Here is a 144,179-nt window from a genome sequence, read left to right as displayed (position 1 = left end):
TTTCGTCATTATTTGGCTCATTTCTATCCTGAGGGAACAATGTAACTTCCTTATCCTCATCAGCCACTTGATGAGACTGAACAATGTCAATGTCAGCCTGACTCTCACTTGTGTTTTCATTATCTGTCTCTGACTTGGCAAAATTCCCTCCCACTAGAGTTGATTAGAGGCTTTTACATTAGGCCTATTAGTTTTAAGTAAGGGGACGTCTTGGCCAGTTCTGGTCTACTTCACTGGTGCTTCGTTTTCTTGCAGCATTGCAGCACTTGTTATTAACTTATGACACAATACTGTGTAATAGAATTTGCAATTAGTGCTGAGAAATGACTTAGATGTGGTGTCTATGTTTCTTAGTTTGACATTCTCTGTGCTGCTTCAGAAAATCTGATTTGTTTCCCTGGGTCAAGCCAGCCATAAGGCTAATTGGCTCCTGTGTTCCAAAATTCCTTTACACTTCTAGCACTATAACTATCTACGGTGTTGTCATTAAAGCAAACAGTGACCTCTTTCCCAACCCCCACATCTATTACACTGAAATTTGGTGCTGGCTGAAATATTTGTAGGTAAAATGATTTACTCTCCAGTATTCTTTTCCCTTCCACACTATCCTGATGAAAGATAATGTTTTGCATATCTCAAGAAATTTTCCTCAAATCCTCCACTTTATGCCTGTCAAATGTCAATGTACACTTGCCATTTAGTTTCCATGCATATAAACCACATGGTAACTGTATTGAATAGAAATTGTTGTTACATGCTATTTAAAGTGCTCATCCCCATATTTTTGGAAAAGAGAAATAACTGAAGGAAATAACCTAAGTGTATTGCAATTGAATTGACTTGAAAACTCAGAAAAATTTTAAAGGGTATATATGCATGCTACCACCTGCAATTTTCTTTTCTCTTTCTGCCTTGGTTTGTCCATCTCTCTTTCTTCAGACACATTTAATGAGGTCTTACTTATGACACCTGCTGTCATAAATGATTGAATGTTAGCAAAATGTGACGCAGTATTAAAATGGTTGTGTGTATGTATGTGTGTGGGGGGAATTTTAATTTAGTAACAGAAAATGCAAATTAGTCATTTCTCCTAGAGAAGGTCTTCTTTCTTTTTAGTCCAAGGTTGATTAGTTTGGTAATATATAAAAATATAAATTTTTTGATATTATTTTAGGTAAAATTCTTCAGAGTTGTGAATAATGAAAAAAACTGAGTGAAATTATGAATCCAGAGACAATTGTAGCTCAGAAAATTTGTAATGAATGAAGTATAGTTTATAAGGGTACATATCTATCTATCCATCCATCTAGCTATCATCTACCTATACTCATTTAGTTTGTTTCATACAGTGAAATATTTTTGCATGCTGTACATAAACTTAACAATAATAATTAACATATATTATTTTATCAAGAGTTCAAGAGTAATGGGGTATAATATCTAGAACTTTGTTCAAGATAACTTGTGGAAAATGCTATACGTTTTTATAATTGTAAACTTTAAATAACAAAATGTACTTTTATTCTTTGCCTTGCTCAATGTGAACCAGATGAAACATGTTCAGAAAATAATGCTATAGATTCTGGAAAGTGAGAAGCAGTTGCTTCTGTTTGGTATCATATGCCATATAGTAGTAGGTAAACTTGCTCAGCCACTTTGGAAAGCAGTGTGGCAGTTCCTTAAAAGATTAAACATGGAGCTCCCCTATGGCCCAGCAATACCACTCTTTGACATTTACCCAAATGTCCATAAACAAAGCCACTAGCACAACGATGTTCATTGCAGAATTATTCATCATCGTCAAGATATGGAACCAACCTATATTCCCTTCAGTGGATGAATGGATCAAGAAGATGTGGTATATTTACATAATGGAAGTGTATGCTGCCATCAGAAAGAATAACATCACTCCATTTTAAGGAAATGGACAGACCTGGAAAAAATTACTTTAAGTGAAGTAAACCATGGGCTCGATGGTCTCCTTCATACGTGATAATTAGTATGCATCTAGAATTTTCCTAGCAGAGGAGCACAATAGCTCAAAAACTCTGTGCACATAGCTATATAGAAAGAGGCTAAGTGGAATGAAATCCAGGATAGGCAAACAATCCTTGATGTTGCTGCTTTTAATGTACTATGTGAGGTTATTTCTTTACTCTTTTCTTTTTTCTTTCCTTATGCTTTCTCCTCTGTGGTTGCTGCATCTGATTTTGGTGCCTGGTGTGTGTGTGTGTGTGTGTGTGTGTGTGTGTGTGTGTGTGTGTGTGTGTGTGTGTGTGTGTGTGTGTGAGAGAGAGAGAGAGAGAGAGAATATATATATATATATATATATATATATATTTGAATTTATTTGAATCAGGGAAGGCAAGGGGAAAAAACAAGATGATGAGACAAAGTGTAATGGTGATATTCACAAGACAAAATGTTGGAAATGGGGCCAGGAGCATGACCTAATGTTAGTGTGCTTGCCTATTATTTGCAAAGCCTTGAGTTAGATTCCCTGGAACCACATACACAGAAAAAGCCAGAAGTGTCGCTGTGGCTCGTGGCAGAGTGCTAGCCTTGAGCAAAATGTGTCCAAGGGCAGTGCCCAGGCTCTGAATTCAAGCCCCAGGTCTGGCTAAAAGATTTAAAAAAAAGTTGGAAAGGTACTCTACAACTGTGGAGGGTTTTGGGGAAGGAAAGTGGGAGACAGACACGGGAAGGGGTAACAGTGTTATGATAAAATTTTTCCAAGTTTATTTTTTAAAATAGCACTCTGGAGACAGAGAAGATTAAAGATTATTTCCATAGCTTTGGAACACATATGCAGGAGTTATGATTGTTGCTATTAAGCAAAGCGATGGTGATAAAAATTGAGTCATTTGTCTTGAAATACTTGCAGAAGAACATTGGACTGAGAATCATCAGATTTATTGTTTAGTCTCAACTGGGCTAGAAATTTATGGTGGTTCTCAGGCCTTTGTGTCATCACTGATAACATTTTGAATAGTAGATTTCCCCCCCAAGTTTACATTCAATCTCATGCAAGTGGTCTTTTCTCCAAAGTATGTCACATTTAAGACATGACTCCTATTTCTACTTTTAACTTGGAGGATTTGTAGACACCACGATTATAATTTTTCCTGCTTGTCTTTTGGATATCATTCCTTAGCTCTTTGCTTTCTATAATGGGTATAGGCAGGTGTCCTAAGCTCTTTCCTATTGTGATTGGCTAGGAGCCTGGATCCAGAAACTGGCCAATAGCACCATTCCTACAAAGCTGCTGGGCTGTCTCTGATTAGCAGCTGCCTGAATTGAGTGCCAAATTCTACTAGCTAGTGGTCACTGACCACCTGGCCAAGGCCATGGAGCCAGCTGCTACTTAGTAGCTAAATTATAAGCATTTTGATAGCTAACCTTAGCTCTATCTGAACTTGTTTCTTCCAGTTCATTTTTTCCCTGTGAGACTTAATTGGGGGTTGAATTCATTTTGTTATTGATTTCTTTCTTTTTATTCTAAACAAACTAAATATTTATAAATGGCTTATTAGGTATTATGGATGGGGTCCATTGTTCATATCTATGCCAGATATGTAGACAACAGTATTTTATATAAAGTAGAAAAGGAAATAAATGATCTAAACCTTAAAGAAAGAGAATGAGAGAGACAGGTGAAGGAAAACAATCCGTTTCTTCTTCCATTGCTAAAAGAATTTCATTCCTCCACTTTTCCTGAAGACATTTGTTCTCTAATGCTGCTTGGTGGATTTAAATAGTGTTCAAAAATCCCAGATGACAATCATTAGCTGAGTCTGTTTCTGACATAGCTCATATCTCTCAGGATGTTTATCTTTTTTCTCTTTGTTTTGGTTTAGTTTACAGACAGTTCTATGTAGTCAGTAGTTAACCCAATATATTTCTGGAATTCTCTTGGGTGCCTTTTTGCAGCTAAACATTATTCCATGTTGGTTTTTTTTTTAATGAGAATTTTGGCCCAATACAGAGAGGCAGTAGCAGGTCAAACCTTAGGTTTAACCCCCACAGCATTTCCTCTTTGCTTTTAAAAGCTCTTTGGGTTAAAGCCAAGGAAGCAGTTAGAAGCCTGAAGAATCCAGGGAGAGAGATTTATGAATGCCTGGTGAGCTCATATTATCAGTTCTTATTTTGGTGTTTCAAAATCTCCCCTGGTGTTTGAGAACATCTTGATAATTGAAAGAAAATACTGCCTCCTAAAAATTGCAGTTTCATTTCAAAGTAAAATGAAAACAAAACAACAACCTTACTTTAAAAAGAACTTTATTCCTTTCCTTTTCTTTCCTTGCTTTTTCCTTTTATCTTTCCTTTTCTTCTTCCTTATTTCTCTCTCATTCATCCTTCCTTAGATAATCATGACTATTGATAGATACATGCACAATTAGATAAGAAATTCTTAAAAAATCAATCATTGCATTTGATCCATTTTTTTCACATTTAGGCAACATGTATTTTATGTTGGTATCAAATATCTTATCATGGATTCATATGGTCTTTGATATTAGAGGTCACAGACTCAGTAAGCAACCAAAGTATAGTTAGGGACTCATAAGAAGGGCTTTATAGAAAGAGAAATGAATACAACATCTCAACAGATAAAAATCCTCCCACAAATTAATCTTTGATAAGAAGAAACAATTTGGAGTGGTTCTGTGCCTCAAAGGGTAGGGCAGTAGCCTTGAGCTGAAGAGCTCAGGGACAACAACCAGGCCCAGAGTTGAAACGCCATGACCTACCAAAAGAAAAAGAAACAATTTTGTTAATATATGAGTTTGGTGGTTGTAGCAATGATATTCATGCACTTTAATGAGATGATATGTGGTAATATTTAATAAGATGATTTTCTTACTTTTACATTCTCACAGTGGCATCAACTTTGTAACTCGTGGTTCCACTGAAACACAAGAAGTTTTTACAGTACATATCAAAATGGTTCCATCTAACCTGATGCTGGAGACATATAGAAATGTGCATATATATATATATATGTGTGTGTGTGTGTGTGTGGACCATATATATGTACATATACATACATATATATATATATAAATGCTGTCTCATTTCTGTTAAAGAACATTGCCATGCCATATAGTTTTGTGACCTAATGTGGAAATTATCTGACATGCCCACACAAATGAGTATCAGGGGTCTACTTCAGATTTTTGATTTCTTGCCAAATAGTGAATGATCTTATAATCAAATGTGCGGCAATAACAGGCCCAGCTGGGAGGATTAAGGAATAAGTATCTATTGGGCTGCCTGATCGCTTTGTTCTTTGGGTTTAGAGTAGAATAAATGAAAAGGAGGAGGCCAAGAGGGAGTGGTTTAATATAGAATAAATTGTCTAAAAGGATCAGTGAAAGGAGGATTATTGATGAGTTGGAGAGGGAGCTAGCTGACTTTTTATTTTAAAACTAAGGCAGGATAGAGAGGTAGGGGGATAAAGTAGGAAATCAGATAAGAAAAACAAAGGATGCAGGCATATTGGCCTTAAGTAGTCTTTTTCTGTTTCTGAGATTTCTTATGTTCTTGTGCTCTAAGCCAAGATCAATTGAGATTAATCAGTTGTATAGAAAGCATTGTGATCGCATTGCAGGCTTTTAAAGTTTAAATTTGTTTATTGAGCACAATTTGGTTAGCATCAGGTGCTGAAGTTATAGACACCAACACTAGCATAGAAATTACTTTATTTAGCTCCCAGTTGTAAGTTTCTATAGCAACTGTGTCCTATACCAGAAAGCTGAGATTCTCTAGCTCAAATGATTTAGGCAGAGATGGTAATAGCATCTTTGGGGGACATTTGCTTCTTGTTCTATTTTCTTTTTTTATTGCATCAAATTGTGAGAAGTCTTTTCAATATGTCTATCTACCTAGTCATATATTTCATTATACCTTTTGTTCCAAACTTTCTCCTCTTCGGTCTCACTATACCTATCTATTTTAGTTGTGTTTTCATTTCCATTGACTAGCTAGTATTGATACAGATGAGGTAGATGGGATTTGTTTTAACTACAATGAAAGATTTTGAATCATGAGGAAACTGTTCATGATGCTATTCCGGGAAGAAATTAGGAAGCTAGTCTAAAAAGAAAATCCAGTTTAATTTGTATATTGTACTTGTATTCAGTTGATAAATGTCATGATGTTTCAGAAATGTCACTTGTCCCTTACAAAAATATTCTTTAAAATTTTTCCGCAAGCATATACTTAGAAGAAAATTAATTTTATCTTTTTGTGTTTTATAAATGATTATTTATATTGTAACAAATAAAAATGTTCAAGTGAGCCTGGAGATTTTTGAAGTAATATTTTATAATGGGGGTTTAGCTAATAGGGCAGAAAATCTTAGGAAAAAATAATTACATCTGAGTTCCAATCGTGAGAATAATCACTACATTTAAGGAAGAAACAAACAGAGTAGCTTTCTTGCTGTTAAGGATTTTGAATGTGTTCTGATCCTCTGCACATATCACACATACATACAAAGAGCAAATTATAAAAATTAATAGCAAATCACCCTTAGATAAAACAGGCATCTACAGAAAATGCACACTTTAAGTAATGCCATCTTATCTATGCAATTCTATGATTTTTATGAATTGGCTGTGAATATTTGAAATAATCATGAACGGACTGATTTTAAAAACCAGTGTTCAGGAGAAATGTATAGCACAGTTTGTTAATTTGTAAAATGATGAGAATGTACCAAAAAAAAGGTTCTTAGTTTGCCCTGATGAAACAAAACTAAGCAAAACAAAAGATTTCTATTTAATGTTCACTATTATTGCTAACTTGGTGTCTATTAGCATTTGGAAAACACATTCTACAAAGCAGCTTCTGGAGATTGGCCAGTTAAAATTTCACAATTCAAAGGCAAAATCTTATTTGCCTCTGAAATTCTGTGCTTGTTTGCACCTTTCATGAATTTTCACCTAGCCAAAGTATTGAGTGAGAGAAGAAGCCTAAAGCAGAACAGCTTCCTGGTTGCCTGTGAAAAAACGAGTCACCTCAGATAAACTTGATTCTCCTTGTGTTTAATAAGGACTTTTCTTTGACAACAGATTTAATTATGACAAAAGTCACTCAGTGTGTGATTATCTGTCTCTATTTGTATTTAGTTCTATATGGAATCTTTAAGCATCATCAATCATTTACTTGAGAATCTTTGCATCATTATTTCAGTATGTCTATGGTATCATGATTTCCAACGTCATATGAGACCAATTTTTACTCTCGCAGCAGGCAGCTTCCAGAATTTTGTTGAAACTCTGAAAAGATAATTATTACTTTAACAAAACTTCCGTAGACAAAACATCTGATGAATAAAGAGCTGTTATTAACATATACTTACATTTTTGAATATCAAGATTTGGAAATATTATAAAAATGGATTCAGCTGTGGACAATAGGCTGATTTTTAAAAACTATCTCTGTGAGGCAATTTTCACATAACTTATATTTTATTAATTCCAATAAAAAGAGAATATTAAAACAAAAAACACTGGGTCACCTAAGGCAGTAGCTTGCTTTAAAAAATGGAAACATTTATTAAAACATACAACTACATTAACTCTAGAAGTTGGAAGCTACAAGTCAGATTTCTCACTATTCCATTTCAAATGTTAGTGTAGCAAATATTTGGAGCAAGTAAATAATTCTTGCAATTTAGTTTTGTTAAATGTATCAAAAGTACCATAAATTGGTTTTTAAATCCAGTACCAATTGCAGTGTGTGTGTGTGTGTGTGTGTGTGTGTGTGTGTGTGTGTGTGTGTATGTGTGTGTGTGTGTGTTTGGGGGTTTTAAATCCAGACTTTTTACTTTCTAGGCAGGTACTCTACCGGTTGAATAGTGAATAAGTCTCAAATAAAACCAATTTAAGGGGCCGGGAGTTTGGCCTAGTGGTAGAGTGCTTGCCTAGCATGCACAAAGACCCAGGTTCGATTCCTCCGTACCACATACATAGAAAGTATGTGGTAACGGCCCGGAGGAAGCTGGAAGTGGTACTGAAGCTCAAGTGGTAGAGCTCTAGCCTTGAGAAAGTCAAAGGACAGTGCTCAGGCCCTGAGCTCAAGCCCAGGACTGGCAAAAAAACACAAAAAGCAATTTAAATTAATACTTCCACAATGCTTCATCTACCAAATAGTGTCACAGGCTGCAGGCAAGCTCCAGTCTAAGTGCCTTTAATGGTACACTGGAAATATTTTCAATGTCAATCATAAATAGGTAAAGGAAAGTACAATGGGTCAGTGCATGTGGTCTCAAGGTAAATGACAATGGCATGACCATAAGGAAATGAGAACAAGAGGAAGATAATCTAAAACCTTTTTTAATCTTGACAAAAGTTCATGCAGAAACCAGGATAATGGTGTTCTTATTCTAAGACCTGTAATTTTCTGATGAACTGGAAGATGGTCACTAAGTCTGAAGAGGGTGGTTATCTTTGGGTGTTTAGTTGAAAAGGTTCAATCATGAAATCTTCTGGAGGACTGTAGTTGTTATATTCAAAATATGAGAGGCTTGCTGTCAGCCCCTCTATATAGGTTTTAGGGTAACTTAAGAGGCAAGAAGTAAAACGTAGGACTGTAATTGAAACCTGAATCCAAATTTATGAGATCAAATATATACAATATACAAATATACAACCTATTAAAAAGACTTGAAGTGTGGATATCAAAATATTTGTTATTTCTGAGGATGAAATTATTATGGGTTGTATATGTGCTCTTATTTATTTTCTTTTACATTTTCTAAAATATGCATATGTAAATAGGAAAAAACCTTCATGCCAGAAAAAGTTATTTAAGAGGGAATATATTTATCGTTTATTAGGCTTTATACTTAACAAATGCTTATTGATTGTATTATAGTATTTGCTAACAATAGTCCTTAATACAGAGACTTGACTGTATTTCTTATTAGCAATAACTTTTAAATAATTCATTAAGAAACAAAGAGGAGTTTTTCTTTTAAGGAACACAAAGGATGGGTACAGTTCTCACAGCTGGTTTTCAGATAAAATTTTAGAATGTGTAATTTAACAAGAAGAGAGCAATTTTAAATTAACTTGAGTGGTGTAAATAATTACATGGAGACAAGGCAAGTATTCGTCTGTTGGAGAAATGCATGCTATTAGACAACCGAGATGATTTAAGGAAATTTCACAAGTCCGTGTTGGAGAATTTAAATCAACATTTCAATAATTGAGGAGGATTTAATGTAAAACAGGGAGCCTTTCTGAAATAAGCAATCAAAATAATTCATTAAAGCAGCAATCACTACTAAGCCTGGCTGCTGCTCTACTTGATATGTAAACAAAATAGGTAAATATTGTTGAAATAACACCTTCAGTACTTCAACTTCCTTTATTACTGAGGGGGAAAAACAGTTCATTATTACTCTGAATTTTCATCTCCCACATGGGAATGAAAAAAGGAAATTTAACTAAATAAATAGTAGATATGGACTAAATTCTTGAGCTATGATACTAACAGGACTTCACAATACCAACTTGTAAAAACATCAGAGATTGTATTGCATTGTATTGTATTGAAACAAAATCTAGATACATAAGGCCATATAGTATGATGCTAAATGTAAGTACCTCCAGGATATAAAAACAAAAGCCATATAATGAGTGATTGTTGTCCTTCATGTACTATGTTATCTCTCATCTCTTTTGCTGTCCCTTGGTTACAATAATTCACCTTGTTATCTGATATATTTCACATATGCTTAATTGATTATTTGAAATTGGATAGTGAAGGGGGGAAATCAAGATGAGCGGGGTGGAAGGGGAGTACAGGTGGGGGAGGGAAATGGGGACCATGACATGAGAAAGGGTATCAATGTTTGTGAAGTAATGCATCTTCTATCTGATGAATATAATGTAAGCCTTCTATTAATTACAATAAAATATATGGAAAAAAAGACACACAAATGCAAAGACAAAACTGAGAATAAGGGGATGGATAGACCTTAAACAGAATAAATATTAAAAAAAAACAACAACAAAAAATGTCAGCCAACACAGTTGGTTGGTTAAAATTACATGTCTTTTTTGTTACTCAAATGTTCATTTTCCTAATTGCTACTGAGTTTGAGCATTTTTCTATGTGACTTGGGCTCTCTTTTTTCCTCTTATCTTTTGAAAGCTTTCATTGCATTGACTCATACATGTCTGATTAGTGTGCCAATAGCAGTACTTAGAGCTCTTGATTCTTATGTTAATTTTGCTATAGCTGCTATCACAAATTAATAAGAGGGCTACTGCTTTACCCCCCAAAAATATCAGAGATTAACAAATGTTGATGGTGACTACAAGATTTTGTGACTTATTAGTGCATGTAATATACATATTTTATGGAATACAATGAATATCAAAATTCACATCATTCTTGATTCTCTGTTATTTCAACTCAAATATTATATTTTTTTGAAAAAAATTAAAATTTATCTTTTAGGAGAGAAAACACTTATTCTTTCATACAATGCGGACACAGTTTCTCTTCTCTGAGGAAACCTTTTAGTCATTTTGTTCTGTATTTTTGTATTAGTCTGGTACTAAGGCCTTGAACTCAGGGCTTCACTTTCTCCTTTGGCTTCTTCACTTATAGCTATAATTCTTCCACTTGAGCCAGGAATCTGGCCTTTTGTTAATTAGATATGAGTCTCATGGATTTATCTTCCTTAGCCAGCTCTAAAACACAAGTTTCAGACCTCATTGTATTGAGTAGCTAGGACTGGAGGTGTGAGCCACCGGTGTCTGATACCTGTATTGCTTATTCGTGATTCACCTTGCAACATATCACTTCTCTTAGATAGAAGTGAAGTAAAATTTAATAATTTTCATGTTTAAATGACATGTACTTTTAATGTGCATAATAAAATGTTACAATTATTTCAGACATTAACTAATTTGCTTTCTAACTTATGGAGGAGAATTACTAAGATAAAATATAAAAACTATATATTAAAAGTAGAAAAAATTACTGGCATGTTTTATGTTTAGCTATGGATCGATATTATAAACATCTTTTTGGAATAAAATGAAAAAACTGCTTTGTGAATCTATTGTGCCTAATAAGGAGAGGAAATGTTGATTTGATCATGCAAATTCAGGTGTCGTAGGGCTGAACTTTGCTCTTTCCTAGAAAAATGACACCAACTGAAATTTTTTAGATATGTGGCATGACATTTATTAGAATTTTCACTTATCTGCTCACTAGCTGACAATCAACTGAATAACAGCTTGATATTTTGTCACCATTTTGAAGGCCCAAGTATCATCTACCTAGAATCTGGATCAGATTCTGTAGGATATCCCTGTGACATTTGAAAGCTGTAGCCCAAATCTTCTAAGTAAAACATGTAACTTATTCTCAGTCACATTCACAAAGTGATAGAATGTACTCGACTGAATACTACTTTTGATTTAGAATACCAAAGGAATTTGGAGGAGGTCTAAGTAGGTTCTGCCTTACACGAGAAGTGCCTAATCTGAAAACCGAATGATGATGCGAGTTTGGGATACAACAAATGTTTTTTGGTGAGGAAGGCAAAAGGAAGAATTTGGAACTAGGATTGTCAAGGTTCAAATTCACTTATAACCAAGAAATTGGTTTAAGGTCAACTATTAGAAGCAAGAAGAAGGGTATAAACTCAGGCATCTGAAGACCCTGAAGGTATGTGTTAGGAGCTCTATGGTAGGGAACTGACTCTTGCAACACAATGGAAGGGAAGCATTGAGCTAAAATTATTATAATGGGCATAACACCTAGTTAATCGAAATGACTGGACTTCAAAATCAAGGATGAGTAGAGCATGTGGATGTTATCAGGAGTTGAGGAATAATTGTTAATGGAATGATGCTGATTAATTTAATCTGCTAGAAATAACTGCGTGATTTTGGGAAACATGATCTGAATGAGCAATAAGGAAAACAGAATAGTAACATGCTTTATGTCCAGATTTATATTCAAATGCTGAATAGGGCTTCTTTCCTTTAATTATGATTTTCATGGGAGAATTCTCTGTAATTACTATTTTTCTACCAATATCTAGAGTAGATTATTGAAAGAGTAGGAAAATGCTTTCTGTTCTGTGGTTTAATGATGAAGTAGCATTCTTCCTTTTTAGAAGCAAATGTTAATGGAAAAATAAATCCATGAGCAGTCACAAGAATTTTCCTTTCAGGACCTGTGTAAAACTATTAGGAATAATTACAAAAGCTATCACATTTACTCATAAATATTGAGAACTCTTTAAACATCTGCCAGCACACTTATACTGAATTTAGGTTCCTTACCTGATGGGAATGATAAGCTGTCACTTTATTGCATTGATCACACCATTATTTATCTGTTAGGTTAACAAATAATAACTAAGCTATTTTTTAAGAACTGGTGCTGTGGATGCAAATCTTAATAACACATCACCTTTTTCTTAGGTTACACACAGATACTTAGAGAACCATATATAAATTAATATTTATAAATCACAGATCCTGAGAAAACCCACACATAAATTAATATTTACAAACAACAGATACTGAGAGAACCACACATAAATTATTTACAAGCCACAGGACTCAGTATAGATAAAAAATTAGAAGTTCTAAACCAGGTACCTGTGGCTTATGCCTGTAATCCTAGCTACTCAGGAGACTGAGATTTGAGAATTGTGTTTTGAAGCCAGCTCAGTCAAGAAAGTCTATGAAAATCTTATCTCCAATTAAATATTCCCCCATACAAAAATCAAAAACACAAAACATACAAACAACCAAAAAGAAATCTTCAGAAGAGGAGCTGTGAATCAAGTGGTAGAGTGCTCCCGTTGAGCTAACATGCTGAAAGATAGTGTCTAGGCCCCTGAGTTCAAGCTCCAGGATTGGAAAACAAATCTAAACAGTGTTCTTGTTGGGCCCCGAGGTGTGACTTAGTGGTAGAGTTTTTGCCTAACACGAACCAAGGCCTGGGTTCAATTCCTCAATACCACACACACAGGAAAAACCTGATGTGTTGCTGTGCTTCAAGTGTCAGCACTCTAGCCTTGAACAAAATAGTGCTTAAGGATAGTACCCAGGTTCCCGAGTTCAAGTCCCAGGATTGGGGGAGGAAGGTACGGGGATGGGAAGGAGGACAAAAACATGAGTAATGATGTCGGAGAAGTAAGACATCCACAACCTGATGAATGTAACTGTAACCCCTCTATATATTACCCCTCCAATAAAATAAATGAAAAAAAATTCTTTTGTTGTCACAATGAAAAGCACACATTCCATTGAATGGAATTGCCAAGGTGAGAATGAGAAGGATTTTTGAGGCAAATCTTAATGAAATGCCAAAATGGACAAGGGCACGAATAATGTCAGGGAAATGAGCTAAACTGGTGAACCCTGTGAAGTGGGACTTTGAAGGTGCTTGATTAGGTGTTACTTGATATAGAAAAAAAAAAAAGTATGTGACAATTAGGAACAAAGGGGAGAAATAACTGTCCTGGTTCAGGCACTCCATAAGAGACTGGATTGAGCCTTCCTCTGCTTCTTTTTGCTTTGTAGACACTCATCAGTCTGAGGAAAATCCTTTGCTTACAATCAAGTGATAATATGCTCCATAAACAAATATAATAGTAATTTTTAATCCTGGATATCACTTGGCTCATTCAAGCTGATACAAAGTAATATGGGTTTAAATTTCTTGGAGGCCTTTTCCTGGCTGGGTAATTTACTTCTTTTTAGTGCTGAAAAATATTCCATTGGTGTGGATATAACATATTTTATTTATCCAGTAACCAAGGAAAAGATATCTTGTTTGCTTCAAAGTTTGGCAACTAAGAACAAAGCTGCTATAAACATCCACATACAGGTTTTTAGAGATGTAAGGTTTTAGCTGGATAAATACCAAGACTGTGGGACAAATATTATACTTAGATCTGTACAAACTTGCCAAGTGATATTTTGTTTCACTGCTACTCATGAGTAAGAACTGTTGCTCTTCCTTCTTACCAGAATTTTATATTATCAGGCTTTTGAAATTTAGTCATTATAATAGGTACACAATGATATTTCATTATTCACAACTTCTGGAATAATGTTGAACATCTATTCATATGATTATTTGATTATCTCCTTTGATAACTTGTCTATTTTGGTATTTTTAATTTAGTCCATTTTTTAGTTAGGTTATTTCCTTATTGTTGAGTTTTAAGAATGTTTTATATCTCAAGATAGCAATTATTTATCAGAGGAAATATTGTAAATATTTCAAAACTGTATCTTTTTCTTCTTTAATAATACAATTTTTTTTGCCAGTCCTGGGCTTGAGCTCAAGGCCTGAGCAGTGTCCATGACTTTCTCAAGGCTAGAGCTCTACCACTTGAGCCTCAGCACCACTTCTGGCTTTTTTCTATGTATGTAGTACCGAGGAATTGAACCCGGGCCTTGATGCTTGCTAGACAAGCACTCCACCACTAGGCCAAACTCTCGGCCTCTAGTAATACATTTTAAATGAAGCATGTATCAAAGGCCTTTCTGTATTTTATTGTTTCTTCTTTTCCTTCCCTCATTTCTTGCTCTCATCTTTCATTCCTCTTTCCTGCTTTCTCATTGAGTAAACCATTGCTTCTGAAGTTCAGAATGCCATATCATTTAAATCATACGTGATCAATGTTTATATTAGATATTTATGATGATCAAAGCTGAATAAGATCACTTATGTCTATTATCTGAGGCATTATAGATAAATAATTACAATAAAATATAATATTAACATCTTTTTGTTATCATTATCTTCCAACCAGAGAGTAAGAAAGACCAAAGAAAACCATGCTGATTGTTATGAAGTAATAAAATGAAGAAATCCATCGGACCTATTTGTGTGTCTTCCTGAAAAGCAAGGAAAGCACTCTAAGACAATGAAAGAGTTAACAGACACTTTGATTCTTTGTTAAGTAGAACATAGTGTATGCTATCCTTATGTGTGTTTGTGTTCATGTTCTGGTCCTAAGATTTGACGTCAGTTCGTGGGTGATGCTGTCCCTATGTTTTTCTGGTCCAGGCTAGCCCTCTACTACTTGAATTACATCTTCACATCTGGTTTTTGATGTTTAATTGGAGATAATATTCTTATGAACTTTCGGGCCCAGGATAGCTTCAAACTGATATCCTGATATCTCAGACTCCTGAGTACCTAAGATTATAGGTATGAACCACCAGTTCCTGCAAATTTGTTATTATTATTGTTATGTTTTGACCTATATTTTATTTCCATTGAAAACAAATTTCTTACTATTAAATGACAAAGACCAATACTTAAAAAATTCTGAAGTTTCCCATTTGGATTTTCACCAATGACCTTAAATATTTGCTAATCATTCTAAAATAAATTTCAGTGCAAATAAGTTGAATCCAAGTGCCAGTGCCTCTCACTTATAAGCCTAGATATTTAGGAGTCTGAAATCTGAACATGGCTGGCTGTTTGAAGATAGGCTGGACAGAAAAGTCTGTGAGACTCAAACAAAGCAGTAAGTTCTGCTGTGGCTCAGGTGGCAGAGCACTATCCTTGGCAACAAAGAGGGTCTGGAACAGAACTCAGGCCTTGACTTCAAGCCCAAGGACAGGCAAAAAGAAAAACAAAGAAAAAAGATGCTACTATTTTTTCCATATATTTTTTATTGTAATTAATAGAAGGGTTACATTATAGTCACCAGATAGAAGGTGCATTACTTCACAAACATTGATACCTTTCTTATGTATTGGTCCCCAATTCCCTCACACCACCCCCACTCCTCATCTTGTTTTTCCCCTCTTCCCTATCTGATTTCAAATAATCAAATATGCATATATACAATATATCAGATAACAAGGTGAAATACTGTAACAATATGAGATAATCAAGGGACAGTAAAAGAGATGAGAGATAACATAGTACATTAAGGATGACAATCACTCACTATATGGCTTTTGTTTCTACATCCTGAAGTCCTTTCATTGAGCATCACAATATAAGGTCTGATGTCTCTAGGTTTTGTTCTATTGTAAATCTCTGCTAGGAGAGCCCAAGGTTTCTACTGATTATGACAAATGAAGGAAACAATTGAGTCTATGTTCCTTTGTGTCTGGCTTACTTCACTTAATATGATTTAAAAAACTACTGTTTTAAGCACAGTCTACTTCTATCTCCTTTATCTACTCAAAACTATATTCCTTACAATATACATGACTTCTATACTTGGAAATTAATATTTTTCAAAAAAATCATAGTTACCATTTTTAAAGTTTTAATATAAATTAAAATTTATATTAAATGAGTAATATTGATTTAAATCTATTTGGTCATTTTAGTGAGGTGCTAATCCCCTTTAATTTCAGTATTGATTAAAGAAGTTATAACAGAACCTGAAACTTAGTACAAACACCATGTCAGCCTTCAGAAAGGCAAATACTTTTGAACTAAGCAATTCAGGTTACTCTTTATTTTATGACCCTATGAAAGTTAACATGTGTTATCAAAAGTGATGGGCCAAACATTTTTATGTCTTTGGCATATTTTTTAAAAGTAAAAAAATTCTTGAAAGGTCATCATATTTTCCCCCTGGAGAAAGCTGGTATTTTTTGAGGCCAGCAAGGTCAGATAAAAAGCTACACTTTTTAAAAATCTCTGTTTCTGATTGACCATTTTGTTTTAGATGACAATTTGTGGGAAAGAAAATTGAAATTCCTAAAACTCATAATTTAATAATCCCTGACTACATTCAGTGGCATCTGATAATCTATAGGCATGCATCTGACATTGAGGAAGTGGGGGAAATAATTTAGAAATTAATCATGGGAGATTGATGCATCCAATACTGCTCTGCTTCCTCTATGTTTATCTAGAGCTTTATATACCTTCAGTTTCTTCACCCAAAATTTTAAATTATGAGTAGTATTTTCTTTCAGAGGAGCACATAAAACAGTGAATAGCAATCTTTCCAAGGGCAACTGAAAAAAATATGTACCCGCAGAAATTAATAAAGATTCAGGAAAGGTAAATAAAAGATAATGCTCATAGAATAGAGAGATAACTTTTATCTGGTGTCAGAGAATGTAGGAAGAAAACAGAAGAAGTTAGTGAGGATGAGTTGGGTTTCCCAGGACAAGATGATGGAAACATTTCTTAATTGATGGATATCAGAAATGTAACAGTATAACAGATGATCATATGGATGTAGATATACAATCATGAGAGATATCTAAACACATGTGTACTAGTCTGTCTTAAATTTTGCGCCTAGCAACAACGAAGGGTACAAGAACTCGTATCCCAGGGAACACTTAATTTTTCTGGAAAGTCAATCCCTAGAAAAGTGAAATAAGATTATCTTTACATTTAATAATATATATATATGTGTATATGTGCAATATATATGTATTACATGTATACAATATAGACATATATTTAAATATTTTGTTAACTTTAAGTTCAAGGGTGTTGCTATTCAACAAAGAAAATTTAGAAATACATAGCTTCTTGGTAAATGTCACCCCTTTTTTCAACATTCTCACCCATTCCTCTCACCCCATTACTTATCTCACTTTTTAAAATTTTTTAGGTTATAAACTCTGAGCCTGGGTGCTGTCCCTGAGCTCATCAGCTCAAGGCTGATGCTCTACTCCTGAGCCACAGAGCTACTTCCAGTTTTTTAGTAGTTAATTGGAGAGAGGAGTTTCATGGGCATTAGTGTTTGGGCTGTCTTTGAACCAGGATCCTCAGATGTCAGCCTCTCGAGTAGCTAGGATTATAGGCATGAGCCATCAGATCCAGGCTTATAGTGAATGTTTTGCCTTTTAACAAAGAAATTCATGTGTACAAGGCATCTTGATTTGTGTCATCTCTTGACAACTTCATACCCTCTTGGCCCACCCCTTCCTCTATTTTTCTCAAATCTGTAGTATATACAGTGCATTCTTGCCTGTGTTCTACTTCTTACACCTCATTCTCTTGCAAGTACCCATTTACTGTTTCATATTTTGTTGGGTTTGACTTAGTCTTTCTAAAGAATTATCCTATTGGAGTTCTATAGCAAGTCTGTTATACTTCAGTTAATTTGCATTTCACCTGGTGTGCTTATAGTCACCATTTAGCCATCAGAAATGAAGGAAATGAAGCAACCTGTGTTGCTCTGGGTCTGGATTACTTTTAACAATATAGGGAAAATAAAGCCATTGTATCATCTTTCCTGTATAAATCATATCTTACAGAGTCATCAGGAAACTCTCCAGACTACAACAATAACAGTCTTGTTTTCTATTTTGAAAAAAAAAAGTTTCTCTGTTATAGAAGACTCAACAGATGTTCCCTCAACTCAGGAAGACTTCACTGAGCTAGTAGTAGTCCTATAAATTGCCCTTGAGGGAAGAAAGCCAGGAAATTCTGAGAAAAATGGGATAATAGTGATTATTATAGAGAATCTCAATATTAGTCCAATCATCAAAAGTAAAAATGGTTGTAATAAAAATCATCATGAAAATGTTAAGACTCAATAATTAAATGTCAGACAACATCAGTATATAGTGGGTGTTACTGATGGCTACATTTTAAAGGGTATATTTACATTTTAAGGTGTATTGTGATGGGTTAAGTAGCCAAAAGAAGTAAGGAAAACAAAGTAGCAAATCTAGACTCCTTTTAAAACAAGTTTTGTTCAGAAAGTTAAAGTAATGGATAGGAGAGTAGTAGGATGTGTGCTGAGAAAAACATTCAGAGGAAATATGCTTTATCTAAAATTTAAATTTCATAAAGAATTGGATTTGAGTATTTAAGGATCATACTTGAGAAAGGCAGATTTAAAGTCAATTATAATCCTCAATAAGCAAGTACAGTGTGGGTCTTTTTCTGTTGGGTCTCAAAGCATATGTGCTGGAGCCTGGACAAAACTGTACGTGAAATGTTAATTTAAGCTCACACATTGTCTTTTATTGATTGAAAGTTAGATAAAAGTGTTTCTTTGGACAAAACTCATTGCCTAGAAAAGTATTTCCACACCCTTTCAAGTTGTAGGAGTCAAATGACAATACTGTGTGTGTATAGGTGTGTAAGTATTGTTTCCTTAGTGAAGTCATTTTTGGGTAATGGCTATTAATAAGGAACAATGACTTGCTTTTCTAAGAGAATGCTTGTTCGCATCTGGAGGCACTTTAGGTTGTCAAATCTGGGTATGTACTTCTATCATCTAGTGTGTAGAGCCAGGAATACCAGGTAATTTTTTAAACACATATGGCACATGCAACTATGACATGACACTGAATGATTTAGTTAATAGAGAAACCGCCAAATTGTGCCAGAAGATAAGGAAGTGCCAGAGACATTGGTTCCTTCAAAAGAAAGGGAAATGACTCCTTACATCTATCATACTAAGTATTATTCATGAAAATCTAAGATTTTAGACAGGATACTGGAAACTTGTTTTATAGTAAGTTTGAGGTGTTGTTATACCCCTCCAAATATCAGATTATATTGAAACGTGGTGAAGGTACAGATAAGTAGCTTATAAGGTGAGAAGTGATGAGGTAATCTGGGCATGAGAGGAACCCTGGATCACCATTCTTGTACCCTTCAAGTTCACTAAAGCCACATGTGTGCTATCCAGGAAATAGATGATGAGCGGGGTTCAGTTGTTTGCATCACTATATCATCCTGGATAGAGAACATCAAGGAGCTCTATCAAGTAGTACAAAGCTTTCAGCAAGCATGTGAGGGCAGAGTGTATCCTGTGCTCTCCTAGGGAGGAGAAAAACCTAGAGTTCTTTGGTGTACACAGCCACTCCACTGACCTGTCACTCAGGATAGAGGGTGTAGCTCAGGATAGAGAGAAGGAGTGATGCCTGTTCCCCAGTCACAGAAGGTTCTCATATAACTGAGTGAGCTCTTAGGTTAGTGAAGTTAGGTTCCAATCAAGGCAAGTAAAGGACTAGGATTAAATTTTAATAAGAGAGTGACTGCTAGAAATAACAGAGTGAAAGAGGTTCAATTGGAGTCATAATGATGCTGTATGATCTGGGGAATGGCAGAATGGGGAACTCTGGAGCTTGGATTGAGTTGAAAAACAGTTCAGTTTCTGAACATTTGAATCTTAGGGACTAATATTACCGATACTTCAAGTCCACCACTTATTTTAAAATTAATATTGGATATTTAATTGCTACATTTCCTTATTGAAGGACTGACCTTAATTTCTTTTGTTTATAGGATTCAAAATTATACATGAAAGCATTTACATTTAAATTGTACTCCTGTTGATATTTCAGATCATTTTCTTATACATGTTGTAATTTAGTATCATAATAAATTTAGTAATTAAACTCTCATATGATCATTTCTTGACACTTTGTTCCAATAGGATTTGTCTATGAACTCTGTTCCAATAATATAGCCAATGCTTAATTTAAAAAAAGGCCTAAAAATATGAAGAATCTACAAAGGGTGATCACCGGGCCATCTTAATTTTGCAAAGGTTATATTTAATGTCAAAGTGCTAATAAAAAAGAAAATGTAGTTCTATTTTTACAAAGGATTGGCAAATAAATAAAATAATTTTGTTTTAAAAACCCTCTATAAAATGTTTTTGTCTACAATAATCATCTCAAAATCTTAAAAGAAAATCATATTGTTTAGCTAATCGAGACAGAAAAGACTACCAGTGGAAAAAAGTTTTTAATTTCCAATTAAAAATTTCTTTTAGCAAATCCTTTGTTCATATATTGTCCACATACAATAATTTTCTGAGAACATTCAAGTGTTCTTCTTAGCTCTCCTCATCTTTCTTATCCAAAAAGAATTATTTCCATCTCACTTTTTGGTCCCCACATTTAGTTACTAATACATTTAACTAAATTGTCTTAGCCTCTTAGGTGTGTTCTTTTCCTTGCTCTTTATCTCTTCACTTAAGCATTTCCTCATTATAGGTTTTCAGCTACTCGCCTGTCTTAATCATTCTCTGTGGGGGTCACAGAAGACTTGACTTTAGGTAAGAGACTAGATGAAGGGAAGAAATTTGTTGACTCATGGAAGTCAGGTGGCTGAACCGGTGAAGGCTTGTGCTGCTTTGATTCATTCCATGAAGAAGAAGAGAAGGAAAAATGTTTGTGTAAAAAAAAAAAAAAAAAGAAAGAAAAAAACCCATAAAATACCAAAAGTTAGCCTCCATTTTTGACAGTTTGCTCTCATTATTACTGAGTCCTGTAAGAATTAACCCAGATCCAGAAAGTCATTAATTTTTTAACATCCTAATCACCCTTGATAACTCTATTGTCATTCTTATCTTTGGAACCAAGTTTTAACCTGTGCTTTAGAGGGGACTCATCATAGTCAAGCCATAGCAGCACCTGGCTGTCAAAATTTTACTGCAAAGGCTGCAAAACAGAGAGTCTAAGAGTTTAGGAAATGTGAGATAGAGACCAATAATACAATTTTGATTTTTGAATTGACATGCTAGTTGTAATCTTAAATGTGTTTCTCCCTGACATCTCAGCTTATGCCAGGAAAAAGGAAATGATTCTTTGGTTTAATTGTAGAAATTTCCAGGGTTTCAGTCTGTGACTTGAGCCAAGACTTTTGAGGTTTGGGCTGCTGCTCATTGTTTTCCTTTAAATTATCCAGTGCCATTAGAAGCATCTGTTCACCCTGCAGTCTTTGAAAGACTCATTCCTGGCGTACTGTGTGATGACAGTTGCTCAGTTTCTCAATGTCTTCAATGGGCTCTTTGTTCCAGATTACTGCAGGTGAAATATGAATGAATGGTAGATGTGCTGCTTCATGCTGAGTGTTGAAATTCTCATACTGGAATCCTAGATGTAGTTTTGCTTGTTTGTTTACAGCCCTAACTAAGCAATATGAACAATTTTAGATTCTTTTTTATTTACCAAAGTTGTTAAGGTTAAAACACTGGAGGCATAACCCTAACTCCAAAATTCACCCTGGTAGCCATTTCAGTGTCACTTGCACAACTCACTCTTTGTATCATATTTTTGAATTGAAAGTCAGAATTCTCTGTTCTAAAAATTATAAAGAAGACTGGTGAATATAAGCTGAAGAAAATTTATTTCAAAAACACATATACATTTATTTCAAATAACACACACACATATAAGAAAGGTAGAGGACTTGTTTCTGAAAATGTACCTAGTTAGGTGCAGAGGCAAAGGCATACAAGGTAACCATTATTATGTAGATTAAATGGTGCCTTCACTGAATGTTGGATTCTTCCGCTTGTGTTTTCTACTCTGGACTCTTAAGAGGTTACTGCCAATATCACTTTTATTGCCTCTTCCAGGAAGCCAGAATTAATTCTAAAACTACCCTACTTCCCTACTCTGGGCACAAAAACCTATAAAACACTGCTTCCTGTAATCATGGGCAGGAAATATATAATGGTTTCAGCTTAAAAAAATTGGACAATAGGTCCTGAATTGTGCCAAATCAATCGATTGGTAAATTTAACTACAAAAAGTGAGATGGACTGGAATTGTTAGCATCTATTTTTCAAACCCATTCTTTCTCCATTTGCATCCTGATCCATGCTCTGGGCACTGTGACTTGAACAGAATCCATGAGTCTATCCCTTTACTGTCTGGTTTCACCTAAGGCTGGCCTAAAGGAAATGCAGGTGGCTGGTCAGTGGGGGAGAAGAGTAAGAGAGATGAAGGTGGTTGTTCACTGTCTCTCTCCCTGCAGGGTCTCTATGAACTGGCTTTATCCCTTGAGTGAAGTGCTGGCTTCTGTAGGAGGTCTTTCCTCTCCAGCTCTCTAGGCCACTGGAATCCTGTAACTGCTATCTCTCTTCACTCCTTCAAATCTATGGGTGGTAATAACGTGAGATGCTGAACTATCCCTTGTGATTTCTTTATACACTACCCTCATTTTTGTAAATTGCCCCTTAATTAAATCCTTCTCAAATTATCCTAATTTAAATGAACCATCTGTTTCTGGCTGGAACCCCGAATGATACAGGCAGACTTAAAAGTGGCAAACATCCTCTTTAGAGACTTTCCTCCCTAAGGCCTGAAGTAGAGCTGTCCTGTGTTGAACACCACATGCCTCGTTGGCCTTTTCTTGTGAGAACAGACAGCCTTCAAGGAAAAAAATCGATTCAGAACTATTTAATTTTAGCTCTACATAAAATAACTTAGAAAAGATTTTCAGAATAATATGGCATAAAATATAATAGGTACTTATTTTTCACTATTAAACCTCTCAAGAAAGACACACATTGAGCTTGATAAAATATCACTTAAATTTTTACTTGTATTCACACTTAGGGTCTGGATTTAGGTCTGGAAAGCAGAGTGAGAAGAAAAGACATGAGGTGACAGTATTGGTTGTCACTCCTGAACAGTAAGTTAAACTGCCTTGTAAATGACTTAATACATACTGTAGGCTATGATGCTTGACTGGGTCACATAGCTAGTGAGTGGACTTAACAGCTTCATGGACATCTTTATCTAAAAGTCAATATGTTTTTTTCTTTTTTTTTAAATTTTGTATTGTAATTAATAGAAGGGTTACATTACATTCTCCAGATAGAAGGTGCATTATTTAACAATCACTGCTACCCCATCTCATGTTTTTGTCCCCATTTTTCTCCCCCACCCCTCCCCTCATCTTGTTAAAGTTTTTTTTTCACATATAGAATTAGGAAGAATTCCAAATCTTAAGCTGTTATTTTGCCAATCCTGGGGCTTCAACTCGGGGCCTGTGCACTGTCCCTGGGCTTTTTCCTGAAGGCTAGAACTCTACCACTTGAGCAACAGCACCACTTCTGGCTTTTCTATGGCCAAACTCCCAGCCATCATTAATCTCTTTTTAAAAATATTTTCCAACAGGGGCCGGGAGTTTGGCCTAATGGTAGAGTGCTTGCCTAGCATGCACGAAGACCCGGGTTCAACTTCTCAGTAACACATACATAGAAAAAAGCGTGAAATGGTACTGAGGCTCAAGTGGTAGACCTATCTAGCCTTGAGAAAGTCCAAGGACAGTGCGCAGGCCCTGAGCTCAAGCCCAGGACTGGCAAAAAAAAAAAAAAAAGCGATTAATGATGTTGTCATTAATGTGAATGTTAGAATGTTTGTAATATCAAAAAACCCAACTGGATGATAGACTTTTCCAGTAAATCTCAAAACTTATTCTCTTTTTTTAACTAAAAGGAAAGTGATAGCAAAGAACATGCAGATATTGTTGAAAATATAAGTGATCTAATTATAGGCTATGTGTCAAAACTATGCTACCTAATAAAATAATGATGATTTCCTGTCACTTTATAGGTCATATAACAGAACTTAATTATCAGAGTTGTAAATGTAATTATTATAATGGGCATAAGGATTAGGTTATAGATATCAAAGTAGTCAGTATGATTATGAGGTCATAATCTTCAGGCAAACCAGATTATCACATCCATCAGAGGCCAAAATTACAAGGAATGAGCATGAATTCTGAGGAACATAAATGAATGTGAAAAAATGCCCCCAATAAAATCTTTCCACGAAAGCCCAGGATATTTGCATTAGATCTTTTGCACACTGAATGTCTAAGCAATTCATACTTGTTGGTATAGGAAATTATTTCCAATATAGAGATTTCTTTTCTATTTGAAATATCCCAACTAGCATTAATAGCCAAGGATTCACAAAATACTGGGCTTATTGTTTTGAGATTGTACACGATATTGGCTTTAGTCCATAGGGAAGGAGCTGTAACCCTGCCCAGCCCTGTAACTTTTGAACACTACTAGAGTCACAAAAGTTTGGAATAGATCCCTAGTGGTAGAGGTGAACTTCAGTCTTGGTAGAGAACATTATTTTAAAGATGCCAAGATCTAAGATGTATTTTAAGACTGGTAGACCAGGATCCATTGAGAAGTAGAACTCTCCATTATTCCAAATTACCATGAAATTTGTGATTTCCATCTCTTCAACTTCAGGTTTTGTTGATCTAGATGCTCTGGTTCCAGAAAAGCAGAAGGTATCAAGTAGCATTTTCATTAACTTTCAATTTTTAGCTGCTTCTGAGTAGATTTTATTTTTCTTTTGTTTTCGTCAGTATTATTCTTGAACTCTAATCCCAATGCTTACTAAGAAATTGTCTACTTCCAGCCTTTCCTGCTCTGGTTATTTTTAAGATACATTTCTACATTTTTGTTATTGTCAGCCTGGACTCTGATCTTCTTATTTATGTTTCCCACCATAGTTGGGATGATGATAGGCATGCACTATTACATCAAATATTTGTTTTCATTTTATTTTATTTCTATTGTGATGTGAGCTCATGAACATTTTGCCTTTGGCTGGCCTTGAATTATGATTTTCCTTTCTCAGATTTGTGAGTGTTTAGGACTACAGGCATGAGCTATCCGTCACATCCAGACATCTAGTGGTACAGGTATTTTTATGATAGTAGATTAATGGACAAGAATGAGACACTAGACTACATGAAAAACTGTCAGTTGCTACCACTATTAACTATCTCACATGTAATAGATGTAGGGAAAAATACAAAAGGTTTAGAAAATGTACAAGCCTCTCCCCCCCGAACTTTGGTCAATTTTCAGAAAGATAACTTCAAAAAGGAAGGTCTGAGTTGTACTATGGGCCAAAGCAAAGGTGAATAAAATTAGAATCTGTTCTTCTCTGAAGAGGAAATAAGAATTGCCTATGGACACATGAAAAAATGTTCAACATCTCTGGCCATAAAAGAAATGCAAATCAAAACAACTTTGAGATTCTACCTCACTCCAGTTAGAATGGCCATTATGAAGAAATTTAATGCTGGCAGGGATGTGGCCAGGAGAGATCACTAGTACACTATTGGTGGGAGTGTAAACTGGTTCAACCACTATGGAAAGCAGTATGGCAGTTCCTCAAAAGACTAAACATAGAGCTCCCATATGACCCAGCAATTCCAATCCTTGACATTTACCCAAATGTCCAGAAAAAAAGGGCATTCTAAAGCCACTAGCACAGTGATGTTCATTGCAGCATTATTTACCATAGCAAAGATATGGAACCAACCCAGATGCCCCTCTGTAGATAGTTAGATCAGGAAGAAGTGATACTCATACACAGTGGAATTCTGTGCTGCAGTCAGAAAGAATGACATTGCCTCATTTGTAAGGAATGGAAAGAATTTGAAAAAAATCATATTAAGTGAAGTAAGCCAGACGCAAAGGAACATAGGCTCAATGGTTTCCTTCATTTGTAGTAATTAGTACACATCTAGGACTCTCCTAGCAGAGGATTACATTAACTCAAAACCTAGGTACATAAGGTCATGTAGTATGAGACTAAATGAAATGAACTCTAAGATATGGAAACAAGAGCTTTATCTTGTGTGATTGTTGTTCTTAATGTACTATGTTATTTCTTTTCTCCTTTTTTGCTGTTATGTTTAATCTCATGTTGCTACTGTATCTGGCTTTGTTATCTGGTGTATTTATATACATTTATTTGTTTATTTGCAATAGGGAAGGGAAAGGGGGATACAAGATGATTGGGAGTCGATGGATGAGGGAAATGGGGCAAAAATATGTCCATGTTTTAGATCCAACAAAGATGAAGCCGCCAGTTTGAACTACTATGTTTATGATTACTGAGTGTTTTCTATTACTACATGGATATATTACTATAGTAATGACTCATGTGCATAGGTAGGCCACAGGTATAAGGAAATCATGAAGGCGATGAATACAAAGGAGTAAATACCCACAAACCAGTGCTCAAAATAAATTGATGGACAGCACAATAGTAAATACTATTTCTAGCTCGGTCTGTTAATGCAGATAACTCAAAGGCAAATTCACACTGCATTTTAGGGATCTCCAGTAGGTTTGCTTTCAAATTAGGTACTATCACTTTCTGAGTGATACCTCTTTCTGGCCTTCTTTACTTCTTTGTGTCACATTCCTCTCTAAGGATATGTTTCTTAGCATTACATTAGAAATAAAGTAAACCAAGAAGTATATGTGACTTAATGATAGAGAGCATGATGATATATGACCTCTGTCAAATGTGTTCCCTCCAGCATACCTGATAAGTATTTCTCCAGGATTATGGACAAATTTTTTTCTCTCCTCGTGCTTCAGTCCTACGTAGTTACTCACTCAAATTGCTCAATCTGTTCCAGAAATTATAATATCAATTGCTGTTTGTTTGAACCAAAAAAGAAATTAAATCATAAAATTGTTTTGCAATCTTTTTATTCTGCTTTTGCTCTTAATAACAAGAAAACCCCCAAAGTGAATATTTTGGATTCATAATTTTTTCTAAAATAGTTTGCTGACAACTTCTATTATGTCCAAATTCAAAAATATCCAAAATCTTGAAAACAGCCAAATTTAGTCTACTTAAAAACCTGATAAAAAGATTAGGGGAGTGAATTTGAGATGTGGGTAGAGGAACAAATGGTAATATAATAAGTTACTTGGATCAAAGTTTACTTTTAATATATTTGCATATAAGTATCTCAATGAAATAACATGGAGCATTTAATTTATCTCAATGAAATAAAAATTTGTTAAAACTCCAAACTTTGAAATGTTTAAAAGTTCTTAATATAATACTGGGAATGAGGATGTGCTTACTCTTTTCTGTAACCTTAAGTTATTGGCAACATTTACTTTCATTTTATTTTTCTGCTGTCATTTGCATCCCTTCCCATTTCCCACATTCATGTTTTCTATTTAATAGCCTCAGATGAGGGCAGGCAATTAAAATATGAGTTAAACTTTTATTTTTTGTGGCAACAAATGGGATTTTCTCTGCCAGTTTGGTCTGTTAGACTAATGGTCTTACATATTTTTTAATTGCTGTTTCTATTTGCACTCACATATTTTCCAACTGCATAGAAGTAATATAACAGCACGATATTTTTTATCATCACAACTGGTGGACACCTGGGTCACTTGCTGTACATGTAGAACATTTAGGGAATTAATTTCAGCTGTAATAAAGTTTTCCTATCTACTCTATTCATTCTCTAGCTTTTCCAAAGACTTGTATCTATATTAAAAGAATTGGGAGACATTTGTAAGGAAATGGAAAGACTTAGAAAAAATCATATTAAGTGAAGTAAGCCAGACTCAAAGGAACACAGGCTCAATGGTTTTCCTCATTTGTCATAATCAGTAGAAACCTTGGTTCTCCTAGCAGAGATTGACAATAGAACAAAACCTAGAGACATAAGGCCATATAGTATGATGCTAAATGAAAGGACCTCTAGCATATAGAAACAAAAGCCATATAATGAGTGATTATTGTCCTTAATGTACTATGTTGTCTCTTACCTATTTTGCTGTCCCTTGGTTATCTTATATTGTTAAAGTATTTTACCTTGTTTTTTGATATATTGTATATATGCATATTTGGTTATTTGAAATCGGATAGGGAAGGGGGGGAAAACAAGATGAGGGGCAGCGGTGGGGGGAGGGCAATGGGGAACAATATACGAGAAAGGGTATCAATGTTTGTGAAGTAATGTACCTTCTGTCTGGTGAATATAATGTAACCCTTCTATTAATTACAATAAAATATATGGAAAAAAGGAAAAAAATTGGGAGAGATATTTTGTTCTTAATACACAAAATTTTGAACCCAAAATAAGCCTATGTTATGAGTAATATATAAATTTACATTGAATTTATACCATATAGCATTTTCTATGCATAAATAATTTTCTTATGATATATATTATGATCACAACATACCTTTGAATTATGAAATTTCACTTAGCTTCATTTCCAGTTCTAAAATTTTGAAGGGACAGTGCCGGGGCCAACCGGCAGCAAACCAGGGTTCGCAGATTGGGGTTCCTGAAATCGGGGGCAAGGACTAGGAAGAAATAGAAGAGAGACAGACACACCGGGTCCGGGATGTCCGCAGTCCAGGTAAAGACTGCCGAGACTGCAGCGTTTATTTTCCACTCCCGCTTCTTCCCTCCTCCAGACCCAGGGAACCTCCAGGTGTCACATTCATATGGTAATTCTCAGGTCATTTACATAGAATAGGGCCAGAAAACAATAAGACAATAAAGCCATCATCTAATGCAAGTCAAGGTACAGTTTGATCCACTCTGGCTCCCAACAGGACAGCATACTTGATTTTTGAGTGATTACTATATTATTGTATCTGTGTATTACTAGAAAACACTCCACTTGATATATAGTATGATGCTAACTGAAAGGATCTCTAGGATATAGAAACATAAGCCATCTAATGAATGATTGCTGTTCTTAAGGTACTCTGTTATCTCTCATCTCTTTTGCTGTCCCTTGGTTATCTCATATTGTTACAGTATCTCACTTTGTTACCTGATATATCATATATATTTGTATTTGGTTATTTGAAATTGGATAGGGAACAGAGGAAAACAAGATGAGGAGTGAGGGGGAGAGGGAGGGAAATGGGGACCAAGACATGTGAAAGGGTATCAAAGTATGGGAATTAATGCACCATCTATCTGGCAAATATCATGTAACCCTTTTATTAATTACAATGAAAATATATGAAAAAAATCCAAAAAAAAATAACCATAGTAGCTCAAACTGGCGGTTTCATCTTTGTTAGAACTAAAACTTGGCTATCTTTTCAAATACATAGGAACTCAGAAGTTTATATACTTTGTTTAAATACATAAAGAACGATTTGTATAGACTGAACTAATAAATCAGAATATATAAACCAGAAAGTGTAATACGTAAATGTATTAAATTTAAAAGAGGAGGATTTAGCCAGGCACATATCTGTAATTCTAGCACTTATATAGGCTGAGACAGGAAGTTAATAAAATTGCAACCAGTCTGGGTTACATAGTGAGTTCAAGGCAAACCTGGGGTGCTGTTTCAACAAATTAACCAATGGAATATGTATAGAAATCTCTCATTTTGGATGCAAGCTGTTCCATTTTTTTAAAAAAAAATTAACATAGAAAGCAAGTTATAACTCTACATTAATATTATTAAAAGAACTTATAATAAAATATTCATGTTCAATTAATATAGTCTCTTGTCTACAGTCCTTTCTGTTTTTTCATATTTAACACAAACTTGTGTTTTATTGCTGTGGATTTTACTTCCCTAAACTCACAGTATTTTATTTGAAGCAAGTGCCAGCATTTGTCAACCTCCTGAAAGTCTCTGGCATAGTCATGCAGGAGCATTGTATATGAATAATTTATCCTTTTGCAGACTGTTATATGCATATGTGCATACACAGATTTTATGCCCAGAGCTGTTTTATTAGTTAAAAGTTTCACTTCTTACTATTGAACAGGACAGAATTTAGTGACAGAATTTATTACTTAGTCTGGTCAGGTTGAGAGCTTTGGCCTCAAGCAGCCTGCTTTTGAGTTGTCAAGTGCAGATATAAAGTAGATAACAGGGATTAATATGGTTGGGTGTCTTCTCTCTTAAACACTACATGTAGGTACTGATAACATTATTTGTTTGTGTTTTCTCAATGAAAAACCAAAAATAAAAGAATAAAAGAACAGAAGTGAACACATTATCTTTAGAGATTTAAATATTGCCAATGAAGAGTTTATCTTTGTGATTGTTGTTCTTAATGTACCATGTGAAGTCGTTTCTTTTCTCTTTTTTTTCCATGTATGGTTAATCTCATATGGTTACTGTATCTGATTTTGTTACCTCTTATATTGTATATAAGTTTATTTGAAATCGGGAAGGGAAGGGGAAAACAAGATGATTGAGAGGGGTTGGGGGAGGGAAAGAGGGACAAAAACAAGAGAAGGGATATCAAGGTTCCAGAAGTAATGTACTATAACCTGACAAATGTAACTGTAACTCCTCTATACATTATCCCAACAATAAACTAAACAAATAAACTAAATAAATAAGACTATTACAAATTAGATCACTCTTGAGAAACTGTAAAATAACGAAAATAAATAAAAATAATAAATAAAATAAAGTAATAAAAATAAAAGTGCTTTGTGATTATTCTTATTGTACTATGAGAAATTATTTCCTTTCTCTTTTTCCCCATTATGGTTTATCTCATATTGTTACTGTATCTTTGATAACTGATATGTTGTATATACGTTAATTGGTTTACTTGAAACAGGGAGGAGGAGGGGCAAAATAAATGATTTGGAGGGAGTGGGTGGCGGGAATGTGGGAGAAAAACATGGGAAGGGGTATCAATGTTCAAGATGTAAAGTACCCACTACTTGAGGAATATAACTGCAACCCCTCTCTATAATACCCAACAATAAAATACAACTAAAAAATTTAAATATATTTTATGTTCCTTGAAAGTGTCATGCCTGAGTTCATCAGAATACTACCACAAATTACTTACTTTGATACTATACATCTTTAATTGTAAAGTGTGGCAATTAATTTGTAAATTAGCAATATTATTTGTATACTTAAGAGGAATAGCTCATCACCTTCATTTCCAAATTGCAAATAAATTTTGGCTTGAAATTTAAAGTCTCTTATTTTCTGCTTTCCCACAAACTTTAAAATGAGCCATTTTTATAATATTGGGAAAAACGGAAGTTGAAGAAAGTCCTGTGTTTCATGTACAAGGCAAATATGAGGATTAATAAAAAAATAAGAAGTGATACATGTTAAAAATTTCTAAAAGATAAGTATACTATATCTTTTGAATCCTAGATATTTGTATTGAGTTTAGTTCTCTACTTCATCTGACCATATGAACTCTTAACATCTTTGATTTAGGAAGCTTGAATATCTGAATTCTCTGGATCTTCATTTATGGATATGTCATGTTTTTTAAAAATGTTTCTCAGGAATTGTTAGGGAACCTAATTCTATAACCTCATGATAGGTATGAACCATCTTCATCTTCTACTAAAGACATTAACTTCTTGAAGTCTATAATCATATATAAACCTTCCAAATTCTATCTATATACTATGTTAGTATTGAATATTAAGGTTTTTTCTTATAAAAAATATACATATATGTATATGAAAATGCAGAAACCCAACTATAGAGTAAACCATCTAAAATTTATACACACAAAAACAAAATTACATAAACTATGTTTAGGTTTAAGTGGTGAGGGTGTCACCATTGTTTAATATGGAGCAAATGATTTCAGGAGTTTTGTTTCTAGGGAGGCAACAAAGCTTTTCAATCATTTGAGTGTGTTTTGAGGCTATGGTGTTCTTTTGAACGTGAAGAACACACAAAACACACAAATCAGTCACATTATTAGCCAAGGTATTTCTTAATGCTTTAACTGCCCTAGAAATTAACCTATTGTCAGTGTATACACATCAGCACAATCTAACTGAAATTTTCACCTGATTAGTGCTTGTTAAATTAGTGCATCTGTTTTATTTGTGTTGTCAGGCATGTTTTCTTAATGTGCCATGTGATTGACAGACTTGCCTGATGGAACAAGCAGAAATCGTTCCTCATAGCATTAGTGAGGTTTCCTCAGTTTCTATCTACAGGCATTTCATTTATTTATTGTTCTTTAGCTACCTGTTGCACTTCCCCAGAACATTCTTAATGTTTACTAATAATACTCAGGCACTCTTTGTGTCCATTCAAGATGCTCTATACTGATTTATACATCCTGTATTTGCAAGGACTGGATAAGAGAGAGGAGGGAGGAAGTAATGCTTTGCTTTCCAAATCACTATCAGCAAGTTAATTACCTTCTCATCAGTCTAGACTGATGCACATTTGAGGAAGGAGAACATTTGTAGTATAGTGCCTGATCCATTATACTCAATAACCAGGATGATAAAACATAATCAGGTTATTCTAAAAAGTATTATTATGCTCTTGGAAAAGACCAGCTGAGTGCTAACAATGCTTAAGTACTACTCAACATAGGAGAGTTACAACTGAAAGATTAAAGTCCATAGTCCTTTTGTACACACTAAGAGAAGCAGCAACAAGCAAAAGGCTTTCACATCTCATTTACCATCTATGCTTGACTTGATATTTGACTGAGAAGTTGGAAAAACCAGCAGAGGAAGAGATGTGGTATATGTAATTTCCATTAGATTTCAGGAATATACACCTAGGTTGCCATCAAAATCAACTTCTTGATGGCCGCTATAACCAGCAAGAGATTGTGTACATTCAGTCCCATAGGTCACTTTATGACAATAAAATTATGGAATAACATATGTCACGAATCAAATAGGATCTTACTTTAGAAAACAAAAAGATGCAACCTTCTATCTTATCCCTGAAAATATTTACAGATGACTTGAATTGGAACAGGTTATTATTTATCTTTATGTTATATAAAATTTTATAAACTTCAAAAGAACTAATGTCTAATGGTTAATTGGTTTTACCCTCTGGCCACTTCAGTGTTTAAAGCTTACTAGTTATCAGGGGTAATTGCTGAGATTTCAAAGTACACAATATTTGAAAATAGGAACAGAATGATAAATCCAATAAAAGTTTTCCCCCCAAAACATGTATTATTCTTTTGACCAAAGATATCACATGATAGTGACATAAAAGAAAAAAGTTCCTATATTTCTAGACATAGCTAATCATTATATTGCATCTAATCCCTTTCTCCTAATGAGGACATGTTAGCAATGACCCAGACAATAAGTTATTGAAAGGCTTTTTTTTTAATTTTCAGGATAATATATAGAGGTGTTACAGTCACTTTGATCAGGTAGTGGGTGCATTACTTCTCATACATTGATACCCATTCTCATGTTTTTGTCTCTGTATCTCTTCCCCCATTCCTTTCCAATCATTTTGTTTTCCTCCTTTCCCATCATTTTGTTTTCCTCCTTTCCCTTTCCTATTTCAAATAAACAAATAAAAAGTCTGATATAGTAACAATATGAAATTAACTAAAGGGTAACAAAAAAGAAGAGAAATAACATAGTACATTAAGAACAACAATCACACAAGATAAAGCTCTTCTTTCCATGTCCTAGAGTTCATGTCATTTAGTCTCATCCTATATGACTTCATGTATCTAGGTTTTTGCACTATTATAATCCCCTGCTAGGAGAGTACTAGATATGTACTAATTATTACAAACAAGGGAAACCATTGAGCCTATAGATTCTGAGGTAGCAGATGATACTTTGCTCTATTTGAGAGGTATATGAGATAGGCCCAAAGATGTTAATTTCAATAAGGAACACTCCCCCAAGTAATTTCAAGTAATAAGCAATGTACCACATATTTCCCGTTGCAAAAAAAAGAGATCTTCTTCTACTTCAACAACCTAACACACAACAAATTATACTGCTATAAAAAGAATAATTATGCTTCTACTACGTACTATAAAGTGTCCAATTATGGGTCTAATTAGAAGGGAAGGGCATAAAATAATGAATATTTAGAAATATTGTTATTCTCAGGACACCCTTTAAAGTGGTTTCTGTGTATTGTTTTATGTATTACATTTATTCTACCTTTCTGCAACTTGCTTAGATTTACCTCAATTGGACAAACATCTGTCACATCTTGCAGAGTGCTTTAATTTGATTGTCCCTGACCCCTTAGGCAAACACAAACAGGTGGAAAACATACTGGCTATTTCACACAACATCTGTAGTCACTTTAGCCAGGATTTTCTTTCTTTCTTCCTTTTTTTTTGTATGACTTGTCACAGCATGGTAGGGCTGCAGCAACCATACTGCTTCTCTCATATTGAAGCAGGGAGAGAGATCCAAGTGGAATCTGCCCTCTGTTTGCTTGAACAACTCTGTGCTACTTAGTATCTGCAAATGCAGGCTAGAGAAAACAGTTATCTTGATGCTGGATCCATCTTTGAGGTGTGGGGGAAAGGAAAAAAGTCAATGTGGACAGGCTTCCATTGAGTCATTGTCTTTATTCTGTAGTTCTGAAGGAGCTTAATAAATGACTACACATGCAAAGACATTCATGCACACACTCATGCACATTTATATACACACTGTCTTTAGCAGTGATTTGATGTGATTAATGAGACTGCTCTTGCAAATCTTTGGCATAGCATATTAGTCACAGTTAATGACTCTTATGTAGCATCTCAAAGAGCAATATATCCTTATTAAATGCTTCTATTATGGAATTACAAGAGACCTCAAAATATTCTACGGTCAATGATTCTACTTTCAATATTGGTGAAGGAGCATACTAAAAATAGCCATGAGTACAGATTTCTTTACTGTCATCATCATCATCATCATCATCATCATCATCATCATCATCATCATCATTGTTAAGCTAACAAGAAAAAAATCAGGGTATAGATTCTCTAAAATGCCACTCATGACAGTGGTAGCCTAAAATTATTGTATAAACTAGGGCATATTTCTTTGATAATGAGTATTTTATCTCAATTCTCTGGGATAAGCACAATAAAATAGAAAGAAAATTGCTCATATATATAATATATGCGAGTATATACATTTATATTAATACGTGAAGATTTTTATAATTACCTTTCCTGATTGTTATAAAGTTGATTTCTTTTATCTTCTTTTAAATATCTTTAAAAATTATCTGGAGTTGATTTTCATCATAAAAAGAGGTTCTTTACTTTTTTTTTCCCATTTGCTGATCCCCTAGTTATTCATTTTCATGTTGTGGAAAAGGGACTGCATCTATGACTACAGCATTAATTTCTTTTTTTTTTTTTTTGCCAGTCCTGGGCTTGAGCTCAGGGCCTGAGCACTGTCCTTGGACTTTCTCAAGGGTAGAGCTCTACCACTTGAGCCTCAGCACCACTTCCGGCTTTTGTCTATGTATGTGGTACCGAGGAATCGAACCCGGGTCTTCATGCATGCTAGGCAAGCACTTTAACCACTAGGCCAAACTCCCGGCCCTACAGCATTAATTTCTTAAAGTACTTTTATACATGAAAATTCTTGGGCACCTTAATATACTCAGTCAGAGCCACTGCAACTGGGGCCCAAGTATTTTAGCAGAATCCACACTGGTGTTCATTTGCTAGTTTAATTTATCGGATTTTTTTTTGTAGTGAAAATATTGAGAAACATGCTTTGTAAGGTACCAGAAATGCATGATATCTGTCATCTTTTTTTTTTTCCTGTCACAACACAACACATTTCAGTTCAGGCAAAGGTTAAACATGGGTTCTTCTTTAATGGTCTGTCTCTTCCCCTCTTGAAGTAAGTACTTTATTCCTTAAATATGTCATCCTAATTTGATTGCAAGGTTATTTCTATTAGTGCTTCCTTTTCACTGTTATAAGAAACAAGCCTTTTGTCATACGTTTGATACATTTGGAATTAGTTGTTTTTTTTTTTATCTCCACATTTAAGCTTTCATGCCAGTTTCAAGTCAAATCCATTTTGTGCCATGATACCTTCTTAAACTGCACCAATCAATTATTATGTGTGTATTTAATGGGCTCATGGTCATATCTCCATTGCTCCATAAAGCTGTATGTATGTCCAACTTATCCTTTAAAAATAAATTTAGAATTTAATTAATACTTGTATATATTAATGTGGGTATATTACAGTGCTTGAATGCTTTCTTTAGCACAGTTGTAAATCTGTGTACACATCACAATTGGATTTACTCCTACCTACTTTGCAAGGATTTCAAACCAGTTCTTATGAATGGAATTTATTTTCATCAAAGAATCTACGTAGCTATTTCTCATGCACTATGTGTTCCTTATCTGTACAGATCACACAGATCCTACAGAAGAACATATTGTGAGAACTCATCAACAAAAAGCTTCATATCTTTGTAGTTTAAAGCACAATTTCATACTATTTGCTCAAAACATGTCATCTATTTTGATTTCTTTCAGATCACTTATTTTTAGTTAATCAACTGCTCTATTCACTCCAAACTGTAAAGTTACAATAACCCAAATCTGACATTTGGTTACCCCTTCCTTCTCAACTGCTGTTTAATAGTTGCCATTGTTGAATAATTTCTCTTTGAAAATCCCTTCATGCTGGATATGCTTTATTCTTACCTCCATGTAACTTTGTATTTCTAATATCAATGTTGTCTATATCTTTAATCCTCTATTTTCTCATAAATATTTACACTTGCTTATTCATGGATCACAAACAGCTAAAATGCCTACCTCCAAGCCTACAAAATGTCTGCCCCCAATCTGGTACAAGTCAGATATTTGTTTTGTTAAAGTTTTAGTTCTAAATTTGAATTTGTATTTGTTAACTTCCCAGTCAATAGGCAATGCGAAAAATCCACTCAAGTACGGTGGGAAATTGATAATCAATATAACTGATATTTTGGCAATATATTACCAATATTTATGCAGTGATATTGGGGAATAAATGATTTCAAATTAATTTAAATGTATACAAATGCAATGAGTCAAGGAAATTAGGCTCAATGGTTCCCCTCATTTGTCATAATCAGTAGAAACCTTGGGCTCTACTAGCAGAGATCTGCAATAGAGCAAAACCTTGACACATAAGGCCATATAGTATGAAGCTAATTGAAAAGACCTCCAGGATATTGAAACAAAAGCCATACAATGAATGATTGTTGTCCTTAATGTACTATGTTATCTCTCTTCTCTTTTGCTGTCCCTTGGTTATCTCATATTGTTACAGTATCTCACTTTGTTATCTGATATATTGGATTTATTTGTATTTGGTTATTTGAAATTGGATAGGGAAGAGGGGAAAACCAAGATGGGGGGTATGGAGGGGAGGGTAATGGGTACCAAGACATGTGAAAGGGATCAATGTATGTGAATTAATGCACCTTCTATCTGGCAAATATCATGTCACCCTTTTATTAATTACAATAAAAAATATAAACAAAAAATAATGTACTCCTAACCTGACTTGTGTCACTGTAACTCCTCTGTAATCACCTTTACAATAAAATATAATTAAATAAAAAAATGCAATCAGTCTGAAAATTTGCTCTGACTGCCCTAAGAATAGGTCTGTGGAAAAAAATATGACTGACACATCATTGTACAAATTTTACCTGGCTACTTAATAAAATAGACATTACTTTGGAAATCTTATTACATAGTGTAAAATCTAGGATATAGGATATATATATATTTGCCAGTCCTGAGTTTAAGCTCAGAGTCTGAGCACTGTCCTTGGATTTTCTTTTTCTTTTTTTTTTTTTTTGCCAGTCCTGGGCTTGAGCTCAGGGCCTGAGCACTGTCCTTGGACTTTCTCAAGGCTAGAGCTCTACCACTTGAGCCTCAGCACCACTTCCGGCTTTTTTCTATGTATGTGGTACCGAGGAATCGAACCCAGGTCTTCATGCATGCTAGGCAAGCACTTTAACCACTAGGCCAAACTCCCGGCCCCTGGCCTTGGATTTTCTTAAGGCTAGAGTTCTACCACTTGAGCCTCAGCACCACTTCTGGCTTTTTTCTATGTATTTGGTACTGAGGAATTGAACCTGGGTCTTCATGCATGCTAAGCAAGCACTCTACCACTAGGCCAAATTCCCTGCCTGAGATAAGACATTTATTTATTTATTTTTGCCAGTCCTGGGCTTGAGCTCAGGACCTGAGCACTGTCCTTGGACTTTCTCAAGGCTAGCACTCTACCACTTGAGCCTCAGCACCACTTCCGTTTTTTTCTATATATATGGTACCAAGGAATCGAACCCAGGTCTTCGTGCATGCTAGGCAAGCACTTTAACCACTAGGCCAAACTCCCGGCCTGAGATAAGATATTTTTTAAGGCTGCCTCACATAGGATTCATTTTCAGAAACCTAGTCAGTCATGACCATCAAGTTGAGGCAGCTCTCACAAAATTTCACTCTATGTAAGTCATTACACTTTTTGTGCCTCCTGAAGTGAGTTTGAATGTTCAAAAAAAAAAACTACATAGGTTTCTGTATGTTTGATGAGAGGAAATCAATTTCCATTCTGTTAATTCAATGGTACTTCTAAGGAATGGCCTATCTGGCCTACCAATTAATTCGTTTTTGCTTCTTCCTACCTTATCTTCTTAGAAACCACTTTCCACCTAATCATAGGATCTCAATTATCTTCTTCAAATTTGCTTCTTAATCTGGACTTTATGTACAAAAAATCTCCCCTTTCATTTTATCACTAAAAGTTAAATCTCTGTCTCATTTTTTTTAAAACACAGTTGTGTTAATTTCAACACCTGGTCTTTATTTGTGTTTCTCTCTCTGTTGGAATATCAACAAATATTTAAAGAGCAAATCATTAAGAATATGGCCTTTGATTTCAGAAAGAGCAAGGATAAGATCCCATTCTTTTAAAGCAGAGCAGTGTGACCTTGTATTAGAAATTCAACCATTCTAAACTTCATTTTTCTCTCCTATAGCTTAGAAATAAGAATGATCATTCTCTGCTCACTAACAGATAAGAAAGTAAGGAGATATGCCATATTTTTCAGTTATAGGAAAATTTTTTATACCACTGTGTGCTTAATAATTGTTAGTTCTTTATTACTAGTAGTAAGAATTAAGAAAGCATGAGCATATGTAAAAAAGAAATGCAGCAGAAATACCTGATGGATGCTTTTTGCCCTTCTCTGGGAAACTCCAACATGGAGAAAAAAAATCAAAGAAAATTAATCCCATACTTACGGTGAAGATTGTACTATACAGTTGCACAGAAGGGGAGCCTAAACTAGATTAGTTATATTAAGAGGCTTTCCTGATGGAATAAGAAAGATAAGAATGTATAAGAAATAATCATAGTGATGGGGAGGAAAGGAAGCCGCATGTTCACACAAAAGGTGTGCATGTATGAGGACCTAGAAGCAGAGGAAATCAGGGGAAAGGTAAATAACTCCTGTTTTCTGAAGTGTGGCAAACTGTGAAAGTGAAATTTTCAACAGATTAAGTCAGAGTTAGGAAGGATCTGGATCACATGGGGTTCTTTAGGTTTTATAGGAAGATGTGTACTCTCTCTCCTAAGATGATTATTAAAACAGAATATTGAGCAGCTGCCTTCACTAAGTTTTTCCTTTTGTTTTATTTTGGCATTTGATTCCTAGGGATGCTCAAAGAGATAATTGCAGACTGGGAGACCACAACAAAGCAGAAATACTTTCACAGTTCTGGAGGTGTGAAGTATAACATCAAGGTGTGTTCCTTAGCTTTCCAGTAATGTAACGAACAACTGAGAAAAATGAACTTATAAAGAGGGGTGTTTCTTATTTTGGTTCATGATTTTAGAGGTTTTAGTTTACGATGGATTTGCTCCATCACTCTGGGAAATGATCTCGTATTACAGTGTGAGTGGCAAAATTGAGCTGTTTCTCTTCATACCTACAACGCAAAGTTTAATGAAAGAGGAGGCTACTGGGGTCCCATTAGCTCATTCAATATTATGCCACCAGTATAGTATACACTCCTTCCGCATCTCACCTCTAATTAGTGCTAATAGCTTGGAAACAAGCATTTAACACACATGAACATTTGGAGATATTTTAAGATTTAAGCTTATTACACTGGATATTGCAAGGGAGGATTATGTTGTTTCTGTAGGTATCATATAAATATGCTTGTTTCTTTCTAGCTTCTGATGATGGTTGGCAATCCTTACTGTTTCTTGGGGTATAGACAGATGCATCCTATCTCTTCCTCTATCAGCATGTTGTAATCTTACTGGTTATCTCTAGTTTGAAATTCCTCAAATTCTTAAAAAGGAAGTAAGTCTTGGAGTTTGGTCCCACCATAAGCTAGTATGAATTTATATGAACATAATTCTTTCCAAATATGCTCACATTCACAGATACTAGCAGGTAGGACTGAAAAAAAAGATTCGAGATACATATTCAACCCATATTACCAATATGGTTCTAATTTGGAGAATTTATATTAGAACCAATATGGTTCTAATTTGGAGAGTTTATACCTCAACAATAGTTAAGAGCAGAGAAAACAATTAGAAAAAATAGCAGCAATGTAAGTGAATAATAATGAATTGGTGAATAAGCAATGTCGTCATAAGAGGGTGATATACATTAGTTCACAAAATTGAATTCTAGATGTAGAGTTAGTAAATGTTGGGTTTTGATACATACAAATTTTGGGAAACTAGTGGGAAGAGAAGATGCTGGTCCATAATTTTTAATCTTAGCAAATGATTGAAAGGTATTTTGAAGAGTGACTTTTGGGTTTTTGTTTTATAGTACCAGTTAGTTGTACAAGAGCTTACAGTTTAGCATTTTCATATAGGGACACAATGTATAAGAAGAGAAGTCTTGAAGAGAAATTGGTAGAGGTTATGAATAAATGACTTATTGATGTAATGTTTTCTCTCTCTAGAGCATGCTATCCTATGGATTCAGCAGTGATTTGGCCTCAAGGAGTTTGTGAATCTGACAACACAGAAGTTGATTTCTAGTTTAATAGAAATGACAGAAAATTTAGGGTGTAAAGCAAGCATCTGCTGAAGCTATCAATGCTTAGTAAAATTGTTGCTGAATCTTCTCTCAAATTTGTTCATGGTCTTGCATTTATTAGTGTCTGTATCTCCTCAACAGGTTTGTGAGCAAATGGTCACTTAATCTTTCAATAAAAGTCATTTCCAAATTCTAATCTATCTACTTATAAAATTGCCTTTTTGAAAACCGCTTGACTTTTACTACCTAAGCCTACTATGGTACATTTTTCTCATCTGGCTTTGTCCTCCCAATTGTCTGTCTGTTTGGGGAAAAAGTGCAAATATGCCTGTGCAAATTTGTCTAGTCTTTTATCCCCAAGCATGGAAATAAATGGCTCAGCATTTTGCTTCTTTGGCCCTCTTCATTTTGTAGTGTTATTTGTAGGTTTTAAGGAATTGTATACCATGATAACTTCGGGAAGTTTTCATAGGTATTTTACTGAATTTGATCTTCGTCATATGTGTCTATATTTTTCTAGGATTCCATTTCTAGGATTCATCCATTGATGTATCCATTTTAATTTGTATAATCATTTCTCAGACACTGAACTACTGCTTCAGGACAGATAATAAAATAATAGTAAGTCGAAGTTATAAGTAGTAAAAGCAATGATAGGAAGAAAACTAGGGAAGGAAAAGCAGCACATAGAAGCATCAGCAGTTAAGAATAAACTCACACATGTGTGCTGTGTATGCTGTCACAAAGGAGATGAGAAAAATAAAGACCTGGCATATAGGTATGGCCTAGATCAAGAATTTTATGCTTGTCCCAAGGATGCTTAAACCAAGGATGTAATGTCATTGTCTTTCCTACAATGAAACAAAGTCATGATCTTCTGCCTTCCTAAACTGTTCTCCAACTTCACTTATACATTTTCCTTCTATAAAATGTTTATGCACATATGTAGCAAGATGTATACTTTCTAACACTGGTTTATGTTAGGTTGTAGAGACTTCGTAATGCTGCACACATTACTGAAAATACTGACAGATATTTGGTGGATAATGGTAAAAATAAGTTGTGTTTTGGGAGAAGTTGAAATGACAGATCCACAGCTTTGCTTTGGAAAGTTGACGGAGTGAAATTAACTAGTGAGGAGTGAAGTCAGAGGGCACAGTCGATTGAGGAGATAGACTGGTGGAAGTTCAACATGTGTTAACTGAGATAATGAATGCTGTTAGTAGATTTTTCAGTTTAGCCTGATGTCTGCAATATACAATGGCTGTGATCTGAGTAAGTTTCCTTATATTTCTTTTTTTAAGCTTTACATATTTTTTATATATTTGTTATTGTAATTAATAGAAGGGTTACATTATATTCGCCAGATAGAAGGTGCATTAATTCACATACATTGATAGCCTTTCTTATGTCTTGGTTCTCATTTCCCTCACCCCTACCCGCACCCCTCATCTTATTTTCCCCCATCCCTATCCAATTTCAAATAACCAAATACAAATATATCCAATATATCAGATAACAAAGTGAGATACTGTAACAATATGTGATAACCAAGGGACAGCAAAAGAGAAGAGAGATAACATAGTACATTAAGTACAACAAACAGTCATTGTATGGCTTTTGTTTTTATATCCTAAAGGTCCTTTCATTCAGCATCATACTATATGGCCTTATGTATCTAGGTTTTGCTCTATTGCAAATCTCTGCTAGTAGAGCCCAAAGTTTCTACTGATTATGACAAATGAGGGAAACCATTGAGCCTATGTTCCTTTGAGTCTGGCTTACTTCACTTAATTTGATTTTTTCTAAGTCTTTCCATTTCCTAACAAAGGGGGCAATGTCATTCTTTCTCACAGCAGCATAGAATTCCATTGTGAACAAATACCACTCATCAACTGAGGGACATCTGGGTTGGTTCCATATCTTTGCTATGGTGTATTTTTATTTTAAATTAATAGAAAGGTTACATTATATTTGCCAGATAGAAGGTACACTACTTCACACTGATACCCCTTCTCATGTTTTTTGTCCCCATTTTCTTCCCCACACTCCCTCCCCTCATCTTGTTTCCCCATTCCTTATCCTATTTCAAATAAACAAATGAACATATATATATTTTAAAAAATTATTGTAATTAAAGAATGATTACATTATATTTGCCAGATAGAAGGGGCTTTACTTCACAAATATTGATACCACTTTTCATGTTTTTGTCTCCATTTCCCTCTTCCTACCCCTGCCCCTCATCTTGTTTCCCCCTTTCCCTATCCTATTTCAAATAACCAAATAAACATATATAAAATATACCAGATAACAAGGTAAGATACTGTAACAATATGAGAATAACCAAGGGACAACAAAAGAGATGAGAAATAACATAGTACATTAAGAACAACAATCACACATTATATGGTTCTTGTTTCCATATCCCGGAGGTCCTTTCATTTAGCCTCATCCTGTATGGTCTTATGTATCTAGGTTTTGCCCTATTGTAAACCTCTGCTAGGAGAGTCCAAGGTTTAGACAAATTATGACAAATGAGGGAAACCATTGAGCCTGTTTTCCTTTGAATCTGGCTTACTTCACTTAACAGGATTTTTTTCTAGGTCTTTCGATTTCCTTACAAATGGAGTGATGTCATTCTTTTTGATGGAAGCATAGAATTCCATTGTGTATAAATACCACATGTTGTGTTGATCAGATCATGTACTGAGGGGCATCTGGGTTGGTTCCATAATCTTTGCTGTGGTAAACATTGCTGCAATGAACATCATTGTGTTAGTGGATTTAGTATGTCCTTGTTTCTGGAATTGCTGGATCATAGGGAAGCTGTATGTTTTGTCTTTTGCAGAACTGCCATAGTGCTTTCCAGAGTGACTGAATGAGTTTGCACTCCCACCAACAGTGTAGTAGTGATCCCTCCTGGCCACATCCCCACCAGTTAGATTTCTTGATAATGGTCATTCTAACTGGAGTGAGGTAGAATCTCAGAGTTGTTTTGATTTGGATTTTTTATGGCCAGAGATGTCTAGCATGTTTTATTTGTCTATAGGCTATTTCTTCTTCAGAGAAGACTCTCTCTAATTCTTTGGCCCATCTTTTTATGGGATATTACTTTATATTTCTGTGCCTCAAAGTGTAGGAGTTACGATGGTTATGAAACTGTAGTGCATAGCTGAGTGGATAAAATGAATGAAGACACAGGAAACACTTGAAAATTGTAGTTACAATTTTGGACAATAATATATAATTATAAGATATGTAGAAATATCCATTGAAGGTCCTTTGGAGAAACACCCATGGGGTTGAATCAATGATTCCTTTACAATTAAATCATTCAAAGCAATATTTATGTAATTCTAGTCCCTGTCATGTATAACTGGAGTTTTAAAATAGTTTCTAGATTTTCACTTACATTAGTTTAACAAAATATCAAAAATTTGATGGATAGCAATAGAAATGCCTTTCTCTAACTTTTAGAAAATGAAGTCGTCAACAAGATCATCAATCATCAATAAAGGGGAAACAAGCTTTGTTGCTGTTTTCAGCTTCTGGTAGGTCCACATGGTTCTTGCTTTGTGGCACAATTACTCTGCTATTCATGCATCATTTTCTTCATGAATTGTTCCATAATAGCCATCTATTTATGCTTATGTCTGGTTGTAATTTTTCTTTATTATAAGATTACCTATACTACTGGATGATTGTCTATTAATTATTTATCTTGCACTTGATTACATCTACAAGGACCCCACTTCCAAAAAGGCCATTTGCTGGATGACTCAAGACTGGAAGTGACACAATTGAACTTATCATATCACTTATACAATTCTAGTAATATAGTGGTGCTTCTAAAATTCTGCCTCTGAGTTTTTAATTCAGTAAATAAACAGCATTGCAAAGAGTTCAAAAGAGGTCTTAAATAAGTAAGTATTCAAATAAATTAATGAACTCAATTTATTCTTATGAGGGAATATGATTTGACCTTTTACTCAAATAACAGTGAAACCAGAATACTTCTGAGTTCAAAATGCCAATTGGTAGAAGTTAAAAACAATTTTGAAGACATTGTAATTGAAAAAATTAAATCTGAAAAGGGTATAGGAATTTTGAATAACATCTTGGTCTTTCACAGAGTTAACATAATTTTTACATTAAAATTATGTTGATAAATAATAAAGGAAGAAAATGGTAAGTAGAAATTTGACTAGTAAATTTATGATGTTAGTTAACACAGATTTAAATAATTGCTTAGGAAAAGATGTCATTTTTTTTAATTTGGAAGGTTTATACAAGAAAGGAATTAATTTTATTTTAGATTATTTATTAGATCATGCAATAATGAGTAATCAAAAAAATTAGAAAAGGGGAGTAGACCTGCATTTACCCAAATGTCAAGAAACAACGCCATACTAAACTTACCAGCACAATGATGTTCCTTGAGGCCTTATCTATCAGAACTAAGATATGGAACCAACCCAGATGTCCCTCAATAGATGATTGGATCAAGAAGAGGTGATACGATATACCCAATGGAATTCTATGCTGCCATCAGAAAGAATGGCATTGACCCATTTGTAAAGAAACCGAAAGATGTGAAAAAAAATCATATTAAGTGAAGCCAGACTCAAAGGAACATAGGCTTCATGTTTTCCCTCATTTGTAAAAATTAGTATGTGTCTAGGATTTTTCTAGCAGAGGAGCACATACCTCAAAATCTGTGTGCATATGGACTAAAGGATGAGGCTAAGTTAAATGAGCTCCAGTATAGGGAAACAAGAGATTTATCCTTGTGGTTGTTGTTTTTAATGTACTATGTGATCTTATTTCTTTACTCTTTTTTCCCCATTATGGGTTATCTCTGTCGCTGATATATCTAATTTTGGTACATGTTGTATTGTTTATACATTTATTTGTTTATTTGAATCAGGGACTCGATGTACTTCATATGAAATAAGCAAACAAGAGGAAGAAGTGATTAATAAATTTTCAGCGGAGCAAAATATTTGACAAGCGGAGCAAAATATTTGACAAATAATCAGTTGAAAATAGGAATTGGGGCTGTGGCTCCAGGTGTAGGGAAGTAGCCTCTAGCTGAAGAGCTCAGAGACAGGGCCCAAGTCCAGAGTTCAAGTCCCATTACCCCGTCCCATACAAAACATAACAATATTGTATAGTGAACTAAAAAGAAGCTAGAGAGATGGGAATAAAAGCTTAATAGTTTATTAGATAAGGCTTTTTTTCTATAATCCCATTGAAGATTTCTGAGTATTTTTGTTCCCATCTTAAATATGAAGTAATGCATGAATGAAAGGCATAAGCAGCCTACCCTTGATTAAATAACGGAGGAGGAGACTAGACTCAAAACATATCCATGTCTTGTAAGTTCATGTCTTATATAAATCCATGTCCTATCCATTATGGTCAAGAATTTCAATTAAAAAAAAAAAAAGATTTGGAGGAGGCGGAAGATGGGGCCAAGATAATAGGGATGCTGCCTAGCTCTCTCTCACAAAAAGAGAGAACCAGAGAGTCCCATGAGCCAACTACCTTAAGAAATCCACAACAACAAACTCAAAAAGCAACGGAGAAGGGCTCAAACCAGAAAAGAAATCCAGATAAAGCTTACATCCAACTTTCTCAAAGAATTCTGAACTTGAGGACCCTTCCCCCACCCCTCGCCGCTGGCTCCAAGCCGGGAGAAGCCGCGGTGGAGGGCGCCGGGCTGGGCAGCCCCGACCACTGCAGAAACCACCATAGGACTACGGCAGCAAGCCACAGAAGCAGTGGAACCCGGACGCGGAACCAGAACAGCAAGCAGCAGAACCCAGACACGGAACACAGGCGGCAGCAGAGATCAGAGGGAAGTGAAAGACTCCCCAACACCGTGGAGCACCCACAGCCAAATACAGAAGCGTGAGTAGAGCAGCGGGTCCCCAAACCCACTGGGAAAGCAATGCTGGTGCCAAGCAATAGAACTTAACTCAGACCCCTCCACCCCGCCTGAGAATGGCAGGAGCAGGGGGCAAGGAATTTAGAATCCTGTCCCTTCCCCTAACAGCCTCCTCCTCCAGGCCATTGACTGGAGACTGATAGATGGGCGGTCGCTAAGACCCAGCACTCCACCAAGGGAGGTGGAGGTGTCCCAACTCCCACCCGCCCAACAGGCTCTTCTCCCAGGCCTCTGACTGGAGTCAGACAGGCAGGCTACACTAAGACCCAGCACCTCACCAGGGGAAGTGGAGGTGTCCCAGCTCCCACCCGCCCAACAGGTTCCTCTCCCAGGCCACTGGGTCTGGAGAGTGGGGGGCGCTGAGACCCTCTCTTACAACAGCAGGTGGGGTGTGCGGGAAAATAGGAGCCAGCATCTGTCCCCCTCAAATCTTGAGCCGGGCATCCTCCAGCTGATAATCCTGAGCAAGACAGCACGGAGGGGCCCCCCACAGACACAGACTCCTGGCCAAAGTGGCAGAAACACAGCAGCGAGGCTCACTTCTGAGAATCAGAAAGGCGCAGCTCGCCCTTGGAGCCCATGTCCTCGGCTGGGCCCCGCCCCTGGGAAAAGAGCGGACACCTGCCGGTCCTGCTGAGAGCCCTTGGAAACTCCCAACTCCCAGACCCTTGGCCGGGGCCTGCCCCTGGAAGCAGCACAGGAAAACCAACCTTCCGTCCAGTGCGCTGAGACTGAAGCTCACAGACCCATCCCATGGCCCACTGTGAGGCCACTGGTTGGGCTGAAAAGTAGTAGTGCAACAACACATAAGTTTTATCTCATACTTTCCAAACTTTGTACTCAAATACGCTACCTGCTTACCAACTTAGGTCAGTTATCCTTACGCTATACCTTTTCTTCATTACTATAATAATCTTAAATTCCTACGTTATTCCTCTTGTACCTCCCCTGTTATCTCTCATACTATTTTTCTATCTCTGGTCCTCTGTTCTTCTTTCAACCCTTATAATGCATGGATCTACACTTGATGGCTGTTGAGCAATACTGTATATCTAGGTGTTCAATTATACTCTAGGTCAAGAGGGACTTAAATACAACTGAGATTGGATTGAGAGGCTTATTGTTTTGGTCATAAATCGGTTATCAGTGGTTGTATTAGACTGGTCTGTAAGTGCACAAAAAGAAAGAGTGATAACACCAATCGAAAATTATGAACATCTAGTGTCTGCCAGCTAAAGAGGTCTAGGTTGGTTATATCTGAAAAACTACAATTGTGTTTAGTATTAATCTTGCTCCCATTTTCAAATGGACAGAACATGAAACTCAAGAAAAATGTCAAATCAAGGAATAACATCCCCCATTCAATATAAAGAGACAAAGGAACAGTCACTGGCAAACCTAGAGGAGAGTCTTCCAAGTGCTATACAAATGCAATTGATAAACATCATTAATAAAAAAATGTGAAAATATAAAGAAAGAGATAAGGGAGGAAGCCATAGCTAAACAAGAGGAAACCATAAACAAGGTGATAAGTGAAAGAGGAGAAGACATAAAGAAGGCCATAATAAAGGTTTTTCAAAGAAAAATGGATGAATTCATAGAATCCACAAACAAAAAGGTGACCGAACTCAGGCAAAGGTCCAAAGAAAATAAAGCTACTGAGCTAACCACTCAAATGGAAATAAAGGAGATAAAGAAATCCATACATGAGGCCGGTAGTTTGTCCTAGTGGTAGTGTGCTTGCCTAGCATGCATGAAGACCTGGGTTTGATTCCTCGGTACAACATACATAGAAAAAAGTCAGAAGTGGTGCTGAAGCTTAAGTGGTAGAGCTCTAGCCTTGAGAAAGTCCAAGGACAGTGCTCAGGCCCTGAGCTCAAGCCCAGGACTGGCAAAAAAAAAAATCCATACATGATCTAAAACAAGAGCTGCAAGGCATCAGAATGAATAACTAGAAGCAAGGGAGATGAAGAATAAAGTAGATAGCTTTGATAGCAGGTTAGACAATGCAGAAGAGAGAATTTCTAGTACTGAAGATAATTTAGTTGTTATAGAAAAAGAACAGAAAATGAGTCAATCCAAACCCAGGAAATATGAGAGAGCGCTTCAGGAGGTTCAGGATACAATTAGGAAGCTTAATTTAAGGCTAATTGGTATTGAGGAGGGTCTGGAGAAAATCAGTGGTATTGGAAATATACTTCAGGGAATCATCTCAGAGAATTTCCCAAATATCCAGAAGGGCGGGCCCATTCAGATACAGGAAGCTTTTAGAACCCTAAACAGACCTGACCAGAAAAGCACATCCCACCGCCACATTATAATCCAAACTAGATCAATAGAGACCAAGGAAAGGATCCTAAAGGCAGCCAGGGAGAAGGGATCAACCACCTATAAAGGCAAACCACTCAGAATAACCCCAGATTTCTTAGCAGAGACCATGCAAGCAAGAAGTGACTGGAAGCATATATGTCATGCCCTGAAGTCAAATAACTACCAACCAAGAATACTGTACCCAGCTAAGCTCTCATTCATAACTGAGGGAACAATAAAAACATTCCATTCCAGGGAAAAGCTGCAACATTATGTACCAACCAAACCAACATTACAAAAAATTCTCAGAGATGTTCTACATATAGAAAACCAACATAAATGCAATATAGGGAAAGAAATGGCACCTAAACAGCATACCATCTAAGGACACAAGAACTGTCAAGACACAGGCCCTAATGAAAGTTTTTAAAAATGGTAGTAACTAATAAATATCTCTCAATCCTAACTCTCAATATCAATGGACTTAACTCTGCAATTAAACGGCATAGTCTGCCTAGTTGGAACAAAAAGCAGGATCCATTGTTCTGCTGTCTTCAAGAGACACATCTTACCCGAAAAAAAAAACATTTTTTGAAAGTGAGAGGTTGGAAAAAACTCTATCAAGCTAACAGCCCCCATAAACAGGCTGAAGTTGCCATCCTTGTATCAGATAAAATAGACTTCAAACTAAAATTACTGAGAAAAGACAAAGAGGTTACTACATACTACTAAAGGGATCTTTCCTCCAGGAAGACATAACCATCCTAAATATCTACACACTGAATCCTGGAGCTCCGAACTTCATCAAGCAAACTTTACTTTCACGGAAACCATACATAGATCGAAGCACAACGATTGTTGGTGACTTTAACACACCACTCTCACCTTTGGACAGATCAACAAGGGAAAAACTCAAGAGAACCCTTAGAATTGAACAACTATATAGTCCAACTAGATCTAACAGACATCTGCAGACTATTCCACCCAGCAACAATATACGTTTTTCTCAGCAGCACATGGAACGTTTTCTAAAATAGACCACATCTTATGCCACGAAACAAATCTGGACAGATTCAGAAACACTGAAATTATTCCATGCATGCTCTCAGACCACAAGGGCATCAAATTGGAATTAAACACACATCTCCACCAATGAAAACCCTGTAACTCATGGAGATTGAACAACACATTGTTGAATCACCAATGGGTGATCGAAGAGATCAGAACAGAAATCCAACAGTATATGAAATTTAACAATAAGGAACACACAAAATACCAGCTCCTTTGGGACACGGCAAAGGCCTATAACAACAAGTTGGAAAAACTGTAAACCAACACGTTAATGTGTCGCCTTAAGCTCATGGAAAAAGAACAACAAACCAACCCTAATCCCACTAGAAGGAAGCAAATTATTAAAATCAAAGCAGAATGAAATGATTTGGAATCCAAAAAAAACTATAGAAAGAATCAACAAAACAAGGAGTTGGTTCTTTGAAAGAATTAACAAAATTGACAAACCCTTAGCAAATCTTACGAAAAAAGAAGAGAGCATACTGAAATAAACAAAATCACAGACGGAAATGGTAATATCATGACAGAAATTACCAAGATCCAGAGTATCATGTGGGAATACTTCTCAAACCTTTACGCCAACAAATTGGAGAATCTAGAAGAAATAGATGAATTCCTAGCCAATGTTAACATACCCACACTGAACCAAGAACTATCCCAACTAAACAGGCCTATTTCAAGCACTGAAATAGAAATGGCAATAAGTGACCTTCCACCTAAGAGAAGCCAAGGGCCAGATGGATTCACAGCTGAATTCTATAAGGTCTTCAAAGCAGAGCTCACACCAATACTCCTCAAGCTCTTCAACGAAATTGAAAATGAAGGTTCTTTACCAAATTCATTCTATGAAGCCAGTATAACCCTCATCCCCAATCCAGACAGAGATTCATCAAACAAAGAGAACTATACACCTATTCTTTGATGAACATCTATGCAAAACTTCTCAACAAAATACTGGCCAACTGTCTACAACAACTGATCAAAAAAATTGTGCACTATGATCAAACAGGATTCATCGCAGGGAGGCAAAGCTTGTTCAACATACGCAAATTAATTAATATAATTCAACACACCAACAGGAGCAAGGACAAACCTCACATGATTGTCTCAATAGATGCAGAAAAGGCATTTGACAAGATCCAACACCCCTTTATGTTAAAAGCTCTGGAGAAACTAGGAATCCATGGAAAATTCCTCAATATAATAAAGGCTGCGTATGACAAACCCACAGCTAGTATTACACTTAATGGTGAAAATCTAAAGCCATTCCCTCTAAAATCAGGAATGAGACAAGGATGCTCACTCTCTCCACTCTTCTTTAACATAGTATTAGAATTCCTAGCCAGTGCAATAAGGCAAGAAGCAAGCATAAAGTGTATCTAAGTAGGGAAAGAGGAAGTAAAACTATCCCTGTTTGCAGATGACAAGATCCGGCATTTAAAGAGTCCTATAGACTCTACTCCCAAGCTCCTTGAGCTGATTCAAAACTTTGGAAGGGTAACAGGCTATAAAATTAACCCTCAGGGCCGGGAGTTTGGCCTAGTGGTAGAGAGCTTGCCTAGCATGCACGAGGACCAGGATTCAATTCCTCAGTACCACATACATAGAAAAAAAAAAGCCAGAAATCTTACTGAGGCTTAAGTGGTAGAGTTCTAACCTTGAGAAAGTCCAAGGACAGTGCTCAGGCCCAGAGCACAAGCCCACGACTGGCAAAAAAAAAAAAAGAAAAAAATTAACCCTCAAAAATCAACTGCCTTCCTCTACATCAACAGTGAAAGGAACGAGGCAACAATCAGGAAAGCAATTTCTTTCTCAATAGCCTCAATGAAAATAAAATACCTAGGAATTAGCTTAACTAAGAATGTAAAAGAACTTTTTGATGAAAACTTTAAAATCCTGAAAAAGGAAATTAAAGCAGAACTAAGGAAATGGAAAAACCTCCCATGCTCCTGGATTGTAAGAATCAACATCGTGAAAATGACAATCTTGCCAAGAGCTATCTACAAATTCAATGCAATACCCATCAATATCCCAATGTCATTCTTTAACGAAATAGAAGAGGCAATCCAAAATTTCATGCGGAATAATAAAAGACCCCGTATAGCAAAAACACTTCTTAGTAGAAAGAACAGAGCAGGAGGAATTTCAATACCAAACTTTAGACTCTATTACAGAGCTATAATTATCAAAACATCTTGGTACTGGCACAAGAACAGGCCTGAAGACGAATGGAATAGAACTGAGGACCCAGAGATTAAACCACAGACCTATGGCCACCTAATCTTTGACAAGGTAGCCAAAAAAAAAAAATAGAATGGAAGAAAGATAGCCTCTTCAACAAGTGGTGCTGGCAGAACTGGTTAAGCACCTACAGAAAACTAAAGTTGGATCCTTCTTTGTCACCCTGCACTAGAATTAACTCTAAACTGATCAAAGACCTGGAGGTAAAAGCTGACACACTGAAAACTTTACAAGAAGGAATAGGAGATACACTAGGCCTCCTTGGCACAGGTCGAAACTTTCTTAATAAGGACCAAGAATCACAACAAATCAAAGAAAGGCTGGTTAAGTGGGACTGCATTAAACTGCAGAGCTTTTGTATGGCAGAGGACATAGCTAGTAAATTAATTAGGAAGCCTACAGAGTGGGAGAAGATCTTCACCATCCATACAACAGACAAAGGCCTCATATCTAAAATATATCAACAACTCAAAAAATTGAATCCATCCAAAACTAATCTCGAAAGTAACAACCATCCCATTAAAAGATGGGCTAAAGACTTAAAGAGAGTCTTCTCTGAAGAAGAAACAAAAATGGCCTATAGACACATGAAGAAATGCTCCACATATCTGGTCATAAAAGAAATGCAAATCAAAACAACGCAAAGATTCCACCTCACTCCAGTTAGAATGGCCAGGATCAGGAAAATGAATAACAACAGATGCTGGAGGGGATGTGGCCAGGAGGGATCACTACTACACTGTTGGTGGGAGTGCAAACTCGTTCAACCACTATGGAAAGCAGTGTGGCAGTGCCTCAAAAGGCTAATCATAGAACTCCCCTATGACCCAGCAATTCCACTACTTGGCATTTACCCAACCATCCAGAAACAAGGGCATACTAAATCCACTAGCACAACAATGTTCATTGCAGCACTATTTACCATAGCAAAGATAGGAAACCAACCCAGATGTCCCTCAGTGGATGAGTGGATCAACAAGATGTGGTATTTGTACACAATGGAATTCTAGGCTGCTGTCAGAAAGAACGACATCACCCCATTTGTTAGGAAATGGAAAGACTTAGAAAAATCATATTAAGTGAAGTAAGCCAGACTCAAAGGAACTTAGGCTCAATGGTTTCCCTCATTTGTCATAATCAGTAGAAACCTTGGGCTCTCCTAGCAGAGATTTGCAATAGAGCAAAACCTTGATACATAAGGTCATATAGTATGAAGCTAATTGAAAGGATCTCAAGGATATTGAAACAAAAGCCATATAATGAATGATTGTTGTCCTTAATGTACTATGTTATCTCTCATCCCTTTTGCTGTCCTTTGGTTATATCATATTGTTACAGTATCTCACTTGTTATCTGATATATTGGATATATTTGTATTTGGTTATTTAAAATTGGGTAGGGAAGGGGGGAAAACAAGATGAGGGGGAGGGGTGGGGGTGTGGGGGAGGATAATGGGGACCAAGATATGTGAAAGGGTATCAATGTATGTGAATTAATGCACCTTCTATCTGGCAAATATCATGTAACCCTTTTATTAATTACAATAAAAATATATAAAAAAATTGAAAAAAACATATGATTGGGAGGTGTTGTGGTGAGTGAAATGGGGACAAAATCATGAGAAGGTATATCAATGTTTGAGAAGTAATGCAACCACTCTCTGGCAAATATAACTGTAACATCTCTATATTTTACAATAAAAAAAGAAAATAAAGAATCTCAAGAAAATGTTTTCTTTCTAAAATTGATAGTAGTAGTGTCAAATTTTTCTGCAGTAAACAAGTGAAGATCTAGTTTTTTTGACAACAGAACTGGTGCCAAATCCTTTTTCTATCAAAGTTCAATCAATGAAATCACCTACCTGATAGTGTATTTGTTTTTGTTTTGCCAATCCTGAAGCTGGAACTCAGGACCTGGAGCTGTCCCTGAGATTTTTACTCAAGGATAGTGCTCTACCACTTGAGCCACAGCTGTATTTTCAGCTTTTGGGGGTATTTAATCAGAGCTAAGTTTCTCATGGACTTGTTGCCAGTTCTTTTATACCAGACTCCTGGGCTGCACTGGCACCATGTAGGCAAGCTACATGATTTGTTATTTTGCCAATCCTGGGCTTGAGCTCAGGGCCTGAGCACTATCCTTGGGATTTCTCAAGGCTAGAGCTGTACTACTTGAGCCTCAGCACCACTTCTGGCTTTTTTCTTTGTATGTGGTACAGAGGAATTGAACCCGGGGCTTCGTGATTGCTAGGCAAGCACTCTACCACTAGGCCAAACTTTCGGCCCCAACCTATATGATTTTATATTATGGTTTTATACACCAAATTGTTTGGGTCACCAATCTCCTATGTGACCCATAAAGATCATTTTTATCTGAGTGTTCATACTTATTGATTTATAGCGTTGACAAGCTTGAGTGACTAATATCATGCTGCAGAAAGATGGCAAATAAATCTCTCAGCCGGGTTATAGAATAGATTTCTTTCATGGTTTCTCCCTGATGCACACTAGGATGAAATGACTATACTATCATCAGGTCTCCAAGGTAGCCCGGGTAGAGAAAAACCAATCTGAGTGTCTTGAGAATAAAACATCTTTGAAATGGATTTGCCACTTCCAGACAAGTCTTCAGAAGACAGTTGCCTGCCTAACGTCAGACTGCAAACCCAGAAACCCTGGGATACTTTTTAAATACCTGACCTACCCAAACTATTAGAGATTGAGAGAGACAAGAATTATATACAGTCTTTAAGATTTGGCATACAGAATGGGAAATTTAATAAAGTTGTAAAATATCCTTCAATTCTCCACTTTCCCCTAATAATGTTCAATGATTTGTGTAAAGAAAAAAACCCAACACTTAATGATATCACATGAGAAATATATTATTGTTTTACTTTAACATGTATGCTTATTTGAGGCGAGAGCAACATGAATTGGAAGTGTTTTGGAGTGAATATTCCACTTTTCATAACTGGTTATGGGGTGGTGGACTGTATTACAGTGGTTAATCAATAAAGAATTGAATTTGATAATAATTATTTTATATATTATAGATAGGTAGTCAATATATTCCTCTTAAGTAGAGATTAATGTATGTTACTATGTATATTTTTGTTCATCCATTAGAACACATAATTACTATAATAGATTTCTGATTGTTTTGGATGTATTCTTTAATCATGTATATAACTGCTTTGTGTGATTGAATATAGATATATTTTGGGCACAAATTATATTATCTATAAAGAGTATTGGTTAGAAATGAAATTATTTCCCATCATTTCCCCTCCTTTTAACATTTTCCAGCATCATTTAAGCAATTTAAACTCCAACAAAATAATAATTCTCAATTTATTTCAGACTTGCAGTTAATTAACAATTTCAGTAACATGATTTACTAGCATTCACTGAAGTGAGTGTTTTAGGCAAATACTAAAGTTGAATCATATTCAAAGTGGAGAGAAATTTCAAGAAATTCTGTGTAAGATATCCTTTTGCTTTTCCAGAAACCCTGAAATTGTTACTTTTCTGCAAAGTGAACCTAATGACATGGTTTTTCTTTCCCTGGTGGTTTCCTATAACTTAATTAGCTGATTCAGGTCAACTACTTGGTTCATCAGTTTTTGAGCATCTGAGACTTGGTTTTAAATTCCCTTTTGAGAAATGAATTCCCATCACAATGGCCTCATGGGTGTGTACGCGTAGGAAAATAATTTTGAGCAATTACAAATTAATGATGACCTTGTAGGAGAGAGAAGAGGACATAATCATAAAAATTGAACATACCTCACTGAGAGTAATAGACTATTGTTAATATAATTGTCTTGCATGAACAGGAATGCATCTATAGTTTTTAATGCTCAAAACATTCTTGAAGACATGAAGAATTATTGAAACATGCAACCTAGATCACAGTTGAAAATTTCCAGGTAATAGTTTGTAAATATATAAATAAATTCCACACAATGACAATCTGGGAAAAAAAAACTTTTAATGAGATAAAATACAAAATATCTCAGTACAAGTGGGATAAATAAGAATTGGAATCTAGAAAAACACTGTGTGCTTTTATTTCAACTTAGGTGTATGAATCGGTAATTTGCTCTGTTTTCCAGGCTCATCTCTAACTCACGGTCTTCCGGCTTCAGTTTCTCCAGTAGCTGAGAATAGAGGCACATATCACTGAACTCTGGAGTATTTATTGTTAGATATTACCAAAAATAGAGTACAGAGTGATCTTCTGTCTCTTAACTTTGTCCCTAGGAAAATTGTACAACTTACTGTAGAGTAGATAATATGAATGTATAATACTTTAAATGGTGTGGCCTAAATGGAGCAGAGTGCCTACCTAGTTTGATTTCTCTATACCTGTGCAACAATCTATATGAATGTGTTGGCTTCTAGGGAGTATTTTGATGTCTCTTACTGCTAGGGGTATTGCCTTATCTTAGCTGTGTAGTTATCATTTAGATTCTCATGCAATTGTAGTCAGACGTTTTCTGTGACTTAAGCCTTTCTCAGGTAGCTCTTCTTGCTGGATTTCCCAGCTAAATCACTAGCATGTTGGTAGGTAATGCTCAGACTTTGGGTGTTCAGCCTGCTCATATTTCTGGAGAAAGGTAAGCAATATCCTTTATAAGCTTCAACCAGTAAAAAATACAGAATCTCATTTAAAATTATGAAAAGGTTAAAATGTTGGCAGCAAAGGTTGGAACACAGCTGGATTTTGGGTTTAAGCTTCATTTACATTTAGACAATACAATTCTTGCATTCTGATAAGGAAGCAAGGACAAACCTTCTCAGAGGTCCTGAGAATAGTTCATAGGAACTGATATCTATAATTCCAGTTCTCAAAAAGACCTCTCAAAGACATCCCAGGCTGAGCAAAGACCATCAAAGTGAGTAGCTGTATATTGATGCAGAGAAAGACTTATTGGCAGCCATATTTGGAGATTATCTATCATAAGAATTTGAAAATTTATTATACTTTTAGTAAAGGAGATAACTGATATATAATCATCAGCAGAGAGATTATCCTGTTAAAATGCTTCTATAATAGGTATCTTTAAAACATCTCAGATAATGAACTTAGGCAATGTGCTGCCGATTTTTCTATATCTGTGTTAAAAGTATTTGTTTTGTAATAGTTTTTAAATTTTCATTCATCTTGCAAATACATCCTATAAAAATCAGAACAGTTAGTGCTATAATTCTCTTGTGACTGGAGTCCATTCTTAATTACTAATGAGTTTAATTGTTATTCTCAATGATAATAGACTGCCTCATTTATCTAAACGTATTTTGTTAGAGTACATACTTTAGCCTTGACTTTTCTATCTATTAAATAGCCATCTGCCACCTGTAGTCTATTGTCTTATAGCATTTATCACAGATGAGTGCAGAACAGAAAAAATGAAAATAAATTGCTTTAATATAGTGCCATTTCCTCAGACTTCAACCATAAAATGCCCTATTCTTTGAATGCATCTTAGCTAGTGTGTAACTTGGGATTCCAAGTTATAAAAGCTGTTTTATAATCCTCAGTCATTTAACACCACCTACATGTTACTTGATGGCTTTTCTGTTCTGTTTTTGCCAAAAGCAATAGGGTTTTTCAATTAAGAAGCAAACATGATTTTTAAAATGAGATGTGATTTCTGACATCCAAATTTTGTTTATGGGTAGCAACAATACTCCAGAAAACCTTGTGCATAAAGATAATTATAAATGAAAAGAGGTGTAAAATGATTATCTAGCACACCACAGAACAGTCTCTGTTGTGATAGAGACAAAGGAATATGGTTATTTATAAAACACATATATTGTTTTGTATGAAGTAGTTGAGATGCACTGCAAGATGTTTTAAAATTTTGTTTGTGCTCAATATTCAATCAGGTTGAAAGATTTTTTGGAGCTAAATCAAATGTCTATGATGCAATTTCAAAGAATTCATATTCAAAATAGTACTCATTTTATAGGAGTATGTATGTATATCTATAGAGGTATGTATACATCTGTCAACTACCTATCTAGATATATTTCTTTTTCTGTTGCATAATTTCAAAGATAACGTGAATTAATGCACCTTCTATCTGGCAAATATCATGTAACCCTTTTATTAATTACAATAAAAAATGCAAAAAAAATAATTTCAAAGATACCTTATGTACCATGCGTGTCAAATTAATTTGGTGGGAGGACAACCGATCTATGGAAAGTCCTATACAAACTACTAATGACTTCACTATTAAGAGCTGTAATGTAAGGCAACTTAGTACTCTATACAGTTCAGCCAGCTATTGTTTTTATTTATTTATTTTGTTTTAAAACCAAAGTTCTCATATAAACCCTGAGGGAGCAATATATGGGTCTGCATTCTACATAGACTTCCTCTCCCAAGCCCACTTAACAATTTGTTCAGCTGGTTTAGGGCAGCACAGGTGTACACTGAACTCCCCTTGTTGCAGGTCATTTTATAACATCAGATATGTTACTGTCACGTGCCAGATGGAATAGAGACAATCTTCAATATGAATTATAGCGTGAGATAGTGATGGAAATATACAAGGATAATCTAAACGCTCACTGGCTGTTTCTTAGGAATGGGTCATGAAAGTCTTTTCTAAATAATCTCAATTGTTTTCTCCTAACAGTAAAGTAACATATATTAAACCTGGTTTGTCCCTCAGCTGTCTAAACCATGGTTAGATCTGTGTGGAGAAGAAGATGAGGAGTTGAGGGTGGGAGGCGCTGGTTGTCTTGCTAGAACACCTCTGTGCTTCGCCTTTAGGCTCCACAAAGGATTGTGGTGTTCTGAATCTCAAAGTTTGAAAGGCATTGGGGCTGGCTGACAATGAAAAGCAGCTAGCTAGTTCTGTGACCTGAAAAAAGTTACTTCAGCTCCTCGACGTTTAATGTTTAATCTATAAAAGGGGGATCGCAATAGTGAGTTTAAAAAATGGCTTTCATGATCTCATCATTTATTGTAACCGAATATGCCGTGCACAGTTTTAAGGACTTGGCAAAGTAATGGGGACTGTTAACCCTGTCTCTGGGAGGGTGCCTCTCTGGTTCCTGCTGGAAGACCACAGGAAACTCTTACTGAGGAAAAATGGTACTTTCTCTTCAGTGCTTGAATGGCTTAAGTATAATAGCTGCCCAAGCTGGTTGTTTCCATTACATGAATGCACGGAATCAAATGAGGACCACTTTCAAATTGGTTTAGCTGTAAGCAGAGGTGTGTCAGCATATGCAGGGTTTAGAGAACAAAACATACATGTTCACAGTGTTATCAGGAGTAGGACCTCCAATCAGTCTTGAAGTCTAGCATTTAACAAGTTGGGATTTATTTTTTCCCCCAGGTATTTTATTCAAAATTGGAGATTTGACACTCATTTGTCTTCCTTATTCTTTTATTGAGTCTCTCTTGTGTCCTTCCATCCCTACTTTTTAATTCACATCAATTCAACAAGTTTTGCAAGGAGATTTCCTTTGGATGCATTCACATCTCATGCAATGTACCTTCATTAGCCTGCTCCCTCCATGTCTCTCCTTCACATACCCTTTGCAAACCCAGTTCACCATTTTTACTATTATTTCATTTTACAATCTACACAAAATATTTTGACCAAATTCACCCTCCTTCACGTCTCCTGATCACCTTCCTTCTTTCCACTAACATCCATACCTACTTCATGTTCCTATTTTTCATCATTTAAAAGCAAATGCTAATTGTTCAAAGGAGTTTCCCAATGGTATTTCACACATGCATAGACAGTACTTTCATCAGATTGTCTCTCTCCCTAACTCTCACTTTTCCTTTCTCCTACCTCCATTACTCAACAGCTCTCAGTGAATTTCATTTTGTGAGCTTCATTCATGGAGCTAATATATTTCAATACTGTTTTCTTCATAATATTCCCCTTTCCTTTACCCCTAGGTTACCTTCTCAAACATTTTCTTAATTGCAATCATGTCATTCCATTCCTCTATCTTTTCCTATATTTTTACTTTTCCAAATCAGTGTTTGATACTTGATTTCATAAATGGGTTCCAATTAACATTGGAACTCCTGCAATAATGTACTTTCCTTTTTGAATTTAGAAACTTCACATGGAATTCCTTTTTTGTCATCAGTCTGTTTTGATTCAATACCAAGTTTCTTTTTTTAACTTCCTTCATTGTCTTTACTCCAATAAACACTGTTTCAAAGAAAACAGTATCAGTTCAAACTTTTGAAACAAGATATAACATTCCCAAGAAAATACAAAATACACAACCCATTTTCAAAGTTATTCTTCAAAGAAAAGTTGCTAAATACTTTGAGTAATAACAACATACTAGAGTCCTAATTCTAAAAGCCATATTTAAAATAGTGTATTTAAGTTTGTCTTAAAAATGGTCCTGGGTATTTTATATCTATTAAATTATAATTCTCAAAACAACCATATGAAGAAACTCATTCTGTTATCCTCAGTTTACTGCTGAGGAAAGAAAGGCACAGAAAAATTGACTCATATACTCAGAGTGACACAGCTAGGAGAGATAGGGTTACAGCCACAACCATCTCACTTACAGAGACCTGCTTTTCACCATCAAGAAGGGAAGTCTGCAAGATACTGACTTGCTATATAATTTGTGCTGCTGTTCTTCCCCATTGAAAGACACAAAATGGCATAATTTTTAAAAGTTTACACTGTGCTATTTTATTCTCACTATTTTGTGAGAAAATATATAGAATGGAAAATACAATTTTTGATTTATATACTCCTAGATTCTTTGATTCTCCATAGAAGAAGGCTTTAGAAGATCTACCAGGTTGCTTTCTAATCATTCAGATCCAGGCAGCTTCTCAGGAATAAAACTTTGTAATGTTTCCACAAAGTTTACAGATTGGCATCTGGAGGTGCTAGCAATTCCTTTTGGAGTATGCCACTTAAGATGGGCCTTAATGCATGCAGCATCTTGATTTTAATTAAAATACTTAGTTTAGGGAGTCTTTATTAATAATTCTAACAGCAACAGATGGTCTGCTTATGTGTTATAACAATCTTATCCCAAATCAGTCAAAATAATTAACAAAATGTAAATTATTAAGCACTTAAATATGTATTATGTATCATTCCCTTTCCCAAACCACATTTTAATATTTTAATCTTTTATGAGAAAGAATCATGATGGTTATACAATAATGTATAGAATGCCATGTTCCAACTTTTTAGCACACTAGATTGTCTTGTTTTCATACATTAAAAGTATCATTTCGTATTTGTAGTATTTCTTTTTAGCATTATTATTGCTTAGAAATGGAGTTAAGTAAATAGAATTGTTTTTTGGTAAGGTTATAGTTGAAAGTATTTTGCAAATTATTACAATGAATATTAGTTAGGAACCTGGGAGTCTAGGTCTTCATTTGTTGGTTGGGACAATGAGAACAGCTTCTGTTCTTTCCTTTCATCTGTAATTTGTTGGGGTTGCTTTGAACTTTGTAAATTTCTATAGGGATTTTAGAAGAAACAGCCATCGATGTGTGAAGGTTTTCCCCCTCTGAGTCCTTAGTCTCTGTCTCACATTTTCACACATTTTGTACTGCATCTGTAGCTAATTCTTTGACTTTCTATCTTCATGTTCTTGTGTCATCTAAGGCAAATGCTTGTTGGGAACTCTGTATCTTGGTGACCTTGGAGCATGTAGTAGTTAAGATTATTAAATAGGTAACCATATTTCACTATATCTAGATATAGATCTAGCGTAAAATATTATTTGGGAGCCAGGAGTGGGGCCTAGTTGTAGAGTGGATGCCTAGCATGCACAACGCTCTGGGTTCAATTCCTTGGTACTACATGTAGAGAAAAAGTGGGAAATGATGCTGTAGCTCAAGTGATAGAGCATTAGCCTTATGAAGGACAGTGCCCAGTCCCTGAGTTCTAAGCACAGACTCTGAAAAACAAAATGTTTCTTTGGAAACATGTTATTTTAATTCAAGTTTTGTCTTCAGGAAGGTTATAATTTTTAAATCAAGCATTGAAATTCAGTATTTTAATTTAAATTATATTTAAATGAAAAACTTGAATTATATGGAGAAGGTAGAAGAGGAATGAAAGGTTATTCCTGCTATGTGATATCAAATTTTTATCATCTAGTAAATTTATTTCAATTATCTAAGAAGTTCAGAATAGGAATAGTACCTACTTGATAAATTGTTTGGGACTATTACAGAAGTTAATTAGTGTAGATCTGTAGTGTAGTTCCTACCATATGGCAGTAGGCTATTTTATGTATCCTTACAAATACTAATAATGAAGTTAAGTTTTAAAGCTTAATTCATTCTTATTTTTTGAATTACTGAAGAAGTAGCTCTGTCAGAAATAGAAATGACATCATATATTCTAAATCCAAGTTTATTTAATTAGTCACTCCTGATGTTTGTTTCTGGAAAGAACATTGTCTCTTAATGTTAGATTATAATTGGCTAGAAATCACAATTTTGTTTACTGGAAGAACAACATAGAACAAATTAGATTTGGAAAATGTTCAGTATTTGAATATTTATAATTTATTTCCTCTAACTTGTTCCTAATTTGTTTCCTCTAACCTCTTTTTTATTCAGACCTAATATTTCAAATGTTATATGGTAAATAACATTTTCATAAATTTAATTTTACTATCCAGTTTCAATTCTGTTGCATTTTTTATGTTAAACTTATCTTAAGAATTTTGAAATGTCCTTTGGTAATTCTCATATTGTTACAGTATCTTACCTTGTTATCAAGTATATTGTATATATGTTTATTCATTTATTTGAAATAGGATAGGGAAGGGGGAAAACAAGATGTGAGGAGAGGGTGTGGGGAGGGAAATGAGGACAAAAACATGAGAAAGGGTATCAATGTTTGTGAAATAATGCACCTCTATCTGGTGAATATAATGTAACCCTTCTATTAATTATAATAAAAAGAGTTTTAAAAATAGATATATGTTTATGCTGGCCAGTGATAATTATAGATAACTGCTGGTGTTAACTCTGCACTGGCACCTATAGCCAAAAATCCTAGTTACTCGGGAAGTTGAAGTCTGCTGATATGATCAAAAGGTTAGCTTGCAGACAGTTCTGAGAGACTGTTATCTCCAAAAAAGCAGCAAAAAGCCAGAAATGTAGTTATGACTGAAGTAGTAGAGTGCTGACTAGGAGTAAAAGAATATCAATAAAAACCTGGATGAGAGCAGAATACCCTAACTAGGAGGATTAGAACATAAGTGCCCTAGCATTGGCACATACACTGAGTAATTAGGGTCTTTCCATTAGGGTGCATACAAGACTAGAATGTGGGCCTCACCTTTATATTATATGTAGGGAACATGGAAAACAGAAATTACCAATGACATGATGGGCAAACCTGTTCTAATCTGTGTCTTGGGTATTTCATTGGTGCTTTTCTGTTATTTTATACTTTCCATCAGCCACAGAGGAGATAAATTACAACTCTGAAAAAATACACATAATTCTGTAGTGAACATCATTGTGCTAGCAGCTTTAGTATGCCCTCCTTTCGGGACATTTGGGTAAATGCCAAGGAGTGGAATTGCTGGGTCATAGGGGAGCTCTATGTTTTGTCTTTTGAGGAACCACCATGTTGCTTTCCATAGTGGTTGAACGAGTTTACACACCCTCCAACAGTGTACTAGTGATCCCTTCTGGCCACATCCCCATCAGCATCTGTTGTTATTAGATTTCTTGATCATGGCCATTCTAACTGGTGTGAGACAGAATCTCAGAGTTGTTTTAATTTGCATTTCTTTTATGGCCAGAGATGTTGAGAATTTCTTCCTGTGTTTATAGGCCATTTTTATTGCCTCTTCAGAGAAATCTCTCTTTAAGCCTTTAGCCTTTAATGGGATGGTTGTTTCTTTGAGGAATTGTTTTTGAGAGATTCAATTTTTTGAACTGTAGGTATATTTTAGATATGAGGCCCTTGTCTGTTGTATGGCTATTGAAGATCTTTTCCCACTGTGTGCACTTTTTATGTAACTTGCAAGCCATACAGAATCTCTGCAGTGTACTGCAATCTCATTCATCCAAACTTTAATTTGTTGTGTTTCTGGACCTTTATTAAGAAAGTTTCAACCTGTGCCACAGTGTCCTTGTGCATGTCCTATTCCTTCCTGTAAAGTTTTGAAGGTACTTGCTCTTACCTCAAGGTCTTTGATCCATTTGGAATTAATTCTGACTCATGGTGACATAGGATTCAGCTTTAGTTTTTGTGCAGGTGCTTAACCAATTCTGCCAGCACCATTTGTTAATGAGGCTGTCTTTTTTCCATGTTATTTTTTTTTAGCTCCCTTATTGAAGATATGGAATCAACCAAGATGCCCCTCAGTAGATGAATGGATCAAAAAGATGTGGTATTTATACACAATGGAATTCTACGCTGCCATCAGAACAAATAACATTACCCCATTTGTAAGGAAATGGAAAAGCTTGGAAAAAGTCATATTGAGTGAAATAAGCCAGACTCAAAGCAGCAGAGGCTCCATGGTTTTCCTCATTTGTAATAATTAATATCAATTTAGAATTCTCCTGTGGATCACAATTGCTCAAAAGCTGTGTACATAAGGTCATACAGGATGAATCTAAACAAAAGGAACTCTAGGTTAATTAAACAAAAGGTTTATTTTTGTGATTGCTGTTCTTAATATGCTATGTGAAGTTATTTTTTTTTCTTTTCTCTTTTTTCCAGTTATGGTTAATCTCATGAGGTTACTGTATCAAAATGTATATGGATAGACTGTATATTCACTTGTTTGTAAATTTGAAATAGGGAAGGGAAGGTGGGAGCAAGATGACTGGGAGAAAGGAAAGGAGGACAAAAACATGAGAAAGGATATCAAGTTTCGAGAAGAAATTTACCCAGGACCTGATGAATGCAATTGTAACTTTTCTACACGTTAGCCCGACAATAAAATACAATAAAAAAGAAAGTACACATAAATATATTCTGGAAGTAAATACCTTTGGTAAGCAGTGATGACAACTTCCATTTTAGTTGATCTCATTCTAAGAGAAGTGAATGATAGGTTGCTTAACGATTTACAGATTAGAACAAAACCCTTACTGGAAACAATGACAATAATCTCAGTTTATACTAAAATTACATGGAAAACTCATTTTGTAAATGGTGTTCATTTTAAATACAGTTTATAAATACTGCTTCTCTTTGGGAAACAACATTTCATTTAAGATGATTTATTAGGTGAAATAGTCTTCCATTAGCAGGTTTGGCTGTGGTTGGGTTGAGCATAGGCTGCTGTTTTGTTTTCAATGTAGGGGGAAATTTACAAAAATATACCTTCATTGATAAGAATTTTTTTTCTATTTATTTTTGTTGGATCTTAGAAATGGTAAAAAAAAATAGTCTTTACATGGAGTTGCAAGACTTCTACACTGGAAACTATAAAATAGAGAAAAAATAAATTTAAGAATACATTGGAAGATGGAAAGATTTCTCATAGTCACAAAATAATTAGTATTATGGAAGTTACTGAAAGCCTTTTACAGTCTATGAAATCATATTGACAGTTTTGCTGACATTCTTCACAGAAGTAGAGAACACAGTCCTAAATTTTATTTGGAATGATAAAAATGATCTGAATACCTAAAGCAATCCTAAGTAAAAGACCAATGCTATAAATACCCCAATGCCTAATTTAAATTACATTAAAAGACCATAATAACAAAAACAATATGGCACTGTTACCATACTAGTCAACTTTGTGAAATACTTGCTGACTCTTCTTTTTCTTTTTCATGTTGTCAAGATTGAGCCTGTGCTTTCTCTTGAGACTTTGTTTGTTTATGGACTTGTATGCAATTGATTCATTCTTGATCCTCATTGTTTATCTTCATAAAATTTGTGGCCATTTTTCTACCACTATTTATGCAGGAATTCCATAGGATCTTCTTTAGAGGTTATGGATTTCTTTAGTTTGTGACTACCATGGTAGGTGTTTTATTTCTTTATATTTAATAATTTTCTGCATATATTGACTTTGTTTATTCTTAAGGTTTTAAATATAATATCACATGACTCACCAGCTTTTAAAAAGGTATTTCCTGAAAGATCGCATGTAACTGATGAGTTTGAAATTGTAAATAGGTTAGTATTTTTCTTCCTTGACTTTGGCTTTTTATATGCCATTATTTAGTTGAGTGGTTTTTCTATGCCTTTATACTCTCTCATCTCTTATTTCTTCTTCATGGACTTTTAAGATTTGACTTTTGATCTTGTCCCACAGTTGTTGAAAGTTCTTCCCATGCTTATTTATTGATTTGTTTATTTATTTTGAGAGGCTTCGGTGATTATTACCAGCTTGTGTATCTGTGAGCATTCCCCTAGCTTTCTTTTCCATTTATTATTATTTTAACTTACTGTGAAAATAAAAACTTATCTATGTGTGGACCACTTATGTTAGTGGCTCCATCACATTATTTGTCACCAAATATATTTTTAGTAATACCACTTGGTTACCATTAAGGATATTTTTATGATAGACAAAGCACATTGTTAATAATAATGCAATATAATCGAGTGCACATTTTGTATCTACACAAAGCAGCAGGGAATCATGGTTTAATATATTTCATATTATAGAACCCATTGATCTTAATCTTTGCTTGAAGAAGTAAAAATGCAAGCTATATTATATAAACTAAATAATCTACACAAAACTATACACTCATAAGAGTATGTATGTGATCTTGTACATTTGGAATATGAATTACATTGTTGATGAATTATGCCTAAGTAAACCTAGTACCTCACAACTTTTAAATTTCAATCACATAAAAGTCAACTGTGTAAAAATCAAACATAATATATTTATATATGCATATATTATTACTAGAAGATCATTTCATGTATTAGGGATCTTAACTCTTTCTTTAGATAGAAAATCTCCCAAATAGCAACAGGACTTCTCTGAATAGACAAGCATTGAAAGAAATTCCAAGCATCATCTGATTGCAAATGTATGGTAGAACCCCAAGTGGAAATTACCCAGCTGATCTGAGCAGTTCTCAGAAAAGAATGAGGAATAATAAATTTTGTGTTGTAATGACTTGTCATATACATAATAATAAAACAATGTTGTATTCATAGTAACACATTTCTACAATTTTGAGAAGACCTGGAGTGAAATATTTATCTTAATTGAATTGAACAAATCAGTTTTGTTTTACTATCTTCTGCTCTGTCTCTATACATGAACTCACACACAAACAATACATCACATGATGAGCAATACAAACAAGAATGTTCAATGTGAGTACAAATATTAAATGCATAGTTGTGTTTTATCATTCAATGTATTTAGGTAGATTTGATTCTTGCTTATAGCGTAGTTTTGATTTTCTTGATGGGTGATGTAACCAGAAGCCTGAGCAATGGTATTAAGATCTCCTTTTTCTCCTCCTGAAAGCTATTGCCTTTGAGCGGGATTCTGTAGAAGACTGCAGTATTTGAAACAGTAATCTAGCAATTGTTTAACGTGGTTGACTGTGCCTTCTGTCTTATACTGAAGTATATAGAGCAGCTTGTCAATTATTTCCTCACTCAAGGCTATGGACTAACAATATGCTTGAATGAGAGATAGTTATGTATCAGCTGCAACTCCCCAGGGATTCCAAATTTTCCATTAATGGTAGTAAGAAATGAAGAATGTTAGCACAGTTGGGTATTCTTGGTTATGAGTTTCCAATGATACAAACTTGGAGCAGTATATAAAGAATTCATGTGAAGATGCATCAGTGCATCAGTTAGAAGATGAACAGTTAAGGCATAACTATAGCATGCCAGCAAATTAGAATTCTAACTCCAAGGATTGTTAGGCTTCCTGACTCTGAGACCTGTATCTTGCTGGCAATGAATACAATCTGAAAGCCCCAAAGATACTGTTTCTTCTGAAATTCAATTGTATTATAAATGTACTATAAGGTGATCCTGAAATACAACCATCTTGTAAGGTTTCAACTACAGAGATACAATATGAAATGATTTTTTATATTTCTGATACCCTTAAGAGATGGTTATTTTTTATTTATTATTATTACAAAGATGATGTATAGAAGAGAATAAGGTTAAGTCTGATGTAGAGTATATTCCTTTTTGAACAATGTCACCCCTTCCCTAGCTCCTTTCCATCTTTTATCACCCACAATATGTATAGTTCATTTTCAACACAAAGTCTAGTGAACATCATTGCTACAAATGTGAACATCTAATGTCTATGTAGAAGTAATTTGGGCTAGACCTGCTTATGAATTTATAGAATGAGGTGATGAAAACACCAAGCATAATATCTGTTATGTTTTTTCTTAGTAGCAGAACACTGGTCTGAAATTTCAAGGTTGAATGTAATTCTGAACCAAAATATACTAAAGCAGTCTCCAATATGTCTATTTCCTCAAAATCATTTGTTCATTAAAATAAAGTCTCTTCTTCATTGCCAATGCTTTGACCCCTTACAGCTTACTGGAGTGACCATCAAAGTCCGCTCATGCTGTGAGAAACTTCAACATGTTTTAAGAAATTTATGATGATTTGTGCCACAAAAATCAGTACTTAATGATATTGTATGAAGAACAAAATATTATGTATTTTTATTTATCAGGTTTGCTTAGTTGAGGGGATAATGACATTGAATTAGAAGTGTTTATTTGCTCAGATGGGTTTTATTATTTTCATTTTTTGTTGATTTTGGGGCTTGAACTCTGGGCCTGGGAGCTGTTCCTAGGCTTTTCAGCTCAAGGCTACCACCCTACCCCTTGAGCCACAGTAAAACTTCCAGTTTTCTGGTGGTTAATTGGAGATAAGAATCTCACATTCTTTAATTCCCCGGGCTGGCTCTACATCCTGAGTAGCTAGGATTACAGGTGTGAGCCACCATGCCTGGCTAAGATGGAATTTTAGTAACATTTTGCTTGGGCAGGCTCAAACCTCTCAGTTTCTGCCTTCTCATTCATGCGTTTTGGAGTGAATATTTCACATTCTATAACTGGCTATGGGATAGTAGACCATTTTATAGTTGTTAGTCAATAATGAATTTGATAAAAATTATTTTGCTTCTTATACATAGGTAGTGAATATATTCCTCTTAACTAGAGATTAATATATATTAATACAATTCTTAGTGGCATCATCTATGTACTTTATTTTCTAATGCCAACTTCTAAAGAGTCTTAGTGTAATTGTTTTGATTGGTTTCATTGATTTACCTTGAAGTAGTGAAAATGTGGCAATTCAAGTCACATTGGTTGTCAGCTCTCTTTGGTTTTAGACACTGAACGCTGGTTGATTGCATTTCCACCTATGCGTGAAAGCTAACCCAAAGTCACCCAGGTCCTCTAGAATATTATTGAACGTATATACTGGTCAAATTGCAGAAAATGAAGGATGGAGTTTGCTTGTGAGTGGTTGCTGTGAATGAGGTTAAATTATTGTGGTTTAACAAAATGGATATAAGTAAACTGAAATGTATTGTTTGGAGGAGGAAGATTCAAGAGAAAAAGAATAGACAAATGAAAAACCTGCATGATTATAGATATAATATTGATGGCACATATACAAAAGTAAAACTGGGTAACTTGAAGGAATGGTTGAGGCTGGGAGAGTTGAGGGAAAATGATGGTAGGGTGACATAGATCGAGATGCCTTGGACTCAAATTGGTGTGTTGAACTGAAAATTCTCTATAAGGATCACACACTGGAAATTTTATTTCAAATTCTAGAATTAAGAAACAGCACAAGTTATAGAGAAGAGATGGAAAAATTGTGTTTTCTGGACTCTGTCAGGATTACTTCGTTTTCAGAGCTGATAAGTAACACTTAATGGTAGAATATGCGATCACTGTTGGTATAGTTATTTCCATCTTCTATTTCCTGTATTTGGTCCTGATTATTGTTTGTTTACTTCACAAGATTTAAGAAGAATCTCATAATTCTGCCAAATTAATTTTTTTTAGAAATATGAGATGCAGGGCCTTAAAATGACATGTCTATACCTTTGCCAGGTCTTTAGAAGTAGTTTTATGTAAAATGTTAAAAAATAATCTATGAGAGCACTCTATCAGATTATCTGAAAAGCACTCATCTAGCCAGAATAATTTTCAGGGCCCTGAAGCTTTTACATTTTATCTAACAACTGTCAGCATTGCAGTGTCAGATCACCCAGTAGCACATGTGTGACCCCAGGGTTTGCTGTCTTCGGTAAGTGTAGGCACTATTTCGTTATGTCCAGTCTTTTTCTCCATCTGCCTGCTGACCCATGTGGTTGTTTTAACATCAAACTCAGTGGAAGTCTCATACCTGCCTGGCCAGCAGAAAGTAACACAATGACAACAGTTTCTGTGGGACTGAAGGGCAGGGATAGTAAACCTTGGAAATCCTTTCTTTTTCTGGACAGCTAAAATTAAGACAGAGGACAGCTTCAGGAAAAGTCGAGCCGTGGAATTTTCAATCAGTGTGCATCAGTTTAGAGAGTGGGTGAATAAATGGGCAATCTATTTCAGGGCAGTTCCCCTTCTGGAAGAAGGGGCAATTTGTTTTAGGGTCATATCCTGGGTAACTCTCTGCATAAGAAACTCTTGCACATGCGAGTCACCAGAGAATCTGGTGACGACTTTCTCACTAAGTTTAGTCTGTAATGAATCTAAGACTGTCAGCACAGCTTATCAAGATTGTGTTCACCCCAGTAGTCACTGAAAGTATTTTTGGGGTGGTAATTGCTTCCTTTGAGAGTATACAAACTTACTTACAGGCTGATTTCCATCAGAATTTCTTCCACTCTTCCTGACATGACATTTAACTAGTAAAATTTCTTTTCAAATAATCATGTAGAAAAAACAAAGGCATGCTTACATTTACCAAATTATCATCTAAAAGCAAAATTAAAAATGTTGATAGTAAAATATTTGCTTTTAAATCTAACTCCCCCCTAAAAAATGGCCTTCTTCCTTCCAGATTAATTGCAAATAAATAAAATTTCTTCATTGGAAAGGAGTCATCATTTGATAATTAACTTGGTCTCAGCAGATGCTGATATATATTAACATTATCATCTCAATGCATTAACAAAATCATTTGGGGAGTATCTCTGATATAATTAAAATGCATGGTTAATTTTTAAAAGAACAATAGCAGATAGCCATGTAAAATAGCTGGTGAATGTGTATAAGATAAAGTTGTAGTAAAGCCTGTGGCCATTTTCCTGAACATTCCTGTAGTTGATAGAAATGATTTTCAAATTTTTAATTCATTGGAAACTAAAATTCATAGTGTTAGTCTCATGTGTGGTAAACAGAGATCTCTATATCATGCAATCTTAAATCTTCACATAAGAATGCTTATGATGAGATAATGCCAGGCTCCCTGAGAGCCTCAGTAATGTTATGGAATTTCTAATCCTGTAATACCCATTAATTTTGTTGGGAAACTTCTGAGTTCTTGTATGTAACTTGGGAAATCTTGTTTGATATAATCTGGAGAACACAGCTTTGTCTAACTGACCAGATAATTCTTCCAAGGCTTGTTGAGAATATCAGCTAGCTATCAAGATGCTCACTCTGTTAAAACAAAAATTGTCACAGTGAAAACAAATACTAATTATTTATACCTTTGGCTCCCAAATAATTTTTTTCCATTGGTATTCCCAAGACCATTCCAATAATATAGCCTTTATCCCAGTTATTCAAGTAACACTTGGAGAAAAGTCATGCTTTGAGACAGCTGACTACTCTGTTCAATAATAGCAATCTCTTTAATCACAGTTAGACCAATAATGAAAAACATACTGTGGATGCTTCCAGAATGAGTTGAAGCCAGATCTTTAGAAAGTATTGATAATCTCATGCTAACCTAAGCTATCCTTATAAGCTATGACAATTCCCACACTGAACAATGCTTCTGGTACAGATTTTTGCACAATAAATAATGAAGTACTATATTAAGAGGTGTCATATAAGATTACCTCAGACTAAAACATGACAGAGCAGATTTGAAGAAGAAAAATTAAAGAGTTTAGAACACTAGCAGTAATATCAGGATATAATAATATTATTATTAAATAATAATATCAGTAAATAATATCAAATTTGAAGACCCTGTAAAATTTTATATCAAAAGTGTTATTTTATCAATATATGGTTTATAAATCATATTTTATGAGTTGTTAATGTTTTAAGCTTTTCCTCTTATTAATAGGCTTCAACTGTTCTGGGAAAAAGATTATGAGATTTTTATATTGTGCTTATTTCAACTTGTAATTTATTCAATAATTAAATTTATAGAAACATTCATTGCTAAAGACAAGTGATAGGCAAGTTTTGACTGTAATGCTGTGTAAATTATTGATGTGTATCTTTATAAAACAAGTTTAATGATCTATTATGAGCCTTATTTAAATGAAAATGCAGAAACAGTTCCTCACAGAAATTTTCTAGTAACACTTCACAGACAATTGCACAAATTATCCCAAAATAACAATGACATGAACTCCATTACATATATAATATGAAACTCTTGATATGGCCCACTGATTGCAGGGCCATATCTCAATTATTATAAATAAAAAACTTTAACACATGAATTCAATTAGAGTCCATTTTTAATCAATCACAACCTGGCCTACACAGTGTCACATTACAAAGAAGCAAAAATCTCCCTTCTGTTATAGGACTTGGCAGAGATTGTGTACAGAGGATTAAGCAATAATTCTAGAATGCTGAAAATCCTTGTTAAGAAGATTTTTCATAGTAAATTTACTTATGCAGCATATAAATGTGAAGAAAAATACTTAGGCTGCTCTTTATTTACATTGACCACTGATAAAAGGTCTTTATTAATGTTATAAATTTCATCTTTAAGACTCAACATGCATGACTATGACAAATTATTGCACATGTATTTTTAATGTATACATTCCTGATTAGGAATACTAGTTGTATAATTGGTAGAAGTTCAAGATAAAAACTTAATATTTCATGGAATTTTAAGGTATGAATTATGGTTTTGAATTAATTTGTACAGGGAATCATGTGTATATAGAAATATGGGTACATTTATATTCATCTAAATTAATTTTTATAATACAATAAAAATTAGTTTACAGATAATTGCCAGATGTTTAAAAATCCATTTATAAGAATCCCATTATTTAAAGTAATCACTTCAAAATATGAAAAAATCCACTTCCTCAGAATAAAATAGAACTTCTTTACTGGACCAACACTATGTTGAAAAATTAAAGATAGCCATCACTTTTACCTAGTACTGGACTCCTTTTTAAAAAGTCAGATTCTCCTTTGTAATAAATGCATTATAAAAATTCACACCTTCTATAATTATTAAAATACATGTGATTGTAAAATAGGAGTAAATTTCCATATTCATGTGAGTCTTTTGGATAATATTTCTATATAAGTAAAGTTCAAATAAAATTGACACTAATAGAACACTTGGAAAGTGATTTATAAGAGCAAGGAAAAAAACAAAAGGATTATCAATGTGAATAGAGATAGGAAAATGATACTTGATAGAGCTGAATGTTGAGTACAATAGCAGCTGGATATATTTACCAAAAACAGATAGCACAAGGTGACTATACATGCTATTAATTGTGATAAATTATATATTATAAACAATTGCTTTAATTGGAATCTAGCTTTTATCTTTCAAAATTTTATAGTAAAAATCACAGCTTGAAAAGTCAAGAACTCTGAAAAGGACAGAATTAAGCATCAAGTTTTCTCTCTCTTCTGTAACACAAATGGCAGATACGTACATGAACAAAAGCTCATGATCACTAATCATCTATGAAATGCAAATCAAAGCCATAGTAAATATTGCATTACATCTGTTAGGATAGTTATCATTGCAAATAAATGCTAATGTGGGTGTACATCATTGTAGAAGAGAGTATGAACGTTTCAAAAAAGTTAAAAACAGAATTACTACAGAACCCAGCAATTGTATTACTGTATATTCTCAAAGCTAAAGGAAATCATCACCCATAAAGGTATATGTAAACCAGTGTGTATAACAGCATTATTCATAATAGCCACAAACAGGAACAAGTTAATTGTCTAGCCATGGAAGAAGAATCTCCCTGTGGATGTACATATATTTATAAAGAAAAAAGATTATAAAATTCACCACAATATGGATTGGGCCTCGAAGGTTGTATAGTTAACAAAATAAGCCAGGCCTATATAGTGGAAACTATTGAATAACTGAAGACTCAAATACCAAAAAGTCAAATATATTAAAATGGAGAATAAAGCAGCTATCGGGGTCAAAGTACCATGGAGTGTATATAAATGAATCAAGTAAAATAGGTAAAGGTAAAATTTCCCAGCAAATATGTATCATGAACTAGTACAGACAGCAATAAATAATAATGTATATATTCAGAAATTTTGTTAAATGAAAAAATTGTAGCTACTGTGATCACCAGAGAAAAATCATATTACTATATCAGAAGGTAGGTATGGTATTTAATTTCTTCCATAGTCACCACTTTACCATGTACAATTCTTGTATTTTTAAAATATATACACACTGTTCAAAAATGTCCTCATTAGCTACAATAAAAATCCAAAAGTAAAAAAAAAAAAAACAACCTTTTTTTTCTCCTGTCCTGTTGCTTGAATTCTGGACTTGAATGTTGTCCCTGGTCTTTGGCTTAAGCCTAGTACTCTACCACTTGAGCCACACTGCCACTTCTGGTTTTTCTTTTCCTCCCTCCCTCCCTGCATCGCTCTCCCTCTCCGTCCCCCCTCCTTCTCTCTCTCTCTCTCTCTCTCTCTCTCTCTCTCTCTCTCTCTCTCTCTCTCTCTCTCTCTCTCTCTCTCTCTCTCTGTATCCCTCTTTTTTGAATAGTTTATTAAAGATAAGAGTTTCAAAGACTTTCCTATCTGGGATAAAGTACTACCCTCAGATCTCAGCCTCTTGAATAACTAGGATTGCAATTGTGAGTCACTAGTGCCCTGCTCAACTTTCCATATACTATGCAGTAGCCCATTGTTGAAATGTAACTAAGCTTCTTTCTGTTTAGGAAAGTTATGCCAATATGCTTTCATTCTGAATATAGCTTTACACATGTTTTCTTTTTCTTTTGCAGATATTCACCTAAACCAAAGAACTTTCTAGATTGACCCAGATCATTAGAAAATTAAAAAAAAAAGAATAACATGAAATTTGAGAGTCAGGATTTGAGTCGATATTTCTTTCATTTAAATTATGACCCAGCTGGAACCTTAAAAGAGGCATTTTTTTTAACCCCAGGTTTCATTCTATCTTCAGAAGTCTCTGGAAACATAGAAACAGGTACAAAAAATTGCTTCAAGGCTGTGATAGGAACTGGGATCAAATGTTTTTCAAGCTACAACCAATGGCACAAATTGCAGTTCTATACCAATTAAAATCTTCCATATGTGTAAAAGAAACATAATACATAATCATTCGAACACATCAGGTACTTTCTTTGTGATGAAACCCTGCCTACTGATTTTGGATGCATGATAGAGTATCAATTTATGTGCCCACAACAGGTCTACAAAGCCATGTGTTCTTGAAAAGTCCATTTCAGTTTGAGTACTGTGTAACACATTTGAGTTAGGCTGAGATTCAGAATAATGAAAAATTCAAGAATTCAACTCAACTGGAGGTTAAAAGCAGTTATATACCTACACCACCACCATTACTCTCTCCTTTTGGAAATGACTTCTGTTTTGCTGAGAGCCCCTTCCTCTCCTATTCTCTCCAGAAATCTTCATAAAACTATATCTCCCTGTAAATCTCACACTAAACTTTCACTTCCAGGAACCATGCAGAGATTTTATGTGTTTGCAATTGTGTGATGTTCCCTTCTCCAGTGCACTTTGATATTTAAAATTTGCAGCTCAGGGCAGTTAGAATATCACCCATCAGATTTCCTGGAAGCAGAAGAACCTTGTGCGTGTGGGGTTAAAGCCTATAACTATGACCATGACTGCTGTCAATAATCCTAAACCTGGACAGACTCAAATTGAATTTTAGCCAACCTATGCAGATGTTCAGCTCTAGAGAGGAAGTTATTTTTTTTCCTCTTCCACATGGAAAATGTAGGCAGAAACAGTATGTGGAATGCTATCTATTAAAACAAATGACTTGTGTGTTGAAGGAATTTAAAACTGGACTGCCCATTTCCCCCAGATTTTGCTTTAGAGACGTGTAATGTGGGAGGCAGGTGTCTCGTAAATAAAAAATGTGACTCAGCTGTAAAACATGCAATAGGGGGAATAAAGAGCTTCACTGTTCATTTTTTTTAAGCAAAGAAAAACAGGAGTCTGTGTAACATAAGCACTCTTGGCAGCTACCAGACATTGGCCTTTGCACAGCCAACCCAAATATCAAGATATGTCTTTGGTTAAAGTGTTCACTAAATTTTTATGAAATGGTTGGAATTATTTCAGTGAATAAATTATAATTGCAGACATTTGCAACCATTTTGCTTTTATTTACCAAGACTTCCTTTGCAATCACATTTTAAAAATGTAGATAAGAAAAGATAAATATCTCCCAGAGAGTCTTTGGTAAATAAGACGTATTTGTCATGTAACAAATAGAAAAATGTTTACACAGTGTCTGACCTATTTTATCATGCTTAAATGTAGGGAAGGGTATATATGTACGCCTGTAATTCAGGAGGCTGAGATCTGAGGATCATAGTTCAAAGCCCACGTGGGAAGGAGTCCAGGAGACTTTTTATCTCCACCTAAACACACAAAAAAAGCGAGAGTAGAAGTGTTGCTCAAGTGGTAGAGGAGAAAATCTCAGGGACAGTGCTCAGACTCTGAGCTCAAGCTCCAAAACTACCAAGTGTGCACATGCACACACACACACATACATTCACATGCACATATACACATTCACACATACATGTAGAAATGTATGTTCTACCAAACAATTTGAACAACTTATTTCCTATATTTTCTTAAACTGCATTATTTTAGAGAGAAAAAGCTAACGCAGCCAGTCTCTGTAGGAATCGACTTTATTCTGCTTCAGTGTAACAGATCTGAACACACTATTTTCAGTAGGTATTAGAGTTTCTTTACTTTAGTTTTTCTATCAGAATCATACACTAAAATTCGATATTCTCCTTTCAAATAAAGCAAATTCCCTGTTGTCTTGAAAAAAAATTGTTCATAGCCACCTTGAATTTAAAGAGGAAAACTCCAACAGCAGTCAACAAATAAGAAACACACAGGTTTCTTAAAAATTCTCTCTTGGGCATTGTCCAAGAGACTCTAGGGACCTGGGGAAATAGTGTATTTTAAGAGAAACAAAAACATACTTCAAAGAATGAGGTATTGAATTTCTTCTTCAGTGTTTTCATGTCTAGGCTCTGTTGAACTAGGGAGTAGAGATTTTAACAACTTATATCTTCTTTTCATGGTAGATCTTGGTTGCACAGCCATAAAATAAGAATTACAGAAATATTGGGTATTCTATTTGATTCTTTAAGAAATAGCACCTTGAAAAAAGTAAAAGTTGAAGCAGATAGTATAAATTCTTGGATAGAAAATTAAATTCCTTGTAGAAAATACATCACATATAATATGCATCTAAAGATAAACATGTTCTACAGATGGTGTATTTTATTTTGTTGTATTGCCAACAACTTTCCCATTTATATGTGCTGCAAGTATGTTGTAGTATACTATAAAGGAAAATTAGGAGAATATTTATATGAGTAAAATTAAATTCAAGTGGTGGGGTGAGTGAAGAGAAATGTATTGGTATAAAAATCAGATATTCTAATAAAATGGAATCAGGGAGAATGAGAAGAGTGATTTGAAAAAGTAATTAAGCAAGGTTACACAATCAGTAACTTCAATGTATGCATTTTATTACAGAAAATCTTAAGAGTACAGTTACATACAATAGTATTACATATTTTAGCATTTTTATTAGTGTGCTATCACAAATGAAATATTAAGATATGGCCTGTCCATTTTTATTTATCATGTGATTCTTCAAGTCCTCCATAGCTCAGGCAGTAGAATAGAATATCCTCTGTCCTGAAAATAAAAGATATACACAACCTAAAACAATCCCATGTTAACTGAAATGCAAAATGAATTTTGAAATCATTGGAACCAAGCTTTTATTTGCAACTACTAGCTTTCAGTAAGACCAAATATGTTTCAAGAGGCTAGTCTGGATGACTTTATAGCATGAAATACAGCATACTTTTCTTAAGAACTCCTCTTTCAAAAAGATATAGTAAAATGGGTTGGCAGGGGCTAGCAGAGTTCATTACTGTACAGCTAAGAGCATTGTCACTGTTCTCTTTCAGCATTAAATTTCTGGATGTGTTTCACAGAAACTTGAGCCTACGGCTTTCCAAGATTATACTGTGGAATCTATAGGATTACAAAAGTTTCATATACCATCTAGAAGTAATTACTGAGTGAGCTGTGCTAGACAAGTGTTTTTGAACAAAGTCTTGAAGACTCCTGGATTATACAGATAAAGCACAGCAGTGACCATGAGCCTCTAGTTTATTTTTTTTATGCCCAGAAGACTGGGCATAATATTTTAAGATCAGAAGCTTCTGGGCATGCGCGAGTAAAGGATATACTAGATACAGTGACTTCCAGAGCGTACTAAAAGTGGATCAGGAATGTTAACAGAATGGAGGATAGTATGTCAAACATATTGGTATCTACTGAATCGGACATTGCCTCTTGGAACTTAGGTGATGGAGAGACAATTAGGTAATTGTGCTATAGTTGAAATAAAATAAAAAACATAAATAAAAATTATAATTTGAATTATTTTCCTTGTTTCCTACTTGAAATGAGGACTTAGAAGTTAAATTCCTGTTTCCAAGTTGGTTTTTACGTTAATCAAATGGAATGTCTGTCCATTATATTATTTACTTACCTATTTTCTATTGTTGATATTTAGATTACTTATTATAAGTAATTTACTTTTAATGTTTTGTATATCACTATGTTTCACTGATGGTTTAATGATAAATTCTTATTACACCATAAAAGTATTTATTACCACATATTTTAATTTCCTTCAGAAAAATCTATAAAATTTTCTCTAATAAGCGACGTCTAAGTTTTTTGTAATTATTAGACTAACCAAGGACAGTAACAGTAAAAGTTAACTGGCTATTTGAAAGGCCAACATACTAAAAATTTATTTTCATTTATTTACTTGATTTAATTGCTAGACTATCCCAATGGCCCCCAAATACTAGGACATTTTTACTGTCTTTTGAAGTAAATGAACCAGGAAACTTTTCCTTTTCTCTGTGTGTCTCCTTACTGCTAAATATGTAAAGGAACACTTATGCTCAGAAATGGAGTTAAAATTGCCTCCAAAGCTATGTAAAGAGATGGCTAAGATTTTCTGAGATCTCAATTTAGTGCTTAATGTTTGAGTTGCTTGCGTGTATCAAGGAAGAAACTGTAGAATGAAGTGCTACTTGGTATGAATTTTCTGAGGATTTGATTTTCCATATTTTTATTTCATTTTATCTTTTGAAGAAAATGAAGCCAGTTACTTACTCATTTTCCTATGGCTATGTGGAATTAAAAGGGAAAATGTTTATCTCCTGTATTTAAACACCTACCATAACCAGGTTATTTATTTTAGGCTTTTTCTTAGAGAGAATTTTCTTGTTTATGTTCTCATTAGTAATTCACAAAAATGGCTACTACTTCCAACTTCACACATTACAATGTGTGATTCAATAAGATAACATAAAAAAGTTTAAGTGGGCCTACTGACTTTCTCCTGTGGGGTTTTATCAAAATTTCTCTTGAAATGTGATTTGTACACCTATCTTTCATCCTGTATACCTTATCCCCATGTATTTTACAGTGCTTTACCATGCTTTATCTCTTTGTCAGAATTCCTTTTAGACAGTGAAGCCTAAAGTCAGACTTCCAGTTGTTTTGGAAATGAGTTACCAACTTTTTCCTACTCAATATGGGAACACTTCCTTTGTTCAGTCCACCAATAACAGACAGGGAATACGCAAATCATTGGTAGAGACAGGAGGGAATGAGTGGGAGACAATGAGGGAATAGAAGCCACTGCACAAGGAAATGTACTCATTACCTGATTCATGTAATTGTAATCCCTCTGTTCATTACTTTTATAATAAAAACAAATTGATTTAAAAAATAAGCCAGATGTGGTAGGACAATTTGTAATTTCTAGAGGTGGAGGTCAGTGTATCTTGGTCCAAGTCCAACTTACTGAAAGCACAAGACCGCAGGAAAAAATTAAAAAGCAAAGTACTGAGAGCTCTGCCTATCAAGTTGGAGCACTGAGTTCAATCCTCAGTACCACAAAATCAAACCAAACAAAATATATTAAGATTTGATGAAGTGAAAAAATTCTGACTGATACTGAGGTGTACATGAGAAGAAGAAAAATATTCAATACATCATTCATTTATTTTATTTGTAACAATAAGTTAGAGATAACTCAATGAAAACATTGCAAGACTTTCAATACTAATATTCGATTAATAATAAGGTGTATATTGTAGAAGCAAATGTTAACATTAACCTAGTCTTAAAGCATAGAAAAAAAAGAATGTTTTTTTTTTAAGTCTGTATCAAAGCTACTTACATATCAAATTCCATAGAACAATAGGTTGGATAAATAGTCCCAGCTGAATAGTACAGAAGCCAGAAATACATGAACCAATTAGATATAAAGTTCAAACACTAAATGTTACAAATTGAAGAATGTCTTTCAAAATGTTTTTTTTTCATATATTTTTATTGTAATTAATAGAAGGGCTACATGATATTTGCCAGATAGAATGTGCATTAATTCACATTCATTGATACCCTTTCTAATGTCTTGGTCCCCATTTCCCTCCTCCCCACCACACCCCTCATCTGTTTCCCCCCTTCCCTATCCAATTTCAAATAACCAAATACAAATATATCTGATATATCAGGTAACAAAGTGAGATAGTGTAACAATATGAGATAACCAAGGGACAGCAAAAGAGATGAGAGATAACATAGTATATTAAGGACAACAATCATTAATTATATGGCTTTTTTTCTATATCCTAGAGGTCTTTTCATTTAGCATCATACTATATGGCCTCATGTATCACGGTTTTGCTCTATTGCAAATCTCTGCTAGGAGAGCCCAAGATTTCTACTGATTAAGACAAATGAGGGAAACCATTGAGCCTAAGTTCCTTTGAGTCTGGCTTACTTCACTTAATATGATCTTTTCTAAGTCTTTCCATTTCCTAACAAATGGGGCAATGTCATTCTTTCTGACAGCAGGATAGAATTCCATTGTGTACAAATACCACATTTTGTTGATCCATTCATCAACTGAGGGACATCTGGGTTGGTTTCCTATCTTTGCTATGGTAAATAGTGCTGCAATGAACATTGTTGTGCTAGTGGATTTAGTATGCCCTTGTTTCTGGATGGTTGGGTAAATGCCAAGTAGTGGAATTACTGGGTCATACTGCTTTCCATAGTGGTTGAACAAGTTTGCACTCCCATTAACAGTGTAGTAGTGATCCCTCCTGGCCACATCCCCTCCAGCATCTATTGTTATTAGTTTTCTTGATCCTGGCCATTCTAACTGGAGTGAGGTGGAATCTTAGGGTTGTTTTGATTTGCATTTCTTTTATGCCCAGAGATGTTGAGCATTTCTTCATGTGTCTATAGGCCATTTTTTTTCTTCTTCAGAGAAGACTCTCTTTATGTCTTTGGCCCATCTTTTAATGGGATGGTTGTTACTTTGGAGATTAGTTTGGGAGTGATTCAATTTTTTGAGATGTTGATATATTTTAGATATGAGGCCTTTGTCCGTTGTATGGTTGGTGAAGATCTTCTCCCATTCTGTAGGCTTCCTAATTAATTTACTAACTATGTCCTTTGCCATACAAAAGCTCTGCAGTTTAATGCAGTCCCACTTATCCAGCCCTTTGCCATACAAAAGCTCTGCAGTTTAATGCAGTCCCACTTATTCAGCCTTTCTCTGATTTGTTGTGATTCTTGGTCCTTATTAAGAAAGTTTCGACCTGTGCCAAGGAGGCCTAGCGTATCTCCTATTCCTTCTTATAAAGTTTTCAGTATGTCAGCTTTTACCTCCAGGTCTTTGATCAGTTTAGAGTTAATTCTAGTGCAGAGTGACAAGGAAGGATTAACTTTAGTTTTCTGCAGGTGTTTAATCAGTTCTGCCAGCACCACTTGTTGAAGAGGCTATCTTTCTTCCATTGTATTTTTTTTTGCTCCCTTGTCAAAGATTAGTTGGCCATAGGTCTGTGGTTTAATATATGGGTCCTCAGTTCTATTCTATTGGTTTTCAAGCCTATCTTATGCCAGTACCAAGCTGTTTTGATAATTATAGCTCTGTAATAGAGTCTAAAATTTGGTATTTAAAATCCTCCTGAACCGTTCTTTCTGCTAAGAAGTGTTTTGACTATACGGGGTCTTTTATTATTACATATGAAATTTTGGATTGCATATGTTGAACCAGCTTTGCCTCCCTGTGATGAAACCTGTTTGATCATAGTGTATAATTTTTTTGATGAGTTGTTGTAGACGGTTGGCCACTATTTTGTTGAGAAGTTTTGCATTGATGTTCATCAAAGAAATAGGTCTATAGTTCTCTTTCTTTGATGAATCTCTGTCTGGTTTGGGGATGAGGGTTATATTGACTCCATAGAATGAGTTTAGTAAAGAGCCTTCATTTTCAATTTCATTGAAGAGCTTGAGGAGTATTGGTGTGAGCTCTGCTTTGAAGACCTTATAGAATTCAGCTGTGAATCCATCTGGCCCTGGGCTTTTCTTAGGTGGAAGGTCTCTTATTGCCATTTCTATTTCAGTGCTTGAAATAAGTCTGTTTAGTTGGGTTAGTTGTTCTTGGTTCAGTGTGGGTATGTTAATATTGGCTAGGAATTCATCCATTTCTTCCAGATTCTAAAATTTGTGGGCGTAAATGTTTGAGTATTCCCTTATGATACTCAGGATCTTGGTAATTTCTATCGTGGTATTACAGTTTTTGTCTGTGATTTTTTTTTTATTTAGGTATGCTCCCATCCTTTATTGGTGAGATTTGCTAAGGGTTTGTCAATTTTGTTAATTTTTTCAAAGAACCAACTCCTTGTTTTGTTGATTCTTTCTATAGCTTTTTTATTGTTGGATTCCCATTCATTTAATTCTGCTTTGATTTTAATAATTTGCTTCCTTCTAGTGGGATTAGGGTTGGTTTGTTGCTCTTTTTCCAGGACCTTAAGGTGACACATTAATTTGTTGGTTTGCAACTTTTCCAATTTGTTATTGTAGGCACTCAGAGCTATAAATTTTCCTCGGAGTACTGCCTTTGCCGTTTCCCAAAGGAGCTAGTGTTTTGTGTGCTCCTTTTGTTAAATCTCATAAACTGTTGGATTTCTGTTCTGATCTGTTCGATGACCCATTGGTGATTCAACAATGTGTTGTTCAATCTCCATGAGTTACAGGGTTTTTGCTGGTGGAGATGGGTGTTCAGTTCCAATCTCCATGAGTTGCAGGGTTTTTGTTGATGGAGATGGGTGTTCAGTGGTCTGAGAGTCTGCAGGGAATAATTTCAGTGTTTCTGAATCTGCCCAGGTTTGTTTTATGGCATAAAATGTGGTCTATTTTGGAAAATGTTCCATGTGCTGCTATATGTGTATATATATATATATATATATATATATATATATATATATATATATATTGTGTTGTTGCTGGGTGGAATAGTCTGCAAATGTCTGTTAGATCTAATTGGTTTATACAGTTGTTCAATTCTAAGGTTTCTCTGTTGAGTTTTTGCCTGGTTAATCTGTCCATAGGTGAGAGTGGTGTGTTAAGGTCACCAACAATCACTGTGTTTCTATCTAGGTATGGTTTCAGTGCAAGTAAAGTTTGCTTGATGAAGTTCGGAGCTCCGGAATTCAGTGTGTAGATATTTAGGATGGTTATGTCCTCCTGGAGGAAAGATCCCTTTAGTAGTATGTAGTAACCTTCTTTGTCTTTTCTCAGTAATTTTAGTTTGAAGTCTATTTTATCTGATACAAGGATGGTGAGTCCAGCCTGTTCATGGGGGCCTTTAGCTTGATAGAGTTTATTCCAACCTCTCACTTTCAAAAAATGTTTGTTTTTTGGGGGTAAGATGTGTCTCTTGAAGACAGCAGAATGATGGATCTTGCTTTTTGATACAACTAGATAATCTATGCCGTTTAATTGGAGAGTTAAGTCCATTGATATAGAGAGTCAGGATTGAGAAATATTTATTAGTTCCTGCCATTTTTATAAGCTTTCATTAGGGCCTGTGTCTTGATAATTTTTGTGGTACTTAGATGCTATGAGTTTTAGGTGCCGTGTCTTTCCCTGTATTATATTTGTTGGTTTTCTATGTGAAGAACATCTTAGAGAATTTTCTGTAATGTTGGTTTTGTTGCTACATAATGATGCAGCTTTTCCCTGGAATGGAATGTTTTTATTGTTCCCTCAGTTATGAATGAGAGCTCAACTGGGTACAGTATTCTTGTTGGTAGTTATTTGACTTCAGGGCATGACACATATCCTTCCAATCTCTTCTTGCTTGCATGGTCTCTACTGAGAAATCTGGGATTATTCTGATTGGTTTGCCTTTATAGGTGATTGTTCTCTTCTCCCTGACTGCTTTTAGGATCCTATCTTTGGCCTCTATTGATCCAGTTCGGATTATAATGTGGCGGTGGGATGTTCTTTTCTGGTCAGGTCTGTTTGGGGTTCTAAAAGCTTCTTGTATCTGGATGGGCCTGCCCTTCTGGATATTTGGGAAGTTCTCTGAGATGATTCCCTGAAGTATATTTCCAGTACCATTGACCTCTTTCTCCAGACCCTCCTCAATACCAATTAGCCTTAAATTAGGCCTCCTAATTGTATCTTGGACCTCCTGTAGCGTTTGCTCATATTTCCTAGATTTGAATTGACTCATTTTCTATTTTTTCTCTATAACAACTAAATTATCTTCATCCCTGGAAATTCTCTCTTCTGTATTGTTTAACCTGCTATCAAAGCTTTCTACTTTAGTCTTCATCTCCCTTGATTCTAAATGCTCATTTTTGATGCCTTGCCTCTCTTGTTTTAAATTGTGTATGTATTTCTTTAGCTCCTTGATTTCCATTTGAGTGGTTAGCTCAGCAGCTTTCTTCTTTTTGGACATTTGTTGGAGTTGGTCACTTTTTTGTTTGTGGATTCTATGAATTCATCCATCTTTCTTTGAAAAACCTTTATTATGGCCTCCTTTATGGCTTCCCCTTTTTCACTTATCACCTTGTTTATGGTTTCCTCTTGTTTAGCTGTGGCTTCCTCCCTTATCTCTTTCTTTATGTTTGCACACTTTTCATTAATGATGTTTATCAATTGCATTTGTATAGCACTTGGAAGACTCTTCTCTAGGTTTGCCACTGATTGCTCCATTGCCTGTTTATGTTGGGTGGGAAATGCTATTCCTTGATTGGATATTTTTCTTGAGTTTCTTGTTCTGCCCATTTGAAAATGGGAGCAAGATTAATACTAAACAAGATTATAATTTTTTCAGATATAACCAATCTAGACCTTTTTAGTTGGCTGACAATAGATGTTCGCTCTTTTAGATTGGTAATATCACTCTCTCTTTTTGTGCACTTACATATCTAATACAATCACAGATGACCAATTTATGACCAAGACAATAAGCCCCTCAATCCAATCTGTATTTTATTTAAGTCCCTCTGGACCTAGACTATAATTGAACACCTAGATACCCAGCATTGCTCAACAACCATCAAATGTAGATCCATGCATTATAAGAATTGAAGGATGAACAGAGGACAAGGAATAGAAAAATAATATGAAAGATGACAAGGGAGGTAGAAAAGAATACTGCAGGAGTGTAAGAATATTATAGTAATGAAGAAAAGGTATCGGGTAAGGATAACTGACCTAAGGTGATAGACAGGTAGAATGTTTGAGTAGAAAGTTTAGATGAACTTAGATAAAACTTATGAAAATAAGAGGAGTAATAAGAAGTATATATACAGAAAAGAGGGGGTAGATATAGGAGAATTCAATGATACAAATTTTAAAAAGGAAAAAAGAAACAAAACAGCAAAATAAAAATAACAGATCACACACACACACACACACACACACACAAACAAATACAAAAACAAAAACAACAAAAAAAAGAAATGGTGGGGGTAGATTCCTCACTGTTCTGAGTTCTTACCCAAGAGATAGTAGGGTTTAAAAAGCAGGTGTCTGTATCAATATGGATATTGTTTTTATTTAGACTGTAGCTACAGCTGTCACTGTGCTTCTAGGAAAGACCACAGTGTCAGAAGGATTGTGGGAAAAGAGAGGAGAAAAAAAAGGAATGAATCATAACATTAGAAAAAAAAGGTGTATGTTATATGGCAAAGAGCAAAATAAGAACATCTAAAAATGCAAATGAAATGGGGTAGAAGGAAAAAAAAGGGTATTCTTCAGGGTTTTTTTTGGGGGGGATGGGCAGGATAGGAAACTTGTGTTTCCACTAAATTCAGGAACTAAACACTTCACAAAGTCTTTTTGTCTTGTGATTTGGCTTTACAGTTTTTCAGATCAGATTGCTTGATTGGTAAAACAAAGCTGAAAGATCCACGGGTGGCCTTGTTTACCAGATCAGCGGCAGGCCCAGGGGAAGGATTTCAGCAGTGCTGAGGCGGGATTTTTGGCTAAGGGATCTCTGGGAAATCCTTTGCCAGTTAGAAAGATGGTGTTTCCAGCATCACCTCTCAGGCTCCAATTGCTTTGGCTGGGACTTTGCCAGCAGTCAAGATGACGCTGCTCTCAGCTGGAGGGGTTGAGCAGAAGTGGAAATTTCTCCTTGGAGGTACTCACATATTGCTGGATTCTCCGGTTCCATGAAACCGGTAGGTCTGTGCACGGCCGGGTGTTGGCTTTGGGCTCGGGCAGGCTCTGTGTGGCTCTGTCTGCAGCCAGTGTGTCTGTGCTGCCGAGAAGTGCTGTCTCTGCTCTGATTCAGAAGAGCCTTTGTCTCCCTGGCCTCTCCATGGCTGGCGGGGCTCCATGCTGTCTTCTCGAGCCTGTATTCTGCCTTTTTTTCTTCTCTGACTGAGATCACTGTGGTGCTAAAGCTTACTTAGGATCAAATTTGGTAAAGAACTGTCTCCTGCACTGCCAGAACTTGAATCTTGGCGGGAGCTCAGTACATCTAACTGAACTGCCGCCATCTTTCATCGATCCTCTCAAAATGTTTAATAGTAACAAACACAGACCCAATCTATAAAAATTACTTCCATTAAAATTAAGAAATTCTGAATGTAGTTCAGTAGTGGAACACTTATCAAATATTTGCAAGATGCTGTACTTGGAATTAGCCTCAGAAAGACAAGCTATATATAGTATACAATATGTTAAATGCATCTGCCAAAAATCATACAATAATGTATAAATCATTAAAAAGAAAAATGTCAAATAAAGTAATTTCTATTATTTGCAGGAGATATTGTCAAGCCATCTACCCCAACTAGTATAAAATTAAGGACAACACTGAGGTCTATATACTCATAAAATACTTACAATTAGCCTTAGTACTGATTGCATAATCTTAACACTTCATCATATAGTTACAACTCATGCTGAGTCATCATTATGCAAAATATTGAAAATGGAAAATAGGAAAACAATAAGAGTTGACAGAAAGTAGAATGAATGTTGCCAAAAAGTTTAACTTACCTGGAAATTTGAACTCTGAACTTGTTCCTAGAAAAGGATCACCCAGAGGCTGAAACTGGTAAGGACTCGATAAGGAAACAAAAATTCTGTCAATATTCTTATCCTTATTCTTACACTGGGTATAGCAATTAGCAGGAGTTTATCATACTTTATAAATTGGGTATATGTAATAACTATTTTTGAATCTTTTATATATTATATGGTAAAAGTAATAAAACAAAACAAAATAAAGAAAAAATTAAAAATAAATGGAAGTGAGGCAGTTTGATCTGGTGGTAGAGTGCTTGTCTAGCATATGTGAAGACATGGGTTCGATTCCTCAGTAGCACATACATAGAAAAAAGAGCCAGAAGTGGTGCTGAGGCCTAAGTGGTAGAGCTCAAGCCCAGGACTGGCAAAAAAATAAAAATAAAAATAAAAATAATAAATGGAACAAATTTAACCAAGATATTCAATATGCTGTACATGGAAAATAAACTTTGCAACTTGTGAGTAGACACAGAAAAAGGATACTGGGGAAAACAAACGAAAGGGTGACATTGTCTAAAAAATTAAGTACCCATTTCTTGACAGAAGAAATGATAATCACTCTGTATAACACCTTAATCATAAAAACAAAATTATGTTAAAATTCTTAAATAAAGCCTGGCCCAGTGGTTCATGCCTCTAATCCTAGCTACAGATCTCAGAAGGCTGAGATTGAGGATCAGAGTTCAAAGCCAGTTGGGTACTACAAACCCGAGAGACTCTTATATCCAATTAATCACTAGAAAAGGAGAAATGTGGCTGTGGCTCAAGTGTGGGGTGATAGCTTTGAGCTGAAGAGCTCTGGGACAGTGCCCAGGCCCAGAGATCAAGTCCCATGATTCCCCCCCCCTGCATAAAAAAACCTTAAATAAGAAATTAAAAGGAAGAGACAAGAAAGCAACACACCTTGCTTTGGGGAAAATATAATAATCAGACAGTGGCTCTTCTGTCAGTGTGAGTATGAATGAAATGTTCTCACATCACTTTTCCAGGTACAAACATTTATTTTTTAAATCTAATCTCTTAGCTTATTTTCATCCCTTCATAGACAATGTTCTTTCTAAAACTAGATGAGTTCTGTTTAGTTCTTTCAATTTCATATTCATCTGAGGAAAAATAGCTGAATTTAACCAGGACCTGAAAAAAATATCAAACTCTTATATTCCTTCATTGCTTAATTTTAATAGCTTTTAAGAAATATTAATTTCTTTGAGACTTTCAATGATTAATTATTTTAAAGAGTGTTTTTTATAAATCTTAATGCTAACATTATTGAATAATTATTATAATGACATATGATGTAAGCAAAAATTGCGTGTTTAACTTTTCATCATTTTTTCTGTAGATTTTCCTAAGAACTTTCAGAATTCTAAAGGTAAGTTTAATGCACATTATCATTTCAACTAAGACCCACTAATATTAAATTTTGAGTCTGATATATTATGAATATCAGAAATCACATTTTTGTTGCTTAAAGTTAATTGCTCTGATCTAGCAAATATTCATTCATCCATTTATCCTGACAATTAAAAATGGTAACATTTCAATAAATGTTTCATAAAGAATGACAGGAATTTATTAATTGGCCATACTTGGCTTGATTCTCCAATGTAACACATACACACAGAAATCATTGGTTATACAGTAATAAGCTTATTGGAGAATTTGAACCATTAAAATATGTATCTAACTATAATATACTTACAAATTTCCTACAAATTAATTTTTAAAAAGGTGTGAGTACTTAAGTTGGCAATGGTAACAATTTTAAACTACCCAAATAAAGCAAACTAGAAATGTCCTTGTGTAACTTCAAGATCCATTTGACTTTCAGGTAAAATCAAAAGACTTTCATATAGTTAATTCCCATTTTTGTGTTGTGCTTATTTTAGCCTCAGTAGATCTATGGTACACTGTTCTCAGTGGAATAAGAAACAAATAACATGGATAGCTTAATAGGGAATTTGACTTTGACTTTATTTCCTATTTAAGATCCAAAAAATTTTTTACAACTGAAATGTTTTCGACTATTTTTAAAAAGAACAAGCAGAATTCTCCCAGCTCACACACTATCTACAGGCTAAAAAAGCACTCTAGCACTTAATGTAAAATGAAACAAAAGAAAATAAAAGAAAGGAAAAAAATCCTTTCTTTTGAGATGCTCTGAGATGTCTAAATGGAACCCCTAGTACTTCCTCTAACATAATGTCATCGAAGGCTTCTAAATCCTTTGTTCTTTCTAAGTCAACTTTGAAAATGGAAAAGTTAAAAATGTGCATATCACAAAAACACCATTTTATTAACCAAACTATACATCTGATATAATGGAATTCTTTGTGTTGTCCTTTATAAAGACTATATTTTATGATGGAAAGAACCCATGAAATTCTGTTGCTATTGGTCTAGTTCTTTTCTCTAAGTTTGAGCATGGAACTAGCTTATTCTTTGTTCTTTCATGTATTTACAAATCCTATATCAAGTCTCTTTATGATGTTTATTTCTTTTGTTTATTATCTTCATCTAGTAGAAATAAATCTATTCATTAGACATTCATGGTGCTCTTCCTTATTAAAGAATAAAATCAGTTACTCAGAAAAGTATTTTATAAAAATTTTCTTTTTCTCATTAAAGCAAAACTAGATAAAAATAAATCATAGGAATGGCAATGACCTCCTGAGAAAACTGTATGCTTGAAGTGTTTATTAAGTACAATTTATTATCTATTTTTATTTCCCATAATTTTTCAATTATAAATTCATTGATAATCTATTTTTGATCAGTGACAAATGGGAAATTTAACAGGTCTTCAAAATGTAATCTGAGCACTTTTCAAAGATATTTTAAGTGGCAATTTAAACATGGTTGTAGTGATCCTATAAAATCAGATTGCAGATAACTTGGGGAAATATTACCATAAAAATGTCTTTCCAATTCTCCAATTGAAAATGTGAAGAACTTTTATTTCCTAAAAATGTAAAATGGTACACCCAACTATATTAATTTTCTCTGAAAATATTTTACCTCGTTGTTTAATAACTATGATGTTTTTTAAATAACAGTAGTATTATTCAATGATATGACATTGAAAACTCTCAAGTTTTAATTTTTCAATACCATGGTATCAAGCAGAAAAAAACCTTGGAGCCATTTTAAAGTTAAATTTTACATTTAAATCCCTGGATAATGTACTGCTACACAAGGGAATTGTTCAACTGAAGCTTGGCATCTGTAACTAAAGATTAATTTTAATTCAAGACTTCTATGTTATATTGCCAATTTGGAGAAGTTACTTATAGAAATAGCACATTGTATTGCAGCAGGCTTCATGAATTAATTTTATTTTGTTTTTCTTATCTAGTAGCACAATTCAATTGAGCAATGGCTACAAAAACAAAAATAAGTTCTCAACAGGTATGTGTTTTGGGCTGAAAAGAATCAAGGTATCGGTTTGATATAAATCTTAGGTGAGGAACAAGCAGCATTAGTTTTTAATGACTCAATATTACATCTCATTTGCTATTCTACATAGCAAATGTCCTAATTCTGAAGTTAGATACAGTTTTATTACAGACTAAAGTGATATTTAAAGTATTGTCCATAACTTGACACAATGTAAATGTATTTTATAAAGATAATATGCCACTATTTGAATTTTCATGGAACATTAAATACAGCAAGAAATAACAGTGTAATTTGAATTCTATCTTGCTAGACAGAAGATATATCTAAACTGAAATGAAAGATAAAAGATTCCCTTGGACCAAGGACAATTTAGAATGACAAAAAATAATGTAGATTAGGATTTGATAGGCTGAGAGTAATTGCATTTGTTTTTTTTTTTTTGTGAGTTCATTATGGACTGTGTTAGCTTTCAAGTATTATTTATAGTTCCAAATCTGAAATTTCAATATTACTTTTGTTCCTTACGGTTAACTTCAGATGAAACATAGTAATGTCTGTTTAGAAGAGTTTCTGGGGGTGATCAGTATCCTCCGGGCTAAAAAGTTATTTGTACTTGATTTTAATTGAATTTAGAGTTGAAATAATGGCAGATGGTTTTGTTCTTTTGTTACATATTAAATGAAACTATATCCCTAAAATGAATTGAAATGGAATATTTCAGACAATTACAAGTGCCTTGTTTATTAACTGTTACTAAGGTTTGATTGACTGTAATCACAGCTACATAGGAACATTTTTGGTATTATACATACACTTTAATTAATAAATTGAAAAAAACTGTTCAACAGGGGCCGGGAGTTTGGCCTAGTGGTTAAAGTGCTTGCCTAGCATGCACGAAGATAGATAACATAAGATTGCTTTTAATGAATGATTTAAAATTTAATTGACTACTTTCATAATAGTAACAAACAAAATAAATTTTACATTCTCCAAGCATTTCTCAAAAAAAATAAATGGGGGAATAAGAAGCTGGTAATTGATTGATAATCTGTTTTTAGGATTACATTCTTTGAATTTCACAAATTAGTCAGAGCCTTCTTGAAAAAAAATTAGTCTGTTGCTTAGGAAACCATTTAGCTATTAGTACAATGGGGAGATTTGTTGACAGATCATTAGTGAAATAAATATACAATCTGTATGAACTCATAACTATCAACATGTACTAAATGATCTTGTTATGTATGAATATATCACAGCTCTGAACAGGCTTTGCTCCAAAGCCTTTGATGGGAAGAGTGATATGATGTGGAAAATAAATACAAAGAGCATCATCACCTTGTGATTATTCATTTTGCTTTGATATTATTTAAAAATTTCTAGCTATTTTCAATGGTATTCCTTAATGAACCCTACCTGTGAGCATACTCGTAGGATAAATGGAATATCTCATTTTCAACACTTTTGTTGGCATCCTTCAAACAATGAAAAGTATTATAATCCCCTCTTTGTATCCTACCTCCATATCTCAGCTCTAATTTATTTCTTTGAAAAAGCGTTTATATTTAGGTACTGCAATTACAGTAGATGCCTTCTCAATTATACATCAATATAACTTATTTCATTTTGTATTATCTGCATTATTGAAATTCTTTCTTCTCAATCCTGAACTTGAAATCTGAAGTGTCTACCTAAGAGATGCCTCTTTTTCAAATACTTATAAAAATAATTTCCCCTAGGATTAAAAAAAAATCCTTCATTCATTTTATAGCTTGTATAATCTACTAAATCTGACCTGTCCAAATCAGGCATGCAGTCTTGTTCCACCCTAACAAACAAGAGCATATTAATCATGTAATGAACCAATAAAGATGAATGCCTGATTAACTCCCTGGCCAGAATTAATTACCACATGAGCAGTTGTTCTTACAACCTAAATTAGAGCTTGTAAATGATATGGGTAATCAATGAATCACTCAGCTTCTAATATGATGTTCAAGAAGATACATGAGATTAATCTTATTCACACCAGAAAGTTTTGCTGCTTAGTAATGATAAGAGTCCAACACTATAATAACAGTCGCCATATTAATCACTTGAAATAAGGAATTAGTGTTAAAGGTTTTCATTTTGCTTCCTGTGGGTAAGCTAGCTACATTACTCTCACTGGGATATTTTTTTTCAAGTATTTTATGAGAGTTTAGGATTGTGGGTGTCTCATCAGTCTAAACACAGTCACAGGGGATTACAACATAGGAAGTACCAGGCATTTTGTATGATTATATTTTTATGGCCCCATAATTCTCCTTATTCTCATTTTACATTTTTGTGAATTCTAGTATGATGATGATCATTACTGTTGTTATTTTATTCAGATAATGGAATTTATATTGATTATCTTTACATTTATCACTGTATTCCCGTATGAAATAAGTAAAATGTGTCATTGGTTCTTATATTTCTGAAGCCCCAGTTTTTTATGATTGTTTTATTGTGATATTGTGCCAATTTTATGAGTATCCCTACAGTGAACAACAATACATATTTTCCCTGTAACATACTTCTGGCAATACACAATCATTGTGTTTTGTGCTTTGTTTCTCTAAGTTTTTTTGTGTGTATTTTATATATTTTTTATTTTATTGATGTATATGTTTAAAGGTTATATATAGTATGATATATCCATTGTGGGTTTTGGTGATTTTTGTTTTATTGTATGAGTGTTATTTTCTAACTTTGAAAGTACAGTTAGAAATAGTACTCCCTGACATTTCTTGCACTTACTCTGAACTTCAAGGAAAAATTATTCCATTAATATTTTGTATCTGTATATTATTTGTATTAATGTTTTGTTTAATACTCTGAGGAATTTTTAATTAATATTTTATGGTAAAGGTAAGATATAAAAAGGTTACAGATACATAAGTGAGATAATGAGTACATTTCTTGTCTAACATTGTTATGCCCTCCCTCATTTTCTTCCACTATTCCTTTCCCCAATTCTACTCCCCAAGTTATAAAGTTCATTTCCAACACAGTGCCTTTTGAGTATCACTGTTACTGTTACATTGGCTCCCCCTTTTCCTTTGTCTTACCATTTTGTTATTTCCCTTACCTTCCACAAATCAGATAAACATACATATATATCTATAGATATAGATATATATGTATGACATAGGTTACCAAAATAACAACAACAAGACAGAAACCAATGACAGCAGGGAAATAAGTGAAAGAAAAAAGAAATTAGTTCACATGGTACATTAAAAAAGAAATCAAACTCATGTTTCCATATCTTGGAATTCATTTTGATTAGCAGTATTTTATATGATCATATGTATACAGCTATTCAACTATTGTGATCCTCTGCAAGAGCTATCCTAAACATATAATAATTACCATAGCTAAGATATAGAGTCAACCCAGATCCCTCTCAGTAGATGAATAGATAAAAAATATGAGGTAGGTATACGAAATGGAATTCTATGCTTGTATCAGAAAGAATGGCATTGCCCCATTTATAAGGAAATGGAAGGACTTGAAAAAAATCATATTAAGTGAAGTAAGCCAGACCCAAAGAAACCAGCTTCATGGATTCTTCCATTTGTATTAATTATTATATCCTTTGAATAATCTAAGAGTACTGATGACTAATGTTTAAGGTTCATGTTAGTCAGTGCGGTTGTGAGTTGTATTGCTTCATATAATTATACTCATTTGTTTTAGAAGTCTTCTGGTGATAGGAGAATTAGTAAGACCAAATATTAACCACTTATAGTTCTACAAAGGAGTTTCAACACAGTATATCAATTTATAAGTACAATGCATCTTAATGAAAAGCAGCATTCTTCTGTCATTCTATCCCATAAAGTCTGGCTTAAAACATGACATTAAAATTTTAAAAATATTTTTCAGACATTCCACTGTTACAGCTTTTATTCAAAGATATAGAATTTATAAGTAAATTCTCCATATAATTTATCATGTAAAATGTGTATATTTTGTCCAATGTAGGTATTTGTTATTCTGGCTCCATTTGCTGAAAAGACTATTCTTTTTCCTATCATTGAATTATCATGATAAGTGGATATCTAATTGAAAGTTAATTTATAGACCTTAAGTCTGTTTCTCTGATCTCTAGGTTCATTCAACTCTGTTGTTTAATATAGTTTGATGATAACAGTGTGAGTTATTTAAGTCTGTTCTTTCTTTTAGCACGCTTTATTTTGCAAATTCTATTTCTTCTCACTATGACTAATGGAATAGATTTGTCAATATCTTCAAAAAGTAAAACATTTTATTCAGTGTTCTCCAGGTCAAAAATGTACTCATTAGCCTGTACCTAGTACTGCTATCCTGTAATCATGAAGAGGTTAGGAACAAAGTAGGCGCATATCTATACAAGAGTGCAATGTCTGTACAGAGTTCACACCTAAGCTCCATTTCATCTTCAACTCGTGCATCAATCAGTGTTTTGATTTTTAGTTGTCTGATATAATAAAATCTATTTTTAAAATAAGCCAATTTAACTTACATTTTTAGTCCTTACCAAACAGTGTTCAAAATTTCATAATTCATTCTAGTTCAGACACTGAAAAAAATCCTTTCAAGCAAGTCCCACAAAACTCTACTTTTCCAGGTATGGGATCAGATTATTTTAAAGAGCTCTTCATCACCTATTGAAAAATCCTAAAATTTTTCATCATGAGATTTAAGATTGTCAATTATTGAACCCTGCTATAACTTCTTAGCTCATTTTTATCATTCTTTACTTCATCACATACGGTTTTGGTATAAGGATACATTTTCTTTTCAATTCATTTTGTCTCCAAGATATCCTGAAAAGCTCTCCTCAAAATTTTTTTGACTGCTTCTAATTTAGGAGCCTATGCTACTTTTCTTTGACAACTGAAATCCTAGATGTACCAAATGTTCATTATCCTGACAGGTCATAGAAGAACTTATAATTAGAATAAATCTCTGTATCATCTATTCCCACAGTGGCTAGCATAGTTTGAACCTCTGTGATTATAGTTAGCATAGCCATATGGTATTACTTATATCACCTTCTGAAACAAACTTAAATATACACTTTTCCTTAAAAAATCTTTTCTAGTGAAGTTATTTTTTCTTTCATTGTTTTCCTTTAGTTCTTTGTTTTCCCTGTACTGATTTTGGTACCCTGTGTCTTGCATATACATTTATCTGAATTGGGGACAGGAATGATGACAACTAAATGGTGAGACAAAGACAAACGGAGAAACAATACAACAGTGATACTCAAAAATCAATATGTTGGAAATGAATTTTGCAACATGGAGAAGGGTGAGAGGAAGGAAGAGTGAAAGGAAAAATGAGGGAGAAAGGAACAATGTTCTACAAGATATGTTCTCATTACCTTACATATGTATCTGTAACCAGTCTGTAGAGCACCTTGAAATTAAAGTTAAATTTATAAACTTATTTATAATTGGCAGATTCTCATTGAATAATTTATCAGGTGAGCATTAATATTATATCCTATAAATGCAGTTTAAATATTTAAACATTTAAGTTTAAAGCAAGTATAATTAGTATACCCATCATTTTGAATAATTAAAACAAATGCTTCAAAAATGACTACTTTGTATTTGTTTCCTTGTGAATATTACAAAGTTAGGAATTTGAAAATTGTAGTAATTCTAGGTCTTTACCATTTAAACAGAAGCTTTGTACTCATTTCTAGTTTTTAAATTCAAATACACTTTTGTTATGCAGTTTCCCTCTTTTACCATCAGAGGTACAAGTGTATACTCACATAAAAACTGAGAAATTTAAATGTAAAGTTGTTTGCATTATCCATTATAAGGTCAGACATATTAATGTATATGTACACATTTAAAAGATTTTCATTTTATGGCAAATGTAGGCATAGGAAACACAAATGCAAATTCAGAGAGCATTACACATGTACAAAGTACTTTTTGAATATGTAACATACATCATAACCAGATCCAAAGTTCTTGAAATACTGCTACTTCCCTAGCTCTTGATTTTAGTACAATATGTTAGCTAACAGTTAGCAGTCAATGTCTACAGAATTTTTACATGACCCAGAGAAGTTCTGAGCTGTAATTTAACTAGCATTCAGCAAAATCTGGTATATATATATATAATATTATATATACATAGATATGTGTATATATATATATATGAATGTATATATAGATAATGTAAGTTATTTCTGAACTATAAGTTAAACAATGGTGTGTTGCTGCAGACAGTCTTAACAGATTGTAGCAGATGCAGACATGCTCTTGGCAAAAGAATAGCCTTTCAAAGTTGTCCCTATCCAGGCCTTTGTTATCAGATGTTGGTGGCTCACTCTTTATTTAATTCAACCTTGACTCCAGATTTATTCACACCTTTTCCTTTGTTGGAGCTTTAAAACAAAAGCTTACATGGGCTCTTCCATATGGATGAGTACTGAATTGTCATCATTTCATTTACTCTCTAATACTTAGCCCTTTCCTGAAACAGTATGCTAAGTGTGATTCATTTTGGAACTCTCCTTAAGTCTGCAATGTAGTTTCTCAATATCTTATTCATTATTTATCTGCCACTGCACTAAACTTTGTTGATAATGAGATATGGTAAGTGAGGAAACTGAAACTCTGTTTCAGGGTATAACTTAACTCTGATCCTCATCAGGGGCCAGGATTTTCCTATCTCAGCTGCCTTCCTTTGTGATCAGAAAGAACAGTCTGGAATCTGTAGGAAGAGCACTGCAGAGAATCTGAAACTTGGTTACACTGGGGTGAAAGATTGGCTCATTCTGCTGTCTTGGTTGAGGTAAGGTAGTCTGCTCATTAATGCTTATATAATACTCAATGTACAGTCCATAAGCATAACAGTTGTTGACATGAACTCTGTCTTTCTTTTGTCTTTCCATTGTTTCTTAGATACTCTCTTTTCAATATCACAAATCCATAAAGCAGTTTTTTTAAATTCATCAGTAGAGAAATTTTCTTTATAAAACTGGAAGAGAAAGAAATTTTTCAGCAGAAGTAAATAGACTAGATAAAATGAAAAGGAAAATACTTTTTATTTTCCTTTTTTTGGTATCTGACAATTTATAATAGATTTTTAACCATCTCAGTTAAAATGCACGGCTAGGAATGGGGAGACTTTCTTTACTGTGGGAATCTTAGATTAAATCCTGAGAATAAAAATTTCTACAAAAGTTAAACTGTATCTCACTCAGAGAGATTCTGGATTCTTCAATGGGATACTCATAAAAAAGCATATTACCTACATTATGAACTTGAAATTCACAAAACTTTTCTATGAAACTGTTCTATGAAACTGTTCTCACCTTTGCAATGAGCTCTTCTCAGCCCTCAGAGTCCTCTTAAAAAGGCTTAAACGTGATTGGAGCTAATTTTAGTATGTTTGTATTTGGTTATTTGAAATTGGATAGGGAAGGGGGAAAAACAAGATGAGGGGTGGGGGTGGGGGGAGGGAAATGGGGACCAAGACATGAGAAAGGGTATCAATGTATGTGAATTAATGCACCTTCTATCTGGCAAATATAATGTAACCCTTCTATTAATAACAATAAAAACATATGAAAAAATTTTAAAAAAAGAAGGTATGGGGAGTCCCTTTCACTGCAGTGATGGAGAGAAGTGGATTGGATTGAGAAACATTTAGGAAACAACTCAACAATATTTGGAATTGACTGGAATATGTTGATATTGGAATTGAACAGCAAGAGCCTATTAGATTTGATTTTGTGATATGTTTGTCATATTTCTTTCCAATCCTGACTTTATTTCTCTACCCTCTGAAATTAAAACTTTTTTGGCTGTCTAGTGTTCATCATGTGCATTCCTAGTCTCAAAAGCCTGTACTGTGTCACATAATAATACATGAATACTATTTTTAAAGTACATTAACATGCATAAACATATATGTATATTTGTATGGTTTTAGAACATTGATATTGTTAACTTAGAATAATGAGCAACTCTGAGTTATTAAACTTATGCTGTTTTAAATATTGATATAATGGGCAGGTTATAAATAATCATTGAATAATTTAAAAAACGAAAATGTTTTTCATAGAAAGAAGAAATGTTAGAGAAAAAATCAATTATTTTTTTATATCTTTTTATTCTCCATTGCAGATACATTTAAAAATTTTAATATAAATACTTCCCTCAAAAATGCTTGTGTTTGTGTATATTAGTAAAGACACATTGAAAAGTGAGATTCTTAGATGTACACATATTTCCTTGAGAATTCATACTGACTTCTGAGTAAATTTATGTCCATTGATTATTCCTTATTTACTGAAAAGAAAGGTCAAAAACATTTTGATTAATAATGTCAAGAATATTACAATTATTATTATGTATACTATTTGTACATTTTTCTCTAGTGTTGAATTAACCTAATAACAATATTTGTATCTTCTATTAATTTTTTTTTATTGTCAGGATGAAGTGTAGAGGAGTTACAGTTACATTTGTTAGGAAGTAAGCACTTGCTTCTTGAACATTGTTACCCCTTCCCATGATTTTCTTCCATTTTACTTTCCCCACTCCCTCCCAAGTTGGAAAGTTCATTTTGTACACATTGTCATGTGAATATCGCCGTTAATTTGGTTCACCCTTTGTTCTTTGTCTCATCATCTTTGTCCCCTTCCTTTCTCTGCTTCAAACAAACAAATAAACCTATATATAATATACCAGGTATCAAAGTCAGGTATAGTAATAACAGGGGATAAACCATAAGGGAAACTTAAACTACTTTTATTTTTCCATCCTGGGATTTGAACTGAAGGCCTGCACACTGTCCCTGAGATTCTTTTTGTCAATGCTAATGCTCTACCACTTAAGCAACAGTGTCTCTTCTAGCTTTTTCTGAGTAGTGTATTGTAGTTAAGAGTCTCACAAAGTTCCTTGCCTCTTCTATCTTTGATCCACAATTCTCTAATCTCAGCCCTTAAGTAAAGTAACTTTAATTACAGGTAGAAAACACCAATGCCAGGCTTTAAAATATTTTTCAATACATGTAAAATTTACCTATTAGAGATCACTTCTAACTTGTAACACAAGTAAGATCTCCCTGAAATTGGTGGCATGTTTTGTTCCACCATCATTGTATTTCTAATTCTTCTTTTGTTCATTTCTAATTTTCTATTTGCACATGTGTTTGTATAAGTAAATGGATTTAACTGTTTAAGATATCAGTACCATATTCTTTTATTAAGAAATAAAAATGAATGTTGCAAATGTAGAAAAAAAATTGAGAGAGGACAAGATAGTAGATTAACAATAGCCTTTATATTTCTGCATCTTTTCAAAACTCAAAACTTCTGGGATATGCACATATTTGAATGTGTGGGAAGAATATTATCAAGAAATACGTACAATATAGATAAGAGAGTTGTTTTTAAAGGAAAAGAAGAATAGAGTGAAACAGAGCATGGTATCAGAGATTTTGAGAAAAGTGCAAAAACAAATATAATATCTGCAAGGGTTTCTCTTGTTAGTTGAAGATATGCTTTCAAAAACCCAGAAAGAAAAATGAAAATGTACATAAAGAAGACTTCCAGATAGGAAGAGAAAGTGTTTGGGAGCATCCACCCTTCCTTTTGTTTCATCAAACAACTATTCACCTTTTTTACTCTAAAGTACCCTAGGCTGTCCATTAAATTCTAAGCAGAAGGCTTTGTTCCTCACCTTAACCAATCAACTGTCTATGTTAGTTGTTTATTGACTTTAATTTTTGTCAAACAAAATTGTATATAGAAATCATGTGTAACTTTATTTTCAAATGTGGTTGCTCATCTCAGGACATTTCAAATGTCACATTGTTCTTATGAACATTAAAACCTATAGCAATTGTTTCAACCTCATTTTGCAACTAATATACATACAAAAGTAGAACTAATTTATGGGGGTTGGGGGAGGGAAATGGGGACCAAGACATGTGAAAGGGTATCAATGTATGTGAAATAATGCACCTTCTATCTGGTGTATACAATATGTAACCCTTCTATTAATTGCAATAAAATATATGAAAAAAGAAAAGAAGAATAGAAAAAAGTAGAACTAATTTAAACAAGAAATCATATTAATGGAACACATTAATATGTAACACATAATGGTACACATTAAAAATTGGAAGAGTGACAAGCAAGGGAAATTGAGAAGGAAAATATGATAAAATATAACATGGGTATGTATGGAAATAAGAAAATCAAACATATTACACAAGTATCAGACACTATTAAAAAAAAAAAAAAAACAACATTACTTGAAGCCAGGCACCAGTGGCTCACACCTGTAATCCCAGCTTCTCAGAAGGTTGAGATTTGAAGTCCTCAGTTTGAAGCCAGCTTGGGCAGGAAAGTCTCTTATCTCTAATTAACTACTCAGAAAAATACAGAAGGTACCCTGTGGTTCAGTGGTTGAACATTTTCCTTGAGCACAAATAGGCTCGGGGACAATGCCTAAATACCCTGAGTTCAAGTTTGTTTCTTGGTAAAACAAACCGTAAAAATAAAAAATAAAAGAAAAAGTGCTCACTTAGCACTTGCTTATTTACAAAAAGTGTAGCAAAAAGATACTTCTTAGAAGCATTTGAGAGAAATTGACAGAAATATATTTAAAAAGAGCTTTTTGAGATTAATCATTTACTAACCAGATGATTCATTTTATCCTATTAAGAGATAAATGTAGTGCTAATATTTCTTAGTGTCTTGTAGTTTATCAAAGCTAAGTGAGAATACAATACCAATCAAAGGAAATGTCCAGGTAATTTTCAGCAAATAAGAAACTTAAGATGTTCATAAAATGCCAAAAATTTATGTCAATTTTGAATGTTATATTGCTGCATTTGATCGATTTACTGGAGAAAAAAAAAACAGCAGCTTTGATTAATCTACTGTTTAAAGTACAACATAAAAACTAGAGAAATTCCTTTGGGAGAATATGAAAATTCTAGTCTCCTACAGCCAAAAGTAAAAAGCTGAGGATTAGATGCAAGACTGGATGATCAGGTAGCAGAGGCCAGAAAGGACTGAACTATTATCAGCCTTAGCAAATTTGCTTTATGAAGGTCAACATTTTGATTCAGAAGTGATTAAGACACTTTAGGTCTTTTTCTTACAGTATAACATTCATCTAGTGCTTTCCAGATACACAGTTATGATGGCCTTGCAAAAGACTAAAAACTTGCAATAAATTATAATAAAACGTATTCAGATGTTTCAGATGTTTGTAAGCAGTCCTTAGGGACAAAATGAACTCCATTCAGAAAGAAGTGGTAGTCAAAGCTAACAAGGACAGATATAACAAAACCCACGTACGTGAAGGGATACACCTTGTGGGTCCCAGTCAATAATCAGATCTCTCATGTGACATACAGGACACCATTCAGACAAGAGTGACAGAATTTATTGTTAGGTTGGATTTTTGAAAGGCAAGAGGATGTGATGGCTTTCTAGAATGTGATACAGATACCAAAATCTAAGGTGGCAAGTAGTGTGATAAAAGAACAAAATACTTAGAGAAGTCAGGCTATGAGAGTGGATACATTTCTTAAGGCACAGAAATATGTCAGTAGACTGAATTTTGTGATGGCCTAGGTGAATTTCATTTTGATTTCCACAGCAATAAGGTGAGAAGACATTCATTTTGCTGCTCAGGTCAGTGGTGACCATCCTCAATAGAAAAATCCTGTCAGTGGAAGAGGTTGTTTCATAAAAATGGAAGGAAGACAGAGCTACTCCTGATATCTGGGGAACTGAAACATCCCTGATGAAATGGGAAATATATAATGCTGAAATAATAATAGGGTGGAAGTAATTCAACAAGGTCAAACCAGCAACTGTGGATAACCAGAGTCATATAGTGGAAGTTACATGTTGGAGAGACTGTGGCAGATCTGAGAACAAAATGTTGAGAGCTGGCAAGAGTATTGTATATCTTGTAAAAACAAAGGTCAATGACAGAGGATAGGAAGATCATTTTCTTACTACATTTCATAAAATAGTATAATCTCTATACAGTTTGTTAATTTTCATTTATTTCTGTCCTAATTTAATTTTTCCCATGTATTGGGTTTGGTTTGCTTGTATATGGGTATGTATACATATGTATACATATATAGACATACACACATATATCCACACATGTACATATATCTACATATAAACATATATGTGTATATACATATAATATGTTCATGGCAATAAATTTTCCTCTTAGAAATTCCTATGCAGTTCGGCTTATGAAGATTCTTTTATCTTTTTCCATATATTTTAATTATAATTAATAGAAGGGTTGCATTATATTCACCAGAGAGAAGGTGCATTACTTCACAAACATTGATGCCCTTTCTCATGTCTTAGTCCCCATTTATGCAGATTCTTATAGAAGTGTTTTCATTTTTGTTGGTTTCTAAAACCTTTCTTTTCTTACTGCTTCAATGATTGACTCATCTTCAGTATAGTTAATTCTCTAGAATTCTGAAGTTATTTATTTTTCCTTTCATTTTTCTCTCTCTGTGGTTTACCCCCTATTGCCACTGAATCTGAGTTTGGTACCTGGTGTATTGTATATATGTTTATTTGAATTAGGAAGGGGAAAGGGAACAACAAAATGGTGAGACAAAGAAAGGGTGAACCAATGCAACAGTAGTACTCAAAAGACAATATGTGGGAAAGGAATTACAACAGGGAGAATGGGAGGTAGGGAAAGCAGGAGAAAAATTTAGAAGGGAGTAACAACGCTCAGCAAGAAATATGCTTGCTTATGTGTGCAACTATAACCCCTCTGTACATCACCCTGACAAGAAAAACAAATAACTAAAAAATGGAAGCAAATATTCTCTCAAAACAACAGATGAAGACAAAAATAAATAAAGTACGGAACCAAGGAATGAATGAAGAAGAAAAAATGCATGTGAGATGAAAGTATAATAACAGAGATTGAGAACATACTAAAACAATTACAGAATAGAACAACACTCTGAAAACAATAAAAATTTGGTCAATTACTTCTTCCTAGCTAAAAAGATGGAAATGTTTTACTTTTCTCCAAGGTTTCCTAGTTCCCATTTTCTTTGACATCGTAAGGGGGAGCAGAGCTACCATCTGTTGCTCCTGCAAGCAGGTCTTGAGGATCCCTAGTAGATGCTCCTAGTACTGGAAGCACTCTTCTAGTATGCACATGTGGAGGAAATGATGGAAAAAGGCCAGTGCTTCTATCAAAAGGTTTAGGGGCATACAAGAATATAATTGGACACTCTTCTCTATGTAATGATCAGATCAGCAGCGTGTTCCCATTCGACTGATCTTGTTCCTGCTGTGGCCAAAATATAGAACCTGAATGTGACTTTGAAGTACTCAGTCTTTATCAAAGCATGTTCCCTTAAGCATAGCATTCTTCCTTTGAGAGACATCATTTCTAGATCCAGAGTCACAAGTTGTTGGAGAAAAATGTGCACATTTCCCAAGTGAAACAGGAGATTGATTCTTTGGAATAAGGTTATATGGACAATCTTTTCAGTCCTTGCTTTATAAATTTGTATTTTTTAAAAAATGTATAAATACCTTATAATGGTTGTTGGGATAAAAAATCATAATCCTATAGCCATCACACTCTTTGAACTGCAAAGTGGGAGTCTTGGTTCAGGGAGTAAAGGAATTATGATGGTTTACAGGAAATATTGCATACATATACCTTTAGCTAATTTCCTGTAGAGAGAACATAGCCTCACTTTGGGGATATGTCAATATGAGTCAAGATTAACTTCTTCACCGAGAATCTGGTGAAATCATCTTATCACCAAATAATTTGTTTGTATCATGAACAAAAGTTTAAGAGTTTGGTTTATTGTTTGGTCTCTCTACTAACTAATCCATTGGACTTCGACAAATTTAATTTTCTTGGATTAAAAGCTGAATTTATTTCCTAATTGAAAACTATCATAAGCAATTAATTTTATAAGCTACTGCATAATTATAAAAGCTAAATATTTCCCTTTTGTGAAGTTGTTTGCATTACAGAATAACACTCTGTTTCTGACACATTAGCTTTTGGCAGGCACCCTACCACCTGAACCATACCTCCAAGCACAATCAATTTTGCATTGGAAATATCAGCAATTTAAGCTGCAAAGCCAATGCATATAAAGTAAAAATACTAATGACATTTTGATTTCTAAGCAATCTGGTACTGGGCATTGTAAATTAGGCACAGGTTTTATAAACTGTGTTTCCCAAAGCAAATGAGACAAAGCAAGGCTTATTCAAGGTTTGTAACAGGCAATATAACAATAAAGCAGAAAAATGGAAAGAACATGAATGGGAAAATGCAATCTTAATATTCAATGTACACATATAAGAATGGAACATGATAACTTGAGGAGATGGATTAGGTTGGGAGAGATGAGAAATATTTATGGAAGTGATGCCTTTGATTTAAATGAACTGTACTTATAAAATGATGTTCTCAATTAAAACCCCTTTGTACAACTTTCTAAAGATAACAAACATATTTAAAAATGAATGCAAATAATTCATTGCTTTTTTCAAGCATCTGTAGTATTTGTGACATACTTGTGGAAATTATTGCTTCTCTGATTCTTTCATCCAGCAATTATTCACTGAATGTATATTTTTGCTCAAAGTAATAAGAATATCTCAATTCTTGAGCTAGGGAGACAGGCATGTACACCACTATTAAAATGCAAAGATCTTATGTACTGGAGTATAAACAAATTGTTACTGATAAATTTCATAAGCATTTAATGAGAACAGAACATATTTCTTCTACAAGATTTAACTGTCAATCAATCTGAGTATGTCTATTTTAACAAAGGCTATCAAATCACTCTATCATTATGTCTGCAAGATATCTCCTTTCAAATGCCACTTGTAGTTTATTCACAGAAACTCAGCAGTTCTTCTTTCACCAGTGTAATCCTTTTTCACAGTAGACTTTATCCAGTTTCTATTTCAGCTCATATATTATCAAATAAGTCTAATTAAAGGGAATCAGGGGAGGCAATACTAATTGAAAATAGCATCCTTAGACATGAATTATGATTCCAACCTAGGAAACTCTCCTCTAGGCAATTCAAGGTAGTAGAAGGAAAATTTCCTGTTATAAAGAGAAAGAGAAGAGTATACATAAAGAGTAAGTTACAAAGTAGGAATTATAAGTAGAGAGAAGTAACATGCTATGTAAGATGATAGCTTGCACAATGCTGTGCCTATCTTCATTCCTCACATTCATACACAATTACTTCTAGGTAAGCAGGTAAAAAGCAAAAATTGCTTTAAGCCAGTTCTTCCTACATTGAATCGCTGATATCCTAATAGTTGACCTAAAATAGATGGTTGATAGTCTTGTTACATGATGGGGGAAGGAAAGATTGTGTTAAATGGGTGACAGCTTAAGTTAAGTAACGGAATGTAAGACAGTCATCTTTGACTAGAGGGTAAGAAAGAGCAATCTATCCTAGAAGAGCATGCATATATATATATATACATACATACATACATATATACATGTATATATGCAACGGAAGTAGATAATGTGAAGGGATGGATGGAGTTGGGAGAGAAAAGAAATAATGATTGAAGTGGTGATATTGGTCAAGATGAATTGTACTTATAAATTGATATGTTGAATTGAAATCCCTTTGTACAACTTAAAAAATAAAATATTTAAAAGGTAATATATATATTAATATATTTATATATAGTAGCATATCTAAACTAAGAAAAATATATTTAAGTAGTTGTACAAATGAGTTGCCATTCAGCAAAGAAGTTTACAAATACAATCTGTCTTGGTCAAGGCCACCCTTTTGAATATTCTCATCTCTCTTTCAACCTCCCTACCTCAGTTTTTTTTTTTAAATAAGGGTAAGATATGATTGATTTTCTTTTTGTTAGTTGTGGATCTTGAACTCAGGGCCTGGAGTATATGCATATACTCACAAGCATGTGAACATATATATCTATGTGTGTGTCATCCATCAGAAACAATAATGTTATGAAAATTACAGTTAAATAAACAGATCTTGGGTAAAGTCATATTGGTTGAAGGAATCCAGAGCCAGAGGCACAGGTTAAACCTTTCTCTCATATATGAAAGTTGAACCTAAAATGTTTATATATGAGTTAGAAACCCATATATAAAAATGTATTAATTGGTTTTAATGTCATAAACTGGCTTTTAAAATAGAGCCATTTAAAAATTATATATAAACTACTATACACCAGGAAATGGGCATGAGGCACATGCCTGTGATCCTAGCACTTCAGAGAGAAAGATAAAGAATTCTTGGTCAATATGACCTAAATAATAAGAATTTGCCGTGTGTATGTGTGTGTGTGTGTGTGTGTGTGTGTGTGTGTGTGTGAGCCCTCCCAACATTTTTAGTGTTTCATTAAAAGTAAAAGTCCCACAGACTTTCCTGCCCAGGCTGGCTGTGAATCATAGTCATCAATGCTCAGCTTCTGCAGTTGCTACAACTAAAAGCATGAGCAAAATTGCACCTGGACTATATTTACATTCAATGTATTTGAACATTAAAATATTCAGATTATTTATTTTTTTACCTACAGTACATCAACAGTCTAATAAATCTATCTCCAACCTTAAGTTATTTTCCTTTACCTAAAAATGTATATTTAATAATCTTATTTCAGGTCCGGGAGTTTGGCCTAGTGGTAGAGTGCTTGCCTAGCATTCACAAAGACCCGATTCTATTCCTTGGTACCACATCCTTAGAAAAAGCCAGAAGTGGTGCTGAGGCCCAAGTGGTAGAGTTCTAGCCTTGAGAAAAATCCAAGGACAGTACTCAGGCCCTGAGCTTAAGACCAGGACTGGGAAAAAAATAATAATCTTATTTCAACAATTAATCAAAACCTTCTATAGTTGTGTCTTCAAACAATTTCTCTCTAAACCATGATGCAGTTAAAAAAAGGTAGTCCATTTTGGCTCAAGAACAGCCTGAAAAATGTGGCTATTCTCAACTGTGATTTACATATTGAAATTTATTATTATTTTATAAGTACTTTTTTCTGTAATGAAATAATATTTCAAATTTTACTTTGAAATATAAGTCGTATGAAATTAAAGTAATCATTATAATTCATCTAAAAGATTTGTAAATTTCACATGCAGGATATTTCAGGGAAAGTCAATTTTGTTCTACTTTTATGGAAGATCTCAGTTTTCAAATTAAAAACAAGTTGCAATTAAAATCCTTTTCAATAATGATATAATGCAGATTTTAAAACAATATTTTCAAATTAAACTTTTTGGACCATTTATGCCTTTTTAGTAAGTGCATTTCTTTAAACTTCTTTTATAGAGATACAGTATTCTTCATTTTTTTTTTCTTTTTTGAATACTTTTATTATCTTTAAGTAGTTGTAGAAGGGAGTTACCTTTCACCAAAGCACTTTATAAACAGGATATTTTCAGCAATTACCCCTTTTAACATTCTCACCCATCCCTCTCAACTTACCTCTTCCCTTACTTATCTTAATTTTAGGTTATGTACTGATTTTTTGCTTTTAACAAAGCCACTTATGCATATATTACATCCTCATTTGTATCACTTCATCATCTTCACCCTTTTCTCAATTCTGTGGTGTATACAATAAATTCTTGCCTGCATTCTCATTCCTTTCTCCCTTCATTCTTTTTTTAAATTGTATTTTATTGTTGGGGTGATGTATAGTGAGGTTACAGTTACATTCCTCAGGTGGTGAGTACATTACTTCTTGAACAGTGATACCCCTTCCATGATTTTTCCCCACTTTCTGTCCCCTAATCCTCTCTCTATCATCTTGTTTTACCTCTTCCCTTTCCTTTTTCAAATAAATATATATATAATATACCAGTTCCACTTTTCCCTCTTATAATTACCTATTTCCTGGTACATATTTTGTTGGATGTTGACTTAGTCTTTTAAAAGAATTCATACTATTTGAGCTCTCCATAGAATGTATTGTACTTCAGTTAATTCATCTGCAACCCTTTGCTAACCACCTAGTGTGCTTTCTTGTAGATTTATAGTTACATTCTAGCTACAAGAAAGGAGGGAAACCAGGCAAACTATGCTTTTCTGAGTGTGGCTTACTTCACCTAATAAATTTTTTCCCCAGTCTTTCCATTTCTTTATGAATTTTCAGAAGTGTGAAATGTAATCACAGGGTCTTCTGCTTGCTAGATTAATTACCACTTTAACCAAACCTTCAAACTCTTCCTACTTTTTTTTATACAGTGATTTTAGTCTGCAAAATGAGAAACCTACTGCTGATTTGCTTATTATTAAGATTTTTCCAAATTATCTTCAAAGAAAATACAACTAAAATTTAGAAGTTGTACCTAGCTATATTTAGTGCAAGTGCAAGAAATTACCAATGTCAATACAGTTGTTCAAGTGTTCATTTTTCTAAAATCTGCTGGGTGCTCAATAGCAAAGAAAAAGCCAAGTCTTACCAAATTCATTTCAGCTCCATTTGCTTAATTCTTTAGTATTAATCTTCCCCCAATAATTTATGTTCATTCCAAGTTTGAATTCATATAACCACAAAACCACTTAGTGAATCTTTAGTTTGAGACTTTAAAAAGGAATGTATTATTAAAATACTGTGGCATTTTCATTATTAACTGAATTTCTCAGATGCTTCGCTACTATTCCCCACTCCTAGGAAGGATGTGGGTAGAATCTGTGAGTGGACATAAAGCTCCCAGATGACCCAGCAATACCACTTCTGGGCATCTACCCAAATATCCAGAAAAAGGCCACACTAAACCTACCAGCACAACTATGTTCATCACAGCATTATTCACCACAGATAAGCTATCGAATCAACCCAGATGCCCCTCAGTAGATGAATGGATCGTGATGATTTATACCATGGAATTCTATGCTGCCATCAGAAAGAATAGCATTGCCCCATTTGTAAGGAAATAGAAAGACTTGGAAAAAATTATATTAAGTGAAGTAAGCCAGACCCGAAGAAACATAGGCTCCATGTTTTCCTCACTTGTAACAATTAGTGTGCATTTAGGATTCTCCCAATAGAGAATCATAATAGCTCAAAAACTTTGTACATATATTCATATGGGATGAGGCTAAGTAAAATGAACTCCAGGATATGGAAACAAGAGGTTTACTTTGTGATTGTTCTTAATGTACTAGGTGAAGCTATTGCTTTTATATTCTTTTCCTCTTAAGGTTTATCTCATGTTGACATTGTATCTGACTGTGTTACCTGGTATATTGTATATGTGTTTATCTGTGTATTTGAAAATGGGAAGGTAAGGGGAAAACAGGATGAATGGGAGGGGATATGGGGAGGGAAAGTGGGAGAAAAACAAGGGAAGGGGTAATTATTTTCAAGAAGTAATGTACCCACTACCTGATGACTTGTAAGTGTAACCCCTTTCTACATTACCCCAACAATAAAATAAAAATTTTAGAAAAAGAATCTGTGTATAGAGGTGATGTCAAGAGAGTAAGGAAGACCTTCCATCTTCTGGTATGTGGTGCTCATTTCTTCCATCTGTAGATGCCTGTAACACAGGCTCTGTCTTCAGATGCTGGTCATGGCTTTGTCTTCAGACCTTGATTATGGGATTCCCCAAAAATCTGTCTCAAGGTAACTATCCCACTGTCAATGCATACTAAATTGCTAGCATGAATTCTGCATATTTTTTCCAATTCACATTAAGCAATTTCAGTGTAGTAACTTGAAATTATTCATAGTGGAATTATACTATAGAAATGTACAAATGGTATAAGACATATTTCCCTATTTTCTAATACATTAGAGTTGCTTATTAAATATTTACCAGCATGCACCTGGAAAAAAGCATTTATTCTTCCTAGGCAAGACATGCAGTTACTCCTTTCTTAGGACCCACACTTAAGAAGGCTCAGCAATAGGATAGTTTATGATCAGAACAAACCACAAATTATAATCAATACACTTAAATATGAACACATGAATTACAAATAAGTACCATAAAAACAAGCTAGGATGTATTTGAAAGAACTTCCTCTTTTAATTCTAGCTCCTATCATAATCTTGCCTAATGATACCACTAAAATGTGTATGCTATGATCAGGATTATATCTTAATATACATCAAATTTAAGATGGCTGCACAACATTCAACACTTGCTTTGTACCCTTCCACCCACAATCCAATTCATGTTTCTTTTTCATGGAGAATACACTGTTTACCAATGTTTTTGGTCACACGAAAACAGATTTAGATTCAGCTATCTTAACCATGGTATGTGTAGTGGCAGAAACCATAGGCTACCTTTGTGCACCTTCTGGAGAGTTAATAGTATTCCATGACACCAAAAGTGAAGTAGGGTACAGACAGTGTCATTACCTTTAGGTTCTTACAAACTATTCTAGTAGAAAAAAGGTTTTATTTCAGCCAAATAGACCCCAGAAATGATTTTTTTAAAGGTATGAAACTCATCTTTTAAGGGAATGCATGCCAGTAGCATTGCATCCCAAATTCAGGGCTGGCTGACTCTACAGTTTTCCATTTTATAGGGAAAAAAACTAATAAATCTCACCAACTTTAGGGGAATTGAGTCTAAATGGTATGTTTATGAAGTACCTACAAAGTTTATGTACACAAAAATTAGTTGGTTTTTATTTAGATGTACACACCAAAGTGTACTAGTTTTATTAGGGCTGCTGTAACACACCACCACTTAGTAACTAAAATCAATTTAAATAGTACCTTTCAAGCTTTAAGGCAGAGGTCTACCATGAGATTCATTAGATTCAAAGCAAAGTGTCTGTGTCACATTGTTATTTAATGTGGCTCCAGGAGAAAAATTTCTTTGACTTTTCCAGCTCATATAGGGCATTCATATTTCCGGTTCCAGCTAACCTTCCTCCAGGTTTAAACACAACAAGCTTGAAAACCGGCTTTCTAACTTGGTATTTTTTCATTTCATGGACTTTTATTCTTGATATTTCAATTTGATAATTGTAATTATATTTTGGAGATTAGAATTGATTAATATGTCATGCTTTCTTGTATCTTTATTTATGCATATTTTTATTATCTAAAGTAGTCATATAAAGGAGATTATGTCTTGAACTATACTCTCAACCTTCCCCTTTGTGTGACTGTACTCTATAAAGATACCCCTTTTATAAGAAACATAATTCAGGATAACCTACTCAGGATATCAAATCTCTAACTGAGTCACATCCACAAGATATTCTTGACATGTGACAGAGAGTTTTTACAGATTTCTGATATTAGGATGGGATGTCTTTGAGGTGCTATTTTTTCTAAGCATATATATGTATACATAATTTCTTATGACAGTCACTCTATACCTCAATCTTCTACCTCAGTTTAAAATTTGGAATACTGTTTCGAATATCAAATACCACCAATGAGGTGTCCAAAAGTTTTTTGCCATATATTTTTTATTGCAATTAATAGAAGGGTTACATTATATTCACCAGATAGAAGGTGCTTTACTTCACATACATTGATACCTTTCTCATGTCTTGGTCCCCATTTCCCTCCCCACATCCCTGCTCCTATCTTGTTTTCCTCCCTTCCCTATCCGACTTCAAATAACCAAATAAGCATATATAAATATATCAGATAACAAGGTGAAATACTGTAACAGTATGAGATAACCAAGGGACAGCAAAAGAGATGAGAGATAACATAGTACATTAAGGACAACAATCACTTATTATAAGGCTTTTGTTTCTATATCCTGGAGGTCCTTTTATTTAGCATCATCCTATATGGCCGTATGTATCTAGGTTTTGTTTTATTGTAAATCCTGCTAGGAGAGCCCAAGGTTTCTACTGATTATGACAAATGAAGGAAACCATTGACCCTATGTTCCTTTGAGTCTGGCTTACTTCCCTTAATATGATTTTTTCTAAGTCTGTCCATTTCCTTACAAATGTGGCGATGTTCTTTCTGACAGCAGCATAGAATTCCATTGTGTATAAATACCACATCTTGTTAATCTACTCATCAACTGAGAGGCATTTGGGATGGTTCCATATCTTTGCTTTGGTAAATAGTGCTGCAATGAACAACATTGTGCTAGTGGATTTGGTATATCCTTGTTTCTGGATGAGTGAGTAAATGCCAAGTAGTGGAATCGCTGGGTCATAGGGGAGTTCTATGTTTAGTCTTTTCAGGAACTGCCATACTGCTTTCCATAGTGGCTGAACAAATTTGCACTCCCACCAACAGTGTAATAGTGATCCCTCCCGGCTACATGCCTGCCAGCATCTGTTGTTCTTAGATTTCTTGATCCTGGCCATTCTAACTGGACTGAGGTGGAATCTTAGAGTTGTTTTGATTTATATTTCTTTTATGGCCAGAAATTTCAAGCATTTCTTCATGTGTCTATAGGCCATTCTTATTTCTTCTTCAGAGAAGAAAAACAACAAACTGAAGAATACCATTTTTTCTTTTTTTCTCTACCCTTTTTCATTTGCATTTTTATGTCTTTTTTTCCCATTTTACCTCCACCTTTTTTTAATGTTATGATTCTTTTCTCCCCCCCTTTACCTTTCCTTCTGTCCTGTGGTCTTTCCTAGAAACATAGTAACAGCACTGAGTACAGACTAGATACAAATGATATTTATATTGATACAGTCACTTGCCTTTTAATCTGTTGGTTCTTAACCCTAGTATTTCTTGTCTAAGAACTCAAAATTATGTAGGACCTCCCCCCACCTTTTTTCTTATTTTTACTTATTTTTTCTTTTTTGTTTATTTTTACTTTCTAAAATTTTTATCATTGAACTCTCCTATATACACCTTCTTCTTTTCTCTATATATTCTTATGATTACTCTCATTTTCATAAGTTTTATCTTAGTTTTTTCTAAATTTTGTACTCAACTGTTTTACTTTTCTATCACCTTAGGTCAGTTATCCTTACGCTATCCCTTTTTATCATTACTATATTTTCCATATATTTTTATTGTAATTAATAGAAGGGTTACATAATATTTGCCAGACAGATGATGCATTAATTCTCATACATTGATACCCTTTCACATGTCTTGGCTCCCATTTCCCTCCCCACCCCCACCCCTCATCTTGTTTTCCCCCATTCCCTATCCAATTTCAAATAACCAAATACAAATATATCCAATATATCAAGTAACGAAGTGAGATACTGTAACAATATGAGATAACCAAGGGACAGCAAAAGAGATGAGAGATAACATAGTACCTTAAGAACAACAATCATTCATTATATGGCTTATGTTTCTATTACCACTATTTGGCATTTACCCAATCATCCAGAAACAAGGACATACAAAATTCACCAGCACAACAATGTTCATTGCAGCACTATTTACCATAGCAAAGATATGGAACCAACCTAGATGTCCCTCAGTTGATGAGTGGATCAACAAGATGTGATATTTGTACACAATGGAATTCTATGCTGCTGTCAGAAAGAATGACATTGCCCCATTTGTTAGGAAATGGAAAGACTTAGAAAAGATCATACTAAGTGAAGTAAGCCAGATTCAAAAGAACTTAGGCTCAATGGTTTTCCTCATTTGTCATAATCAGTGGAAACCTTGGGCTCTCCTAGAAGAGATTTACAATAGATCATTACTGTATTAATCTTACACTCCTACATTATTCTTTTCTTATCTCCCTTCTTGTCTTTCATACTATTTTTCTTTCTCTGGTCCTATGTTCATCCTTCAACTTTTATAATGCATAGATCTACAGTTGATGGTTGTTGACCAATACTGTATATCTAGGTGTTAAATTATACTGTGGATCCAGAGGGACTTAAATACAATAGAGATTGGATTCAGGGGTTTATTTTTTTGGTCATAAAACGGTGATCGGTGGTTGTATTAGATTTGTCTATAAGTGCACAAAAAGAGAGAGAGAGAGAGAGTGATAATACCAATCTAAAATTGTGAACATCTATTGTCTGGCCAGCTAAAGAGCTTTAGGTTGGTTATATCTTAAAATTTGTAATTTTGTGCAGTATTAACCTTGCTCCCATTTTCAAATGTACAAAACAAGAAACTCAAGAAAAATGGCAAATAAAGGAATAGCATCTCCCACCCAATATAAACAGGCAATGGAGCAGTCAATGGCAAAACTAGAGGAGAGTCCTCTAAATGCTATGCAAATGCAATTGGTAAACATGATTAGTGAAAAGTTTGAAAACATACAGAGATACATGAGGAAGCCATATCTAAACGAAATGAAGCCATAAACAAAGTGCTACACGAATGAGAGGAAGCTATAATGGAGGCCTTAATAAAGGATTTACAAAGAAAAATGGACAAATTCTTAGAATCCACAAACAAAAGCTGACCAAACTCCAACAAATGTCCAATGAGAGTAAAGCTGCTGAGCTAACCACTCAAATGGAAATCAAGGAGCTAAAGAAATCCATACATGATCTAAAAACAAGAGATGCAAGGCATCAAAAATGAGCAATTAGAAGGAAGGGAGATGAAGAATAAAGTAGAATGTATTGACAGCAGGTTAGACAATGCAGAAGAGAGAATTTCTGGGGTTGAAGATAATCTAGTTGTTATAGAGAAAGAACAGAAAATGAGTCAAACCAAATCTAGGAAATATGAGAAAACACTTCAGGATGTCCAAGATACAATTAGGAAGCCCACATGTTTTAAACATACCAGTTACTTCTTTTCCTCAACAAGATCAAGATGAAAAGTAGAGTGTGAGTCAATATTTAGCATAGTATAATTTTTTACTGTGTTTCTTTGAATCTTTTGTTCATGGTAGTCAGATGTCTATCATTTGGTTATGAATTAATTCTATAATTGTTAAAAAAACAAACAAAAAACAGTCATCCAAGGCTTCACATGTGACTCAGGTGCATTCTACCAGCTTTGTTGTTAGTTTCTCTAATTAAAGGCAGGGTTTCTGAGTATACATGCACAGCCCCCTAAAGACTGCATGCCCACTCTACTAAATGAAAGCAATAATCACCAAATGTAATTCCCTTAGATATCAGCCAAATGTTGTGTAAATTTTCTTTCAATGTTTATTGCAAAGATAAATATATGGGGATAGTCTATGTGACACAATTTTATTGAAGTTTTTAGGAATGGTCTTCAGTCAAATGTTAATCTAGATGAATCTGATTGGATCATTTACACATTCAAAAAGGTTTTGATTAAAAATGTATATATAAGCATAAATATTCAAACACATATGTACAATTTTAGAATAGGTTTCTCAAATGTGAGATTCATTAAATTATCTTACATTATAAAGAATAAAACCTTTGGAAATACACATTCTTGAAAATAAAAAAATGGAAACAAATCGTGCAGCAAATTGGGACACACTAGGATGATAATAATGATAGAAAGTAAGGTTAAAAAGGGCAAAGTCATGGAAGGAAAATAATCATACAGCTATGAGTTATTGGAATCAGGTAAACTTGAGGGGTTAGGTGAGGATGGGACAGATAGTGGAAATGGTGGAAGAAGAGACATTGGTCAAGTTGTATACACTCCTAAACTGATAGATTAAATGGAATCTCTTATACAACTACTTAAGGTAATGAAGCGATACATAAGTAAAGATTAAAAAGCATGACATACTAATCAATTCTACTTTCTAAAAATGTAATTACTACCATGAAACTGAAACATCAAGAATGGCTTGAAATGATAAAATACCAATATTACCACTACTTACTGATAATGCAAATATAACTTAAAAAGAAACCGATGGTGCAGAAATATTCTTAGTTCTCAGAAACTAAACTTTATGAGTAGTTTCAGGATGAAAACCTCCTCCAATCTCATACTTTATATTGAGCATTTATTATTGTGTTAGAAAAATGTATTCCTCATGTTAATTGTGTATACTTATATTCACACATAAAATACAATTTTATTTAACCTTATCAAGACTGAATGACAAGACAGAAACCACATTTCCAATCTTTTTATGTACACTAAGTAATTAGATGAGCTCATTGACTTCCAGTAGGGTTGTACCAGATAAACAAATAATAATATGTTAACATATAATTTGTTAAAATAATTTAAGTAGGGTCAGGAGTTTGGTCTAGTAAGAGAGTGCTTGCCTAGCCTGCATGAAGATCTGGGTTTAATTCCTTGGCACCTCATACATAGAAAAAATCTGGAAGTGGTTCCTTGACTCAGGTGGTAGAGTTCTAGCCTTGAGAAAGTCCAAGGATAGTGCTCAGGCCTTGAGTTCAAGCCAAGACTGGCCAAAAACATAATTTAAGTAAAAAAAATAATTTACTATACTTAATACATTCAATACACTAAACCTACTTAAATGCTAACTCAGCACAGTACACCGTAGATAATTGATTGCATAACTGATTGGAGCCTGTGAATTCCTGTCACTCCCTATGACCACCCTGGGAAAAAAAACAACATAATATATAAAATATAGTTTGTACAAAATGCATATAGGACTCATATCATCAAAAAGTTGACAAAAAAACTGACATCAAACTGTCTAAAATCGAGGATCATTTGATTTTCATTCTTAAGTTTTTGTACTTGCCTACCATTTTGCTCAGTCAGCATGGAAAACACCTAGGCTGTTTGTGCAGCACTGGTGTTGATTTGTCTCTTTGTAATGATGTAATGGACTGTGTAGGTAGCCTTTCTTTTTTGTATTTTCAGAATTTGTCGAAGTCATGTCTACTTTTGTGTGATACTCTTTTATCCACAGTGGTCAGGAGCTTTTGAGTTACATTTACTAATTCCTGTAACCATAAATTATAGTAGGAAAAGATTGTGCACCATTACAGATGCGATGAAAAGTTGTAGATTTCTTCATTGTTTAAGAATGTCACAAATATAGTCCCGTTCATACTAAACTTTGAATTTCAGGAAAAGTATAATTTTGAAAAATATTAACAGGAAATATATTTTTAAGGTATAACTCACGGCAAACTGTCTTGGTTGTCAGAATTTTTGCTAGCATCAATCTTTTCACTAGAAGAGAGAGAATAAGAGAAAAAGAGCATGTAAAATGGCATACAATAACTTACCTGCAGAATCCGAAATTATCAGACAGCATAAGAAACTATGAGCATTATGAAAGCTATTATCAAATAACTTTTATATGCACTAACAGTGTTCCATTGGACTCTCTAGTTTTTAAGAGCTTATTTAATTGTTGGATCAAATCAGGCATATTAAAAAGCACTTCCCATGTCTATAGTCTATAGTATATATAGTATATATATATATATGCTATCTATCATATATATACCATATATGTACCGTGTGTGTGTGTGTGTGTGTGTGCGTGTGTGCGTGTGTGTGTGTGTGTGTGTGTGTGTATCAAAAACAATTTGGGAATCAGAAAAAATGAGTTCAACTTCTTCCATATTCTAATTCCCTTTGAATACTCTGAGCAGTAAAAAGCAATAATAATAATTTAACACTCCTCCAAACAAAAGTTCTGACAAAGACTGCAAGGATATAGTCTCTGTTTTGTTTTGTTTCATCGTATTGACATAGGAACTTACTATGCTATACAGGTAAAATTTGAATATGAAGTCATCTTGTTTGGTCTTCCTAAGTACAAGAATTTTAGTTATGGCACCTTTCCAAGCACAAGTATTATCTTAATCTGAATTTATTTCAGGTTCAAAATAATTACCTTACCAGATTTTTATATTCCTGGCAAATAAATTTTTACTACTAATAACACAATAATATTTCCTTTCCCATTAAAAACCTAGGAGTTTTTTTTTTTTTACAACTTGGTGCTTGGAGAAAGATCTGTTTCCTAAATAACACTTAATAAATACTTATATCTAATAAATCCTTATTTAAAATGAGTAAAATTTGATGAAGAAATTCTATGGCTGTAAATGCAATTTCTTTTTATTTCCTATAGCCCCATTAATCAAGAATTTCCCCTTAAGGACATGGGGGTATATCTTAGTGCCAGAGTGATTTCCAAATATAAGTGGGACCCTGAGTTCTGTACTGAGCATTACAAGGAAGAAGTATTAACATTACACAAAATGAAATTTTCTTGGGAACTTCATTTGAGTCTTATTATCTAAAAGACCTTAGCAATTCAGAAATAATGTGAGTAAGTGAATTTGTGTGTGATTCATATTTTTTTATAAAATGTTAATCTAAATTTGTTTTCATTTATCTGTTTTCTCCACTATTAGAGAAAGTTATGCAAGATAGGACCACACCTTCTACCATCATAAGTATGAGACTGATAATTAAAAGATATTTAGATGAGGCTTCTCTGCAAATAGTACATATGGTTGGGTAACCTGCCTTTTGTGGTTTATAAAGACACTAGATTACAATATATTGAATTAGCGGGGGAAACAATGTGACAAACTTGGTAACATACAAAATCAGAATTAAAGACAGGGTAGTTTGTGCTTATCCATGTTCAAATTTCTGAGTGTTATATTACAATTTTTATGTAGTTAATTTCCATAGTGATGGAATTCTGTGAGTAAGTGATAAAAATACAAATTTAGCATCTAACCTACTGCAATATGTATCATGATTCAGTGGAAAAAATGTAATTTAGTGAAATGTTTTATGTGAATTACCTAGGTAATTTTATGTCATTCAATACTTTTTCCTTATCATGTCTAGCATCTTGGTTAAAATAACATGGCTCCCAATGGAAAAAATAGAAAGTTCTCATTCAAATTTGTAACCAAGTATGGCTAGTGAGCTCACAAGGAACTGCATTACTGGAAACAACATTTTGTTATGGAACATAGTACTTGCACACATAATGCCATTCGTTAAAACAATGAGCATATTCTAATAAATAAAAAAAATCCTGCCTTTTATTATGCCCACTACTAAGGTTCTAACAGTGACCATAAGTTGAACTTACAATCTTGCACAGTGATGTCAAAATCCATTGAATAGATATCTAAAAATTATTGTGTAAACAGAAGGTTAGCTTTCTCTGAGGCTAATGACATCTGAATATATTTCAAAAATGTAAACATTAATGATTTTAGAAGCTAGAAGTAGGCACAGATGGTAGTTGATCTTTGGTGGCATATGGAAAAAGTAAGTCTAATTTACTGAGCTTTAAGTATCATTCAGTAATTACAAATGCACACTTGGTTCAAAAATGAAAATCAATAGAAAGGATTCATAAAGATATAGGGAACTTTTTTCCTTCTAAGATCTCAAATTGTATAGAGTACCAAGAATATACATATATTATATGCTAACACCCACGATAATATACCATTGTTCTGATTTAGGTTTAAGGAATGAAACATTAATAATTTATCAAGTCATTTATAATAGTTTTTTTTTCTTTTTTTTGCCATTCTTGGGGCTTGAACTCAGAGTCTGGGCACCATTGTTGAGCTTTCTCAAGGCTAGTGCTCTACCACTTGAGGCATAGTAATTCTTCCACCATTTTCTGTGTATGTTGCACCAGGGAATCTAATTCAGGGCTTCATGCATGCTAGGCAAGCACTCTACCCCTAAGCCATATTCTTGGCTCTTATAGTATGAATTTAACCATTAGCATTTCAAAATGTTAACTATGTTTTGAAATTCTGAAGTATACAATTTTTAGCTTACAATAATAATGCTTATTATATTTTACATTACTAAACATAAAAGACAAAAAACATGAGTAACTTAAAATGGTAGAATATGAAAATTACCAGAAAAATGCAATATGTAAAATATAAATAAAACATTAAAAATAAGAATCTTGAAAGTGGCTGTGCTGCTCAAGTGGTAATGTACTAGCCTTGAACTGAAGAGATCAGAGACAATGCTGAGACTCAGAGTACAAGCCCTGTGATAGATCAAAAAAAAAAAAAAAGGAATCTATCTGAACTTGACATTCTTGACACAGGAACTTAATAGAATTAAAACCATCAAGATTCTTACGATTCTTTTAGATTTCATTAGAATATATCGAGTAAATGTAAATGTGGCATTTGCATGGGTGAAATAAGGTAGGAAGACTTGTGTATTTTAAAACTTATTTTCGTGTTAATTATATCTACTGACTTTGCCCACATGGTTCATCTCATGGAAAAATGAGTGTTGAGGGAAAAGTTAGCATGATAGCAAATGCTGAAAGAGGAAAGCAGAGAGCAATAACAGATGTTCTCAAGTATCTCCAAGGGACTTGGAAGATTACTCCTGAAAGTTATCCATAATGACTTCACACAAGTGAACCCATGGTTTAAAGCATCAGCATCATCATTAACATCAGCAACACTTAAGGAAAGAGCTGGTAAAATTTCTGTTAAATGCCTGTTAAGTGGACCAAAGGTAGTCTAGAACGCTTTGATAATTAGGTGAAATTTAACTACATACCATAGGAAATAACTTAGAGAAGTGGAAAGGAAGGCAGGAAGTGTTCTTTATCTGTATGATGCTAATGAATTAATGTCTTCTTCAATTTGGGAAAATACGTGCATTTTATTTCTCAAAAAATGTGAAGACCATGCTGATTTACAATTGAGTTGAGTAAAACCACTGTCTCCACATGACTATTAATTCAATATCTTAACTGGCATACCCTCTGTACTTTGTTAACACACCCGTCAATCAGTACTGTGTATCTGTCATTGAAATGGCAAACATGCTGGCATAAATTACAAGGGTGGTGGTGGGAGGAACTCTAGTAATTTTGTGCCTTTATAATTGCTTGTTTCCTAAAGGCATGAGTTGCCATACAGGTTTTATTTGTTCAGATGGGGCTTCACTAACATTTTGCTTAGGTAGGCATCAAACTATGATCCTCTCAGTTCCTGCCTTTGTAGTTGAGATTATGTGCTTTCCTCATGGTACCCAGTCATAAATATATTACTTAATTAATGTGAAGTATTTCTGGGCATGTGTATATTCTTTATTCATTCTTTTCTCCTCATTTAAAGTATTTGTTTGGTGGAGTGATTCAGCTTTGTGCATATGTATCTTTGTGTGGTAGTAGAATTTGAAATCAAGGCCTAAGTATTATTCGATGAGGTAAAGTATATAACTTTTCATTTATGAATACAAAGAAGTAAATCATGAAAAAGCAGTGATTCCTAGTTTCAGTGATCTTGATCTTTGGGTTGGCCTATACTTGGATTTAAATATAATTCTTCATTTTATTCTTCTTGGGTGGTAAATTGTTTTCTTTGCTGAGAAAATGAGGGTGACCATTAATACATTTCTAGTAGTAAGTTTTTATTTTTATGTTATAAGTTGACGATGTTTTGGAATGTGAGAGATGGAGAGAGAAATTAATGTGATATCAATGTGCATTTAAAGCAATTAGTATTGTGTCGGATTCAGAGATCAAAAATAATCTACAAATACAATTCTGTGTTTGTTACACTGTAATAATAAATTTTACAACTATTATTAGATCTATGATTGGTACGGTTGTAGAGTTGAAAGCCTGGAAAATATGAGTAATAACTCTTTCAAAATACACTATTATTACTCACTATTCTCTGTAGACAATAAGTTCTACTTACTCTAAAAATCCCTTGTTGGGAGCCAGAGTGGAATCAAACTGTACCTTGACTTGCATCAGATGATGGCTATATTGTCTTATTGCTTTCTGGCCCTATTCTATGTAAATGACCTGAGAATTAACATATGAATGTAACACCTGAAGGTTCCCTGGGAGAGGAGGAGGGAAGAAAGGGGAGTGGAAAATAAACGCGGCAGTCTCGGCAGTCTTTGCCTGAACTGCGGACATCCCGGACCCGGTGTGTCTGTCTCTCTTCTTTTTCTTCCTAGTCCTTGTCCCCTATTTCAGGAACCCCAATCTGCGAACCCTGGTTTGCTGCCGGTTGGCCCCGGCAATCCCTTTCAAATTACATCAATGCTTTTTAAGGTAATACTACCTCATTTTCAGAATTCTTCTTGCCTTGATAGTATTATAAATTCATTTTATTTCCACATTTGTGTCTTTCTATAAGATATTTGAAAGAAGTCTTTACCCTCGTTACTTACGTCAATAACTTTTCTTCTCAGTAAGGGCATTCTCAGTCATTTCTATACAGTTATAGGCACTTAAAGCTGTCCAAACTTACAGTTTTTATAGATTATTATTAAAAAGCTTTCAGAAAATATTGTGTATTTCCATCTGTAGGAAATTGTGACCATTCAGTCTAACAGTGAAGACTGCTCTGGTGAGGAGTCTCTACCTTGTGATGGGATTGATATACACAGGTACTTGTAAGGCACCAAGAATTCTGAAAATACTTTGGACATCTCTGTCCTCACTGGAAGGTCCTGGACTTTTATCAATGGATACACATATACACACACATCCACTTAGTAGAATATTAGTATTCTATGCAGGATTCTAAATCTAGGTGGGTTTGGGTGTATTGTTAACAAATAATTAGATACTAAAAATCTAAATGCAAGCCGTACAGAACTAAAACAGATATTTAAAGTCAAGGAAAAGAATATCATTTAGTAGTTAGCATTGAAACACTTTCATGCATCTTACTCTGATTTCTCCTCTGGATGCTGATATTATAGTACATTAGTAAATAAGGTAAATCATGAGGGCTGGAAGAAAGTCAGAGAGTGCCAGAGTGAAAGATAACAAAAAGTCAGAACATGAGAGATAGATAAGAGAATAATTCCATCCACGGAATTCGGATCCTTGATGGCTGGGGGTCTCTTCAAACAAAGAATGGATTTGTTACATGCTTCCTTCAAGACTGGTGACCATCATTGAGGTAAGTGGTTTTAAACACAATTTGTGTCGAAAGGAGTTCCAGGTTTTCTCCTCCATAGAATAAACTTCTTCCTTTAGGAAATTCTTGCTCAGATCCAGAGCACACCAATGATTTGGACAGGTTAGACAAGATCAGAGAGACTGAACCTGTCCTTTCCCACTTTTTTTTTCTTTTTTAAAAAATTGTATTTTGTTATTCAGATATTTGTGTAGAGAGGGGTTAGTTACATTCATCAGGTAATGGTTACACTACTTCTCAAACATTGATATCCTTTTTTATGGTTTTGTCCCCCTTTCCCTCCCTCCCAGTCATCCTGTTTTCCCCTTCCTTTTTCTATTTCAAATAAACAAATAAACATACATACAATATACCAGATAACAAAGTCAGATGAACCATTCCACTTTTTTTTTCTTTTTGCCACATTTGCAGCATATGAGGGAGTGTAAGGCTTAAAGCAAAAATAAACTTGGTGAGCTTTTAATCAAGCTCAGCATACAACATTTTTCTCGAATTCAGGACTACTGTCTCCTATGCCTGTAATGAGGCAGGGGTAATGCCCTGACATATCTTGCCTTAAACCTGATTCAGCCCTGAGAAATCAGAGATAATTAAATATCTTGAATTTTATTCAGGGTTTATTAATGAGAGAGGATAACCTTCTTCCACAGGAAGCAGAGCATATAAAAGCTGTAGAGATTTCACACTGAGTGGACAGATAGTTCACCCTTCAGGTCTCTGGCTAAAAGGATTATAACTTGCTCCAGTTATCCTATGGGTCTTGTTTCTGGTTCTTCAGTAAATTCGCTCTTCTTGGTTTGTTTCCTCAGTCTTTTGCCAAACTGACCACACTGTTGTTGGCCTCACAAATTGTCTCATGTCCCGTGCTAATGAGTGAGATAACTGGTCATATTTTACATGAGTTTCATAAACTTAGGTCCAGGAACCAATATCTTATCTTGAATGCTGAGAATATTTTCTTACATTCTGGTATACAACATCTCTGGTGATAGAATATACATAATAATTCTAAATCTAGGACAGAAGTAGCTAATATTTTAGGAAACAAATCCTAGATGAATCAAATTACATTTAATCACAAGTAATTCTAGTAAATTGAAAATGCAATTACCAGTTGGGTGAAGGAAATGCAATGTGGTAGTTTGGCTCCAATCAGGCAGTTAAATTTTTTCCAGTTAATAGATAAAATTGTGGAATTAAAAAAAGCCCTTCATATGGATTGGAAGACGTTAGTAGGCAGTAAGGTTTAAATTTGTAATCAGTAGAGGGTTGAAAATCAAAGGGCCATTCAATGATTATTAAAGGAATAGTTTCTGAATACATTATAAGCTAATCTCACTTTCAATTCTGACTGGTAGTTGAAGGCAAGTTACACATAATAAATAGAAATGTGAGCAACCATCTAACATAGTAATCTATGAGCATTTGAAAGATTTCCCTCTTTTAAAGAGTGTTCATACAGCTCTGGCACACCCAGGACAAACAAGCTGGGGACAGATAGTATCTGTAGAGCCTTAGTGCCACTTCATTGATTCTGGTAACAGATAGGATGATTGCAACTTGACAGTAGTTCCAGGTCTCTCATGATATCTTTGTGGATAAGAAGCTGAAACACACTAGATACTAGTAAAGACAGTGACTACAGGAACAGAAGATTGCTGATTATTAAATCAGGTCTATGATGATGGTAAGATATCAAACGTGTTTTGGTGCTGTTCCTTTAAAGCTAACCCACCCACCAGTATTTTATCAATTTTTTTTAATAACACACAGAAGTCATGATTGTTTTCTACGTAGGTAACAAATGTAGGTTGGTGGTAAGTAGGTTGGATGCAATATTTACATTGTAAAATTTTAAAGGTATGGCCTGAATCAAACCAAAAATTAATGCAAAATTCAAAATTCAGTACATATTTAAAAAATAACAAAAATATTTCAGAATAAAAAGAACAGAATCAATGAATTGGTACAACTTCTTATCAAAAATAATTTTTAAGGCCCTGTAGAACTGTTAGATTGGCTCCAATTAATATGATTTATGAGTACTACAAATTAACTTAGAGTATATTGATATAAATATAACGTAGAGAATGAAATTAGACTTTACTGTGTTAAGAATTCACTCATTTGGGGGTGCATTCCTGGAAAGGGTTACCAGACAAGTAAGTAAATGAGATACATGACAAGGAATGACAGACATTGCAAAAATTAGTTAAAAGGATGACAGAAGGGTGGAAAGGAAAATACCACAATGATTTTTTATTATTGAAGCACCTTTTAATGGCCTGGTGTGAGGAGAGTAGGCAAGGACCAAGGGGCAGGTCTGAAAGTTAAGAGAGAAGGATGTAGTCAGTGATTTGCTAGGTTTTATGCATAAGAGCATGCCAGGAGGGAACACTATGTATTTGAAATCCATGCTCACAAAATGACAACTTTTCTCAGAAAAATGCATTTTAGTCACAGATGTTATCAGTTGAGTCTAGACTGCCCTCAGGGAACAGCATAATAAAAGTGACAATAGGTGAATTGCTGCAGGGAAGTCAAGAATCATCAATAATGCACCTTAAATGTCGGAAATGATTTTTCTGACAGCATCTAACTTTGGTAGATTGCATATTATTCTCAATTATCAGAAAAATCATCTCTGACATTTAAGGTACATCTCTCACAGGAAGGCAGCGCTGTCCTTTGGCAATTGACAAGAGCTATGTAATCTTGTAGGAAGAGCTACACAATTTGCAATGTTTCCCTTTGAAAGACAGTTCTTTCCTGAGGCTGGGCTGGATGACTTATTTCATCCAATGGGCTATAAAGGGATGTGATAACTAAGACCTTGGAAAGAAGATTTAGGAGAATTTAGGAGGCTAGATGTAGTGGCTTCCTTCTGTAATCCTAACTACTCAAGAAATACAAGTCAGGAGGATCATGATTTCAAGTTCCCACAGTGAAAATATACTGGAGTATCTAGAACAACAATGAAGACAGGTGATATGATCTGGATTTGTTAATATCAGCTATGTTGTAACCATTGGTAAGGGAGATGGAAGTCAAAGGCCAGTCCTGGAAGAAAAATATGCAAGACCATACCTGAAAAATGAAGAAAAACAAAAATAAAAGAGGGACAGATGTTTAACTCATGTGGGTAGGGTAAGTACCTACAAAGCAGTTCTAACCTGAGTTCAAACTTGAGTTCTAGGAAGAAAGGGGTGGGGACAGGGTGGCTGGTTTCTATTAGGAAGTGTACTTCCTGTCCTGTGATAATCAAAGAGGAAGTGAGTAGAGAAATATATGGAAGACAGCAGAAGACTTTTTTTTTTTTTTTTTTTTTTGCCAGTCCTGGGCTTGAGCTCAGGGCCTGAGCACTGTCCTTGGACTTTCTCAAGGCTAGCGCTCTATCACTTGAGCCTCAGCACCACTTCCGGCTTTTTTCTATGTATGTGGTACCGAGGAATCGAACCCGGGTCTTCATGCATGCTAGGCAAGCACTTTAACCACTAGGCCAAACTCCCGGCCCCGCAGAAGACTTTCTTTAGGAATCCAACTAAATATAAATGAGAGGAGTAAGTCTTCTTGTGGGCCATTAAAATCTAGGGGTTATTTATTTCCATAGTCTTGTTAGAAAATAAAGAAAATACCTGGTGGGTGAAATAATTCAGAACCTAGAAGAAGGTAAAGCTGCCCCAGAACGCTGAAATAAGGCTCTGGGAGAAGCTCTATCCGGACTCTACTGTTTCCTTATAATTTTCCATTGTAGGGGATTTGGCCAGCTCATCACGATTATGTGGACAATTTAGAAAAATGTCGAATATCTTTCCCAAGTTTACTGCCTTATATATAAATTCTATATTGGGACCACTCATTCTCAAATCTGTTAATTATGAATAATGATAGTCCTGACTATTTCTTTTTGATGTATTTTGATTTAAAAACGGTTACACAATTCTATTAAATAAATATGAGGTTACAGAGCATAAACTTCTATTACCATTTTCTCCTTTTTGTTCTCCTTATTTTGTTATAGATATTTATACCCTAAAATGATTAAATCCTGATAATAGTGTTAAATACAAAGAAATGATTACTCACCATGGTAACTTAGATTAAGATTTTGTTTTTTACATGATGAGATGATCTTTGTAATCCTTAGATATTGCAATTTGCTTTTTGTCTTCAAGATTTCCTTAAGGGAAAAGGCAATCATTTAGTTGTTGAAGTTAGCTAATCAGTTCACCTTTACAGGGATAATCAACCTATCATGAGAATTGGGATCTATGCTGTTAAGACTTAAATAATTTTTCAAAAGTCTTACCTCTTAACAGCATCACCTTGTGTTAGGATTTCAACATATGCACTTCAGTTTGACACAAACTTACAGATCATAGCAAATCTTCATCAAGAATGATGTGTTCTTTTTCTCAATCTGGCATAAGCTTGCATGTCATGTGTGTCTTACTTTCCATAGCTTTGACAAACAACCTGGAGCAATAAAATTATATTCACAATTTCAAGGGTTTTAGTTCATGTTCATTTGGCACCATTTTCTGTGTTTGTGAGAAGGTAAAGCATCATGCTGAAGAGCTCAGAACAAAGCTTTTTATTTTAAGGCAGGAGTGGAGAAGTAATGTGAGGGGAAAAAAAGGGGAACAGTCTTAATATTGCCTTCAAACAACTGCCTCCAATGACCTACCCTTTTTCCACTAAGTCCTACTCCTAAATGTTCCACTTTCTCCCAGTAGTATCATAGGCAGCATTTAACTCATGGCACTTGAAGAACACTGACTATAACACATGTCCAACATTTTTTCTAGACTTTATCCTATTCCCATATCCACATTTTTCTATATTACTAACTGCCATATCTTCCCTCATCAAATTTTAATTGCAAGGAATTGTTTAAGTGACTTGATTCTGTGTAACAAACAACCAGTGGAAATGAATGGTGTGGTCAGAAATTAGATGTTCATCAATAAATTTTTGAAAAGGTATCAGAAAATATAGCAAAGTAAAAAGTGAAATATTAAAAATTTAAGCACTACAATTAGAATAAAAACCTTTAGCTTCTTTCCTGCTTTTCAGAACACTACACAGGAGATACATTTTCACTATTATTATTCTGTAATCTGTGCAGTTCTTTCTGAAACATTCAAAGTATCACCTGTTTTTGTGGAATGAGTAAGTGAAAGCTGACAAATTTGGAGTTGGGAGATATAAACTTTTCATGGGCAGTACACCTTCTGAAGAAAAAAAGCGTTCGACAGGCAAACTTTAAGAAATGTGTTGAAATCTTGAAAATTTACTCATATTGAGAGAGACAGAAAGATAAATTTTAAAACAGTGGACATTTTCTCCCCTTCTTTCTCCTGTTTACTGTACGTTGTCAAAATGGATGTGTGGTACTATAATAAATGTAACCAATCTCTTGCAGCTAATAACTAATCCTGAGTGAATCTGAACCAATGCTATTGTCCATTAAGTTTTGAAGTACAGTTATAATTTTCTTTTAACAGACCCAGATACAGGCTATATTTTTCTATTATCATAAAGCTGATGAAGAGACTGCAAGTGAAAGAAAGAGTGGTTTACATAGCTCACACAAAGAGTAGTGGATTACAAAATCTAAACATGATTTAGGATTCTGATACTCTACTTGACTATTAATGTGTGGAAGTCTCAGACATAAGGCATATATGGAAATAAGTCAGAGGAAAAAGGACTCAACAGAATACAAGCAACAGAAAATAAATGGTCTTTAAAGTCAGCAAATGAACATGTACCTCTACTAACTAGATTATATGAAATGTAACATAAGGTACCCCTACTCAAGAAAAATATTTTGATTTATTACCAAGGCACACACACACACAAAATCACATCTCTAGTGTTAAGCAATACCTTAAGCATTACTATTTTAAAAGTATTATTTGGATTGTTGCCACATTTAAAAGGAAAAACCAACATAAATCAAATGCCCTTTCTTTTTCACTGCACAGCTTATAGAAATATGTTTACTTTGCATTCTTGTATTTGCATACATACCACTCTTCTCGTTTCTTTGATAAAAGTTTTATAGGCAATAAATTATAAATCATGCTTATGTATAATTTATCCCCTTAAATACATATTTTATTTTTTGGCTTTTTAAATGAAAACCGTCTTTGGCTTTGTATTTTTAAGAGATTCAAATTCAATACTTTTTGAAATTCATGAATAAAGCATGTTTCAACCTTAATTTGCATTTTTATAGTGTCTGCTGTAGAACAGTATAGATTTTGCTTTCTGAGTGTACTCTTTCAAGCAGACACGATTCCCTTAAGAATAAGCCTTGAGAAAATTCACTTGCCCTTCATAAAACATACATTTCATTATCTTCCTATAAATTGGACACTTCCCTAACTTGCTTGTGCATTTGTATGTTCTCCCTGAGTGTTGTAATATCTGCTAGTTCCCATACACACATGATACAAACAGAAAATGACCATATTATTGTGCTGAAATGAATGGCAAGTGACCTGACATGAATCCAAAATGCACCTCCAAGAAGATAATCTTGAAATTATACAATCTTTTAAATAAAATTCATATGGGAGATTCATTTTCCTTAGCTATAACCACGTGTTGTATTGCTTTGAATATCTATCATTTTAGCAAATATTCCAAATATATTTTGAAGCTCCTAAGAAATATTTTGTTGATTAACTACAAGAGAGAAAATGCTTTTCATACTCTCATAAAACAAAACCAAGGATCATAGTTTTTCTAGATGGGCTAATCTAGACTCACATGCTAGCATATAACATAGAGAGCACATAGAGAGAATCTTCTTTACATTTTCTCTCTTTTTTTCTCCCCCTGGCAATTCCTTAGCAATTTTTCCATTTTATGGAGCTTCTGTTCTGTAATTAGGGGAGGAAATACATTTCCCTTGAGGCTAGGGCTTTGAATAAACACAAAATATTGATATTACCTGGGAGACACTTTCCTAATCTGTGACTAAAGTTAGTATCTTTTACCAGGTTCTCCCCGCTCCCACCCCACCTTTATCTCTTTCCTTTCCTTCCATCTTTTTCCCTGGCCTTCCTTTGCCTTCTTGTCTCCCTTTCTTTCTTGTCTCCATTCATTCCTTTCTCCACTTCCATGTCTAAAAGCCCAATAGTCCAGTTGTGGGCTTTTTTTTTTTAACCCACAGGAAAACCAAGACAGGGGTGGGGGGGGAGGGTGATGGGTACCAAGACATGTGAAAGGGTAACAATGTATGTGAATTAATGCACCTTCTATCTGGTAAATATCATGTAACCCTTTTATTAATTACAATAAAAAATTATAAAAAAAACCCAACAATTTACAGAGACAAAATAATAGGAGGGACAGATATTTGTTAGGATGCTGGTATAAGGCAGACATATTAGGCTTCTAGAAAAAGGAAAACAACGCTGTTGCTGCTGCTGCTGCTGCTGCTGCTGCTGCTGCTGCTGCTGCTGCTGCTGCTGCTGTTGCTCTGTTTCTACTCCTGCTCCTGCTGTGTATAGATAAGAGGACAATACCAGGCTTTGGGAGGTTACATGGAGTTTGTGCTGTTTGGCTGCCTCACTCTTCCCAGATCCTACAGATTTTCTTACTTTGGCTCTCTCTTAAGCCTTGATTTGACATTTGCTCCCACAGGAACATCTTGAAACTCACACACACACACACACACACACACACACACACACACACACACACACATGTAAATATATATTTTTTTTGTTCCCATCTGGCCCCTTACTTGTACTTGGCTTACCTTCCTGCACTTCAACTAGACTTTAGTATTTATCCACTATATCTTGGTCAATAGGGGCTTCTTCTATAAATGCCAGACATGTTTCAACAGTTAAATTTTTATCTTTATTATTTAATTATGCCTTAGTATCCACTGTATTGTATCTCCTGAACACATACTTGTTGAACTCCTTTATCTTAGCACTTAGAAATGTGTCCTTAATTCAATGTGTGTCAGTAGAAGACAAACATTGTTCTTTGGTTTGTGAGAGCATAACTCCGAGATTTGATTGTCTTTTCTTTTGTCTTTCCCCCTTGTGTGTCTGTGTTTTATGTGACCATGTACCGTTCCAATATCAGGCCAATTGCCAGTGGATTTATAGAATATAATAAGCCTAATTACATGTGTCATATTCAATTATTGCATTTCCCCAAAACAGAAGTCATGTAGTATCCATAAGCAAAGAAGTGAACATAATTTTTAGGAGACCCTATGAAATAGTGACAATCAGACTAATTTAATGAGGTTAAACTAAATACTAAACTATTTTGGAGTCTAGTAAAAAGTGTTGTGAGTAGTAGAGTTTGGGTTAAATTTTTATGGCTACATATGATATGGTAGCCTTGTAAGACCTTGTAAGGAGATGCTTATTTTCCAGTGGACATGTGTGTTCTTTCAGTGACAGGAGCTGAAAATTTTTGCTACTCTTTCCTGCAGCTTCAGAGGAAACTAGACAAAGTTGTTTGAGAAAGAAGGAAGTCATAGAGTGAGCATTTGAAGAGATTATGAACAAGAAAGATCTCTGGGAAATTTCTGCTATGATAAGTGACAACTTAAGAGGTAAAGGGTAAGATTGAAATTGGGGAAAAATATCAATGTAAGTCTATTTTTACACATAATCCTGTAAGGTCAGAAGACATTTAAGTTATAACTATAATTCATATAAAATGAAATACTTCATTATTATAAAAAATAAAAGGCATTTTTAATTAATCACATTAATGTGAGAAAAATGAGATGAATAGTTGAAGTTCACAGTATTTCTACTTAATTTTAGCCTTAAATGCATCATTTTATCCCTCATTAACATTGCTATAAAACAAAATTAATGATCTTTCTCTCTTGTTCTCTTACTCCCTCTCCCTGATTTAAATCTCCTAGTGAGTTTAATTAGAAGTAACAATATTAAAACATACAATGAACATCAGATTTAGATAGAATAACTCCTCTTGCTTACCTACTAGTAAAGTATTATGTTCTATATAAACCAAATTAAAATATACAATTTCATTGCAAAGTACCGCACAATTTTAATTATTTATTCGTGTTATAAAATACTTTTTAATGGCTTCTAAAAGAATAGTATTCTAAGTTATTAGTCTTCTGTGAAAAGATTTGTTAGTGTAGTTGATTAACACAAAAAGAAAATATAGAATCAGGATTTTTGATTTGAGAAGTAAAAGGAATATAAATAGATTAAATTTTTCTTAGTTATAATCTTCTTCCAAGACACTGTAATTCCTTTAGTCTAATCCTATATGACCATATGTACTAGCATTTGAGCTATTATGATCCTGATAGGAGAATCCTGGAGCCTGTGCTCCTTTGGGTCTGGGTTACTATACTCACTATGATTTTTTCCAAGTCTTTCAATTTCCTTGTGAATGAGGCAATGCCATTCTTTCTGATGGCAGCATAGAATTCCATTGTGTGTAAGTACCCCATCTTTTTGATTCATTCATCTGTTGAGGGGCATCTGGGTTGATTCCATATCTTAGATATGGTAAATAATGCTGCAATGAACATCATTGTGCTAGTAGCTTTAGTATGCCCTTGTTTCTGGACATTTGAGTAAATGCCCAGGAGTGGGATTGCTGTGTCATACTCTAGGATATGGAAACAAGAGATTTATCTTTGTGATTATTTTTCTTAATGTACCATGTGTAGTTATTTTCCTTTCTCTTTTTTTTCCCCTTATGGTTTATCTCATGTGGATACTGTTTCTGACTTTGTTACCTGCTATATTGTATATGCATTTATTTGTTTATTAGAAATAGGGAAGGGAAGGGGTAAAACAAGATGATTGGGAGGGGGTGAGGGAGAGAAAAGGGGACAAAGCATGAGAAGGGGAAGTTTGAGAACTAACATACACATTACCTGATCAATGTAACTGTAACCCCTCTATACATTTTTTCAGCAATAAAATAAAAGACATTGTAATTCTGAAGAAGATATGTATGAGTTTTGATTATATATATAAATATATATGTATATATATATTTGTCTGATTCTCTAAGTAAATAGACAACTATTGTTTTGTTAAACCCCCATATCTCTATCTCGATAGACAATCAGACATACAAATAGACAAACACACATTTTAAAAGCATTAATAAATAGTCTGCTCTTTCCCTTTAATTCCTTCCTTCCTTATTTTCTATCTTAAAGAAACAGATTTTCTCAGTCTTGAAGGTTGATTTGGTTTAGGATACATCTCCATAATTCAGGTTAGTATTTCTTACAACTCATTTGTAATGTGTATTTCAAATTCACATCTGTGATGGCATACTCAATCCTAGGTGAAAAGAAAATAAAAATAACAAAGGAATAATAACATTTTTCAACCAAACAGTATGTTAATTAATTAATTGGTTTTTTACACATACATGAAAGTGATGTTACAGTACATGGATTATTTACAACTGTGCAGTGAGGTGCTGCAAAATAAATTATCTGGAAAGCAGAACAAAGGTTTTTTTAATGGAAATATTTTTTAACTAGAAAGCTTTGCACTGGCTAAGGTGTAGTGTAAAAATATTTCCTATCAATGTCAAATATGAAAAGAGTTCCCATTTTAAAACCTAATCTTAAATAAGTCACTTATATTTTTAATAAATCAGCCATAAATAATAACTAATATGTTTTAATTATCTCTACTAATTTCTGAATTATGGAAAATTTTTGTTTTAAACAAAAATTATAGGTCTAGGTATTAACACATTCATTGTACAAGCACTTGTGGCAAGGTAACAATAGTATTTGTGTATTTAGAGTACCATTGAAATGTAAACATATATTTATAAGATTTGTAGAAAAATTAAGCTTGAAAGAAAAACAATATTTTACAATGAGACTGATTAATGTATTGTAAATTTACACTTGTAGCTATATCTGGAAAACAATTCAAAAGAAAGATAACAAATAATTGCAATTATTTAACAATTTTTGTGTGTTTTGAGAATGATGTAACCAGATGTTGACTAGAGGCATCTCTTGCATGATTTCATTCAATTTATTTTTTTTGCCAGTCCTGGGGCTTGAACTGTCTTTGGGCTTTCTCAAGGCTAGTGCTCAGCCACTTGAGTGACAGCACCACTTCTGACTTTTTCTGTGTTGTGGTCCCCAGGAATCCAACCCAGGGCTTTTTACCACTAGCCCATGCTCCCAGCCCCTTCATTCAATTTTAATAATTCTTTTTCCATTATATAGTCCCAATTTACAAACAGGAGTTTAGATGTTATTATTCAATACTAAGAACAAGTTAAAAAAATCAGTCAGGGGACAGGAGTATGGCTAGTGGTAGATTGCTTGCCAAGCATGCATGAAGCCCTGGGCTGAATTCTTCAGAAACACATACATAGAAAAAGCTGGAAAAGATGGTGTGGCTCAAGTGGTAGAATATTAGCCTTAGGCAAGCCTAAGGACAGTGCTCAGGCCCTGAGTTTTAATCCCAGAGCTGGCAAAAAAAATCAATCAGCTTCATAATTAATAATTTTTCATAGAGACATCAAGCAACGGAAGTCAGCAATCATAAGCCACACATTTAGGGAGACAGAAAAACCTCTGTGGTAGATCACAGTTTCACAGTCTAGTAAATTCTTCAACTTTTACTATCTCACAATGGAAATACACTTCAATTTTTTTTTTTTTTGCCAGTCCTGGGCTTAAGCTCAGGGCCTGAGCACTGTCCTTGGACTTTCTCAAGACTAGAGCTCTAACACTTGAGCCTCAGCACCATTTTCGGCTTTTTTTCTATGTATGTGGTACCGAGGAATTGAACCCGGGTCTTCCGCATGCTAAGCAAGCACACTACCACCAGGCCAAACTCCCGGCCCCGGAAATACACTTCAATAGAAGATTTTTAATGAATGCACTGGAACTGTATCCTACCATTGAAACAAATTAGTTCACTTATGAACAGTTAAGAATCTCCTTGAAGATAACAAGGTACAGACTTAGAACACTAATCATATAATAATAAGTGAGAGTAGCATCAATTCAAAGTGGATCAAAGATCCCAACATCAAACCCAAAACTTTGAAAGAACTGAAAGAAGGAGTAGGAGAAACATTAGAACTTATAGGTACAGGTAGAAACTTCTTGAATAGTCTCCATGGCACAACAGATAGGAGAGATACTTAAAAAGTGGGACCACATCAAAATGAACAGTTTCTGCACAGCTTAGGGCATAGTTACAAGACTAGAAAGACTGCCAACACACTGGGAAAAGTTCTTCACCAGCAATATATCAAAGGCCTAATTTCAATAGATACAATGAGTTCAAGAGATTAACCTCTCCCAAACCAATCACTATTTGGGCAAGGAAACTAAGGAGAGACTTCTCAGAAGAAGAGGAAAGAATGGCAATAAAACACATAAGATGCACATCATCCCTGGTTATGAATGAAATGCAAATCAAAGCAACTCTGAGATTTCATCTCACTGAGTAAGACTGATTAACATTGTGAATTCAAACAACAAATGGTGCGAAGATACCCTTACTGCATTGTTGGTGGGAACGTAAACTAGTACAACCACTCTGGACAGCAGTCTGGAGCTTCTCAAAAAAATAAAACATAAACCTTTCCTATATCCCAGACATATCATACCACTCCTAGGTAGCTGCCCTGAACATCAGAAGCCATGATATGATTCGGACATCTGCACATCCATGTACAGAAAGATTAAAACAATGCATTTGCAGTGAAATGGATTGAATTAGAAAAAATAATGTTAAGCAAAGCAAGCCAAGCTCAGAGAGACATGTTCTCTCTAATGTGCGGAAATTAGATTTCAAATGAACTGGGATATGACAAATTCTAAAGGTCCAGCACACAGGAGATCAAAAGGGAACACTCTTAGGAGTGAAACACAAAGTCACAATGCCTAAATGCTTCTTCATATTTATATAAATTAATGCATGCATTGAAAGAACTGAGAGATATAGAAGCAAGGTAATTTTCCTTTCTTTATAATTTTTGAAGATTCTGTTTTTTTTACCTCATTTATGGTGTATTCAAGTGTATATCTTTGGAATGATTTGGGGGAGGGTACAAAAAGAGGGAAGAAAGTGAAACAGTGCAGTAGTAGATCTCACTGAACACTGACAAAAGTGAACTTATACAACTTTTGGATAGCGATGAGAGGAAGGGACTGGGAGAGAATGAGAGAACAGAAGACACTATACAGAAAGAAATGAACTCCTCATTATCTGACTCATGTCATTGTAATCCCTGTGCACATCACTTCTATGATATCAATATAGTAAATGAATCAAAAAAGAGTAAGCAAACTCCGAAGTGGGATTGAGGAATCTGTATTAAAACACTCAGCAGTGTATAAATGACCAAATACAACACATTTCACTATAGAGACAATTTACATTATTTTCTACAACTTCAGGCTTCAGGATTTATAATAAATAAGAAAGTTTCTTCTATAACTAAATGTCTTGTGATTCAACATTATGATCTAATAAAAATGATGATTATTGCCATCTGAGATGTATTTTCATGTTGAAGCTAATAAAATAGGCTTAGCTTTTCCTGTGCATTCTTTGCAAGTTTCTATATTTCTCATATCTCAAAAAATATACATCATCCAGGTAGACAATATAATAGATATGGAGAGATACAGGTTTTCATTTTCATTTTTTTTGAACTTGTCACTTTGAAAGAGAAAATGACTCTTTATTTTGCAACTCAAACAGGAGGCAAACAGCACCTGACATTGCTGACTGAGCTGCAAAATCAAAATTGACGAATCCTGGAGTAAAACGTCCTTGTGCAAAGCCAGGCTGCAGTGTACACACTGCTGGGATTACTGGTGGCCTCTTGCTCCTGCTGAGCAGTCCCCATGGCCCAGATGATATTAGTTTAGCTTTTCAGAAATGTCTAAAAGGAAAAAAATAGTTTTATCATAAAGATATAAAATTGTTGATATAGGACACCAGCTGTTCTTGCTGTTCCTGTTAAGATAAGGAGTCAGTGAGGGTGATGCCAAAAAACTCAATAGGGGCAATGAAAAAGGAGGAAAATTTAAATATCTGTTTATTACCAGTCTTCTTCAAAATAAGACATCTTCTACAAGTGAAAAGCAAGGCCTTACTAAAAGCAAAGAGGCTGGTAAAATGTGTTCACACTTCACTGGGGACACTAAAATTCAGCACAAATCCCTTGGAAAGTAGTTAAGAGTTATATGTACACTCATGTATTTTGCTATACATGCAATTCTGTTGACACACATGCAGATACTTGCTTTAATGACATATTTCAGAAAGTAAAACTAACCAGTCACATGCTGATTTGGAATTATTCATTCAATGGTTAGTAAAATGCCATTTTCCAATGGTGTGATTACTAAATGCTCTATTTCATGGATGACTCAATGGTTAATAGGTAGCTTATTAACTCGATAGGCCTTATGAAATATAAAATAAGAGCATTTTTACAGTATAAATAGGGACATCAAAAATATTTAAAACAGGGACCGGGAGTTTGGCCTAATGGTTAAAGTGCTTGCCTAGCATGCATGAAGACCTGGGTTCGATTCCTCGGTACCACATACATAGAAAAAAACCGGAAGTGGTGCTGAGGCTCAAGTGGTAGAGCTCTAGCCTTGAGAAAGTCCAAGGACAGTGCTCAGGCCCTGAGCACAAGCCCAGGACTGGCAAAAAAAAAATATATATATATATATATTTAAAACAATCCTAATTTGGAGTAAACAATATATGTGTGTTTTTATACAATTTCTAAAATGTTGTTTTTAAAGGAAATAAATGTTAATTGAAAGGAAATAAATTATCATTCTAATAAATCTAATAATATTACACCTAATAAAATATCATTATAATATTCTATTTATAATCTTAGTTTTCATGATGAAATATTTTTAATAATATACATATGGTTAAATATTACTGAGTTTTGTTATGTGTGAATCTGACATTTGGGTATTTAGATTTATCTTCAGAAACTCTATGATAAATGACCCATCCTGACATTTTTTTGTAACTTATGTGATGATCCATATTTAATAAATGTACATATAATTACTTCTCACTTACATTAAATCTACTATTATCTGTGTCACAGGTATAGATGTTACATAAGAAGAAATGAAAGAAATAGTCTGAAAATAGGGATGTTTCTCAAGGTTTCCCAATATAGTAAGAAACATAAATGAAAAAAATTGAGTTTCATGAATTCACACTATAGTTCATACTGGAAGATAGACTTGGGATAGACTAAGATCGTAGATTTGGAAACAAGTTCTATTTGCCAGGGTTGCCTCAAGTTCCTGACTGGGTCCTGGGTACTATGAAGATTAATGCTATTGAGAAGCTCTGCTTTAAAGCATGAGTCTGAGAGAAGTAACATATAAGAGAAAGATAAATATGCTTGTGTTAAAAAGTATGTGCAAGAGAGTGACAGGAGGAAGAAGGAATAGAGAAGTCACACGCATTAGAACTGAGTAAATGAAAGTTCACACAAGGCCATATTCACGATTTTGCTATATTCACTTATTGTCTTAATTAGATTTTCTTGGTTGTGAAGAGTCCTTGTCATTCTGCTCAAAGAAATCCCTTCAGGTTTCTATGATATTTCCTCTCTCAATTACAGCAAACAAACCAGCAGCCTCTAGTTACTCAAGTAACATTTATAGACTTAAAATATATTTTCATTTTTTAATTCATAAAAATAATTTCTAGTTCAAATATGTTTCAAATATTATTTCAAATATAGTCATAGATGTGTTTATGATCCTTTGTTTATGACTAAACATTCATTGGAAGTAAATGTTAATTCAAGGAGTCCTCTAAATGTCAGATAGATAATTGGATTGAACAACTGGCTTCATTTGAAGTAGTATAAAAAAGAGCAATTATGTAAGAGCAGTTATGTAATTCTTTTCTTCCAGTGTTTTAGTTTATTTCCCATGACAAGTGATAAAAACACTCACTTGCACTCTGTTCCATGTTCAGATATTTCCTCATTTTAAAATTATTTATATGTCATTGCCCAAAGGAGTTGCCATTTATCTAAGTAGCTTATGAAATGAATGCATCTTGATCAATGTCATCCCTTTTAAAATTCTCTCCTATCTACCCACCCCTTTACTTACTTTTTAAAAATTTGTGGTATATCAAATTCCATAGTAGTATCAGGCCAACAAATATTCCAACTTGTTGCTATTTATTGGATCACATTAAAAGAGAATACTGGTAAGTATATGAGAAATAGTCATTCATTTTATTTATTTTTTCATATATTTTTATTGTAATTAATAGAAGAGTTACATTATATTTGCCAGATAGAAGGTGCATTAATTCACATACATTGATACCCTTTCTCATGTCTTGGTTCCCATTTCCCTTCCCCCACGCCCACCCCTCATCTTGTTTTCCCCCCTTCCCTATCCAATTTCATATAACCAAATACAAATATATCCAATATATCAGATAACAAAGTGAGATATTGTAACAATATGAGATAACCAAGGGACAGCAAAGAGATGAGAGATAACATAGTACATTAAGGACAACAATCACTCATTATATGGCTTTTGTTTCTATATCCTAGAGGTCCTTTCATTTAGTTTCATACTGTATGGCCTTATGTATCTAGGTTTTTCTCTATTGCTATGAGAGCCCAAGGTTTCTACTGATTATGACAAATGAGGGAAACAATTGAGCCTATGTTCCTTTGGTCTGGCTTACTTCATTTAGTATGATTTTTTTCTAAGTCTTTCCATTTCCTAACAAGTGGGGTGATGTCTATGGCCACCTAATCTTTGACAAGGGAGCCAAAAAAATAGAATGGAAGAAAGACAGCCTCTTCAACAAGTGATGCTGGCACAACTGGTTAAGCACCTGCAGAAAAATAAAGTTGGATCCTTCTTTGCCACCCTGCACTAGAATTAACTCCAAATGGATCAAAGACCTCGAGATAAAAGCTGACACACTGAAAACTTTACAAGAAGGAATAGGAGATACACTAGGTCTCCTTGGCAAAGGTTGAAACTTTCTTAATAAGGTCCAAGAATCACAACAAATCAGAGAAAGGCTGGCTAAGTGGGACTGCATTAAACTGCAGAGATTTTGTATGGCAAAGGACATAGTTAGTAAATTAATTAGGAAGCCTACAGAATGGGAGAAGATCTTCACCAACCATACAACGGACAAAGGCCTCATATCTAAAATATATCAACATCTCAAAAAATTGAATCACTCCCAAACTAATCTCCAAAGTAACAACCATCCCATTAAAAGATGGGCCAAAGACTTAAAGAGAGTCTTCTCTGAAGAAGAAACAAAAATGGCCTATAGACACATGAAGAAATGCTCAACACCTCTGGTCATAAAAGAAATGCAAATCAAAACAACTCTAAGATTCCACCTCACTCCAGTTACAATGGCCAGGATCAAGAAAACTAATAACAATAGATGCTGGAGGGGATGTGGCTTGGAGGGATCACTACTACACTGTTGGTGGGAGTGCAAACTCGTTCAACCACTATGGAAAGCAGTATGGCAGTTCCTCAAAAGACTAAACATAGAGCTTCCCTATGACCCAGCAATTTCACTACTAGACTTTTAAGCAATCGTCCAGAAACAAGGACATACTAAATCCACTAGCACAACAATGTTCATTGAAGCACTATTTACCATAGCAAAGATATAGAACCAACATAGATGTCCCAAAGTTGATGAGTGGATCAACAAGATGTGGTATTTGTACCCATTTTATATTGGTAAAGTACAAACAAATCCTCTCTCATCTCTCAATTTTTAAAACTTTGACTTTTAAATTAAAAACAACTAAGTTGCATAAAAGTATTAAAGCTTTGAACATAGGCTCAATTGTTTCCCTCATTTGTCATAATCAGAAGAACCTTGGGCTCTCCTAGCAGAGATTTACAAAAACTAGAGACATAAGGTGAAACAGTACAACACTAAATGTAAGGACCTCCAGGATAAGGAAACAAAAGCTGTATAATGAGTGACTGTTGTCCTTAATGTACTATGTTATCGCTCATCTCTTTTGCCATCCCTTGGTAATCTCATATCGTTAGCTTGTTATCGGAAATATTTTATATGTGCTTAATTGGTTATTTGGAATTGGATAGGGAATGGGAGGAAATCAAGATAAGCAGGGGGAGGGTGGGAGGGAAAGGGGGACCGTGTCCTGAGAAAGGGTATCAATGTTTGTGAACTAATGCACCTTCTATCTGGTGAATATAATGTAACCCCTCTATTAATTACAATAAAAATATATCAAAAACACCTTAACAAATGCTGAAAAACGTATTGAATCATATTGTCAATTTTCTTCAGATTTTTTTCAGATTCAGGGATTGACATAGTGGCTTTCAAACCTTTCTAATACTAGTAAGAATGATATGTTATTACTATGAACCTATTGTGATAGTTCAGAATAATAATTATCAAATTATTTTCTCTATGGTGAATGCTCCAGATATTTTTGCATATTTAATTAAATATTCAATTTTTTTTATAAAATTATGCTTATAACTTTACAGAAGTTACATTTCTGTTAAGTTTTATGAACAATTCAGTATTATTCTCAAAGTGTTTGCTAACTACCAAAATAGAAATTATTTTTGTATTTTAATTTTTTCTCTACCAAGCCTTGTCTCTTATTTTTACCTTAGTACAAGATGTCTGTGACTATTAAATACAATGTAAAAAAGTAATTGCAAATGATAGTGTTTGATTAAAAATTTTTAAAATCGATATTATAATATTACAATTTGATGTTCAAGTGATTTTATCAATGTAACTGACTTCCAATGACAAATATTCTGTAAAAGAAATCACTGTTCCTGTTGATTAAGTTGATTAATGTGGGTTATACATTTGAATACATGGAAGATATTTTAGCAATAATATACTGTTCTAATCTTTTCAGTTAGATGGAAATATTGTAATTTTTAAAAATAATGAATGATTTCTGCAATTAACAACATTTCATAAATGATACCAAGCCTGAATTAAAAAATAGGTGTGTGTAAGCTAGACCATATGTAAAGATATCTATTTTGAATAAAATTCAGAAAACACTGGATTCTTACCCCATCCCCAGCCACAATATATTAATTAAAGATATTGTCTAAGATATACGAAAAGACATATTACATATACATATATATTTACT

Source organism: Megascapheus bottae, chromosome 1, assembly GCF_031878675.1.
Source record: "Megascapheus bottae isolate mThoBot1 chromosome 1, mThoBot2.hap1, whole genome shotgun sequence".
NCBI classification, from domain to species: Eukaryota; Metazoa; Chordata; class Mammalia; order Rodentia; family Geomyidae; genus Megascapheus; species Megascapheus bottae.
Note: the sequence above shows the minus strand (reverse complement) of the source record.